This window comes from Podarcis liolepis (genome assembly GCF_965112155.1).
Source record: "Podarcis liolepis genome assembly, chromosome: 16".
Taxonomy (NCBI): domain Eukaryota; kingdom Metazoa; phylum Chordata; class Lepidosauria; order Squamata; family Lacertidae; genus Podarcis; species Podarcis liolepis.
Window position 1 is genome coordinate 13453170 of NC_139567.1, and position 118440 is coordinate 13571609.

General features: G+C 44.2%; 7 protein-coding genes and 1 long non-coding RNA gene across 17 annotated transcripts in view; 1 reads left to right on the plus strand and 7 right to left on the minus strand.

The window, feature by feature from the left end:
* CHEK1 (checkpoint kinase 1) overlaps nt 1-290 on the minus strand; it is a 16542-nt gene extending 16252 nt beyond the window's left edge. Inside the window, exon 1 of the mRNA XM_083480546.1 lies at nt 1-290. This exon is cut by the window's left edge and continues 233 nt beyond it. The gene's annotated coding sequence lies outside the window, so the exon portion shown is untranslated.
* A 1861-nt stretch (nt 291-2151) lies between these two features.
* Nucleotides 2152-14805, minus strand: STT3A (STT3 oligosaccharyltransferase complex catalytic subunit A). Its single transcript, XM_083480511.1, has 18 exons — nt 14454-14805; nt 10819-10941; nt 10527-10587; nt 9672-9793; nt 9221-9366; nt 8730-8820; nt 8524-8630; nt 7779-7943; nt 7063-7243; nt 6388-6543; nt 5992-6083; nt 5706-5861; nt 5256-5444; nt 4030-4146; nt 3714-3816; nt 3415-3603; nt 2909-3024; nt 2152-2417 (listed from the first exon to the last, which is right to left on the minus strand). The coding sequence occupies exons 2-18, from the start codon at nt 10904-10906 to the stop codon at nt 2379-2381; spliced, it is 2118 nt and encodes a 705-aa protein (XP_083336637.1). The 5' UTR covers nt 10907-10941; nt 14454-14805; the 3' UTR covers nt 2152-2378.
* A 2272-nt stretch (nt 14806-17077) lies between these two features.
* Nucleotides 17078-40071, minus strand: EI24 (EI24 autophagy associated transmembrane protein). Of its 2 annotated transcripts, XM_083480718.1 has the most exons (12): nt 38614-40048; nt 37284-38566; nt 33201-33348; nt 29158-29303; nt 28253-28313; nt 26164-26230; nt 24872-24996; nt 23472-23591; nt 22360-22471; nt 21151-21262; nt 19773-19847; nt 17078-18801 (listed from the first exon to the last, which is right to left on the minus strand). In XM_083480718.1, the coding sequence occupies exons 3-12, from the start codon at nt 33240-33242 to the stop codon at nt 18636-18638; spliced, it is 1026 nt and encodes a 341-aa protein (XP_083336844.1). In that variant the 5' UTR covers nt 33243-33348; nt 37284-38566; nt 38614-40048; the 3' UTR covers nt 17078-18635. The 2 variants fall into 2 exon arrangements, with proteins under 2 accessions (XP_083336844.1, XP_083336843.1); XM_083480717.1 differs by lacking the exon at nt 37284-38566 and having other exon boundaries at nt 39901-40071.
* Nucleotides 40072-44939: 4868 nt separating this feature from the next.
* LOC310695794 (kunitz-type serine protease inhibitor A-like) lies at nt 44940-85016 on the minus strand. 4 transcript variants are annotated; one of them, XM_083480760.1, is made up of 7 exons: nt 84925-85016; nt 81026-81205; nt 78222-78263; nt 75220-75396; nt 73694-73723; nt 72229-72410; nt 44940-45059 (listed from the first exon to the last, which is right to left on the minus strand). In XM_083480760.1, the coding sequence occupies exons 1-6, from the start codon at nt 84989-84991 to the stop codon at nt 72235-72237; spliced, it is 672 nt and encodes a 223-aa protein (XP_083336886.1). In that variant the 5' UTR covers nt 84992-85016; the 3' UTR covers nt 44940-45059; nt 72229-72234. The 4 variants fall into 4 exon arrangements, with proteins under 4 accessions (XP_083336886.1, XP_083336887.1, XP_083336885.1 ...); XM_083480761.1 differs by lacking the exon at nt 44940-45059 and adding an exon at nt 54145-54156; XM_083480759.1 differs by lacking the exon at nt 44940-45059 and adding an exon at nt 69127-69484.
* Nucleotides 45191-56696, minus strand: LOC310695785 (carboxypeptidase inhibitor SmCI-like). The gene is made up of 5 exons (XM_083480741.1): nt 56491-56696; nt 50472-50651; nt 49420-49602; nt 46726-46905; nt 45191-45399 (listed from the first exon to the last, which is right to left on the minus strand). The coding sequence occupies exons 1-5, from the start codon at nt 56681-56683 to the stop codon at nt 45359-45361; spliced, it is 777 nt and encodes a 258-aa protein (XP_083336867.1). The 5' UTR covers nt 56684-56696; the 3' UTR covers nt 45191-45358.
* A 3266-nt stretch (nt 85017-88282) lies between the features above and the next one.
* On the plus strand, nt 88283-89410 carry LOC310695867. The gene is made up of 2 exons (XR_014520312.1): nt 88283-88446; nt 89239-89410. It is a non-coding gene; the product is annotated as an uncharacterized lncRNA (long non-coding RNA).
* On the minus strand, nt 89380-101548 carry LOC310695781 (carboxypeptidase inhibitor SmCI-like; the record flags this gene model as incomplete). Its single annotated transcript, XM_083480738.1, has 7 exons — nt 89380-89515; nt 91761-91940; nt 92832-92870; nt 95517-95693; nt 97509-97544; nt 99078-99257; nt 101371-101548. 7 exons carry the CDS (start codon nt 101546-101548, stop codon nt 89511-89513), a joined length of 795 nt encoding a protein of 264 aa, XP_083336864.1. The 3' UTR covers nt 89380-89510.
* A 251-nt stretch (nt 101549-101799) lies between these two features.
* On the minus strand, nt 101800-117295 carry LOC310695791 (kunitz-type serine protease inhibitor-like). 6 transcript variants are annotated; one of them, XM_083480751.1, is made up of 9 exons: nt 113823-113850; nt 113478-113735; nt 112978-113157; nt 112789-112824; nt 111698-111874; nt 109747-109785; nt 107629-107808; nt 105878-105925; nt 101800-101818 (listed from the first exon to the last, which is right to left on the minus strand). In XM_083480751.1, exons 2-8 carry the CDS (start codon nt 113566-113568, stop codon nt 105912-105914), a joined length of 717 nt encoding a protein of 238 aa, XP_083336877.1. In that variant the 5' UTR covers nt 113569-113735; nt 113823-113850; the 3' UTR covers nt 101800-101818; nt 105878-105911. The 6 variants fall into 6 exon arrangements, with proteins under 6 accessions (XP_083336877.1, XP_083336876.1, XP_083336879.1 ...); XM_083480750.1 differs by lacking the exon at nt 101800-101818 and adding an exon at nt 105066-105200 and having other exon boundaries at nt 113823-113844; XM_083480753.1 differs by lacking the exons at nt 101800-101818; nt 113478-113735; nt 113823-113850 and adding exons at nt 105066-105200; nt 117160-117295.
* Between the last annotated feature and the right edge of the window lie 1145 nt (nt 117296-118440).

Here is a 118440-nt window from a genome sequence, read left to right on the forward strand (position 1 = left end):
AACTAATGCGAACTCGCGGCATCTTTAAGCCGTCGGTCCCGGCCCGGCTGAGTAGGAAGTGCCTCTCTGCATCCCGCCGCGGGGCTTCTTGCTTCCGAGTAGACGCGGTGCGGTATTTGGCTAGAAACTGCTCCTGCACGCTTGTAGGGAGATTTTTTGAGAGTTGGTTCTCCCCCCCCCCGGGGGTCAGAAGAAAGTGATTTCAAATAACTGTTGCTGAGACCCTTTCCATTCCGAATCTGCTAGACAAAAAGTCAGGCAGAGGGTGATGACACTCGGGCTTCCTGCCTCCACTAACATATTTTTAGAAATTTGATTTTGCATGTTCATTCACAGAAATGATATTCTTGCAAATTTTAACATTTTACACTAACATTTCCCTCCTCCCCTCCGTGGGTTCTTTAGGCAACTTTTTCAACTGCATATTAGTCCAGTTTACAGTCCTCCATTACGTATACCCAAAGTCTGTGTATCATTTCAGGAGTTATTTAAAGCCTGCCCAAGAGTTCATGTGTTTGCAGTGGTATTTTAAATACTATCTACATTTGCCCCCTTCTCTGTTGCAGTTTTGATCCTCCCGGTTTCTGATTTTCCCAGTTAATCTTGCCATCTCCACATAGTCCAATAATTTCATCTGCCAGTCTGCCCTCGCAGGTATTTTATCATCTTTCCAGCTCTGGGCAAGCAGACTAACATAATAGAAATCTGTAGCCCTCCCTTCCCCACAGGTTGCTGGACAACCATGTCATTCCAATTGGCCCCTGTGTTGTAACAAGCGCACGCATCTCGGAAGAGGATCCTGCCCTTCCCCATGCTCATGTTCATTCTAGACTAGAACTCCAGCTCCCTGCACCTTGACCGTGGCATTGGCTGGGCTGCCTGCGGATAATGGGAGGTGGACCCAACATCTGCACAGCCACGTTTCCCATGCCTGCTTTTAAGTGCTGCAAGGCTTGTTTCTTTGGGTTTCTGTGAACAGTGCTGCCCCTTTTTATATCTTCTGGGAGAAGCCTGGCTAAACTTTGGGTAAATTAGTAGCACCGTCATTTTTCAAAGTTCAGCCGCAGCTGAATCCAATAATGAAGGAAACTATATTTTATACCAAATTAGACAATTGGCCCATCTAGCTCAGTACTGTCTGCAAGTCTCTCCCAGGTTTTAGGCAGAAGTCTTTCCCAACCACTTTTGAAGATGCTGGGATTTGAACCTGGGTCCTTCTGCATGCAAAGCAAATTCTCTACCACAGACCTACTGCCCTTCCCCAGGACCCCTAGGACTCAGGTTCCCACTCTAGTGTATGGGGAAGACTGACTAGGTGGTCTATGTCCCCAGTGTACTACTGTCCAGATGTAGCAGTTAATGGGCAACTTTGAGAGCCCTGGTTTCTCTTAAGGTTCTCTTTCAACTGGACATAGACCAAACAGAACTTCAGACCACTCTACCAGAAATCCTAGGGCTAAGTTTCACTGAACAGAATGGGTCTTCCCTAAGTAAACATGCATAAGATTGCATTGCAAATTTAGGATCCTATTATACATACTTACTTGAAAGCAAGCCTGGCTGAACAGTGAGCTCAGTAAATAAAGGTAAATGACTGCCAAAGTGCTAGTTACTTAAGCATAACTTTTACTTGAGAAGCTTTACAACACTAGGACTCTGGCTCAAAATTCAGGAGTTTAAAGTAAAGGCCATGAGAACAAGGGGACAATTCTCAATCAGGCTTGTTTATTTACCCAATATGGTTGCCACTTTTTGGTTTTGCTCACCCCTGACCTTTAGAATACATGTGATATGTCTGGAGACTCATTTTGGGGTTAATGCAAATTTTAAGAGCCTAGTTTTTAAGATGCCTACTGCATATGAAAATATACTTTATTTATACACAAAGTACTTGGATTCCTTCAATGGCAACAGCTGGAGGGAGGCTTGCTCTTTGTATGGCAAGTGTGTGTGTAAATTAACAAGCTAGGCTTATTTGCATAGGTGGAATACCTATTCCAGCTGCTTCATTCTCTTACAAGAGGCAACGAGGAAAAGTAATTCAAGTGTTGACAGATCCTCTTTCTCCGAGCTACTTATGTCTGCTCATGTAGAATATAACTGAAAACCATCAAGTGAAGGGACAGAGATAAATGAATACAAATGCACACGTTTTCCATACCCCTTTTAATGATCCCATCATAAAGCTACTGTTTCTGATTTGGTAGCCGGTTCATATTTATAAAAATCATTCCATCTAATACAGACTCATTACATGAGGACGGGATTTCTTGGGCAATTAAATCCCAATTCCTTACTGACAAACAGTATAAAAAAATTCCAACTGCTTCACAGGCAATGGCTCGGTCAGTGCTCATTATGGTGTATCTGAAGGCAAATTACGTTCTCGACAATCCACGATTATCCAAGTCCTTTACCTGTTAAGGCAAAATTAATATTAAAAAAAAGTTTTTTTGCAGTTTAGCTTTATTAGGAAAAGGTCTCTAACCAGTAAAAACAGAGGACTCTTCTATGAAATCTCTGATAATTAACCTAGCAATTAACAAAGGATTTTATATCTTCAATAGAGAAAGACATGGCTCTTTATGCTTTTGCTATTTAGTGCTGTTGAGAAATCTAGTAATTTAACATTCTCCAATCGTTCCCCAACACCATCCTGTCTGGGTAAAAAGCAGAGCAACCATTCCACTTTACTAGTATTGTGATGTAGTGGCTCATGATAGATCTAAATGTTGTAGCAAGACAGTGTTAATTACTTTCTAGGGTTTAGGACTTTGAACAGCCCAGACACATACCATTCCAGAAGAAAATGGGGCCCATGCAACATTTCTCCCATTACTTTCAAATACAGGAAAGAAAACTCAGTGTCTGGAAGCAGACAGACACCACACACAGCACAACTACTTACTTTGTATATTCGGACTAGCCAGTGTTCTGTGGTATATGCCTCTTCCAATACATCAAGCTCAAAGTCCTTGTTGCCAATCTCAGCATTTCTCACTCTGTCATAACCTGGAGGACGCTCTGGAAAAGAGAGGTGGGAGAGAGAATGAACAAAAGTCGCTTCAGTCAGTTCCCTGGTGCCCTTCTCCCTATTAAGTCTAGTTTTACCACTGTAAGAAAAAATCTGTTCATGTTAGCAAAAATGTAGACGCTTCAACATCAACTCCCCCCCCGCCCCGCTAGCTTTCCATCAATTCACAGCCAATGACTTGTTAAATAAAAGGGGAGTGAGAGGAAGCAAATTAAACAGGATGTAATGTGTGATTGAAAGAAAAAAACTCGCCTGCCACAATCTATTATGCGCTAAACACTAATTACGTGTCAGGAAGAAGACCAGGGATCACCCAAAAACACAACTCCTAGGCAAAATTTCTGGTTCTCATTTGCAGTGCCCAGATAAAAGTGACTTACTGGCTTCTGTATAGACTTGGCCAAAGCGATAGTAGCACATCTTGTACATGAGGCAGTTAAGCAGCACAGGAGAGCCCTCCCTGTCCACACGGAACTCTCCTGTTGGCGTGTAGTAATCATGCTCTTTTATGTGCTTTCCAGTGTCTGTGCTGCCTCCTATTCGCACCATCCACAGAAATTTATTGATATCTAAGGAAGAAGCAGCAACTTTGTCAATGTAACAGAGCAGAAAACCCATTAATATAGAACAATTAAAGGTCCATTCATGGGAAATTTGCACAATACAGGTATGAGATTACCATCCGAGGAATATCCAGTGAGGCCTCCAAATATTACCAGCACATAACTGACATCCAGCTCCCTCATAATCTCGTAAGCTCGCTCTTCGGTGGATGCCATAGCCTGAAAATTAAACAAACAGCAGCTTATAAATTCACGTATCTCAGTTACCATGCCTTCTATTATCTATGTATAAATAAAGAGTCTAAACTCCTTCATTCAATTTTGTAGCTCATAATAAATAGCTGGGGCAAGAAAACTGCAAAATGCCTTCATAGTTTCTCTGGAATGCAATGGAAAAAATCCCCCTGGTATTCACAGAGCTACTGCACCTACCTGACCAACTCGAGAAATGTGGGTGTTATTCCAAGTGTTGTTATCCACAAGAATTGTTCGGTTTGCCATGGCTGTTATCTGATATCCATAATCCCACCAGGACATTACTTTCGCATCCTGAGCTCGAAACAGAAAAAAGCAATCAATGTAGTGAATTAAAAGGCAGTAAATGAGTTTGAGCTGATTTGTGATGCAGTGAAAGGACAAAATGACTACAAAAAATTATCTTTGTGGGTCAGTATCCTAGGATTATCAGTTGAATGGAAATGACAGTATTCTCAAAAAATCATATGTGACCATATGAAGGTTTTTGCAAAACGGAAGAATGATGAATTTGCCACTGTGAACAGATTTAATACGTATACTGACAAAGTATTTTTAATAATAGAAGTGTTTTAATTAGAAACCATTCTGCTTGGGCTTGGAGACTCTTCACATGCCATTTTCCATTAGTAATTTTCTAAAAAGCTTTTAAAAAAGTATTTACAAGAATTGTACAGTGCCAATTCATTATATGTATTTTAAATTATTGGGGGATGAGGAAGAATTTAGTTTTTTAATACTATGTATCTGCACGTGTGTCCCAATTAATTATAAAACATTCTGGAGTTTCAACAGATTCTGAAGGTTCAACATTCACCAGATTCAGTAGCCAACAGCATTTTCCCTTCCCACCTTGAAGTTCATTCAAGACAATTAGAGACAGCACACATTCAGACAGGTACCAGTGCCACCACAAATATTTTATATTGAAGGAGAAAATATATGCAGATTCCCTAAAATGTAAACTAACCACCTGCTTCCAAATAAACTTGATGGATCATCAAAATAATCTTCAGAGGCCCTACTCAGGATCCCTACCCTTGTCCTCAACTCCCACTCACTTGCCAGGGAACCTCCTTGATGGTTTTTAGGGGAAGCAACGCTTTATTCCTCAGTAGGATCTGATCCATAATGCTTCTACTGAATCTGTAGATTATTTTATCAGTTCAAATATTGCTGTCTAATGATTTTCTTTTCATGTATTGTTAGCTGCCTCAGGAATCTTTGTGAATGAAATATTGAAAGTATTTATAATAGCTGACACGTGTGCTTTAGACTAAACCTCAGCCAACATAAAGATTAGGAAGCATACCTGCTCCTTTAGGGCAGGCCCTCCAACCTCTCCACAGCACCTAAAACAAACTCAATGTGTGTGCAGAGACCAGCCCTGTAGAGATTCATACCTCTGGTGTATTGTGACGAAGCCAATAATATGCTTCCCTGAAGTCATCAAAGATTATTCTGCTGCCGTCACCACCACGTGCCGACAGCACTATGGAGGGAGAAGAGTAGGCTTCACTGGTTACCCAAGTTGAATGGAAAGTGTAGGTGATCAAGAAGAAAGCCATGACCAGGATCATGCCACTGGCAACCTAGGAAAGCAAGAGTAGCCATCAAAATGTAAAACAGCCACTTAGTAGTTATACAGAAACTACCTTACTTACAACACAAAAACTGTTACCCATATATAGCAGGTGATCTGTAGACTATTCAAGTGCAATTTCCACAATATTTCTTTCCTATTCACATCTTAGTGGAGTACCCGGCCTTCTTCTTTTGACTCATATTTTTAGTATCTTCCAGAAAAGTATGATAAAAATCTAACAAGCAAGGAACCTCACATAGCAACTTACTTCGTTTTTGATGGGGTAAGTAGCATCCTGTTGCTTTTTTGTCTTCTTGTCAGGTCGGCTGATATCTAAATTTTTCATGTAAGTTGACAACACTTGGGAGACTCCAATGCCAGACAGAATGCACATAACTGGGGCTAATACCAGCATGAGACGAACCTGTTAAGACAGAGGCATACTGAGTGCTTGGCTACCATGCAAATAAAAACTGTGGAAGCATAGGGACAGCAGAAACAAAGAGATTCCATGAAAAAATTGCCAGTCCCATAAGTCAACTCTCAGTACTCACCATCACAGCCGAGAAGTACATGCTGGTCACACCATACATGATGATAAAAATGCGGGCATCAGACAGATTACTGAAGCAATAATACAGTCCAACTGTAACAGAAAAAGAAATGAGTCAGCTGCCAGAAGAGTTACATCTTGATTCTATGATTCTATGATCTATGCATTAGGGCAGGTTTTCCCAGCCTGGAGCCCTCAAAATGTTTGGGGCTAAAACTCCTTGCAGTTCCAGCCAGTGTGGATAATGGTCAAGAATAATGGAGGTTGCCTAAAATATCTGGAGGGCACCAGATGGTGGAAGGGTGTTTTAGAGACTAGCAGTCACCAACTCAAGAGTCAGATATTCCGCAGAAGGTGGGTGGTATGAAAGCATAGTAAAAAGCTATGCTAAACTCACCTGGGAACATGAAAACGAGGAGTTGCAGATCAAAATAGTAGGATGACCATGTGGTAGGCTGATGCTCAGAGACTGAAGCAATGATGGGAATATTGTTCTTCGCATAGGAAGGATCCAGCAGTGAATAGAAGCGGCCAGTCCATGGGGAGATCTTTCCTGTATGAAAATAAGAGATCCAAATGTACATATTCAAGTTTACAGAGTAATTAATATCTCTCAACAAGTTTACACAATATCTCATTTCCAATATGCATATTCTATACCTAAATTTCCCCAAAGCTCAAATTTAAAAGTTTCCTAAAAGGTAAAAGGTAAAACAAAACCTGATGGACCCCTAGTGATGTTTGTTTTTCAGTGTTTTCAGGTAAACATCAAAACAAGTTTCTTCCCCTTTCCTTAAGCAAATTCAACATAAAATAAGGATATTATTAATTCAGTTATTGTTACTGAGAATGTATCTAAATAAAAACTGTTATTCCCAGCATGGCAAAACCAAATGCTTACACAGTTCAGCTACTGTGTGTATGCACACAGCTGAGAAAAACAAGTATTAAAATATTTAATGGAAAAAATGGTTCCAGACAAAAACATGAAAATTCTCTACTGATTAGGAAAAATATTGTTCCTACTGTAAGAGTATAGGAATCGCATGCATTTTAGTAGCACCAACTGCACCTGTAAGCATCAGAACGGCTCCTATTGACAGAAGGACAAACCCAACCAGGGAGATTACACTCCTGAAGAGAATCTCGAACTGCTGAGGGTTCAGTTTGCTGCGCAAATAATCTACAAAGGCATGAATCTGGCACAGGCCAAATACACCCAAGGCAGCCATATGTTCAGAAGACAGGACAGGCTGCAGGAAAGAACAAACATGCACCGTTAAGCTGCATTATGTGACAACTAAATAATTTGTCTCTGGCCAACAGTCTCACATACGTAAGCCACTCCTTTGCCACCAAGAATTATCGCTGTACACATGGACAATTAGTCCAACATAGAATACATTTACCTACTAGCCCCATTTCGATTATTGTTACTTTATATGGGTCTGATGAGTGTCTCCCCCTCCAATTTTCTATTTCAGTTCAATAACATTTATCTTAATGGGGCTGAGGCAGAGCTAAACGATCTGGGTAAAGCCCAGAAAAACCATGCTTTTCTGTGGCGAGTATAATAAAGAGAGAATACGGTTGTTTTATAGCAAAAGTGGCATTTTATCAAGAGGCAACAATACAATAATGCTCTTCTATTAAATGAGAAATGCTATTTGAGGACTGATCCTGATGGATGATCTTATCTTTTCCCTATCATACAGTAAGGAAGGTTCTGCTAGCCATGGATTTGCACAAAATCACAACCAACTTTCTTCAGTATCCCAGATTTCTCACCTGGAAGCCAACGAAAGATATCTGCATTGATAAGATGGTTCCTAGGCAATATACTGTGCAGTAAGCCACATATATCCGATGGGAGAATCGTCCAGTTAGCATCAGCACCAGTACATGAAGGGGAATGAGGTTAATCAAAAACACATAACCACCCCATGAAGAAACCTGAAAAAAGATTAAAGGGGGCACAGCATTTTACATCTATAACAACTATTGTTTTTTTACTCCACAAAGCAAAATATTTTTAACTTCTAAGTAGAAGTCAATACTACAGAGGCATACTTTTACAAAAGAGCCTTGTTCAATTGCTAAATGAAAAGGCCACTCAATACCCCTGTTGAGCTAGTGGGAGAAAAAGCTGGGCCTGGGCCGGATCTCACAGATGGAGGGATGTGGTGAAGATGATTGCTTAAGGTTTTCTTGTGTATTCATGACTGAAATGAAATTTACACAAGAGAATCTGAAGGCCCACAGACAACTTGACTGTTATGGCACCAATCACCAATTCAACCACCACCACCCCTCCCACAAATACAGCAATAACAATATTGCTGAGTACTCCTTATTACCAATACCTAGTCCCTTCACAAACTTGCAGTGATGTTGGATCCAGGATTGCAAAACATATTCAGCTTGGTAGGCTGAATTCCACTCACTCTAGCCAGCTCTGATGATGAAAGATTAATCTGATGGGTGAAACAACTGCTGCTCAAGAAATTCAAAGCATTATTGAAAAATCACTTACCATGTAGAAATAGGCAAGTGCACACATGGCTGCCCAATAAATGGAGCCTGTTTTCACTGCTTTGATCCACATGTAGTAAGTCAGAAGCATACAGAATATAGCAATACCTGGAAATAAACAAGACATAGGAGTCAACAGCATGAAGAAACCCCCATCATGCAATCTCCACATGCCAGTAAGCCGTGTGCTTTAAACACTGATCTTACCTTCATTGTCATAGGATCCAGCGACAGAACGAGATATGTAACCAGGTACCACAGCTATCATTGCTGCAGCCAAGAGACCTGCCCCTGCATCCTAGACAGAATAAAAAAATAAATTGAACTTTGATTGCCCAGACTGTCTTTCACGATATGTAACAAAAGACTTCCCGGTTCCTTCTTCCTCATCAATCCCAATATTGACTTTAAGATCTGTACAGGCTTCAGGTTAGCAAGTATGCATTACAATTCAAGTTTGCAAATGAGGTCTACTTGTAGAATGTGGATTTTCTTGTTTAAAAAATGAAGATTTTCATATGCAAACATATAATTGCATCATCTATATGAATTAAAGGGAACATGCACAATGTTAACTGCCTCATAAATTGTTTGTAAGCAACGATTAGAAACTAATAATACCAGTCTCAGATTTTTTACAGTGATGAATGAAATTAGCACTAGGAAGCATTGCAACCACAACCCATTCTTGTTTTTACCTTGAGTTCTTTGGTGAGGTGATACGTTACTATGGTGGTGAAGGAGGAGAAAAGGGGAGCCAGGAAAACACACACATTTCGTATGTCAATTGTAATGTGGAAGAAGTGCAGAACATGGTAAATCGCTGCTGATGTGATCATTAAACCTGAAACAGAGGGAAGGAAAGATGTTCTATTGGCAAGAAATCACAGATTTTCCAAATGCAAAAGAACAGAACGAGCAGGTGCAGGACTTGGAAATATGAGCCAAATCTCATCCAGCAAGGGGTGATGCCTGACCTCCAAACGGCCAAGTAAAGCCTCTTCAATACTAGCAAGATATTTATTTGCTCTAAATAAGTTTGACAAAACACTACAACCGTTCTGGATGATGCATGGCAAGTGTTCCCCATTCTCTCTAGCACTTTTCATCCAGTTTAAAAAAAGGACAAAGTTCTGAACATCATTTTACCTGGATAGATAGTCCCACCAATGATTCGACCCAGCGGATACCATGCTCTATCGTCAAACCAGTTGTGGAATTTATAGAAACCCTCTTCTGCCAGGAAGCGAGTTGTGCGGTAGTTAAAATACCTGTGATAACAACAGAAATCCGAGTGCCTTTTCAGCTGCATATACAACACACTATTTGCTGCTCCTCATATTACAGTCTGAGCCTTCATCTAAGGTTCTTATGGAAAAGCACTGCCACATTTAATACATAAATCAGTGTCAGCCTGATTGATGAGAAATGTTTCCAGTTTCTGTCTAGTAGGGATTTGATTTCCAAACACAAACACTCCAAACAGTTTTCACCACAAGCAACTAAAAGCATCCAAATTACTTTTATATACCATTTGGCATACTGCAACACAAAGTGCATTGCTTTATACAACCTTCTCTAAATCATACTGGAAATCTGAAGCAAAGAAGCTCCATCTCCCATAAACATGTTCATGCAACCACTGATTTAAATGTTTCATTGGAAAACAGAATTGTCATTGGTCTCACAGCTTCAGAAGTTACTTATGAAAACATTCATTCTACTATACTTTCATCTTTACATTTTTAAATCAATTCCCTATTCAATCCAGATGGGTCTAACTAAAATTGATACTACTTCTACTGTTGAATTCACCAAGGCTAACCCTATTAAAATTTTCTGCAGAAAAACTCTTATCGTTCAAATATTTTTGAAGCTCTGTCATTAGAGAAGGACAATCTATCAATATACTTCTGGGTAACACCACAATCAACACCTGTACATAGCAGAACAATTGCTCTCTCAGAGCAAAGTAGACTACTGAGAGGCAACAGGAATACTTACGGATCAAATTCATGAATGACACTCTCAAATCTTAATACAGAGAAGAGTCTAGTAGAGAAAGCTGCAACATAAAAGGAAGGAATATTAATGCAGTTGTACAGGTAAAATGTTTTTAATGCTGGTCCTTTGCTATGTGGAAGCTTAATAGTTTGAAACTGTTATAGCCATCAAAGAAGCATCTAACATTGTGTTATAAGCATCAAGGCATAAGATACAAAATGAACCAGCAGATGCAGATGATGCTTATAGTCATATAGTTATCCCTGACTTATTTTTTTAAACTCATACTTACATAACACAGCTGCCATTGACAGAATCAGGAGCTTGAGGAGAGTGTCCTGTTTCTCATAAGAGAGGCGGAGGAAGCCTAACTTGGTCATTTTGGCAAAGGCAACAGCAAGCAATCCTTAAATACCTGGAAGGAAAACAGAAAGTAGAGATCACCAAGGTTGTTGGGGTTTTTAAAACTGAACTAGTGCAACCAAGTCTTCAGGCTCTCTAAATTATAACATTACAAGCAAACATATTTCTTAGAACAGGTCATCTCCTGGGTCATTTACAAGGTATCCCTCCTATGAGAACCAATCTAAAATCTCAGTGACACAATTCCACACAAAAGCATTCCTTTTTCAGAGGAACTGATCCAATACCATCTTCTGCCCATATAAAGTCTCTAAGGTTGCATACCATACACACTTATCAGAGAGTAAGTTCCAATGGACTCAAAAGGATTTGCTTCTGGGTATATACTCATAGATCTGTGTTAGCCAACATCAATTGTTCCGATACATTAACATAGCAGCTTTCAGGTATAAAATAAGCCTATGCCAGCTAATTGTTTATAACTTGTTTTTAAATGTTATATGTTAATTTGGATTTTATATTTATATTTGTGGGCTGGGTATTGTTTAGAGGCTTTTGTTGGAGGAATGTATTTTTATTAGTTTGTATACATTAGTATTGTTAACTGTTTTAATAATTTTTATTATGCATTTTGTGCTTTTTATATTGTAACTTTATGTTGTGAACTGCTCTGAGACCTATGGGTATAGGGCGGTATAAAATTTAAATAAATAAATAAAATGTGTAATGACAGCCTGAACTGGAATTTTCTCTTATATAGTCATATTTTTTCAAATATATTAAAAGAAAATGCATTCATTATTGTACCAAAATTGGGTCCTATCTATGCATTTGTGAGGCCAATGATTTTTAAAAGAAAATAAAGCACAGTATACAAAATATATTCACTTATACATTTCAACGTTACTTTTATTTTCCCACCCAGTATCTTACAAACCGCAAACATCATATTAAAATACACACACAAATATTGAGTGTGCATTTTCTATCAGAAATTCAGTAGTACAAAATTTTGGAAGGGTAATACAGACAAAACAAATAGAAGCCATTTTAAGTAACTTGATGCAACTGTTAAGCGCAGCAGACTCTGATTGGCTTGTCACTGTCTACAACACTGATAGCACTAGGTAAATATTGAGCAATAGTGATCGGTAGACAAATGGGTAAATCTACCAGCGACACATATGGATATGAAATTGATAGAAATGAACTGTCCCAAAAAAACATAGTTCATTTTTGCTAAGAGATGCTAAGGCAGCCTCTCAACCTTGAGTCTGTATATGTTGTTGGACTACAACTCCTATCATTCCTTGCCAGCATGACCAGTGGTTAAGGATGATGGGAGCTGTAGTTGAAGAACTGAGGACCCAAGGCTGTGCTAGGGGTGGGGTGCAGGGATAGTCTAAAAGATGTGTCTGTACAGTATTTGCCATCTGAAATCCCACATCTATCAAGCCAAGACTCCTCTGGTATTTTAATAGCAATGTCAGGCATAACACACAGAGAGACATGTTACACCAATTAGTACAGTCAAACACCGGCTGTTGAACGTAATCCGTTCCGGAAGCCCATTCGGCTTCTGAAATATTCGACAACCAAGGCACAGCTTCTGATTGGCTGCAGGAGTTTCCTGCACTCAAGCAGAAGCCATGTTGGACATTTGGCTTCCGAAAAACGTTTGAAAATCGGAACATTTACTTCTGGGTTTTCGGCGTTTGAGAGCCGAAACGTTCTAAAACGGAGGCGTTTGGGAACCAAGGTTGACTGTATACCTACAACTAATATAGCTAGCTGCATTACGCTGGATGTTCCAAGACTACAGCTTACTCACCAGTATGGCCATCCTCATCACAAGCAGAACCTTTAAGAAACAAATCTTTTGTACCATGAGGACATTTTTTAAAAAAGCAACATGCCTTATACTCTGATGAGAGAATTCATCCCAGCAGATTCTAGAGAGCTGAAAATGGAATGTTATCTATTTCTGGGGATATTTATTACATGACAAAAGGCTCTAAGAACACAAGGCACAGTTACTGCCTTATGACTCTGTGGACCTCAATTAACGCCCTATCCCAAAGAGTGCAAAAATGAGTAATTATGACACAGTATTTTATATCTGCCAAGGGTCCAAATAAGACTAAAAAAGAGATAGGAAGAAGAAATGCTTTCAGTATCTCTTTGATACTGGTCTACTTAATTTTACAGAACTAATTATTATTATTTTTTGTTAGATGACCTTGTAGAGGGAACCCTGTCTTGCTGTGCGAGTACAAGGGCTTGTTTGCATGTTTTGTGGGTGTGTGCATGTGCAGGGATTAACCAGAGTTTGATTAGCCATACTGCTGATCTACACGTATGCATGTGCCACCAGTACATTTCTTAATGCAAGGAAGGAATTCTATGGTTCATGAGAAACTTGCCACAATATTATGAAATGGGGTGGGGAGCATATCTTTATAGAAACAGAACAGGGGAGGTCTGCTTTGCAAACATTTGTCTGCTTGCTTAAATAAAGCTAATTTACAATGAATAACACCATCAGTCCACTGCTGTCTGCATTAAGAACCATTAGCTCTTCAAGGTCTTTTAACGGGAGACACCCTGAGCTCTTCTGCACACGAAGCATGTGTCCTGCCTTTATAGCCCCTGGTGGGGAAGGAGGCTGCCAACTAAGCAGGGAAGGCATATCTTGCCTCACAGCTTTGATAGGGCTTTTAAGATTTGCGGGAGGGAGCACCCTCCCTTAAAAAGGTTAAGCATGCATTGCCTAGATCAGGGTTTCCCAAACTTGGGTCTCCATCTGTTTGGGGACTACAACTCCCATCACCCCTAGCTAAGAAGGACCCGTGTCAGGGATGATGGGAACTGCAGTCCAAAAACAGATGGAGACCCAAGTTTGGGCCTAGATCTAGGCAAAGCTAAAGGTGGTGACGGACATGTGCCACTCCCGATTTCAAGATGGGCCGCTGGAGAAGCTGGAAAACCGTTTTACCACTTTCAAAGCTCCCCAGGCATTTCAAAGAAGTCTCTACGATTCTATGAGGGGGGAAACCAGCATGACAAAGGGGACGTGCCACTATTCTCTCCGTATGCAGTTTTGCTTCTTGCAACACAGACCCTGTCCGGCTGTAATGCTGCTGCTGCTTTTAAAAAAGGAAAACCGCTTCCCTCAGAGTTCATCTTCTGCAGACCGCAAGCCCCTCGAGGGAAGGGGCCTGTGGCCCTGCCCTCCGCGTAATAGCCGGGGCACGGCTGGGGTGCTAAAGAGCGGCAACATGGGCCTTTGTGACCGGCGTGGGAGAAATAAGCACCGTATTTCAGGGCTGAAGGGGAGGCACTTTTCAAAGAAGGCGTCGCCGCTCCTGCCAGGCAGAAGAAAGCGGAACCGCCTCAGCCGGCGGCCAGCTCGCTCCGAGGTCGCGGGTCCCGCCGGCCCCGCCAGGCCAGCTTCGCGCAGAAGCCCTCAGCCTCCCCTGCTCGCCCTCAGGCCCCGGCCAAGTCTCTTCCCGCCCCCCTCAGGAAGCCTCAGCCCAGCCGCGGCGCCCGCTCGCTTCCCCTCACCTGTGTGACTCGGGCGCCTCTCCTCAGCCCGCTCCCTCAGCCATCCGCTCCACGCGCATCCACTCCCTGCGGCAGAGACGGCCCGCCTCCCGCCAGCCCAACTGCCGGCCAGCGGTTGGCGGAGACGGCTGCCGATCACGCCGAAGGGGGGCGGCCTCTCCGAAGAGCGCCGTTAGGACGAGGCCAGCGTCTTTCGCCAAAGGGGAGGTTTCAGAGGCACGCTCCGCCGCCTCCGTCGCTGATTGGCGGAGGGGAGAGAGACGGCGGTGAAGGCTGTCTTTTGAGGGACCAGGGAAGTTTGGTTGAGGGCGCGAGCAGTGACGTGTCGCTCCCGGTTGGTAGAATTCGGAGTCGGGCAGGAGGGGTGTGGCCACAGTTCTCCACATGACAGGATGCAGAGGGGCGTGGCCGGGGAAGGAGATCAGGGCTCTATGCTATGCCGGTGCAGTCAGATGCATCTGGTAAGCTCCGCTTAGTGCAATGGGATTTATAGAATTGTAGAGCTGGGAGGGCGGTGCAACGGGGGTAGCGTTGCATAATTTTTCAAGAGCACGTTGGAAGATGAGTAGCTTCGGAATTGCAGAACTATACACCCATATTTAGTTGTATGCATACTGTATGCTAGGGACGCGGGTAGCGCTGTGGGTTAAACCACAGAGCCTAGGACTTGATCAAAAGGTCAGCGGTTCGAATCCCCGCGACGGGATGAGCTCCCGTTGCTCGGTCCCAGCTCCTGCCAACCTAGCAGTTCGAAAGCACATCAAAGTGCAAGTAGATAAATAGGTATCGCTCCGGTGGGAAGGTAAACGGCATTTCTGTGCACTGCTCTGGTTCGCCAGAAGCGGCTTAGTCATGCTGGCCACATGACCCGGAAGCTGTTCGCCAGGTCCCTCGGCCAATAAAGCGAGGTGAGCGCCGCAACCCCAGAGTCGTTCACGACTGGACCTAATGGTCAGGGGTCCCTTTACATTTATACTGTATGCTTGTGACACAATGACCACTGATAAGTGTCATCTCCAACTCCTTGAAAGATTCCATCAAGGTTGTCTCCAAAAAATGTTGCACATCACTTGGGAAACAGGCAAACTAATGCCAGTGTACTGGAAGAAGCAAAGATCACCAGTGTCAAAACAATGATTCTTCAACATCAACTTCGGTGGACTGGTCATGTTGTTCGGATGCCCGATTATTGTCTTCCAAACCAACTACTGTATTCCAAACACCACTTTCTGGACACGGCCCAGGAGAAAGGAGCGGAACCACCGTATAACAATGCCCCCAGCTCCCAGCCCCTCTAGACGGTCCAGAAGGATATTATGGTCGATGGTGTCAAAGGCTGCTGAGAGATCCAGCAGAACTAGGAAACAGCTCTCGCCTTTGTCCCTAGCCCGCCGGAGATCATAAACCAGCGTGACCAAGGCAGTTTCAGTCCCAAGGTGAGACCTGAATCCCAATTGGAAGGGATACCAAATGGTCTGCATCCTCCAGGCGTGCTTGGAGTTGTTTGGCAGCCACCCGCTCAATCACCTTGCCCAAGAATGGTAGATTTGAGACTGGGCGATAGTTGGCCAAATTGGTCAGGTCTAAATATGTTTTTTTTAAGAAGCGGTTTAATGACCGCCTCTTTCAGCAGGTCTGGGAAGGCTCCCTCACAGAGGGAAGCATTCACCACCCCGCAGAGCCCATCGCCCAGCCCTTCCCAGCTCGCTTTTATCAGCCAGGATGGGCAAGGATCAAGGAGACAGGTGGTCGGTTTCACTTGTCCAAGCAGCCTGTCCACATCCTTGGAGGTAACAGATTGGAACTGATCCCATGTAACAGGACTAGACAGAACTCTAGCACACTCCCGCCCAGGCCCTGCTCCCACTGTGGAGTCTACCTCCTTACTTAGGACTGTTTAGTCTCAGACAACCAGAGCCATTAGATCTTTAAGTACAGAAACAATTTAAGAAAACCTATTTTAAAAGAAGTATTAGTTCACTATCAGCCTTGGGAGTTCTAAGAAACCCAAAAATAAGTGCAGTTTTGAAAGGTTCAGTCCACCATCTTAGTTCAAATGGCATCCTATTACAGTCATACCTTGGAAGTCAAACAGCCTAGTTCTCAAACGTTTTGGCTCCCAAACAGTTGAAACCCGGAAGTGACTGTTCCAGCTTCCAATTGTTCTTTTGAAAGCCAAACATCTGACGGGGCTTCCAGTTGGCTGCAGGAGCTTCTGCTTTGCTTTTTGAATGTTTTGGAAATCGAACGGACTTCCGGAACAGATTCCATTACACTTTCGAGGTACGATTGTATATCCAAGAATAAATGAAAACCTGTTCCTTCCTTGATCTCGGGAACTATAATTCAAAATGTGGTTCCACTGGGTTGTCTCCAGTGCTAGTCCTACTCAGCATAGACTAGTTGAAGTTAATGGGCATGCCAAACTTAGATTCATTAATTTCAATGGGTCTACTATGAGTAGTACTTAACTGGATACAACCCAATATGTTCAAAGGTATCCAAATGCAACTTTCCAAAATATACAGAAATTGGCAGTGAGTGCAACTCCAAGTTCTCCCCTGTATCAGCACCACAACGAACTTAGCTTCAAAATTCAATCACAAAATCAATTCAAGGTCGTGTAAGGTTGTTGAGTTTTTTGCATCTTAATTTAATATTTCAGTGTGAAAATACTAGAGAAAAGGTTTATCTGTAGACTGACCTCAGTTCTGCAAAAACCAAAGGGCTTTTTTGAATTTCATAGTTTTCGGCCCTACAGAAGTCTTGACATGCATGAGAAACACTGTCTAAAATCAGGATCATTTGCGCTTCCTTTGTGTATACACAGTTACATATGTACACACAGACAGACGGATACATACAAATATCACATATCCTGAGCTGACTAGCAGTTAGTTTCAGCTGCAACTACAACCACACAGGAGCTCTTCGGCATACATCATTCTGACTTGGCTGGGACAACCATTGCAGATCAGGCAGGTTGCATATGAGCTGGAGTCCTCTTAACCGTGACTTGAAGTCTTTTTGCTGCAAATGCACACCCACCATACCTAGATTTAACAAGATAGTGACACCTCTTGAAACCCTGTACAGAAGTGCTGTAGGAAAAAGAGTTCTCTTGTTTTTCGTGGATATCCTTTGGAACTGCCATTGTGGTTTTTGCCATCAAACACCACCAGGATCTATAAAGACACTAATTTTTACACACATCTACCTCTTTCCATTAACAAAATATTACACTGCAATTCTTACAACCCCAGCCACAGATGAACATGTTTCCATTTCAGTGCCTGAACTTACCCGTACACTTTTCATATTTTCCCTTTGAAAGTTCAGAAGGAGTTTGGGGCGGGGGGAGCTCCAAGGATGTAGGTTTTTTTTAAAAAAAATCCATACATTCTGCTGTTAAGGTTAGGAATTTGTTTCATCCATCAAAGCAGATCCCTTCCAGCATAAAACAGTTTGAGTGGCACTCATCAAGGTCCTTTAAAGTGACACTACCAAAGTGTGTCAGTTGGCAGAAAGAACTGTACAGATGTCACCAAATACCAAAAAAGGGGGGGGGAAGGGGTGGAATCCTCCTACTCTGTGTCTTGATCTTGAACCTAGAACTACATGATCCACTTTTCATTTCAGCACAACAGGGATTACAAAATCCTGACCTGAGTTATATGCTATTACAAAGAACTACGATCATTGAGAAAACCCAAACACTCCTGGTGCGGTTCACCGTAAAGACCCCATCAGCGTTATCACAAAGCTACGACAAAATATGCATTACAAAAAAATCATTCATCAGGAGGGGGAAATGGCACAGGGTCAGGTGGAGAAGTATCAAAAACAAAACAAACGAACAAAAAACACCAACCAGTATAGACACAGGTTCATTGCATGCTGTGAAAACAAGCAAAGAACCTTGCTTTTGAAAAACTCACAAAAGGTGTTTTAAAAACCCAGGCTTTACTGCTCCCTTCCCTCCCCCACCCCCAATATTTTACTCCACACGCTCAGTGTGACACAGAGCTGGTGTTCAACTGGGGCTCACAACAATGATGGGAGGGGGGGGAGGATGCACAAGCCCCTTGGCAGAACACTGACTGCCCTCCCCTGCACCAAAGGACCATGTATACAGCAGCCAGGAACAGTACTCTTCCCGCCCCCCTCTGCTTTGGTTATGGTTCAGTGCGCCAAAGCAGCCTTTTGTCTGGCAGGTGATGAGTGTGGAGAGGGCTGAAGTCGATCGGCTGAAGCAGAGTTGCTCAGGCTAGACTGAAGGTAAACCGTCTTGTGAAAGAGTCTGTTGCTGAGGAAGACCACCAAGGAAAAGAGGCGCAGCTGGAAGTGGCTGGAACACAAGGAGGGGGAAATGGCTATTAGCTCCCAGCCAAAGTCCAAAATAAGATCGGAGCACTTTGACCTTTCACTGCCCGAGTTCTGCCTTGCATCAGTTAATGAAAAAACAGAGCACAATTCATGTGCTTCTCTTCAGGCCACTCCCTCCCCAAGCCACACCCCTCACTCACCCTGGCCCACACTCTAGTGCTTTTGCATGCCTGGCATGTGTCCTTGGACTGTGATGATGTCTCTTGCTTGCCTGGAGAGAGAGTGCATGTTTGCATGTACATATGCATGCATATAACCCTCTCTTATTTTGCATAGCTGGAATGAAGCTCCGCTGCGCAAAAGTAAGAATCACATACTTTGTTCCACCCACTTTTGTCTCTGCCATGTGGCCTCTGGAAAACTGGCCCTAAGGGAATGCAGCCCTCAGCTGAAAAAAATAAAAGGGACCTAGCACTGAAATTCTGTCTTTTGAGTGCAATTGTTTAAGCTCAGAAATCTTATACACAGGTGCACATGCTCCTTTTGCGAGTATCTTTCTGCAGCCCTACTTCCAAGCAGACTGAATATAACACTTTCAAAACTATTTATTTTTACTGAGGTCCAAGTCTCAGTGTTCCACAAAAGTCATCTCCGTAAGTGGCACCTGTAGTCATTTTGGGAATCTTAACTCTGTCCCGGTTACTCTACACAGAAGATAAATGCCTCTTTTGACTCTCTCTCTCTCTCTCTCCACTCAACACTCCAGTTTCTGCTGGTCAAATAGCAAGCACACCCCACACCACCCATCAGGAATACTAAGAATGTTAAACTTGCTATCAGGGCTCCCAAAGTTATCTAGTTCACCAACAGAGGGGTAAACTAAATCACAAAGATGGCAAGAAGCAGTTAGCAGCATGAAGAACTGAACAGATTTCATAGCCAACTGCTTAGACTTATTTTCCATCATTTCATACAGGAAGAGAGAATACATACTATGCTTTCCCTGGTGTCTTTGCTTCATTGGCGCTGATGATAAACAGAGGGAAAAGAATGGAGAACAGACAGCCACTGGAAAAGAAATAAGAAATTAATCAGAGCATTCTTTTTATGAGATGGTTTCTGTTCACACACGTGCGCCTATTGGCACAAGATACAGCAGCAATGTTTACATAACTACTGCTAGGGGTATCTCTGTAGATCTGTGAAAGTCAACCTATGAGCAAATAACATTGTGCAAGTTGAACACAAGTATACATACACATTGCAAAATTGGGTAGCAGAGGCAAGACAAATGCGAATGCAGATTCAGGGCAAATTCTTATCGCACAAGCGAGTCTAATCATTTCCCTTGCCACGTTTTGCTGCAGCCCTTTTTAATGTTAAGAAATCCAACGATGAAATTGGTCAGAGATCAAGATCGTTTCCCACACTCAATATTCACCAATACCAATTTGAGAAAACAATTAAGAGGCACTAATCCTACTCGAACCACCACTATTAATCATTCACTCACACCTTGCAGTCCACTGCACTAATCCAAAGCCCTTAAAAGAGTTTCATGCTCAGTACACTCCTTCCCCAGGCAAGTGCCTGGCCCCCTATTTATGCTGATGCTACTCAATACACCACTACAAAGGGTAGGTGCAACAGCTGGATGCCAACCGCTGCACAAATCCATGGATCTCAGCACTACATCTGTGTGGTCTTGGCCCAAGTCACAGGTGGATCAGAATTTCTGTGAAAGTTTTGAAGTCCTCTTTAATACAAATCTTATTCTTAGATTCTACTTGTTCGTTAGCATGCTGTGTGGTAAAGGGGAATAACATTCTAGAAAGAGGGTATCTATTTTCCAGATGTTGCATGGGGGGACAGATCTTGGCTGTACCCCTAGACCAGGCATCCCCAAACTCTGCCCTCCAGCTGTTTGGGACTACAACTCCCATCATCCCTAGCTAACAGGACCAGTGGTCAGGGATGATGGGAATTGCAGTCCCAAAACAGCTGGAGGGCAGTTTGGGGATGCCTGCCCTAGACTCAAAAATTGTCTTTACACCTTATCTCCCTGCCCCACGCCAGTACCATCTATCCTGTTTTCTTATCATTCACTCAATATTACTTGCACTAGTCAGTTTCCCCCAAACTGGTGCCCCCTAGATAGTTATTGAACTACCACTCCCATCAGACCCTGCCGGCATAGTCAATAGTCATGTATGATGCAAGTTGGATTCAAAAGTATCTTGAGGGCACCAGGTCAGGGGTGGCTGCTTTAACCCCACACCTTCCCTTCCTGTCCCACTGCTTTATCTTGTGTACATTTGATTCTACATTTGCCTGCTGTAATATCCAAAGAAAATATATCCAAACAAATCACCTGATAATGTAAGAAGACTGCATTGCAGTGAGGAAGGCCAGTGGTAAGCCAAATCCAAAGTAATAAGGCCAGTTTCTTTCAATGTTGGATAATCGTTGATGCATTTCAATTCCTGACATGACAAAAGCCAATCACAAAGTGTTAAAAGAAGGCAAAGACACATAGATACTGGATTTCACATTCCAAGATCTCTCTGCAACAACATCAAAAGGGCGGAAGCCCCTCAAACACCATTTGCAAACTTGAGCAGTCAAACTCACAGTGTTTCGCAACAAATGGGAGTTTCACAAAGATGCCAAAAACTTGGGTCATACATTGTGGTATGGTCTTTTGCCAGCACACAGCTGGGGCATGCTTACTAAGGAATCACTGAATTTGCGGGGATTACTTCTGGATAAGTTCTCTCTCTCTCTCTCTCTCTCTCTCTCTCTCTCTCACACACACACACACACACTGCATTCCTCCATAAAGTTCAGAGTGACATTTTTAGAAACTCACAATAACCCAGTGAAGCAGATTAGACTGAAATACAGCAACATTCTCAACGTCTTTCCCAATCTGCTCTGCAGAGCAGCAGAGAAATGAACCTGACCTTGACCTGACCCCAACATCCTAGACACACCACCAGAGGGACAGTTCATAGATGATCAAGATCTCATCTGTGGCGGTAACATTTATATCCATTAAGCACATGGGATGGATGGATTGCGCTAAAAGCTCCCATGGCAGTGTCCTAAGTCTCGAGGGCTGGTGCTGAGACTCTTCCATATACCATAGATTCCGGCGTATAAGATGACTTTTTAACCACGGAAAATCCTCTAAAAAGTCGGGGGTCATCTTATACGACAGGTATGGGTTCCCTGGGCAGCGGCAGTGGGTGGCGGGCTCTGCGCCAGAAGCCACCCAGCGAAGCCACTTAGCATCACCGGGCAGCTTCCTCCTGGCACGGAGCACGCCGCCCACTACCGCTGCCCAGCGAAGCTGCCGCGTATAAGACTGGGCGTATAAATCGACCCCCCAAACTGGCAGCTGCCAATTTGGGGGGTCGTCTTATACGCCCAGTCGCCTAATACGCCGGAATCTACGGCAAGTCACCCTCAATTGCCACAGAGACCCCAGGCACAAAAGAAAGGTAAATATGTATGGACCGGCCCAAAGCTTTAAAGAAAACTCAGCTATTTGAATAATGAAGCAAAGAGAAGCACTTACCTTTGTTAAACCAACGATACTCAAAGCAGTACAGTGAGTAGAGCAGCGACATATGAAGCAGGCTAATTAACTGGCCAATGATATCGATGGGAAACAGGCTTACAATCATTCCCTGCAGAAGACAAGGAGGAATCAACTTAAGAAGAGGCATTCTTATCTGCAAAGCAAGTGCCTTCCAATCACAACAGAAGTGCCATCATTTAGCCCCAAAAAAGCAAAAAATGAAGGGACTAGAAGCTTTTGCTTCTCTCATCCATTAATTGCCACCCATACACTGTTATTTGGGCACCACTAAAGTTTAACCATCATTCCTGCGAGGCAACAGCTGCTTAAGTAATCATTCTTAAGAGGTTACAGCAGGAGAGGTACTCAGTTCACACCCTTGAGTCTTCTGGAAATATTTTACCTGCTTGCAGCTTCCTGAGCAGCTTTCTACTTTAGGTACCTAATGGTCTGAATGCACAGTTTGGTCTCTTAAAAGCCTGGCTGATGCCAGGTTTTGCCTCATAGCTCACATCCACACTATTCATTTAAAGCATATGGCTTCCCCCAGCCCCGAATCCTGGGAACAGTCGGCTTTGTGAGGGATAAACTACAGTTCCCATGATGCTTGGGAGAAGTCAGGACTGTGAAAAGTGGTATAAATATACTTTACATGTACAGTGTGGATGTACAAGGCCTGGGTGATACTCAGGGCCCATTTTTACTATTCTGTTAAGTGTCTGTGCAGCCAGAGTCCAGGCCTTCCTTGCTATTTTTTTATTTTACTTTATTATTAACAACAACAACAACAACAACAACATGGTGCAAATCTAACAAAAAGAAAAGAAACAAAGAATCAAAAATGTAAACCATAAAGCTTCACTGCCTGGAAGGACAAAAATACAAAGATACAGTGCAGCTATAAAAGAACTATAAAGCATTAACTCATACAAATATTCCCTTTACAAATAAAAGATTCATAAAAACAAAAGTATTCTCCACCTGTGAGTTCCACTATTACTGAGAATAAAAGTTCTATTTAGTCTTAAATTTGCCAGACATTTGCATATACTGATGGTACTAAGTAACTGGGTTGTTGTAAAGAGATGCCAGGCCTTTCTTGCTCTTACCTGGATGAGGAAAAGAGCTTGCAGTAAGAGATTAAACAGCATGTCAGCAATGATTTTACTGACGCTGGGGAAAGGCTGGGGCTTTCTTCCCGACACCTCGAAAGCCAGATCAGCAATGTCCTGAAACACAGGGAAATGTTTTTGCAAAACTGATTTCTTAAGACAAGATTTAATCCTCTCACTACTTAAGACCACTGTGATCACAATACAGCTTGTACAAGGAACAAAAACAGGCATAGTAAATATAAACCATCTTGGGTAAAACATCTGTAGTTGTTTGTTTTAAAAGGAAACACAGAATATCTCATCAGAAAACCAAAGATTTCATTCATGTTCTTCCTAAGGTAAGAGTCAGTAGCATTTGTTAGGTAAAGGTAAAGGGACCCCTGACCATTAAGTCCAGTCGTGACCGACTCTGGGGTTGCAGCGCTCATCTCGCCTTCTTGGCCGAGGGAGCCAGCGTACAGCTTCCCGGTCATGTGGCCAGCATGACTAAGCCGCTTCTGGCAAACCAGAGCAGCGCACGGAAAGACCGTTTACCTTCCCGCCGGAGCGGCACCTATTTATCTACTTGCACTCCGACGTGCTTTCAAACTGCTAGGTTGGCAGGAGCAGGGACCAAGCAACAGGAGCTCACCCCGTCGCGGGGATTTGAACCGCCGACTTTCTGATCAGCAAGTCCTAGGCTCTGTGGTTTAACCCACAGCGCCACTCGCGTCCCTGTAGCATTTGTTACTGTCCTGCATTTTAACACAGCTGCTTTAACTTTCAAGGTGCTGTTTCCCATCCTTAAAAAATGAAATGAAATGAAATATGAAAGCTTTCAATAAACCACTCAAAACAGGAGGCAGCAAGGGCAGTAATAGACTTCTCCTAATACCATCACTTTACTTTGTTCCGCTTTGGAAATGGATGAGATCCCACCCTCCTCCAGGCCGCTCACAACCAATCATGAGGTGCACATCATCTGTACATAATCAGACATGTATCCATTTTCACTTTACATACCGCTGAATTTGCAATATGCACTCCGAAAGGGGACCAAGCTGGGACAGCAGACTTAGAGGGAGCGGCCTTAAAAATACTGGATGTATGTGTGCATAGCTAAGTGTGTCTGAATGCATGCAGTGTGTGTGTGTGTGTGTGTGTGTGTGTGTGTGTGTGTGTAGTTTGTGTGTGTGGATATACAGATATAAATAGATATGGACCAGTCAAATGAGATACACCCTTAAGCTACAATGCTAAACATACTTACTAGAGAATAAGCACCACTGAATACTGTGTTCTTATTTCTGAATAAATTAGTACAAGATTTTGGTGTTGGCGAGACAAGTATCGAAATCAGCAATTGACAAGCTTTGCACAAAAAGGAGTAACATCTTCCTGGCAAGGTCACCTACCTGAAACCAGATGGCATTGACAACTTTACTCAGCACAAAGAGGGGAAGAACCCAAAGGGCACTGAAGATGGAGGTGAGGATAAATTCCAGCCAGGACCAGACATCACCGTGTAAGGAGGGGTCACCTTCCAGAGACAAAGTTACAATAATCAGCCACCCAATGTCTGGGACCAAAGTACTGTGAATTCTGCAAGGCTTGTGACAGGAGCCAAAAAGCTACTTTAGGTGCACTGAAGGAGATGGCAAAAGCTAGCAGTTCCCATCCAGCCCGCTTTTGAATGGCAGACCCCTGTATACCAGGTTCCAAATTATTTTTGAAGATTCCCATCAGTTTCCAAAGAGGTTTGGCATGCAGGGCTAGTAGCTGAAACAAGTCCAAGGTCCCTCGGGCACACAGTTCTCGTTGCTATGAGTTGATGACTGGCTAACCAAGATGCAAGCAATTGTCTCCTGGCAGTTTTTTATTTATTTAAGGAAATTTATTTATATAACACCACTTGTTTATAGCGAAACCTCCAATGGGTTTACAAGAAATGTTAAAATTATCAATAAAACAGTTTAAAACATTTAAAGGCAACTAAATTTAACAGTAAAAAACAGATCAAAAACATATGAATATTTACTTGCCAGGATAGGTAAAGGTAAATTGGGTCCAGTCGTGACCGACTCTGGGGTTGCAGCGCTCATCTCACTTTATTGGCCGAGGGAGCTGGCGTATAGCTTCCGGGTCATGTGGCCAGCATGACTAAGCCGCTTCTGGTGAACCAGAGCAGCGCACGGAAACGCCGTTTACCTTTCCGCCGGAGCGGTACCTATTTATCTACTTGCACTTTGACGTGCTTTCGAACTGCTAGGTTGGCAGGAGCAGGGACCGAGCAACGGGAGCTCACCCCGTCGCGGGGATTCGAACTGCTGACCTTCTGATCAGCAAGTCCTAGGCTCTGTGGTTTAACCCACAGCACCACCCGCGCCCCTACTTGCCAGGATAGGCTTGCCTAAACAAGAATGTTTTAAGCAGGCACCAATGAACTGTACAGGAAAGCCTGATACCAATAGGCAACCACAGCAGATCTCTGAGCAGAGGATATATGCTGATAGGGTCTCACTCCCATCAGCAAGCAGGCTGCAGCCTTCTGCACCAACTGAAGTTTCTAGGTCAAGCACCAGGGAAGCCCCACACTGAGGGCATTGCAGTAATTAAATATTGAAGTCACCAGTGCCTGAACTACTATGGTCAACAGTTAAAGTTGTCATACCAGGTGCAGCTAATAAAAGGCACTTCTTATACTTACCGATTATTTGTGCTGTGGCTGACTGAAGAACAGGTATAAATACCTGATAGAACAAGAGGAGACTAAGCTAAGAAGAAGCAAAGAAGGAAGTCAGTACAGTTTAACATGTTTGTACAGACACGCTCCATTCTACAATTTAGCCATAATTCTGAAATCTCCAGTACCATATTGGCCTGAATATAAGCCGCACCCGCGAATAAGCCGCACCTTTAAAATTCAAGGGGGGGGGGAGAGAAAAAAAGACAATGCCCGAATATAAGCCGCTCCCTTAAAATTGGGTTACAGGCTGAAAATCGCTGCAGTTGGTAGAATTGTAACTTGGTGTCAATTTAAGCCTTCAGTCTTGAAAACCTACAAAAGTTATTGTACAGTCGCTAAAATCACAAATCGCTATTTAATTGCTACAATTCCGCAGGCACTCACACCTATAAATGGCAAATGAACAGTCTCAAGCTCGCAAATCAGCAAGAAAACACTTTTTTGGTTCCATTTTACCATATGTCTGTTTCAAGTGATATCGTTTTTGTAAGGTCGCGAATTTTTGTAAGGTTGCAAATTTAAGCCACGCTTTAACTTTGCGTGGTCGGAATTTGGAAAAAAAGTGAAGCTTATATTCAGGCAAATACGGTATATTTGCAAATTAGTTTACCCTTTCAAAGTCTACAGTTTACTCCAGGTGTGTATTATTCTTCCCCACATACAGACAGGTGTACAAGAAGACACACAAAAGGTATTGCCCATGCACCTTAGCAAACACTATCAGAAAGTTATCCCTTGCACTAGCATCTCTATGTATGTGGGAAACAAGATAAAGCGACAGATGTTGGGAATTCTACAGGCATATGCTAATCCGCTCTGAATTATGAACGACGCAGATGGAGGTGCATAAAGCTAGACCATCAACACTGCAGCCTAACTATCAAGGAAGAACCAGACATGGAACCTACAGTAGACTTTTCATCTGGTGCAATCCAGATTTAGACTACAACTCTCCTATCATCTCTGGTCAATGGCCATGCAGACTGGGCCTGATGCACCTTGTAGTGCTAAACATCTGGAGGGAATCATATTGGCTAATTTTGGGATCTGAAGCACCTTGAACAACTCTTTTTTGTTGTTGTTTAAGGAAGTTGCAGGGAACTTTTGGCCTTCCAGAAGTTACTGAACTACAGCTCCAATCTGCCCCAACAAGTGTGGCCAATGGCCAGGGATGATGGGAGTTGTAATTCAGCAACTTCTGGAAAGAGCCAAAAGGTCCCCCACCCCTGTTTTAAGGAGAGGCAGTTACAGAGACGGCCGCCATGGGAGGGGGGAATGGTTGTTGCCATGGTCCCCAAATTCTGCCCCCTGATCACTTAAGCTTGCATTGCCTATGCACTTTAATATGTCTGCATGCACACAGCAGAGAAAGAGCTAGCAGCTCTATTAAAACAAAGAGCACCACGGGTAGCGTTCTGACTTTTCCTCTAAATACAGCCAAAATCCATATTAGATGGGTTCCTTTTTAGTGCTTCCATACTAAAACTTCACCAGCCAAGACACACTCTAAATGGAAATTTAAAACCCACAATAAATAATATTGTAATCAAAGCTGTGAACATCCATTATACTAACCACAAGGTCAGAAGACTGAGCTGGTTCTAACACACAATTCAGTTCAGTGGTGTTCTGCCCAAGACCACTTCTAGATCTGAATGTGCAGAAGTTTTTGAGGTTTGAGAAATAGGCTCACAAATGAAAGGACTGGTTTATGAAGGCAACGATTCCCCCAAAAATGTAAGTCTAGACATTCCAGTGGCTCATAGACATTTTGTGGGCAGGCCAGAAAGCAGCTGGCAATGATTACTGGCAACAAAGCAGCAGAAGAATTAAGTAGGCCGCATATCCAAATCCCTTTTTCAGGAAGCCTCTGAAAAAATAAAATCTGATTTGAGATAGTAAAACATTGGCAAACCAATCTAACACGGAAGATTTAAGTCACTTATTGGTTTGCTCCCGGATTTGCAGGATTCCTGCATGCAAGCCAGCAAACATGTACACAATCATTTCAATGATGTTCAGATGTTTAAAACAACAAAAATATACTAACCCAGAATACACCGCCATTCCATGCACAACACTGAACTATTCGGCTTACTATCCGGGGCTCACTAGAGAGAAACAAGGGGAATGTGTAAGAGCTTTTGAAAAGTGACGATGTGAATGTACATTCTGCCCAATTCTCTCTCAAACAGGGGGGGGGGACGGGGACAGAACAAATACCTTAAATTACTCTTGTCAAATTCCCCTTTATCCACAACCTAGTGGTTGGTTTGATAACTTTAGATGCTGAAATTGAGCAGATGTGGACCAGATCAGTTCCGTGGATGGGAGACCATCAAGACACCCATTTCCGAGTAGAATAATAAATCTACTTTTTAATTCTCTTTTTCCACAAGCCCACCATATTTAGAAATACACACAGGTCCTGCTATCCACACACTCACTATCCAAAAATTCACTTATCCATACATTATGCCCAAGTCTCGCTATACACTCCATAGAGTCACTTATCTGAACAGCCAGTTTTCTTCCTTCTGTGTTTTTTTCCTTGTCAGTAGCAGTAATGTTCATTCAGAAACCATGGAGGTGGGGAGAGGGATTGGGTGAATCAGAGAGCAGGAGAGATAGGACAAATTGGGTTTTTTCCTTTGGTTGCAATCGCTTCAGGAAGAAACCACTGAAAAAGCGGCGAGGGGGGCTGAGAAATATTGCCATAGGAAATAATGGAAATCACAGACTCGTTATACAAACACTCGCCTAAAAAACAATATCCATGGAAAACATTGTGTTTGGTAAGTGGGATCTGCGTGTATAAAATACATGGTTCCAACTTCTATATATCCCACAGTGCCGTTATCATATATTTCCAGGCATTCCTACTTTGGTTTTATTTCTTATCTTTGTATATTGAAAGTGGGAGCGTGATCAAACTCCAAACCCTCCCAAACTCACTTCTCCTGCTTCCTCTCTTCACTCTGTGCTCTTCGCTGGGCAAGCACACTGCTTGCTCTTCTTTTTCGCTGCTCTTCCCTTTTCTGCTGGATTCGAGCATCCAACTTGGAGATTGTCCAGATCCCCCATATGGAGTCTTTAATTCCCTATACAAAGAGGGGGAGAGAGACAAAATGCAGTCGTACCTTGGAAGTCAAATGACTTGCGATTCGAACGTTTTGGCTCCCGAATGCCGCAAACTCGGAAGTGATTGTTCCGGTTTGCGAACATTCTTTGGAACCCAAACTTCTGGTGCGGGTTACACGGCTTCTGATTGGCTGTAGGAGCTTCCTGCAGCCAATCAGAAGCTGTGCCTTGGTTTCCAAAGATTCTGGAAGTCGAACGGACTTCCAGAATGGATTCCATTTAACTTCCAAGGTACAACTGTAATCAGGTCCAAATTCAGTAAGTTTTGGGGAAACTATGGAGGGAAAAATTAATAGGTGAGTTTTACAGATTAAATACAGATCAATAACCTTGTGACAACTCTGATTTATGAACTACGGGATGAATTTAGGAAGAAGAAAGGGAAAGACTCACTTGTTCTGCCAGCTCAAAGATGAGCCATACCCTCTTCCTATCTTATTAACCAAATTCCAGTAGAGGAAAGAAAGAGTCTGAAATGAAGGTTTACTCAGGGAAACCTACTTTGAGTGGGACAACTAAACCATGAGAATTTACACAGAAATAAGCAACTCCAGCTACTGGAAAGCCTATTGCAACGCCTGCTGGATTTCTGAAACTTCAGTCAAACATTATCTACACATTTTCGAACATATTTTCCAAGCCTAGAGGTCTAGAAACATGACAACGTAAGACAGATTTTGTTTTCATGATGCTGTATGACAAGCCTAATGCCAAACCTTACAGCTGCATACTACAATAATGGAATCAATGTACACACATAGTCCACTGTACTATACAGCAAACCACAGCTCAAGTGTTTGGGACAACTCAGATACTTGCATTACATTTTCTTTTTCCTTCTAACATTTTCTCAAAAGACAAGCCTGGATGTCTGCCAGTGGCTTTCTAGCCAAGCAGGAGCTCCAGCACTCTCAATTTTAGCCAAAGGTCAATCCATGAGCAACACCGAGTATTAACTACCCAGTGACCTAGAATAAAATGATTAAATGTTCCAGGGACTCAGAGAAAATGACATCAGAGGGTAGTTTGTTTTCTCTTTTGGCAAACTATTACTCCTTCAAAGATTTGTGTAGTCCAGGGGTCAGCAAACTTTTTAAGGAGGGCTTTTTCTTTACTAAGTCCTAAGTCTGATTAAATTAGGTAGGCCTTCCTTTTGAGAAAAGATGCACATGATTGGGTTGCAAGACCGTGATGTGAGAGGGTAGGGAAAGCAACAAGGGGCTTAGGACTGTGAGAGAGAAGAATCTGCTATTAAGAACAGATCCGTGGATAGAAACTGAAACAGTATTGTGGGCATTGTCTGGGAAGGAGTTCCAAGAGTAAGAGGCAGAGCTGGTTTTAAGAATAAGGGGTTGTAGAATGAATAAAGAGCAGAGGATGAAAGAAAGGGCTTGATGGAAAATGCGGGGTGAAAGATAAGCTGTGACAGAAGCATGAAGAGCTATTTATGAGCATTTCAAAATCTCCCTGCCAGTGGGAATGATAGTGCCAAACTAGGAAGCCGCTCAAGAGGTACATCCTATGCAAAGGGGTTTAGAGTTAGTTCTTGTTTTCCTGCAAAGGTAGTTGTATTAGTTTAGCAGAATCAACCTAGGCAATACCTGAACCATTGACAACTAGCTTTGGGATCAACACCCCCAAACTTGTGTAACGTGTTACAGTTCAGAACTCTTAATGGCCTACAAAAAGCTGCCTCTAGAAGTTCCCAAATAAGAGCAGAAAACATAGATTGGATGCAAAAAACGAAACAAAAAACCAATGGAGGAGTGTTTAAATGAGATCAAAATAGCTGGCAAGGGGATTAATACTGGTAGCAAAATGCTGCACAGAGATACTGTGGTGCCCCGCAAGACGAATGCCTCGCAAGACGAAAAACCCGCTAGACGAAAGGGTTTTCCATTTTTCGATGCGCTTCGCAAGACGAATTTCCCTATGGGCTTGCTTTGCAAGACGAAAACGTCTTGCAAGTCTTGCGATTTTTTCCGCTTTCCCCCCTTTTTCTAAGCTGCTAAGCCGCTAATAGCCACTAAGCTGCTAAGCCTTTAATAGCCGCTAAACCGCTAATAGCGCTAATCCGCTAATAGGGTTGCTTCGCAAGACGAAAAACCGCTAGACGAAGAGACTCGCGGAACGGATTATTTTCGTCTTGCGAGGCACCACTGTAACTATATCAAGATGAAATTCAGGAAGGTCAGTGTGAAGCATATTTGGTTGTTGCAAAGTGTGAAATAAGAGTACAGACAAAAGAAAACCTAGAAAGAATAGATAACAGTCATGGAGTATGGCAGTGGTGTAGAGGAAGATGGGAAAGCTGATTGAATCAAGTGGAAAGGAACGAAAGATGCTTGATCAACAAGGTAAATGTATTCACCATAACTGGAGACAAGATTGGAAAAAGCGTCTGCCCGGACGCTGAGGTCTAGCGCCGAGGGCCTTCTGGCGGTTCCCTCATTGCGAGAAGCAAAGCTACAGGGAACCAGGCAGAGGGCCTTCTCGGTAGTGGCGCCCGCCCTGTGGAACGCCCTTCCAGCAGATGTCAAAGCGATAAACAACTACCTGACATTCAGGAGACATCTTAAGGCAGCCCTGTTCAGGGAAGTTTTTAACATGTGATATTTTATTGTATTTTTGGTTTTTATGGAAGCCGCCCAGAGTGGCTGGGGAGGCCCAGCCAGATGGGCGGGGTATAAATAATAAATTATTATTATTATTATTATAAAATGAAGCTTCAAATTCATGCCCGCCCATCTTCCACAAGCCAAAGGTTAGAGATGGGAGTTGGAGACCAGCAATATCTGGAGGGGTGTATTACACTGTGTATTACACTGTGGTTTGCTCTTGATTTTCAAACCAGGTTTCCACAATCAGATTCTGAGGGCAAGTGTAAACCAGTTTTCCAGTTCAGACGTATGGTTTGCCACAAACTAGGAACTAAATAAGTAGAGCATGTAAGAGGGGGAAGGGTACACCAGATAGCTTAATCTTATAGCACCATACCATGGCGGTATGAACGATCCTATTATCAGGTCGCATAGCTCTTCATAATCAGACCCCAAGGAAATTTGCTTTGAGAATGATTTTACTCTACCATCACATTGATTGCCCACTGAAAATGCAACTCCAGATGGAGTTGAAAGTCATCTAATCTTCCTTGCTGTATTATACTGTATTGTTTTAATTAGTGTTTTTACAGTTGTTTTGATTTTGTGTGGAGTGCCCTACCTGGGTGGATGGAGCAGCCAAGTAATTTCGTTGTCCCCAAGAGGGGGCAATGACAATAAAGATATTATTATTATTATTATTATTATTATTATTATTATTAATAGCCCCGGAGGCTCTGAGCCCTCTCCTTGCTTTTGCTGTCTGAGAGAAAGAGGCTTCCTTGGCACCTTAGAAAACTAGAATCCACAAATCTTAATATCCAACTGGAAATACTTGAAATCTAATTTTAGCCTATAGGTAAAGAAAGGGACCCCTGACCGTTAGGTCCAGTCGTGGCTGCAGCGTTCATCTCGCTTTATTGGCCGAGGGAGCCAGTGTACAGCTTCCGGGTCATGTGGCCAGCATGACTAAGCCACTTCTGGCAAGCCAGAGCAGCACACAGAAACACCGTTTACCTTCCCGCCGGAGCTGTACCGATTTATCTACTTGCACTTGATGTGCTTTCGAATTGCTAGGTTGGCAGGAGCAGCGACCGAGCAACAGGAGCTCACCCCGTCACGGGGATTCGAACCGCTGACCTTCTGATCGGCAAGTCCTAGGCTCTGTGGTTTAACCCACAGCGCCACCCATGCCCCAATTTTAGCCCATAAACACACTTTAAAAATAGATGGCCATAATAAAAAGGAAACACTTACCCTGATGAGATCATTAAGGAAGATCTTGACGCTGTCTGCCATCTCTACTCCAGCATTGCCTCCACATCTAGAACTATCAACTACAGGGTGAAGGGAAGAAGTGAAGCCAGAACTGTCTCATTGTGAAGAGGTGGGAAACTGGTCGAGCCTTACAGAAGAGAGAAAAGCAGAGATTGCCATTACTAAAGAAACAAAACACATTTGTGATTGATTATAAATAAAACAGTTGCATTCATTTGAATCATTCTCAGCTGCAGTGCATAACGGATGTTTAAAAGTGTTCCAACTCCCAAGACTATATCAGTGATGATGAGATGCCTGGTTTGTATGAAGTTCTGAGATAATTTCTAACTTTGCTGCTTGCAACCTACACTCAAGTAATAATGTCAAAGATTCTGCAAAACATTCCAGCTGCCGTAACAACCACAAGTAATTGGGCATTCACACACTGCCCAAGCATTCAGCTGTTGTGGTTTGGGTGTGGGGTGATGTGATGTGAAGCATGTTGGCAGAATTTCAGGAGGTGGTTTCCATCATAGGTGGGGAACTAATGCCTACATGCAGTTCCCTCCTCCACATGCTAAACCAGTCCAAACCATTTGCGTCCTTTAACCTAACTCTCCAAATCTCCCTTTATCTCTACATCACTCTTTCCCGTCACCCAAAAAATAATAAATATGTTCCGAGGAGGCAGGGAAGTAAAGAGTCACAAAACAGACACACCCTAAAACGTGTATTTCACATACTTATTCTGAATCTCCGCTTTCTCAGCTATGAAATTACACACATAATATAAAACAAAGCAATGCTTCATAGATGTCCTTGCACTTTTAAGACTAATAGTGACCAAACCTAACCACGAAAAATATTTATTGTGAGTGCAGAAGGTGGCAAAGCGTATAGCGATCCCATTACACAACGGAGAAGGCTCTTCGAGGAAAATAAACCTGAAGCCAACAAATGATAAACGGATGTCTGTAATTAGAGAACACTTAAAAGGAAATAAGTGTCTTCCATATTCAAAATGGCTAAGCAATTTATTCTAGTGCGCATGAAATTTGAATAAAATGTAAGGTTCTAAGTTGTCAGTGTTGTAAGCTCCTTGTGCTGCTTCTTCACACAGTGTGCTCACTGTACATCTCACTTGACAAAATGGTGTAAAGAAAAAAAGAAAGCTCTCTGCCCCAAGTAATCTACAATCTACATTTAGACAGCAGACAGTGAATCAAGCAGGGGGGGCGGAGCGGACAGAGGAGCACCGCTGGAAATGTAATCTAGGCTAACTGTGAGTAAATGCATTTTTTAATATTTAGACTAAGGCTGAATTCAGGCATCCAAACACAGTTAACAATGCTTTGTCAAATGTATTTTAGTGTGGTGTCTGAATTGACAAACCATCTTTTGGGGTTGGCTGGAAAGCTAGCATCAGAAAACATTGTTTTCAAGCTATAGTTTGTGTGGTTTGGCATAATGAAAAACTACCAGGCTTCTGAAATCACTGGAAATACCGTCAATTCAAGAATTACCTAAAGAGTCAGATCAGCTCTGTGTGAAATGTTGTAGTTCCACTGTAGTTCAAGTAAATAAGAGCCAGCATTCTAGCAAGTTATACCATTTTTAAAATCACAACTAACGTGATCTCTATCAGTGACATCATTCTACTTAGCAATTTTTGTAGATAAAGAAAATAGAAAAGCAAACTGGCATTTATAAAGAAACTATTTGTGACTCATCTTGAACAAAATCATATTGTTCCTAGTCTTGCACTGGATTCTCAAGTTCCGTATTAATATATGCCTTCATATACACATTTTGCCTCCAGCGTTCAGCAAAAGGTAATTAGAAGGAGTGTCAAGAACGCACACGTTCCTGTTCAGAGCAGAATGTGTGTGTGTGCTTTCTTTTGTGTTTCATTTGCTCAGCACAGGTTTAGACTAGTTAGACCACACTAATGGCGCAGTCACTCCAAAGTGAACAATTAGATATAGAACCTCTATGTCATTAGAAAGTTTTTCTTTAGGGTATGTCTGCACTACTACAGACTGAAATCAGTTTTACACACAGTTAGCTGAAGGCTCCCATCCAGAGCCCATGGGAAGCATAGTTCTGTGAAGGTACAAAGAATCTGTTAGCAAATAAGTTTTTCATTCTCATAAAACTACTGTTCCCACAACCCCACTGGAGAATCTGGGTTCATTGCACCCATTTCAAACTGGTTTAAAATGAGCAGTATAAATTTGGCCTTAGCGTCCCATACATATACAGCAATTCCATGAAGTTGTGAGCATAGTTCTGAACACGCACATATTGAATGGCAACTAAAATCCCTTCCAAATTAAGCCCCAGCTTGTTCATATTTTAAACAAGGATGACACTACTTTCTCACCACTGCAAGGAGCTTTGATAGTTAGATGCAAAGCATAATTATGTATTATAGGGTCTCACAGGTCCTCACTAATGGGCATTAACTCTTCCTAACAAAAGCTATTCAGCCTGAAACAAGTGTTTGTCCATCTCTGGTATATGAAATACTGCCTAACACCACCCTAGGGACTACAGTATGCAAGCACAGCTCACTGAATCATCCTACTTGAGAACAAAATTACTGTGTTGATCTCACTATCCATTCATCCTCTTGCCAAAAAAGAATTTGTGCTGTTCCTAGCAAGTTGCTGAGTGCTCCAGTTAAAATAATGTACACAACACTACCTACAATATTAAAGCTACACTTCAATTTAATGATAATAGTGAGCATTAATATCACACTTTTAAAAAAACCCTGAAGAAAGTTTCTTAGTAATCCTTACATTAGCCCTGTCTTGTAGATTAGTATTATTTTTCCCATATTAACCATGATGGGCTGAGAGAACCAAGCCCATGTAGCAAATTTGTGTCTGTGGCAATACTTGAACTAGGGACTTCCTGGTTCAGGCTAAAATCCTAGCCACCCTTACCTGGGAGTAAGTCCCACTGATTTCAACAGGACTTACTTCTAAGTATATATGGTTAGGATTGCACTCAGTCTCATTGCTGCTGTCAGACGCTCAGATTTCACACAGGGCAAATAGGCCACTCTGGAACCATGTGGTGGAGGGTGGCGCTTATAAATTAGACAATATATACAAATACACAAGTGCTAGTTTCAGAAAACCGTAAAACAATCAGCAGTGATATGCACCCCATCTTCCACCTTTAGCACCTGTCTGCCAAGGAACAGCCGCTCCACCTCAAAATGGCAATTTAGGTCATTTCATGAGAAAATAAAGCTGCACACTTCAACAGAGAATTGATCTCAGTTACACCCAGAAAAAGATGGGAATGGAGTGTGGGGATGATGCAAAAAGAGGGTAAGAGTCCAGCGACGAAGCTAAATTACTTAGAGAGAAAAGGGGCAGCTCAAGCACAGCAGACAAGGAGAACTGGGTGCAGTGGTGCTGAATTGCAGGGACAGATGCAAGATTTAAAGGGTTTGGGTGTACAAGGGAATAGAAACAAAAGGTTTGAAGGTTGTGTGTCTTGTGGTCCTCCAAAGCAGAAAAAGACAGAAGTATGCCTGTCAGAGCAAACAGAAAGAAGGTGCCAGAGCAACAAACTGGAGGAGTGTAAGGTTTATATATGGGGAAAGATCTGAGGTTATGTATTGCAGACCAGGGAGAAGAGATGGGATGGCGAGCACAAATAAAAAGGGTGGTATTATGTTATTAAAGCAAGCGAAAAGAAGGGTCACAATTGCAGGTCACAACTGCATGCAATTATTAGAGAGAGTGTTTCTGAGAACAAGGTAATTTATTATACCCCAGAGGGGCGGGGTATAAATAATAAAATTATTATGATTAAAATTATGAATAGGAAAAAGGTGTGAGGTTGCCCAAAAGGGAAATGGTAGGAGGATATTGCTGGGTGGGTAGGAGGCAGGCATGGAGGAACCGGATCGAGGGTCCCCAATCTAGGCTTGCAACTAGGAAAAGAGGGACCGGGGAGGGGGGAGCCCCAGAAGAGGGAATTAGAAGGGGAGGCGGAGGAGGGTAAAGGTGTGTCGCAAGCCACACACACACACACACATACGGGGTCTTCGATACTTGCCGGCCTAGGGCGCTCGGGGTCCGTGGCGGCGGCGGCTGACCCGACCCAGGCAATTGACAAGCAGCTGCCCCGGCCGCCAGAAAAGGCTGACTGAGCTGAATAACAAGCTCCTTGGGCAGCGCCGACCGGGAAGCCACTGCGCAGGCGCGGCGCACCGGGCACCCCCTCCCGCCCCCCTGCCTCTCTCTCCGGATTACAAGGAGCGAGACGGCCGGCTTGGGTTTGACGGAGACGCGCATGCGCCCTTCCGCGGATTCTCACCCCCACTCCTTTCCCCGAGGTAAAGAGCAAGCGCAGTAAAGGAGGAGGAGACGGAAGCGGGAAGCTCCTCAGAGGACGGGGGGGGGGGGAATGCAGCGTTGCTATGGAGACGCCCCTGCTCAGTCTCTCACAGACCTGCTTTGACAAATGAAAAAAAAAATTAAGAGCATCGCAATGTGTGGCTCGTTTGCTTTTTGCTGTGCTCTTTTTTGCAGGTTGTCTTAAAACACACATGCATATGGTTCGCCCTGTTGAAATATTTATTCCTCCGCCCCGTGCCAACAAGCCAAACCTGAGAACTACATTGCCCTTTTATTTTGAAAGCTGTGGTAAATATTTGTAAAAAGGTGACAGGGAAATTAATAATCAGGTGGCTTGCAATCCTACGATGTTTCCAGTCTGGAGAAAACACACACACACACACACACACAGCCTCTGCATTATTCGGTTGCCTCCCCTTTGTAGAAAATAAATAAAAGTCAATATTAACTCAAGTACTAAGCAGTTGAAGTCAACAGCACTTTCTATCAAGGCTGCACAGCGCTGCTGCCTCAGCGAATAAGACCCATTTGAACTCCGCTGGACTTCTGAGTAAACATGTACTTGCACCGGTGCTCTCCTGAAAACATTTCAATCCATGGACAGAGGAAATACACAGGCCAATATTTTGTTCCATGTTAAACAGGAATACCAACCCATCCGTCATCTCAGAGTCATTACAAAAAAGTGGATTAAAATCCCAATTCCGCACACAAGCGTATATGCATTCAACTCTTAGCATTTCAACAGTTCAGCTTTTGGTGAGACACTATTGAATTGTACCCCTCCTGGAATATACCAGTGGTTTTCAGCCTTTCTTAACATTTAGGAAATCTCTACAGCACCAACTTGTCTGCTGTGGAGCCCCAGTTCCCCAAAAATATTGTAGAGGAGACTGAAATACATTCTGGGATGCAAATTAGAGCTCACGGTACTTACAGGGCCTATTGGGTTTCACCATAAACTTGTGTGAGCAAAATAGTCTCTCTCTCTCTCTCTCTCTCTCTCTCTCTCACTCACACACACACACACACACACACACACAACACACACACCCCAACACTTAAGATTTTCTTATGGCTGCAGGTTGTTGGAGCCTTTCAGGGAAGCATGTCTCTTATTACTGATCTTCCTTACTGAAAAAATCCTTAAAAGTTTTTGAGAAATCCTATGGTTTCCTACAACACAGTCTGAAAACCAGAAGTGAATCTGTGTCAGAGAAGAAGGAAAAGAAGGAAATTTTAGAAGTTGTGGCGCCTAGATCTGCAATGTTTATCACTTGTTTAAGTAGCTTCTCTTGCATAGTATTCAGGTATAACAAAGATACTTAGGAATAATGGAAACCCAATATTGTCGACACCGACTGGCAGCAGCTCTCAGTTCTTTCAGGCAAGGGTCTCTTCCAGCCCTAGCTGGGAGATTCTGGAAACTGAACCTGCAACCATTTGCATTTTACTTGTTAAATCTTTATTAAGTTTCTTTATCTGATACATCCATTTCACAAAAGGAGCATATCATATTTTCTTAGCAGTACTAAGTAAATAACATTTTTCATTGTCCACATGTGCGACAAGATATACCATTAGTTTTTTGCAGCACTGTTTTAACTTCATCCACTATTTTTTTTAAAAAAGGGGGGCACAATCAATCTTGAGTTGGATTATACCTAACAATATACTTCTGTGTTTACTGAGAAGTAAAGCTCACTGTGTTCAGGGGTGCTTATCCCCATGTAAATTGGTTTATATATAATCACATACCCTTTAAAATTTCTCCGATGAAAATGGGGACATCCCATTCCTTAATGATAATTTTACTATTTATACCCCACACATCTTACTGGGTTTCCCCAGCCACTCTGGGCAGCTCTGAACATATATAAAAACACAATAAAACATTAAACTTTTTTAAAAATCTATACAGAATTGCCTTCAGACGGCTCAGGGGTTGGTTAACTTCAGATAACCCTCCAACATTTCTCCAATGAAAATAGGGACATCCTAAGGAAAAATGGGACATTCCGAGATCAAATCAGAAACTGGGACAGCTTCTGTAAATCAGCGATGTCCCTGGAAAATAGGGACACTTAGAGGGTCTGTAATCACCAGTACGAAAACAAACAGAGTTTATATTCCACCATGCATGTGCACAAGATTCTCTAGCACAGCTCTGTAATGCGTAAAACCCGCGCCCTGCTTTTGCTTCCACCAAAAACTGAAAACGAAAAGACCCGTCAGTTTTCCTCCCTTAGAACCGGATACTATGCAAACCGAGCCCCCGTTATTTACAGCCCCTCTTTCTCCAGGTCCAAACTTACCTCCGGAGGCTCTCCAAACAGACCTCATCCAGGTGTCCGCACACCTGTCAGTCTCTGCCGTTCTGTTCTGTACAAACAGCTCCCCTTTCCAAGGCCAGGGACATCTTTGTACACAGCCGGTGCCCTCTGGGAAACGTAGTTCCGAGCCTTCCTTTGCTTTGCATAACAGGAGGGTTGTGTCACTTTTACAAGGCCTTGAGTGGCCGCGGAGAGCAATCTGGGAGCTGTAGTTCAATCTAATGGTTCCTTCTACGCTTTCTCGGCGTCCAATGAGAAATCTTCCGTGCGTTGTTCCCCCACGCATCCGGGATCCCATCGCAGCGCCGGGTTCTCTGCATAGATCTAGAGCGAGCACCGTCTACCGCGGATGCTTCCACAATTGCTATCAGTGCCCAAACCTTCCATTTTAGCATGCCTGAAAAGACTGATTGGGGTGGGGGAAATCCTCCGTTTAGGCTGTAATCCTACGCTCACCGGGATGGGGGAGGTAGTTCCCCGTTAATGGGACTTACTTCCGAGTAGGCATGCACAAGCTTGTGCTCTTAACCTACCTCTGAGTAGGGCTAGGTGATTCCCAGGTTCTGCATGTGCGGATGACATAACGATGTGCTTAAATATAGGAAGGAAGAAGGGAGAAGGAATAAGCTCAGAAATCCTTTGCACTTTTACGGGACTGGGTTACACGGATCCTCATGGATCCTCCACTTAAAAAAAAAAATAACTCCAACAAATCCAGTGTCAGATCACATCTGGAAGGCACACCTACAGACTGGACTATAAAAAAGGTGGATCCAACACTTTGCCGCACTGCAGCACCACAAAAACATGGATCCGAGGCATGGATCCTCATTAATTCATATGATTTTTATATTGAAACAAAATAAAACCACCATGATACTCTAGACCACATCTTAGTCTGTAGGCAGAACAAAAAACACACACGCACCCACTGTTTCGTGGTGCCGCAATGGCGCAAAAACATGGTTAAAAAACACGGATCCTCAAGGATCCTCATGATTTTTGCACTAGATCAGCCCGATGTCACCATCAGATCAAATATCATGTCCAGGGGCACAGCCTGCACAGCCTCCACCTCCAAAACCTCGGATCCATGGCTTCCTGGCAATTCCATGGCCCAAAAAGTGGTTTCAAAGCACGGATCCCCATGGATCCTCATGCTTTTTGCATTGGGCCACCCCTAAATTACCGTCAAATCACACATCATAGCCAGGGGCACAGCCTGCACCACAAAAAACTCAGATCCACAGCTTCATGATGATACCTTGGGCCAAAAAAAGTGATTCCAAGCCATGGATCCTCATGAATCCTCAGGGTTTTTGCATTGGGTCACCCCAAACTCACTGTCAAATCACACGTCATGGCCAGGGGCACAGCCTGCACCACAAAAATCATGAGTTTCACCACCAAAATCTCAAAAAGGCACTCACCAGCACTGTTAATGTCACCACTGGAACATTACTATTACAGCCAAAAGAAGAATGTACAACTATATATTTTACCAAGATATGGTTCATCTTCAAGAAGAGATCAAAAACATGCCGAAGTATTTAAAAAGAGAAAAAATATGAAACTGCTTACATACTGTCAACTAATATCCAGATTCAACAAGGACTGTATGGCAAACAGTTAAATCAGAAAAAAGACAGAACTTGAGTCCATAATAACAGAGGTCTACCTTTTGGGTAAAATTTATAAACTACCGGTATAATGAATTGAAAAAAATGTTTAAAATAACTTTTGTAAAAACAAACAAACCCAGAAGTCTTTTATTAGGAATTGTGGGTACCGACATTCCAAAGGAACAGAAAAGACTTTTCATGTATGTGGCAACAGCAATGCGGATGCTACTAGCCCAGAGATGGAAAGAAGACAAAGCCCCTACCGGAATGGCAAACCAAGCTGTTAGACTACGCCGAAATGACAAAACTGACCAGAAGGCTCAGGAACCAAGAAGGCCAAAACTTCAACCAAGAATATGAAAAATTTTTAATTTATCTAGGAGACCACTGTAAGCAGATGAAAACCTTAGCAGGATTTTAATAACGCTTGTAATGTAGCGAATATTGTGGATAGCATGGAAAGATATAAAATATGGACTATGAAATAATATGCAGTGGAGAAGGTGGACAATAGGATCCATGGAGACAACCTTTGAGATCAGGATTATAGGCAGTATTTGGCGGAATAAATTCATGAGCAGAGCAACTTCCACTTCTGCAATGGGACTTGAAAACACTACTTGGGCAGAAGGTGGAATCTTTTAAAATCATGGGCCACCCACAACCAGTAGCATTTGGTACGGAGAGGCACTTAGCATATATCCCAACGCTGACATCACTGTGGCTTACAAGAAGGTAGAGGAGGAAGGAGGTGAGGTTGAAGTTGTGTGAACACACTGGCATGAGCACCAGTTTGGCTGCACCGGTGTGTTTGCACTGTGCCAACCTTACTCAACCCTGCCAGCGCCAGCAATGTCAGTAATGGGAGGTCATGTAAGTGCCAGGACCTTACCCTGCCGACAGTGCTAGCTGCAACCCAACATGGAAACCCTGTGCATAATCCTACTAAATCTATTTGGTTTAATAGCAGTATTAGGCTAGCAAGAACTTGTGAGATCTTCCTGAAATCTCTCAAGATCTCATGAGCTCTGTAAGATCTTGCAAGAGCTCAGGGAGATCTCATAAGATCTCACCAGAATCTGCCATGATTCTGTGAAGATTACATCTAGGCACCTTATTAAAAAAAAACACAATGAAGTGTAATGAGTTCTTCAGAAGATGTTGGGTGGATGGCCACTGTCTGGTCAAAATCTGCTTTTGTTCCTCCCATTTTGACAGCCACAGCAAAGCCTTGAAGCATTTCGTCACATCCTAACCCTTGCATATGAAGGCCTACCACCTTCTCCTGTTTTGTTGCACACACCAGTTTCATTACACACTTCGTCTTCCTTTTAGTTACAGCATGATACATTGGGATAAAAGAAGTTGTATAGGTTTTCACACTCTCGCTTCCATATGTAGTTCTAGCTTCCGCTTCTGTTAGTCCCACCGTTCCAGTAGGTAGGTGACTGAAGACCACGATATGAATGTTGGTGTAGTCAAGTTGAGAATCTTCTTTCCTGTCAAAAATCGTGTGTGCCAGTTTCCTTCCAGCAGCTATTGCAACTGGTGTAAGAAAAGCTTTCCCACATACATCTCCAACAGAATAGATCCTCTTTCTGCTGGTATTTTGGAACTCATCAACAATAATATGACCCATAGAATCTACCTTAATATTCTGCTGGTCAAGATTTAACCCCTCTGTGTTTGGCTTTCTACCAATGGCCCATAACAGACAATCAACATCCTCAAGCCCACTGCCAGAGCCAATATGGACCTCCCACCAATGGGCTTGCCATGTTGGGGCTTCTGGTTGGCCTCTGTGAGAAGAGAATGCTGGACTACCTAGGCTACCTTTGGCCTGATCCAGCAGCGAGCTGTATGGCCAGTCAGGTGAGCAGCACCACATCACTGCACTGTTAATAGTTCACTGCACTTCGAACACCCTCAGAGTGAAATTCAATTGAGATCCAAAAGCTTATCTGGTTGAAATTTGTGTTCCTGTATCTTCAACAGCACTGATATACCTGCACTACTGTTGATTCTCCTTTAAAACATCTGTGCATAATTTTTTTGATTTATGAAAAAATAAATTGGAACAAACTGAAGGAGAAAGGGCTTTTTCGAATTCTGTCTAAAGTTGCTGCCTCTTAACTGCACATGAGCAGGTATAACTTGACTTCTGATATAGGGAGAAATTGGTCAGGCCTCCTTCCCAAGCTATGATATTACCTGCTGTCCAGGGTTTCAGACAGGAGTCTTTCCTAACCCTGCCTACAGATTTGAGGGCTTGAACTTGAGATCATGTGCATATACCTTTTTGGAAGGTGAAAAGGGGATAGATTAACTGGCTAATTCAATTGTCAGAAAGTAGAATCCATTTGGTACATAGAAATCTTCCTTATACTTTCAGATCATTTTTAATATTGTGGTCCAAGTGCCAGCTACCCACTGCTGTTGAATGGCAATGTCTTAAATTACAGCACCTTTTGGTGTCTATTTATGGACTGGCACCTTTGAGTGTTTCAGCACAGAGGAAATAATTGGAAATTTACAGAAAGTTAAATCATACTACTTGTTTATAAATGTTTGTTGCAATGTTGTAAATGGGACACTCAAGTTCTTAGATGCTCAAGTTCCCTATGCAATAGGGTGTTACAATGTTCAAACCAGTCTTCAAACCAACTGAAAGTTGCTTTAGCATCTATATGTATTGTTGCTTTAGGTTTAAATTGAGAATGAGTCAATAAAAATGGTGTTTCTGGTAAGGAACAAGTTAGTTCAGAAAGATGCTCATGACAATGCCTCCCTGAGGCATATTGTGTGGGTTTTGATCAGAAATTGTTGTTTGCGTATTCATTGTTTTGGAAAAATCATTGATATATTCCAGTGCTCTCACACTCTTATTTTTCCGGGATGATGTGGACAGACAGCAAAAGTAGATCCCTATGGTTACTGAAAGACTTTTATATTTCAGTGTTGAAAGGATACACACCCATCATTCGTTTTTCAGTTGCCTTTCTATATTTGAAACATGTTATCTTATCATCAGTGCTATTTGGATATTTGTTTGGACAAATGAACTGCTTATATTAATATGTATGTTTCAATTAGGATAGATGGGTTGTTCTTATTGCTAATGTAAGCTGATTTTGCTCCTTTCTTTGTTTTCTTCCTGCTATATTTGCAACAAGGAAAAGTGCTCTAAATATATGGAACATGAAGAGCAATTTGCCTGAGAAAATGGTTCTTCCCAGATGTCTAATATTGGAAACTTTTGTTTAGGAAAATAGCTTGGAGACTGACTAAAAGTATAAAGGCATTGTGGCATTAACTCAGATTCCATAAGGTCCCCTCTATAGTAGCTGTTTCCCTGTAACCCTCAGACTTCCTTTTTATTACACATTCATGATGATTTGTGCTCACGGTGCTAGTGGGGTGGTCATACGCAATCCCACTTTTAATGCTGTTTCCACATGCAAAAGTTCTGGGGTGGTCACACCGCTTCATTTTGAAGCCGTGCATACAGGTATCCTGTAACTGAAATCACAAAATGTCGTGTTTTATTTTTGTCCTGCTTTTGTTGCACTATAGCTCCTCTGGACACCAGTAATGTGGTAGCATCAGGGAAGCCTCTCAGAACAAACAACTAATGAAACAACGGGCATTTGATAAAAAGAGACTGTGGAGAATGACACTCAAGGAGCAGACTACAATTTGCTGAAGAAAAGTTAAGTTCATTGGCAAGAAATTCCCGCAAAGTTTGGTACAGCTGTAAGAGAGTCAGCATTCTTTCACTCGGTGCCTTTGCTCCATGAGAGGACACAATGAAAGATTAATCAGGGGAATCGTTGTTTGGGGTCAAAGTCTTCACGTGGACCTGAGGGGGGAAAGGAGAGCTGGTCATGAAGGGCTGTAGCCAACACTAGTCCTATTCAGATAATAGAAGCATTGAAATTCATGCACATGACCAACTGAGGTTCAGTGAGTCAACTGAGAGTAGAAATTAATTGGATATAAGCTAAAGAAATCTGAAGGAAGGTTGCACACTATTCTTAAGGTGGGACATAGGCTATTCCTATTCCTGAGCTCCAGTAGCCATTAGGGGGTGGTCTTTTTATGGAGCTGGAATCAGGTCCCATCAGTCTTCATCAGTTAGCCCTTGCCCACAACACCATACCATACAATGTAAAACAACGACCACTAATCACTGGAAATGTTCTATATCTCCACATCCTAACTGACAACCCAATGGCAACAAATTTAGCACGAGGTTTTTTGCTCAAGTACCTTGATGTTACTAAGTAAAAAGAAAAAAAAATGTCATTAGTTTTGTGTGTTGTTGTTTACTAGCCTGCCATTTTTCAACATTCTTTCGAGGCACTTCTCCATACTTTAGCCCTCGTCAGACAGTAAAATAATAATAATAATATTTTTTATTATTTATACCCCACCCATCTGGCTGGGTTTCCCCAGCCACTCTGGGCAGCTCCCAGCAGAATAAGGAAAACACAATAAAACGTCAAATATTAAAAACTTTCCTGAAGTAGCAGAACAAAACCCTGTTGGAGTTGAGGGTCGTGCTCCCAACCCTGATCTTGCTGCATTGTTCATTTGAAGACACTTAAAAGTCTCCCTAGAGGGACGCGGGTGGCACTGTGGATTAAACCACAGAGCCTAGGACTTGCCGATCAGAAGGTCGGAGGTTCGAATCCCCGCAACGGGGTGAGCTCCCATTGCTCGGTCCCTGCTCCTGCCAACCTAGCAGTTTGAAAATACGTCAAAGTGCAAGTAGATAAATAGGTACCGCTCCGGCGGAGAGGTAAACACCGTTTCCGTGCACTGCTCTGGTTCACCAGAAGCAGCTTAGTCATGCTGGCCACATGACCCGGAAGCTGTATGCCAGCTCCCTCTGCCAATAAAGCAAGATGAGCGCCGCAACCGCAGAATTGGTCACGACTGGACCTAATGGTCAGGGGTCCCTTTACTTTTACAAGTCTCCCTGCACTCTAGGGCTGTGTGCACACTATTCTTTACATTCAAAACACAATATTTCCCTCAAATAGTTCTCAACATTGCTGTTTACCCCTCAGAGTTACTATTCCTGACAACCCTTACTACCATGCCCAGAATTATCTGGGGGAAAGAATGTACCGTAGGTGCTGTCGATTGTGAGGGGTTTTTTTTGGGGGGGGGGTTGTCTTACCGTAACTTTGGCACTGACGGATGCAATTTATCCGTTCTGTAAAGTTGTTCTCATTGCCCATACAGCCACCATAGATAAACAGCTCACACCTATTGGTCTTGGTATTATAGAAGTAGCGACGAATGTATGCTCTACAGGGTCCGCTGACTGCAGGGAGCTTACATCTCTTGGGCATATATACTGGAGGGGGGGGACAAAGGCAAAAGGCTTATATATATAATCGCACCATTTGAAAAAGAGAACATTATGGCAAAAGCAAATTATTGTTATTATAAAATATGACAGCCATAACCTTAAGGAACATTGCAAAAGGTTGTAATTGAAGTAAGTGGAAGCTTGCTGTTCAATATCTGTATCTAACTTTTAAATATACAAAGTATTTCAGTCATTTCCAACTAAATAAGGGTCATTTCCAACTAACCTCTATTCTAGAATAGACCCATTACATTGAAAGTAATAGCTCTATCAGCCATGTCTATTACTTTCAATGTGTGTTCTCTGAGTAGAACCCTAAGTTTATATCTGGACACCTGCTATAGCTATACTACTGAATAATGATTAGAACTTGTCTCACTGAAAGGATCTCTCAGTTTCAATACAACGTGGTCGGCGTACAGTGCTATTCTGCTCTATCTTTCTCCAGTTCCCTGTGCCCAGTGGTGACTGGTGCCCACTGGGACTTGGGGGGGGGGACATGGACCCCAACAGTATCACGGAATTGTAGAGTTGGAATGGACCACGAGGGTCTCATCCAGTTCAACTCCCTGCAATGAAGGAATCTTTTGCCGAACATGGGGTTCAAACCCATGCCCCTGAGATTAAGGGTCTCACGCTCTGTCGACAGAGCTACCTCAGCAGTCAGCAGGTGGAGCCAGAGGCAAGGACAGCCAGTCCCATCTTCTGGAATGGTTGTAAGTATCACAATAGGCAACAAAGGTCCATATAGTTAAAGCTATGGTTTTCCCAGTAGTGATGTATGGAAATGAGAGCTGGACCATAAAGAAGGCTGATCACCAAATAATTTATGCTTTTGAATTATGGTGCTAGAGAAGACTCTTGAGAGTCCCATGGACTGCAAGAAGATCAAACCTCTCCATTCTTAAGGAAATCAGCCCTGAGTGCTCACTGGAAGGACAGATCCTGAAGCTGAGGCTCCAATACTTTGGCCACCTCATGGGAAGAGAAGACTCTCTGGAAAAGACCCTGATGTTGGGAAAGATGGAGGGCACAAGGAGAAGAGGACGACAGAGGACGAGATGGTTGGATAGTGTTCTCGAAGCTACCAGGATGAGTTTGACTAAACTGCGGGAGGCGGTGGAAGACAGGGGTGCCTGGTCCATGGGGTCACGATGAGTCAGACACAACTAAACAACTAAACAACAACAACAAATCACAATAGGCAGCTGTTGGCTGGCTCATGGCAGAGTACTGTCGGCAGAGAAGCCCCATGGACCAGTGTGTCCCCTGCCTTTGCGGCTGCAGTGGACATTTTAGTACAAGGATGAGGAAGCTGTGATGCTCCAGATGCCAGATGACAACAGTACGATGGGAGTTGTAGTCCAACAGCATCTGGAAAGCCGCAGTTTCTCCAGACTTGATGAAACAATTGCTAGAATCTCAATACTGAAGATAAATAGAGTTCAAGGGCTTTCCTTCTTTTTCCTTGAAACCTGTGTGTTTCTTCTTCTCCAGAACAATAAGATTAATCCCCTCTGAGGGTTTTTTAAAAAGCGAACACACAGTCAACTAGCTATTGCCACCCCCATTCTCATGGCAGATTTCCTTTCCTATAGCAAGGCGACTCAGTTGGGGCCACATTCACACCATGCCTTTCTTTTTTACTTTCTTTTTTTTTATTATTTAAATAATAAATTTTATTAGTATTTTCCACACAACAACATGAAAAATATCAAAAAAATAACAATACACAAAACACAAAAACCAGCATACAAAAAAAATCCATATCTTACAAGTTACCGGTAATAATATAAACACTAAAAAGAAAAAGCAAACATTGACATCCACCAATCCCACAGCACCTCCTTTACCTCTCATTGTATCACCCTGTTTTCCTTATCATCTCTATCCTAGCATCTAGATATAAATCCCTCTTTCTTATCCTTTCACTTCACAAGGTTATTCCAGATTTCTGTCCTCGAACCTTGGCTTTTAAGGTATTCATTTAGGCACTCCCATTCCTTTTTCACTTCACTTTTTGGTTTTTGTCTTCTTATATCTTTCAGAATATTTAGAATTAGCCAAATTGACACACCATGCCTTTCAAGTGTAATGATAGAGTCATGACTCCCCCCCCCCCCCAAGAATCCTAGAAACTAGTTTGTTCAGGGTGCAGAGAGTTGTCAGGACACCCTACCCGCCTCAGAAAGCTATAGTTTCCAAGGTTCCCTGTGAAGAAGGATGGGTTGTTAAATCTCTGCGAAGGGAGGAGGGTTCTCTTAACAACACTCAGCACCCTTAACAAATCACAGTTCCCAGAATTCTTTGGGGGAAGCCACAACACTTTAAAGTGGTATCATAGTGCTTTTTAAAATGCATGGCGTAGGTGTGGCCTAGGAAAGAACAGACAATTGCATCGCTGGAGTTCAAACAGCACTTGTCCATGACTAATGGTTAGAATGAAGTGTAGGACATTTAGGGCTGCCTGGGAAAGCCCACAAATTTATTTGCGCTTACCAACATCTGCACACTCTCGAATACATTGTCTAATATCCAGAAAGTTGTTTTTGTTGCCTCCAAAGCCATTATAAAAGAACATTGAACACTTCTTCTTTTTGAAATCATAGAAATATCTCAGTGTGGGTTTTCTGCCCCGTAGTCCCTTGTTTAGCGGGAGTTTGCATTTTTCAGGCAGCAAGTCTGAAAAAAAGAAGAGAGAAGAAGGCAAGCCTCATATCTGAAATTTCACCTTTTGAAACACAGAAGATAACAGTATTGGAAGATGTCATGTTTGTGATTCCAAACCCTGAGATAATCTCTTCCAAGTGAGAAATGAGGGGCTTCTGGAAAGGGATCAAGCGCTGACCGTGAGAGATGGGCAAAATCTTTCTAAACTGGTGCCTGGCTTTGCTTTCCCTCTTCCCTCTCCGTCCCCTTTTGCCTTTTGTGCCATGTTATTTAGATTGTCATCACGTGGGCAGGGAATGTCTTGGTTTTTTTATTGAATGAAAGCCAATCTGGGTTAAAATGCTTTTAATAAATAAAATCACACAGACCAAAAAGGGTTCCAGTTCTGAGCAGGCTGCCCTCATGGTTCTGCTACAACCATCTTTCTTTTTATTTATTGCTTAAATGTCTGGTCCTGCCTTTCCACATTATCTCCAATACCATTGTAGCATATGGCAATTAGATATATGGGGGAAAGTAGAGTTGCAAAAGAAGAATCCTGGTTTTTTCCCCCCCTTGCTCCTTCTTCATTAAGTGCCCCCATTTTTCCATATTGTACAGAACAGAGAAAATAATGGAAGAAATGAGTAATTTAATAGCCCTTTCCTCCAGGAATGAAAGCGGATTAAATGATGAGCAATTCATCACAGATCTTCCAGGGGGACTGACCACTGTGCCGCTCAAATAGTCTGAAACTGCAAAAAGAAAGGCACCTCCGGGGTGCTATTCTACCCAAGGGCATCATACTGGTGACCCCTGCAGTAGACTGCTCAGCATGTTAAGAATAAAGTGCAGGCTCTTGGTTGTCCAGATGAGACCCAAAAGGTAGCATTTTCCCTTACCAGACCTTTCACATTCCCAAATGCAATCCACCGGATTCCTGAAGTTATTAGCATTGCCTCCACAGCCGCCATAAACGAATTCTTCACACTTCCTGGTGTGGAGATCAAAGTAAAATCTTGGAAAGCTTCCTTTGCATTTTCCTATTTCTGTAGGGAGTTCGCATTTTAAAGGATATCTTCCTGGGGGGGGGGGGAGAGAGAGAGAGAGAGAGAAACTTCCTTATCACACCCTGAGGAAGCTTCCACATGGCAGTTTATTGTGGACGCACTTGCTAATACATGCAAGTCTTACGCAGTTTCTATACAATTTTGTCCTCATTAAAATGCCATCACACATTCTTTTTCCGTTTAATCTAGATTTACCCTTTCTGTGGAAAATCCAAAAAAGTGGTTTTTTTCCCCTCCCAAAAGAGAAACACTACGGAAATGATAACCCTGGACTAAATTTAGGTGAGGGATGAAGACATTGGATTTCAACACCCAGGCACTTTTACATCTGGTCACATCCACCACTAGGACAGAGCACTCATTCAGCCCTTTGGCAGAAAGACAATTCCCAACCTCTGCAGCGCAATGCCCTTGGGTTGTATCCAGCGCTAGCCCTACTCAGAGTAGACCCACTGAAGGTAATGGACATGACTTAGGTTTGTTAATTTCAGTGGGTCTGCCCTTACTTTTACGTGATAAAACATTTCCTTTTCTACAACATACTGGTACTTGTTCCCAAGGAAATTTGTTTAGCATCAAAGCAGCAGAAACGAACCACCATTCATTTCTGTAGTAAGGATAGTGGTACCATTTAAGTACGTTTGACATTACACACACTCAGAAACTTTCTTGCTTTCTTTTATCATACTTGGCAAACTTTTGTTTGTTGCTCAGCCTGTCAGGAATGCAGAAGCGTTTGCAAAGCATGAAAATGAGAAGGGAAATGTAAAGTATGTGTGTTGCACCTGAACATGGCTGTCCAACAACTGAGGGCTTATCCACACTGCCTCTTGTTCTGCTGCTTCCCCTGGGGTCACATGCCCACCCATGGCATTTGCTTGGGTGACCTGTGCAATCACTCACTCACCCGGGCTACCTGCCTGCCCACCTGCCAGCCAGCCAGCCAGCCAGCCAGTCTCCCTCCTCTTGCCTTCCCAAGCTGCTGCAATGACTTAGTCACTTTTCAGAATTCTGTCTTCAGACTGTAGTTCGCATCGCCATCTATCGCCATCCACATGAACTACTGCGTAACAACACTTAACATTTTTAACATATACAAGATATAGCTCCCAGTACGTTTCCGAGCACAATTCAAAGTGTTGGTGTTGACCTTTAAAGCCCTAAACGGCCTCGGCCCAGTATGCCTGAAGGAGCGTCTCCACCCCCATTGTTCTGCCCGGACGCTGACGTCCAGCGCCGAGGGCCTTCTGGCGGTTCCCTCATTGTGAGGAGCAAAGCTACAGGGAACCAGGCAGAGGGCCTTCTCGGTAATGGTGCCCGCCCTGTGGAATGCCCTCCCATCAGGTGTCAAAGAGATAAACAACTACCTGACATTCAGAAGACATCTTAAGGCAGCCCTGTTCAAGGAAGTTTTTAATGTATGACATATTAGTGCATCTTTGGTCTTTGTGGAAGCAGGCCAGAGTGGCTGGGGAAACCCAGCCAGATGGGCAGGATACAAATAATATATTATTATTATTATTATTATTATTATTATTATTATTATTATTATGCATTTTGTATGCCATTGTCACTGATATACCTTTATATATATCTTTATATATTTTGTGTATATACATTTTATATATACCTGTAATGGGTATGAGTTACTCGTGCGTAAACTGGTGCCTTTCTGGGCTAATTTGCCTTATTAAACCTTTCTGACTGCACAGCCCTTTCTCATCGTGGCTGCCTCAGTCGCTGGCAGAATCCGTCAGTGGGCGTTTCTTGAACCTCTTCCAACATAAAAGTTGTTTGACACCCAGTCTCCTCCTCCTCTCACTGTGCGGAAGTCTTCTGCGCAGGGAGGGCATGGGTAGCGGAGGACCTGTGCTCTCCTCACTGAACTCCAGTGACGAGTCCTGGAGCCCTCTCTCCGATTCCCCCATCTGCCCCCCTTTATCCCTGGTGTTGCGCTGATTTGCTTCCCCCTCTACTGAGCTGTTTCTCCCCCTGCTGCTGGGTCCTTCGCCAGCATCATCTGGGAGCCTCCTCTTCGCCTCTCGCTCCGATGTCAGTTCCCTGACAATACCTATATACCTTTTTATGTACATTTTACTTTAGTATATACAGTTTGGTACACATTACTTGGCTGGAGAATTGCTCTGTGTTTCAGTTCGCATATTATTTCGGGAAGTACAAATTCAGTAGATTTGCCTTTAAATGCAAACTAAATTGAGTTTCTACCCTGTTCCTTCTGATGATGAGGCACCTATCCTGTTTTTCTGACTGATATTATTCTCAATATTATTTTGACCAGCCACAAAGCTCAATTCCGACCCTCTTGGGTCAGCTGGGATCAGTGGTGCAGGTCAGCAGCGTTAAACTCTGGATTTAATGGTAATGCGTATTATTTCACTTACTTCAAAATGACTTAAGCCAGGTCTACTGTGTTTGAGGGCCCTCCCTGCTCAATCCAGAGCAGGACCCTGGACGTCTGCCCCAAAGACCTGTGTTGATGGCACAACTGGTTGGGATGGCTGGCTGACACCTGGTTAGTGGGGTAGAAGTGGAAGGATCATTAGGCACGAGTGATCATGCTCTTCTGAAGTTTACTATACAGCGGAAAGGAGCAGCCAAGCATACTAGGACTCAATTTCTTGACTTTAAGAAAGCCGACTTCATAAAACTTAGGGAAGTGCTGGGTGAGATCCGATGGACAGTAATACTAAAAGGAAAGGGAGTTCATGATGGCTGGGAGTTTGTTAAGAGGGAGATAGTAAAAGCACAACGTCAGGCAATACCAATGAGACGGAAACATGGAAGGTGCCTAAAGAAGCCAGGGTGGCTATCTAAAGAACTTTTAACTGAGTTAAGATTAAAAAAGGATGTGTACAAAAAATGGAAAGGGGGGGAAACCACCAAAGAGGAATTCAAACAAATAGCCAGCACGTGTAGACACAAAGTCAGAAAAGCTAAAGCACAGAATGAACTCAGGCTTGCTAGAGAGGTTAAAAGCAACAAAAAAGGCTTTTATGGGTATGTTCGTAGCAAAAGGAAGAACAAAGAAACAGTGGGGTCACTCAGAGGAGAAGATGGTGAAATGCAAACAGGGGACACAGAAAGGGCTGAACTCCTCAATGCCTTCTTTGCCTCAGTCTTCTCCGATAAAGAAAACAATGCCCGACCTGAAGAATTTGGAGCAAATGATTCAGCAAAGGAAACACAGCCCAGAATAACTAAGGAGATAGTACAAGAATACTTGGCTAGTTTAGATGTATTCAAGTCTCCAGGGCCAGATGAACTGCATCCAAGACTATTAAAAGAACTGGCAGATGTGATCTCAGAACCACTGGTAGTCATCTTTGAGAATTCCTGGAGAACAGGCGAAGTCCTGGCAGACTGGAGGAGGGCAAATGTTGTCCCTATTTTCAAAAAGGGGAAAAGAGAGGACCCAAATAATTACCGCCCAGTCAGTCTGACATCAATACCAGGGAAGATTCTGGAGCAGATCATTAAGCAAACAGTCTGTGAGCACCTAGAAAGGAATGCTGTGATCACCAATAGTCAGCATGGATTTCTGAAAAATAAGTCATGTCAGACTAACCTGATCTCGTTTTTTGACAGAATTACAAGCCTGGTAGATGAAGGGAACGCAGTGGATGTAGCCTATCTTGATTTCAGCAAGGCATTTGACAAGGTGCCCATGATATTCTTGTAAAGAAGCTGGTAAAATGCGGTCTTGACTATGCTACCACTCAGTGGATTTGTAACTGGCTGACTGACCGAACCCAAAGGGTGCTCATCAATGGTTCCTCTTCATCCTGGAGAAGAGTGACTAGTGGGGTGCCACAGGGTTCTGTCTTGGGCCCGGTCTTATTCAACATCTTTATCAACGACTTGGATGATGGACTCAAGGGCATCCTGATCAAATTTGCAGATGACATCAAATTGGGAGGGTTGGCTACCACCCCAGAGGACAGGATCACACTTCAAAACGACCTTGACAGATTAGAGAACTGGGCAAAAACAAACAAGATGAACTTTAACAGGGAGAAATGTAAAGTATTGCACTTGGGCAAAAAAAAAAAATGAGAGGCACAAATACAAGATGGGGGACACCTGGCTTGAGAGCAGTACATGTGAAAAGGATCTAGGAGTCTTGGTTGACCACAAACTTGACATGAGCCAACAGTGTGAGGCGGCAGCTAAAAAAGCCAACGCAATTCTGGGCTGCATCAATAGGAGTATAGCATCCAGATCAAGGGAAGTAATAGTGCCACTGTATTCTGCTCTGGTCAGACCTCACCTGGGGTACTGTGTCCAGTTCTGGGCACCACAGTTCAAGAAGGACACTGACAAACTGGAACGTGTCCAGAGGAGGGCAACCAAAATGGTCAAAGGCCTGGAAACGATGTCTTATGAGGAATGGCTAAGGGAGCTGGGCATATTTAGCCTGGAGAAGAGGAGGTAGAGGGGTGATATGATAGCCAAGTTCAAATATATAAAAGGATGTCACATAGAGGAGGGAGAAAAGTTGTTTTCTGCTGCTCCAGAGAAGCGGACACGGAGCAATGGATCCAAACTACAAGAAAGAAGATTCCACCTAAACATTAGGAAGAACTTCCTGACAGTAAGAACTGTTCGACAGTGGAATTTGCTGCCAAGGAGTGTGGTGGAGTCTCCTCATTTGGAGGTCTTTAAGCAGAGGCTTGACAACCATATGTCAGGAGTGCTCTGATGGTGTTTCCTGCTTGGCAGGGGGTTGGACTCGATGGCCCTTGTGGTCTATTCCAACTCTATGATTCTATGATTCTATGAGTAGGGAAGCGCTGCTTAACTGCTCAACCTCATCCTTATTCAAGCAGATAAGAATTGCTTAATTTCCTCAGAGCCTTGTGATTTCTGCTAAGCTCTAGGAGCTGCCTCTGAGCACAGTGAGTCCAACAGATGGTGGAAGCTGTGTCCTTTTAACACATCCCATTGTGTCTTCGGAGAAGGCAAGCCCAGTGCTCTGGGATCCAGGTGGAAACTATCAAGTTGCAAAGAAACAATGAAAGGGGGCTTAAGAAGCAGGTAGCAATATTGAAGAAATGCAACAGGAATGAGTAAGAAGACAACCATTGAATTCTTGTATTTTTCAAGGGTTTCTCACAGGTTTTCCCTGTTATAAAGAGAGAGAACTGTTAATATTTGATGCGAGTCCCCCATGCTATCCAAAACCACCTTACATCATGTTCCACAGAGAAACGGAAAGCTTTGTTTGAGCAGCCAAAGCTCTTAGTTCCTTCCTAGACAAATGTTGTTGAGTCCAGTGTACTTGAAACATTCATTTTTGCTGGATCAATCTCAGTTTCAGGTCCAAGGACACATTCTGTACGGTTTCTAATGCAATTTTATATTGTTCAGGCTGTGTGATACCATTTTCTTTTGTTTGGGCTGTGGAATTCCACCCTGGGATATTTTGCTAAAGGGCGGTATTTTTCGCCCCATAGGGCGCACTGGCCCATAGAGCGCACTTAGTTTTTTGGGGAGGAAATAAAGGAAAAAAAATTATTTTCCCCCCAGGCGCAGGGCTGGGGCGAGGGAAGCCCGAGCTTTCCCCGACCCCAGCCCCCCAGAACAGGCTGCTTTCCCGCGGGCTCCCAAGGCTTGCAAATAGCTTCCTGAAGCCTGGAGAGTGAGAGGGGTGCGCACCGACCCCTCTCGGTCTCCAGGCGTCAGCGAAAGCCTGCATTCACCCCATAGGACGCACACACATTTCCCCTTCATTTTTGGAGGGGGAAAAGTGCATCCTATAGGGCGAAAAATACGGTAAATTGAAATCATCATCATTTTCATCATCCACACCTCTCTGAGACGGAACTCTTACCTGATATTTTCTGAGCGGCAGCATATGAGCATATGAGAAGTTCCAGGATCAGGACAGCAATGTGACTGCCCTGCATGACTGCTGTCTGATGTGGGTGCTTGCTGCTTAGTGAAGGCACTTTATACATTTTTGTATAAGGAAATGGTAGTGGGCATTCAAGCAGCCAAGACAGTCCATCAATAAGTAGGAACATCCTGGTGCTTCTTTGAGTAGTTCAAGGTAATTTCCTGTTCTTTTATAAATACTATTCCACTTCAGGTAGGGGTATTCTGAAGCCAACTTCCTGTACTTCTGTAAGTGCCATTCCACTTCAGCTAGGGATTTATTGGAGCCATAAAGCCTATCAGTATCATCTTGACCTAGCTTGGGGACCAAATGAGACTGTCCTTTATGCACACCACCATACTTGCCCTCCAAAAAGAGCCGCGTCTCCTCTGATAAATGCATGCCATTCCAACGACAATACCTGTAATTATGTAGGGTTTTGCACCCTGACTGGACTTTTGTATTTTGAATGTCGGCGTACCTGGTAGCTTTCCAGGAGAATTAACAGTCTGGTCACAATTCAGAATAAGCGTCACTTATTGTCAGGAGCCAGAGTCAAGCAAGGGTCAGCAATATATATACAGTGGTACCTCTGGATGCGAACAGGATCTGTTCCAGAGCCCCATTCGCATCCTGAGCAGAACACAACCTGCGTCTGCGTGTGTGCGGGTCGCAATTCGCCGCTTCTGTGCATGCGCGTGACGTCATTTTGAGCGTCTGTGCATGCGCAAGCAGTGAAACCCAGAAGTAACCCATTCCGTTACTTCCGGGTCACCGCGGGACCAACCTGAAGACGCTCAACCTGAAGCGTAATTAACCCAAGGTATGACTGTGTGTGTGTGTATGTGTGTGTGCCAAAACAGCACAGGCCTAGTAATCACAGCAACTCTTCCAGTAGGTTTTGCCCCAATGTGGCAGTTGTGACAACTGAAGGTCCCTGTCTGTCCACAGCTGTCTAAGACCTCTCTTCTCCAGGGTTTTTTCCTCCATTCGGTTGCAGAGTGCACAGCCAATCTCTGCTCTGTGCTCTTCTTTCCCTGTGTCTTCTAAGAGACCAGGTGGGAGGGGAGCTGGTTGCAGCAGGAGGGGAAGAGTCCCCAAATTCTTCAGCAGCTTGCCTCATTGCTGCCTTTTGGACCCCCTCCTCTCTAGCCTGCTCCTCCTCTCTAGCCTCCTCTCCTGCCTCTGAGCTGGGACTGCTCTCTGCCTCAGCCTCTTCCTGCTCACTAAACCCTATTGCGTGTCAAGACCCCGAGGCCTCCCCCTTATGTTGAATAATAACCCGTGGACACCATATATTAGGTTAATGGGCAAAATTTAGGCCACAACTTTATTGGTTACAGAATGTGAGCGGTATTGGCTTAGGCATTGGAATTGAACTGACTATATCCGACTCCTGCCCGCCACGCAGGAAGTCTCATAAGTAACCACCAGTAGGGGCAGCCCTGGTAGTGTTTATCAGCTTGGAGCTCCCCCAAGGTCACCAGAAGGTTGTGCCATAGCCCTAGCCTCCACCCGGGCTTCAGACAGGAACCATGACCCCCAGATTTCTTTAACAGAATACCCTTTAACATGGAGGGACAGGTGATGGCCACACCTCACTTCCCCCAAACCAGGTTTTACCAATGCCTAACTGCCACTCAAGCCAAAGGCTCGCTGCCAATACCCTCACACCTGCAACCAACCTCTAATGCCCTCAATGACCTCAACCAAGCAAAACCTATTGCCCTTCAGCTGCCAACACCCCCTTCTCCCAGTCTTCTCCCTCTGACCACTCATCATCGTCCCACCATCAATCCCCTGGTAGCCAATGTCATGGACTGGGTGGATACAGAGGAGTGGTGGGGAACCCCCAACCATCCTAGTTCTAAGGGCTGGTTCAATTGTGAGGGCAAACAAAGAAAGGGGGGGAACCATTCACTGCCGAGTTCAAAATTCTCTTTCAAACCCATTGTGTGATTTAATTCTTCTCAAAAATATGATACAAAACCCAACGGGAAGGAAAAGAACATGGAGCCAAGTCCAAGGTTATAACCTCCTTCTTGTGTTTAATACAGTCTCCTCTAGCAGTCATTCTTCAGGTTTAGACTGCCGTGTCTCCCCTCAGTCCCAGGAAGCCCATTTTCTCATGGTTTATGATGAAGAGGAAACATTTACACCGTGGCCACAATATTTTTCTGGATCCATACCTGAATGTACCCGTTTTTATCTCTAAAGACAGAGGCAAAGTATGTGTTGAGCAGTTCCACTTTGTCACCCAAAAGCATTTCTCCATCTTCTCCACACAGAGGACCTACTACTTATTTGTTCTTCCTCTTTCTTAGAACATAGCCGAAGAAACATTTATTATTATTATTTTTAACTTCTCTTATAAGTTCATTCTGAGCTTTGGTCCACCTTACCTTTTCCCTGCATCTTTTGGCTTCTCTTGTATCCTCTTACTTAATGATTTCCCCTTTCTTCCATTTCTTATACTATACATGCCCTTTAAAAATCTGCAAGCTCCTTATGTAGCCACACTGGTTTCTTTAGATACCTCCTACTTTTCTTTCTTGTTGAAATTGTCTGCATTTGTGCCTTCAACATTTCACCTTTAAGAAATTCCTTCAGCTCAATTGATATATGAGTTAAGGATCCCAGGAGACAGCTAATTAATTGATTGTCCAAGAAGAAATTACAAGATAGACAGACAGACATATCCTGACATGACTTCTTCAAGTTCAGTGCATGGCAAAGCCTGGAGGCTGCTGAAATGCCAGTGTATGTATACCCAACACAACTAGGGAAAGAAAAGCATTCCGTATGGCCATCACAAAGGCTTTTTGATTTATTACCATATGCAGATTGTTAAGGTAATCAGGCAGACAAATGTAGTTGTCATATATAATGACAGAAGAGAGCAGGGAGCATGTGTTATTGGCACAAGCCAACCAGTATTGATGGGCAATATCTCAGAGTCCACAAGACCTTTTTGTAGACACAATGTCTTGGTTCAGACATCACTTTATACCATGGTCAATCTTAACCATGGTTTAAATGTAAACCTGCAGAATGCTGGTACATGGGGCAAAGATGGTTGCTGCTTCAGTGCTCCTGCTGCCGCCATTCTGCCAAGAGAAGAACCATCAGTCCAAAGGGGCCACATGTATGCACCAATGCATATATGCTGTCCCCTCCAAACTAAGAGGAATCTCAGTTGTAGATCCCCGTCTTGCTTGGAGGAGCCATGTGCACATACATCCATAAACAGAACCAGTCCCTTCACACTGGTGCCAAATGCTCCAGAACATGAGGAAAGCTGTCGTACCTCTAAAAGAGTGAACATTAGGTGTACAAAGAAAATATTGAGAAGGGTCCAGGCTGCTAACTTCTGTGGCCAGTCAGGGGGTGAGGCAAGGAGGGCAACCGGATTCAATAAGGACCACTACACTGCAGAAAATGAAAGGAAGCGATCCTGCGATGAAAGGGGTGCCCTTTCTCAGTGTAAGCGGCCCACTGTGATCTCTGAAGTTAAGAGGCACCCTGAAGCTGTGAGGATCCAAAGGACCTTGAATGATAGGGATCTTTCCACCTGCACTCCCTTGAATCAACACTCTGTTCCTTGGACTTGGACATGATGATAAGGAAAGAATGGAAACCTGTTCCTCTTCAGATTCTCTCCTCCCGCCTCCTCAAAGGCCTAAAGCCATCCAAGAAGCTTTGCCAACCATTCCACAATCCCTCTTTCTTTTCTCTCCCAATCTTTCTAGGAAGTCTCATAATTCAGTCTTTGTCTCATTTTTTTAAAAACTGATTATCTGAGAAAGCTTCCATCTCTTTTATGTTGCCCTTCCAGGCTTCTCTGCTTTCCTGAGTGATCTCCCAAACTGCGTTCTTGCCCTATAGCAGCCTTCTCCAACATGATGGTCCCCAGCTGCTCTTCCAGGAGGTAAGCCTCTCTCCCCTCAACTGGCTGGAAGCAAAATAGCCAAGAGCTAGTCTTTGTTTCTAGTCAGGTCTTGGGGTGGAAGCTCGAGAGACACAGACAACCTGAAGTTGCTCTCTGTGCTGACACAAGAACTATGACTTTGCGGGGACTGGAAACCTAATGGGGAATGAAGGTGTCTGTTGGAATGTTAATGCTGTGAGCCCTTCCTTGTTGTGCTTAGGTTGCATATACAGTATATGCAAATAAAACCAAATGCCCTAAAGACACCACAGTCAGTGGCCTAGGAACGGGGGTGCGGTCCGACCCGTGTGTCATCACTGAGGGGGAGGTGACAAAATGAGTTTTTAAAAAATGGGCTCACAAAACTTTTTAGGAGTGACGTGGTGGCTTAGGCACCTGCAGGTTCCACGCTGCCTGAAACTGCAACGTGGGACTTGCATCTGCCTACTGCCTCTCCCTCAGCTGCCCTACAGCTGAGGGGGAGGTGGTGGAGAGGCACCAAGCATTGGAGAGGCTTGCCCCGCCCCCATGAGCATGAATCCCCCCCCCCCCGGCTGCAGGACACGCCCCAGCACCAGGCACCTGAGCGGTTAGCTACACCGCTGTCTCCAGTGACCTTCATTCCAAAGAAATGGAACCCTGGCTAAGTGCTGGCACCCTTGAAGTCTCTTACCACTCAGAGATTGGGGTGTGTGCAATATCTGTGGGATCTGCTGCATATAGCATGACTTGCCTTGGAAAGCGATCCTCATTGCTAAGTAGGACCAGTCTGGATAGTTGGCCTTGGTGAAGATTTGACGTTCTCATCCCCAATTTTTTTTTTATTTTTTTTTTAGTTTCTACTGAAATGAGGCTGCATTTTAATGTTGTATTTTAATCTTGTTTTTAAGTTATATTTTAATCATTTGTTTTTATACCTAGTGTTAGCCGCCCTGAGCCCAGTGTTGGCTGGGGAGGGCAGAGTATAAATAATTTTTTAAAATTTATTTTTATTATTTGGACAGGTGCTATTTTTCTAGAAAAAGAGGTGCTAGAACTCACCATGAATGCCTCCCTTGTTCTTTTATAATGGCAATGGTGCCCACCTTAGAGGTGCTGGAACTGAGTTCTGGTGAGTTCCGGCTGAATAAAAGCCCTGAGTAGAACTAGTTGTTTAAGCAAAACTCACAGTCCAGAGACTGATTGACAGTACAGTGGTGCCTCGCAAGACGAAATTAATTCGTTCCGCAAGTCTCTTCGTCTTGCGAGTTTTTCGTCTTGCGATGCACGGTTTCCCATAGGAATGCATTGAAAATCAATTAATGCGTTCCTAGGGAAACCGCCTTCAGACCAGGTCCGGGGACAGTCTGGGGGGATGACAAGGGCTGGGGGGATGACAAGGGCTTTTCTTCCCACCCCCAGCATTTTAAAAAACCCCGGGACAGCGGAGGACTTCTCCACTGTCCAGGCGATCTTAAAATGCTGGCGGGCGGCATTTTAAAATCGCCCCGGGACAGCGGAGGACTTCTCCGCTGTCCGGGGCGATTTAAAAGCCCCTGGGAAGGCAGGCAGGGGGGACAAAGACTTTCGCCCCCCGCCCGCCTTCAGAAGGTGTTCCCGCCCCCCGCCCCGCTTCGGAGCAGCGTTCCGAAGCGGGGCGGCTGGGGCAGGTGTTCCCGCCCCCCCTCCCCGCTTCGGAACAGCGTTCCGAAGCGGGGCGGCTGGGGCAGGTGTTCCCACCCCCCGCCCCGCAGCACCGGGAGAAGCGATCTCCCCGCAGCCCCTTGCTTCAAAAGAGGTCCGGGGGCAGCGGGGAAGAAGCGCTGCGCTTCCCGCTGCCCCCGGACCTCTTTTGAAGCAAGGGGCGGTGGGGAGAAGCGATCTCCCCGCAGCCCCTTGCTTCAAAAGAGGTCCGGGGGCAGCGGGGAAGAAGCGCTGCGCTTCCCGCTGCCCCCGGACCTCTTTTGAAGCAAGGGGCGGTGGGGAGAAGCGATCTCCCCGCAGCCCCTTGCTTCAAAAGAGGTCCGGGGGCAGCGGGGAAGAAGCGCTGCGCTTCCCGCTGCCCCCGGACCTCTTTTGAAGCAAGGGGCGGTGGGGAGAAGCGATCTCCCCGCAGCCCCTTGCTTCAAAAGAGGTCCGGGGGCAGTGGGAAGCGCTTCCCGCTGTCCCCGGACCTGGGGCTGCGGGGAGAAGATCGCTTCTCCCCGCCGCCCCTTGCTTCAAAAGAGAAGACCCGCTGTCCCCGGGGCAAGCCTCGTTTTGCGACGCAAGCCCATAGGGAAATTCGTCTTGCGAGGCAACTCGAAAACGAAAAAACCTTTCGTTTTGCGAGTTTTTCGTCTCGCGAGGCGTTCGTCTTGCGGGGTACCACTGTATATTTAGAACACAACACTTACTGTGCTGTCTGCTATATATTTTGGAAAGTTGTTCTTCTGTCATTTTGGGGCATTTTTAAAGATACCATGACCAAATTGTGCATGCTAGTTCCTAAGATCACGGATTTTTGACTGTTTGGATGCAAGGGGATGCTATTTTGAACCAAGATGGTGAACTGAACCTTTCATAACTGCATTTATTTGAGTGGGGAGTAGCCTTAGGATTCCCGAGCAACACTGGCTTACAGAGTTGCAGTTCTACCACATACAGTGGTACCTCGGGTGACAAACGCTTCGGGTTACAAACACTTCAGGTTACAAGCTCCACTAGCCCGGAAGTAGTACCTCTGGTTGAGAACTTTGCCCCAGGATGAGAACGGAAATCGCGCATTGGTGGCGCGGCACCAGCGGGAGGCCCCATTAGCGAAAGCACGCCTCATATTTGCTCCTATCATCAATGTTGTATGTTGCATAATGTGCTTCCAAAAATCATAGGCATGTTGACATTTCTGCCACATATATGTTAGGTGAGCATTTGCTCCTGAGCATTTTGAACATGTAAAATGTTCTTTCTCTGTGCATTCTTTTTGTCCTAGCAAGCACCATTGCAACAATAGTGCATGAATAATGTCAAGCAAAAGGTGAAGGTACTTTTGGTTGTCTGGGGAAAAAACCACCAAAGTGCTTTGTTCTTACCATATTCATCACACGTCTCATAGCATTCAATGTAAGATGGGAAATTGCTCTCATTGCTCTCACATCCACTAAACATGAATGGCGTGCATTTCTTGTCCCGTACATCGTAATAATGGCATGGGATGTTACCTTTACATGTTCCTACTTTTGGGGGCTGTTTGCATTTCGGAGGAGTCTCTGGGGGAGGAAAGGGGTGTGTGGAAAGCATATAAAATCTCTTGCTCTATAACAGATGTAAATGGCATTTGAAAGAGCTGTTCAGTCTCTGAAGATTATCACTTCATATCCCTCCAGTGCTTCAGCTTGTGTCATTAGGAAGACTTCTGTGAACCTAGAGAAGTAAAGGCAGCATTCCCCAACTTGGTGCCCTGCAGATGTTTTTGGACTACAGTTCCCATTGTCCTGACCAGTGCTTTTTTCCTACTCATATTGAAATGCTGCCCCTCAATGAGGCCAAACTTAGATTCACAAAATGTTTAGGGGTATGCATACCCCTGCGTCCCCCCTCAGAAAAAAGCAGTAGTCCTGACCATGTGCCAGGATGGGCTGGAGGGCACCAGGTATGAGTAAGTGAATATTGCATCCATGCCCAGCATTAAGAGGTAAGATGCTTATCATTGGGTTATCTACACCAGTGACTTTATTAAAATCAGAAAAACTAGATGACCTGATATTATTATTCAAATAGTTTTTGAGCCGTATTAATTTTATTTTCTTCTACTTTCTCAATGATAAACAGCTCTCCAAGAGACTAGGAAGTCTGATTCCTGCTGCCTGCTTTCTCCCATGTTGAGAGGCCTGAGAAACGAGAATACAGGCAAGCATAGTGGTACTTCGGTTTACGAACTTAATCCATTCTGGAAGTCTGTTCTTAAACCGAAACCGTTCTTAAACCAAAGTTCATTTTCCCTAATGAGGCCTCCTGCAACCGGTGCCCTTCCACTGTTCGGATTCCTTTCTTAGACTGAGGTAAAGCTTGCAAACCGGGACAATACTTCCAGTTTTGCTGAGTTCGTAAACCAAATCGTTCGTAAACAGGACTGTTCTTAAACAGAGGTACCACTGTAGAACAAAATGTGGAAAAACAGATCATTGGTCTGAATTTTCCAGCATCTGAGGTCCCAGAGACTTGTCACCAGGATGGCACTAGCCCAATTGGAAAATGTTGATCACTTCTCCTACCTAGGCAGTTAGGTCCCTTGGTTCCCACAAGGGCCAACACTGATGCCGAAATCCAGCATCACCTGAGCTCTGCGAGTGCAGCTTTCTCCCGATTGAAGTGCAGAGTGTTTGAGGACCTGGACCTTACTATATGCTTGTGAAACATGGACCACTTATAAACGCCATCTCCAACTTCTCGAAAGATTCCTTCAACGGTGTCTCTGAAAATTTTTACACATCGCTTGGGAAGACAGACGAACCAATATCAGTGTACTGGAAGAAGCAAAGATCACCAGTGTTGAAGCAATGATTCTTCAACATCAACTTCTTTGGACTGGTCATGTTGTGCGGATGCCTGATGATCGTCTTCCAAAGCAACTACTCTATTCCGAACTTAAAAATGGAAAGTGTAATGCTTGTGGTCAACAAAAGAGGTTTAAAGACAGTCTCAAGGCAAATCTTAAAAAATGTAGTATAAACACTGACAACTGGGAAACACTGGCCTGTGAGCACTCCAGTTGGAGAACAGCCTTTACCAAAGGTGTCATGGGCTTTGAAGACACTCAAACTCAGGATGCAGGGAGAAGGCATGCTTGGCAAATCCACACTGTGATCAACTCCTGACCAAAAACCAATGTCCCCACTGTGGAAGGATGTGTGGATCCAGAATTGGCCTCCACAGTCACCTGAGCTCCAGCCCAAAGGAAAGAGAAGCATTGCCAGCTGTTAAAGGGCTGCTCTGCCTCATCTTCTTAGGACAGCCCTGCCCTTCCCGGAGAGGGAGGAGACCCCTGGGAGGGTCCTCCAAGCATCAAGGTGTCCCAGAAGAGGAGAAGAACATGAGGAAGGTGGTAGAGTCTTCCTTGGAGCCAGAAAGACCTCCAGGAAGAGGGAGAAGGCCGATGTCATAGGGCAGTTGGAAAGATGCAAAATGGAGCCAGGCAGAAGTGTAGCAGTTGGAGGGCTGGACTAGGAGGACCTGGGAGAGCAGGGTTCGAATCCCCACTCAGCCATGAAGCTCCCTGGTGGACCTTGAGCCAGCCTAGCCTGCTTTGCAGGGCTGCTGTGAAGATAACAATTGGTTTCAAGGAGAACCATGAAGGCCACCTTGAGCTCCTGGGTGGAAAGTGGGCTAGGAATGTCCCAGTAAATGTAAATGATGAGAGGGGAGAGAAAAGGGGAAGGCAGGGAAAGAGTGTGGAGGAGCTGAGCTCTCTGGAGAAGACTGGCCAGGTGGATTTCCAGAGAGCCAAGGGACCACAAAACTCACACCCTGCCCCCCAGGAGACCAAGAGAAAGCAAAGGAATGCTACTTACAGTCTGCACATTTTGTTCACGGAAAATTCCCACCGTCCTCTCTAAACTAGCTAACTATCTAAAATGCCCACCCAAGCCTAACTCTGACCCCAACCCCAGCCCTAACCCTACACTTACCCCTAACTACTCCTCTATGCACAAAATAAATATATACAAAATGTGCACAAATGTGCACAAAATAATGATGTAAAATAAAAAAAATGAAAATAAACAACAAAAAATAAAATAAAAAAGTAAAATAAAAGTGTTAAAATAAAAAAGTAAAATAATAAATAAAATTAAACTAAGTAAAACCAAATGAATCAAATAAAAGTAATAAATCAAATAACAATCAAATGAACACCTCTCCTTATCTTCTCCAACCACCACCAACTCCTCTCTCCTCCACTCGCCTCACTACTAACCCACAAAGGCCGCCTGCAAGTCAATGGCTTTTAAGGGAGAAGCAAGAGATGTCACAAAGGAGGGCAGGTCCTTGTCACCATGGCAACCCCCCCACCTGGACCTGGCCCCTCCTGAGAGGTGATGCTCCACTGTCAGAACTTAGAGGTACCTGCTGTTCCGCCTGCAGCTGGGCTGCATCTTCTCTTGGCAGATTCATGTCGGCATTTCACATCCTTCCTGCAGCCCCATTTCCAAAGGGAGACCACCCCCACATCCTTCAAGGCAGGACAGGGGTCTCCATAGTGCAGGATTGGACCATCTGCTTTGCACGCAGGTCTTCTGTCCTGGGCGGCATTTCTGGGGGGACTGGGAATGTCGCCCCCCCCCATCTGAAACCCTGGAGAGCTGCTGCCAGTCGGTGCAGGCTAGTTGGAGAAGGATATTGAGCAGCTGGAAGGTGAACAGAGGAGAGTGACCAGGATGATGAAGGGTCTGGAAACCAAGCCTGATGAGGAACGGTTGCGGCAGCTGAGTATGTTAAGCCTGGAGAAGAGGAGACTGAGAGGAGAGAGGAGAGCCACCTTCCAATATCTGAGGGCTGTAAGAGGGAGCAAGCTTGTTTTCTGCTGCTCCTGAGGGGAGGGCAGGAGAGGAGATTCGGACTAAATATTAGGAATAACTTTCTGATGGTAAATAACAAAATGAATAAATAACTGTAAATATGAAAAGAGACAAAGTATTCTCTAATTTTTTTCCTTGGTTGTATGTATTTTCTTTTTCTTTTGTATTTTCTCTTGTTGTAAACATGTATGTTTTCTAATTTGTACTTAATAAAAATTATTTTTTTTAAAAAAAGAAAGATGAAAAAATATTTTTTAATAATTCCAGTGACACCTTAAAGATCAACTAAATATAAGCTTTCAGGGTATGAGCTTTCGTGTATAATACACACTTTGAAGCAGAGGTCGCTTCAACCTTATAACTGTTGATGACGGTTATGGCAGTTGGTTCCACAGGGAAGGGCAAGGGATTTTTAAAGGGATAGAGGACCAAAATTAGCTTTAGTATGTATAATGGGACATGAATCCAACATCTCTCTTCAGACCAGGTCTCTCCATAGCTTTTAGTTTGGTAATGAATTTTAATTCAGCAACTTCTCTTTCAAGTGTATTTCTAAAATTCTTTTGCAGTAAGACAGCCGCTCTAAGATCCTGCACAGAATGTCCTGGGAGACTGAAGGGCTCTCCTATTGGTTTTTCTGTTTTATGATTCCTGATGTCAGATTTATGCCCATTTATCCTTTGGCGTAAAGTTTGTCCTATTTGTCCAATAGAGAGAGCTGAAGGGCACTGTTGGCATTTGATAGCATATATAATGTTGGAAGATGAACAATTAAATAGGCCTGAGATGGTATGTTTGATGTTATTGGGGCCAGTAATGATGCTGTCCGGGTGTATGTGGCAGCAAAGTTGGCTTATTGATTTATTGCAGGCTCTTGTGCCAGTGTCCATGTTAAGTCTGGTTCTTGTATTATTGTGTGTGAGGAGCTGTTTAAGATTGGGTGGTTTTCTGTAGGCAATGAAAGGTTTTCCTCCCAGAGCTTGGGAAAGATAGCTGTCATTATTTAAGAGATGTTGCAAATCTCTGATGATGCGTTGAACTGTTTTAACTTGAGAGCTGTATTTGGAAATATTTGGAGTTTATTATGTAATGGTATAATTTGGAATTAATGTGATATGATTGGTTTGTTAATTGGAAATTTAATAAAAATTATTCCTAAAAAAGAGAGAGAGAGAGAGCTGTATGTGATAACTAGTGATCACAAATAATATTGTGCATTTCAAAAGTTTGCACAAAGCACTAGCAAAGGTGCAAGATCTTGCTGGTGGGTAAATATGTACTGGAAGATATATGCTTGGGGGTTTCCCATAGGCATCTAGCTGGCTACTGTGAGAACAGGATTCTGTTCCAGATGGGATTCAGCAGGGCTCTGCTCCATGGTGTAGCTAGCTGCTCAGGTGCCAGGGGTGGCGCGTGTGTCCTGCAGCTGGGGGCAGGGCAAGCCACCCATGGGGGCAGGGGTGCTGTGTGGAGCCTCTCCACTGCCTCCCCCTCAGCTGTAGGGTGGCTTAGTGTTATGTACTGAAGTTCTCACCCTGGGCCAGCAGGGGGATACTGTAGATAGTTTTCACTCTGGTCCACATATGCAAATAAGGGATTGAAAGTGACGTTCAGTGATTGGCTAGCTACTGTTGCGTTCTAGTGGAGCTCTATATAAGCAGGCATGGTTTGGGCATGCTGCAGGCCCCACGGTAAGTGCCAGCCCCCATGGGGTGGCGCCCAGTGCCAGCCATGGTTCATTACGTTTTTTGACTGAACTAAAAAGTTTTGTGAGACCATTTTTTAAAACAACAACAACAACTCATATCTTTGTCATTTTGTCACACACACCCCCCTCAATGACGACACCCCCACACCCCCTTCCTCCGCCACTGGCTCTTCTTGTATTCTAGGTAAGCTCTTTAAGAGTGGGGGCATATCCACACTGGTGCTCATTTTTTTTGCAGTTGTACTCACACAGCACCTCAGCTTCCTGCAGTCCACATCAACATAAGGCTGCAAAATAGTGAAATTAAGTGAAATATTTTATTCATGAGAAATTCCCATCGTGAAAAGAAGGTTTTAAGTGCTTATGCTCACAATGTTAAGTAAATAAACCAGAAAATAACACTCTTATTTTCCCTTCTTTTAATAATTTCAATGGGGGGGGGGTGGAGGTGACAAGAAATTTTCTGCACCAGGTACCACCTGACCTTGCTACGCCACTGGTAGGAGGAGACTGGGAAGAGAGTGAGGATGAATGGTGGGGAGATTTCGGCAGCACCCCTCGCAAGGGTGGGGAGCAGGAAGAGGTGGAGGAGGACGACGCTAGAGGAGGAGCTCTTGCCTATGCTCTTTGAGAAATCTTGCAGACTGGAGGTGGGCAAATGTTGTCCCCACCTTCAAAAAAGGGAAAAACGAAGGCCCAGTTAACTATGCACCAGTGAGCTTGGCATCGATACCAGGTAGGGTCTGAGAACAGATAATTCAACAGTCGGTCTGTGAGCGCCTAGAAAAGAATGTTATGATTACTAAGATCTAGAATGGGTTTCTCAAATATAAGTCATGCTAAATTAATCTAATTTCTTTTTTTGATGGCATTACAAGCTTGGTAGATCAGGGGAATGCTGTGGACATAGTGTATCCTGATTTCAGTAAGGTTTTTGACAAAGTCCCCCATGATATTCTTGAGAGAAAGCTGGTAAAATGTGGGTTAACAAGGTGATTGTTAGGTGGATTTGTAGCTAGTTGACTGACCAAACCCAATGGTCCCTCATTAATGGGGGAAAGTGACAAGTCAGGTGCCACACGTTTCTGTTCTGGGCCCATTGTTGTTCAACATATTAATAAACAACTTGGATAAAGGAATTGAGTGGATGCTCATCAACTTTGCAGAAGACACCAAACTGGGAGGAGCAGCTACTGCTGAAGAAGACAGAATCAGAATTCAAATTGACCTTAATATGTTGGAGAACTGGGCTCAAGCTAACAAAATAAATTTCAATAGGGAAAAAAGTAAGGTTCTGCGCTTAGGCAGGAACAACCAGATGCACAAATATAAGATGGGGGACACTTGGCGTACTAGCAGTACATGTGAAAAGGATCTAGAGGTCTTGATGGATTACAAGCTTAACATGAGTCAATATTGTGATGCTGCAGCAAAAAAAGCTATGCTATTCTAGGCTGCATCAACAGAAGTATAGTGTCCAGATCAAAGGAAGTAATAGTACCAATCTTTTCTGACTTGGTCTGACCACACCTGAAATACTGTGTCCAATTCTGGGCACCAAAATTTAAGAAGGATGTTGACAAGCTGGAATGTGTACAGAGGAAGGAAACCAAAATGATAAAGGATCAGTAAATCAAGATGCAGTTGAAGGAGCTGGGTACGTTTAGCCTGGAAAAGAGGTGACTGAGGGGAGATATGATATTTTCAACAACTATGTTTCCTGTGTATTGTTATGAGTTTGTGACCTTTCTACAAAATTTCCCTGAACAGGCTGCTTTCAGGTGTCTTTTAGAAATCACATAGCTGTTTCCCTGCTTGACATCTGATGGGAGGGTGTTCTGCAGGGCAGGTGCCACTACCGAAAAAGTCCTTTGCCTGGTTCCCTGTAACCTCACCTCTTGCAATGAGGGAACCACCAGAAGGTCCTCGGAGTGGATCTCAGTGTCTGGGCTGGAGACACTCCTTCAGGTATACTGGGCCATTCACGGGACAGTGCTGGATTAAACCATGTGGAGGCCCCTTGGCAGTCAAAACCTGGGCACTCCAGGTATATAGGGCTGAAACCTTTTAGGGCTCTAAAGGTCAGCACCAGCATTTTGAATTGTGCTCGGAAACATACTGGGAGCCAATGTAGTTCTTTTAGGACTGGTGCTATATGGTCCAGGTGGTCACTCCTAGTCACCAGCCTAGCTGCTGTATTCTGGATTAGCTGTAGTAGCTGTAAGTACACAATTTTTAATTTAGCAAGTGTGTGGTCTTTTTCTATGCTAGTGAAAGAGGGAAACTTTGGAACTCACATTAAAGGGCACATTTTAAGGTTTTCTTGGCCTGTATTCCCACGCTTTGCTGCATATTTTGTGATTTTAAATCTCCGCAGTGGTTCTCTCAACCAAGAGTACTTACCCCAAACTTAGTTATTGGCATCCAGGAATTTTTGATAGCCCTCAAAACAACAGAGGTAGCAAGACCCTTCTCATCAGGGAATGAAAAGTCAGTGGTTCTCCTAATATTCAGTAATCCTAATATCCTAATATTCACATGTCAGTCAAATAGGGTAGTTTTCTGCCCAGAGACATATGGGAATGTCATCCCTGTTGTGGCCTCCTTGGGCGGGCAGCTTTGCGGACAGGCACCAGGTCTCCCCTGTGAACCAGCCTCTAGCAGGCCGAATCGTCCTCCTGCCACTGAAGTGGCCAATGGCAATAGGAATTTAGGAGGCATTCCCCTGGGCGTGGTGCCAACTGACCAGTCGTGGGGCTTGGCGCCATGCCCAGGGGGAGGTTAAATACCTGAAGGCCTGGGAAAAGACTGCAACCCACTGGTCACCTCTTTTCATAGTAAAAACTCCCATCCAGATGTTCATACTGAAGCCCATAGACATCAGGTGACTACTTGAAATTTCAAGCTAGCATGACCACATGTGCTATACATTTAAAGTATAGTGTGCTTTCCCAAAGGATCCTCTAGTTTACTCCTCAAAGAGTTACAAATCCTAGCATGCTTAACAGGCTACACTTCTCAGGAATTTTGGGGGGGGACAAAGATGTGCTTTAAATGTATGGTGTGTGTATACAGCCTGTAAACAGTGTGTGGAACGTGCTTATATGAGTGCCATTGTCCCCAACGAAATCACACACTATAAATGAATGTGCTCTTCTTTTCTCCCTCTCCCTCTCTGCTATTCTACTGATCTTTCAAGAGTATTGTTCTAATTTGTTCTAATTCATGATCATTATCATGGGCTGAGGGTTTCTTTCATACCAACCAAGAGGAACCATGATAATCCAATCTGTTGGCAGAGAAGGTAGTTTGCACGAAAAAACATACCATCGAACAGAGTGCATCTCATTACCTCCCTCCTGAACTCAGAGGCTATCCCCTGGAACAAAACGTATCCTTCTCCTGTGAAGTCAGGATATCGCATTCATGCGTTTGGAACAGAACCGTTGTATAAATAGCATTAAAAGGAAAAGGAAGGTTCTCTGGGTTCCCTGGAAAAGTTCTAAAGAAATCTGTGATCTTACCAGCGCCTACATGCACTCCTGCATGCATTCCTCTTCAGTTTCAAACTTATTTTGGTTGCCTTGACAGCCACCGTATATGAAAGGCTTACACGTCTTGCTTTGGGAATCATAGTAAAAATGAGGATAGGCTGCTTTGCAAGGTCCCGGGTTTTTTGGTTGTTTGCATGTCTCAAGCAGAGATTCTGGCATTAGAGGAGAAAAAGAAGCACAAAGACAAGTTTCATTCATAGATATATAGGTATACACTGGTACCTCAGGTTACATACGCTTCAGGTTACAGACTCCGCTAACCCAGAAATAGTGCTTCAGGTTAAGAACTTTGCTTCAGGATGAGAACAGAAATTGGGCTCCGGTGGCGTGGCAGCAGCAAGAGGCCCCATTAGCTAAAGTGGTGCTTTGGATTAAGAACAGTTTCAGGTTAAGTACGGACCTCCAGAACGAATTAAGTACTTAACCTGAGGTACCACTGTATATGTGTATGTGTATTGTCATAGTTTGAAGAGCAAAGAAGAGGACACATTTGTCTACACTGACTGGCAGCAGCTCTTCAGGGTTTCAGGCAGGGACACTTTTTCCCAGCTTCACCTGGAGATGCCTGGGATTGAATCTGGGGCCTTCTGCATTCAGAGCACATGCTCTGCCACTGAGCTATGGCCCTAAAACAAACAGAAGGTTGCATGAGCAGAGAGAGAGAGGTTTAAAGAGATGGGCATGGAGATCAGCAGAAGAACATGGCCATAGGTGCAGAGGGCTGCATATGCTTCCACTTCAGAATGTTTCAGTAGGTAGGCCCTTGAACCCGAGAGAAAGGAAGGAAGTAGGGGAAGCGTTCCGAGATTCGTGGACAGAGAGGCCAATACGCAGGATGTGGGAGAAAAACATAAGTAGGGAAGACCTTGGCTGAGAGTCTTGGGTTCAAAAGTGAATGACCCATGCAGAGGATGGCTGTCCTCCTGGGGCATGATCCATTCTATAAGTACTGATGGCAGTAGACTCTTCTAAATGATGATGACCCAGTGGTTGAGTACAGAAGACCAATTAACCAGAATGTGACTTCCCGGGAGAGCCCTGCTCCAGGGCTCCAAGTCAGTTGGGATGGCTGGATGGCTGAGTAGAGGAGCACAGCTTGGTCTGAAATACCACTGTCTCCCTCACTCATCCACCTGAGCATCACTTGAATTCCATGAAGCTTCACGATCTCAGCTAGATCTCTGCTGTAGCCCCTGTTCAGTGTAGATCAGTCCAGGGGCTGGGGGTTAAGGCTGTGTGTTTATGGCCAGATCCCAATGTGTCTTGGGAGGAAGCAAGCCCTGGGACCCGGGTAGAAATGACAAAGTAGTACAGAAGGAGTGGGGAAAGACCTTAAGAAGTGAGCTGCCAAACTGAAGAAAGCCAGCAGGAGTGGAAGGCAGAATGCATACGAGGGTCAGAAGGGAAATGCCACGGGGCTGTTACCTTTGCTCACCTTTAGTCAGCGCAGGATTAAACTCGTGTCCTATTAAATGGATAAGGAGAACAATGTTACTGTATAGCAGGTGTGAGGGACCTTTTCTTCCTGAAGCTTGCAAGTCTTAAGGTGACATCATTAGTGGGAGTGAGCATGGCCAGAAGCAAAAGTGAGTGTCAGGAGTGTGTGCAGGATCCAGGCCCTGTGACTGGTAGGGCCTCGCAGGACTGGGGCCTTCCTGAGTTTGGCCTGGAAGAGCAAGGCATGGCCGCACAGTGAAGCTTGACAGAAGACTCATAGCACCTGGTGGCAAGGGCTGGTAGGGTTATATAAGACCAGCATTTCCCCCTGGCTCTTTGCCACAGCAACATGTTACCCATCTAGCTGTGCTTTGGCTTCCTGACTCCTGGTATCCTGACTCTTGGACCCTTGGCTTCTTGACTCCTGCTTTTCTGACTCTTGGACCCTTGGCTTCCTGACTCCTGGTTCCCTGACATTTGGACTCTTGGCTTCCTGACTCTTGGTTTCCTGACTCTTGGACCCTTGGCTTCCTGACCCCTGGACTGCTGTTCTTGAATAAGCATTATGCCATTTCCAGACCCTCCAAGTGTCCCTATTTTTCAAGGACAGTCCCAGATTTACAGAAGTTTCTGATTTGATCATGGAATGTCCTGCTTTTCCTTAATACATCTCTATTTTCAGAGAAATGTTGGAGGCTATGGTAGGATGTTCCTCTTATCATTGGAGAAATGTTAGAGGATGTGGACTTATGCGAGCCCCAAGCCAAGGAGATAAGTAACAATACAACCTTTAGAAAAAGTCTAAAGGCAGCCCAGTATAGGGAAGTTTTTAAATGTTAAATCTTTTATTATATGTTTATATATGTTGGAAGCCACCCAGAATAGCTGGGGCAGCCAGATGGACGGGGCGGCAGCGGCAGCAGCAGCAGCAGCAATGGGACATCCCTATTTTCATCAGATAAATGTTGGAGGTTATATATTTCAGCTAAGGGCTTATTGGAGCTCAACTTAAAGCTCCCCAGTAAAAAGTACTGCTTTACTTTTCACATGTTTCTACCCAGACATGCACACCTTCCCTTTTCCATGTGCCATCTGTCTGATACATTATTCACCCAGGCATTCACTTGATTTTTTTGCTTCTGTTTTCAAATTATAACTTACAACCTCCCCCCTTTCCTTACACTGCATATACACTGTACATTTACAATACGTTTAAAAACACACCATTTGCCCCAAGTGCCCTAGGAACTGTACTTTACCACTTGCAGACTCCCCCCCCCCTTTGAAAACTATGTACTTTCCCTATTCTAGCATCAAAAGCTGCTTTGCTACTGACATTTTAGAAATCAAGAATGGGAGGACCCATTCCTCAGGATGCCGACAGCTCCAGTCCCACCACCCCCACTCCCTTGATTAAAGATAAGATTGCCCAGTTTGGGAGTTATAATGCATGCGTAATGCTTAGCAAAAACTGCAGGTTCTTTTTGTTGTCTATTAAAACCATTAAAAGTGGCTCATTCTTACCAGGGTTTTCACACGCCACATAGCATTCCAAGTAAACTTTGAAATTGTTCTCATTGCCACCGCAGCCGCCATATATGAAGTTCGTACATTTCTTGTCCCAAACATCATAATAATATCGTGGGATCATAGCCTTGCATGGTCCTGTTTCTTTCGGCTGTTCGCATTTCAGAGGGAGGCCTGGGGGAGAGAGGGGTGCATAGAAATCTTACACACACTCACTCACACACTCACACTTCCACAGCTAATGTAAATCCTATTTCAAAGTCCTGCATCTATTATTCAAACTGCTGAGATTATCTCTTCCAAGTGGGCTGTGACAGGAGCTCTGCAGTAGTCAGGAGGTTAAAATGATGAAACAGAGAGCCCAGATGGGGTTAAACTGCTACTGCAGGAAAAATTTGTGGAACAATAATGGGATATCAGCTCCACCCAAGGCATGACGAATAACAGCAACAAGCAGGGGAAAGAAAGAACATCTTACAAGGATGGAGAAAAGCCATGGAGAGAGTAGTTGCCACACACAGGAAGAACAAGGATATAGTTTGAGTTCCTCACTTGTAGTTTTATAAATCATTTAATGTGTCAACACAAGCAGAAGTTATTAATCAGTTGTTGTATAAGGGATTATTAGTATGACTGGAATGTAATGAAAATTAATAAGATTTTGGAATGCAGAAATAAAGAAAATCATCAAATCCAGCACGCAGGGGGCCACTTTATCTAAATCATATAATTTGGTATTTGAACAATTGGTATTAATGATTGTATTATAAACTGGTATTGTTATAATGAGGCTATTATTGGACTGTAATTGCAAACCAATAAAAATCATTATTAAAAAAATAAAAATAAACTGCCACTGCAGTTCAGAAGCAGTTAGCATTTCACCACAACAGCAATGACTGACCAGGGCTGACTGAGGATGACGAGATTCATGGGGAAATGTGGGGTCATGAGATAACAACAACCCTGAAATTGTGGTTGCCCCTTGAAATATTATGTGGCAGCTGCCACATCTTTTGCCTCATTCTACATCACCAGTGACTTAATTTATATGCATATATACATATATATGCATATTGTGTGTGAGAGAGAGAAAGCTGATATTCTTTAATAGATATAGATGGCATTTGAAAGTGCTGTTCTGTTATTCAAAATCCCAAGATTATCTCTTCCAGGCAAGGAGGCAGAGAAACTCTAGAGTTGCACCCAGTTACCAAATCACAGAACAGAGTCCAGGAGGGACTAGGCTGCTATTGCCATTTAGAAGAATCTGGCACATCACCACAGCAGTTTTCATGAACACCTGTTAGAGTTTCATGGAGCAGAGCTCACTAGGCATAATGAGGTACATGGAGCAGTGTAGGATCATGAGGTAATAGCCCTGAAGCTGTGCTTGGCCTTTGAAATTTTCTGTGGCAGCCAGAGAGTAGGAAGCTATCGCAACTTCTGCCTCATTTGTCTGCACCAGTGGTGGCTAGACTGTGGCCCTCCTGAAGAAGATGGATCACAGCTCCCATCAGCCACCACCACCATGGCCAATGGTCGGGGATGATGGGAATTGTAGTCCAGCAATATCTGGAGAGACATAGCTCATCCACCCTGTTCTACGTGTTCTGTCAGCCATCTTTCTTGCTCGCCTTCCGTCGTGTAAAACTAAACTAATGCCTCTCAGTGAGGTATGGGCAAAGCACGAAGCTGAGAAACAAGTAAATGAGAAGGAATGTAAAGAAACGAGATGTTCATGATTGGCTTATCTATGTCCACAAAGCCACTTCTGAGCTAGGGAGGGTTTGCGGGCTTCACGCCCCTCCCCACACATGCAGGGGCTGGCTTTCAGCCCCCACGATACCAGGGGAATCCTCGGACGTGTCACCCCCCCCCCGGCCAGCCAATTGGCTGGCCCAGGAGGCGTGGCCTGCTATATTTACGGCTGGCATGGCCAAGGATCTCCCTCTTTCCCACGCCTCAGCTGATCAGGTTTTCCCTCCCCTCCCACCCGTTAGGCTAGGCTCTCTGACGTTGCTATGGACTTTAGTTGATCGTTGTCAAGGGGCCTGGTAGGAATTTTTCCAACTGGCAGATTGGCACCAGCCACTTGGTTTTTGCCTACCTCATAGCAAATCGTCACAACTCCTGGTATGGGTGGTTAGGCATTGGTAGAGGTATTATTATGCAGATGAAGGGGGAAGGAAGCGCCATCACCTTCCCCCAAAACAAAGGGTAGTCCGGTAAAGGATTCCGGGGGGCGTGGTCTTGTCCTAAGCCTATGGAGGTGTGGGCCCACGGCACACCCCCAAGCGGTAACTCCGGGGGGAGCTCCTAGTTGACGTGCCTCAGCAGGACTCCCACTACTGGTGGTTAACCCTTACCGGTCTTCAAGCAAGCGGGCTGAAGCCAGTTAGTTGATAGGACCAATGCCTAAGTCAATACTGCTCAATTCCTGTAATCAATAAAGTTGTGGCCTAATTTGACCCATTAACTCAAATTCTTGTGTCTCGTGTCTTTATTTCTGAGGGGGAGGAGGAAACTCACCACGCAACTTTATTAAACTCAATAAAAACTAGAGAATCTGCAAGTATTATTTGAGTGGTTTGGGGCACTTTCTAAAGTGGGAGCCACCACGTGACCTCCCTGCTGAAGTGGTTGAGGAGCTGACGTGACCATAAATTGGAAACAGTATACTGCCTGGTTCCATACTATTGAGCCACAGAACTTTAATTGTTGAAGGAGCCCAACTTGCAGCTCGCAACCCCTTAGACCCCAAAATTCTGGATGTGTGAGCCATGAAAGACCCCAACAGACGTCTCTTCCTTGCCCACAAGTCCCAAAGAACTGAGTGGCAAACTGAAGGGGTCCCTTCTCAACATCTTGGTGCTTCAGCGCTCAGCACACACCTGCCCATTGTAGCCGGCTTATCTCCCATGTATGCAGGCATTCTCACTGCACTAATCGTGAATCCCACTGAGATATGCAATGAAGAAAAGAACAGGACATCTCACCTTTACTGTGGGTAGTGTGAGCTGACCAACCGCCCGGCTTGCCTATGAAAAGTAAAACGATAGCTATGTTATGGCATGACATGGTTGATGTGGGTGCTGAGTTAAACCACTTTAATACAGGGTTCTATAGGAAGAGAAAACAGGGGTATGTGGGCAGCTGAAACAATAAGTTAGGCACTCACTCAGGAATTGCTCTTATCCCAAGTTACCATTCTGTTATTTTTACTGAATTTATTCATTAATTAAAATATGGATATAACACTAATTCATTTTTTTTTAATCAAAGTGGTTCACAACAGTTATACATCAAACCAGTCAATAAAAGCTATATAAATCAGAAAGCAGATGAACTTTGTGGAAATATATATTCGTAATTGCCTGCATAATAAAAGTTTTCAGCAGGCTTTAAAAAGGTGTTATGGAGCAATGCAGCTGTGTGTCATCAAGATACTGGTGCTCCAAATCTCCTACTGACTGTTCCCAATAGTTTTATATAGAGCACAGCCTGGAAGATACTAATGGAACCACCCTATAAAAAAGTAAAGGTAAAAGACCCCTGGATGGTTAAGTTCAGTCAAAGGAGACTATGAGGTTGCGGCGCTCATCTTGCTTCAGGCTCAGGGAGCCGGTGTTTGTCCACAGACAGCTTTCCAGGTCATGTGGCCAGCATGACTAAACTGCTTCTGGCACAACGGGACACCGTGACGAGTGCCAAAGCGCATGAAATATAGATAATCAGTCTCACCCAGGGAAACTTGCAATGGTTCCACAAGCGGCCTGTCCACTAGTTTTGTCAAGCAAGGGGTGTTGGTGACCAGTCTATATTTATTGCACTTCACTAGGTCTAGAGCCACTGGTCCCATCACCTCCTGGCAAATAGAAGGGGAAGAAATGGAGGCAGTCAGAGATTTTACTTTCTTGGACTCCATGATCACTGCAGATGGTGACAGCAGCCACGAAATTAAAAGACGCCTGCTTCTTGGGAGAAAAGCAATGACAAACCTAGACAGCATCCTAAAAAGCAGATACATCACCTTGCCAACAAAGGTCCGTATAGTTAAAGCTATGGTTTTCCCAGTAGTGATGTATGGAAGTGAGAGCTGGACCATAAAGAAGGCTGATCGCCGAAGAATTGCTGCTTTTGAATTATGGTTCTGGAGGAGGCTCTTGAGAGTCCCATGGACTGCAAGAAGATCAAACCTATCCATTCTGAAGGAAATCAGCCCTGAGTGCTCACTGGAAGGACAGATTGTGAAGCTGAGGCTTCAGTACTTTGGCCACCTCATGAGAAGAGAAGACTCCCTGGAAAAGACCCTGATGTTGGGAAAGATGGAGGGCACAAGGAGAAGGGGACGACAGAGGACAAGATGGTTGGATAGTGTTCTCGAAGCTACCAGCACGAGTTTGACCAAACTGCGGGAGGCAGTAGAAGACAGGAGTGCCTGACGTGCTCTGGTCCAGGGGGTCACGAAGAGTCGGACACGACTAAACAACAACAACAACAGGTCTAGAGTGGGCTTTTAAAGAAAAGCACGCTCCACTGCCTGATTGCACTCAGTCATGCAAATATAGGTTTACCATACCTCTGACCATTCAGCCACTCCACTCCAGCTACCTTTAATACGCCAGGATATTAAAGGAACTAATGGACACCTCAGCTGGCACTGCCACAACAGCAGCGTCTAAACCACAGCAGAGCAAAGCGACCTCAGCCTTGAAGGGTTTGGCTATCTGATTACAGTTGGGCACCATGTGCTCCAGAGGTCCAGCCCCCTGGTCAGGAATAACAAACCTCTGGAATATGGGCTCATCCCCACGTCCACTTGTGCCGTGCCTAGAAAACACTGGTCCTGGTGGTTTCCCCTTTGCCCCACTCCATTCCAAGGAAATACCAACTCTTTAGCAGTAGATCAGAACAAATGGCAATCCATGGAAAACCGGAACTGTCATTTGCTCCAATTGAGCACTAAAGAGCGGTTTTCTCCAGGGGAGAGGAGCTGGACAAAAGGATAAGCTCTACCTCTGCTAGTTGGCTCCTCAAGGATGCATACCCTCCAACATTTCTACGATGAAAATAGGGGCATCCTATTCCATACCCTCCAACGTTTCTACTATAAAAACAGGGTTTTCCTAAGGAAAAGTGGGACATTCCAGGATCAAATCAGAAACTGGGACAGCTTCTGTAAATCCAGGACTGACCCTAGAAAATAGGGACACTTGGAGGGTCTCAGGATGTAGTGGAGGCAGCAAAGTAGGATGTCTTCGCTGACCTCAAACCCATGCAGTATGTCCTGTTTTGAGCCTGAACATGAACTCAGCTCAGTCAACTGTTTGTTTGTTTGTTTGTTTGTTTGTTTGTTTGTTAACCTCCCTTTCAGTGCTCCCTACTCTCCCAAATGAGTTTAAAAGTATTTTTTTTAAAAAAAAGAAAAAGAAAAAAAATAACTGTATGAGAAATCCAATAGTACAGACACTATTGGCAGAACAGATTCCCCCTCAACTCAGGGCCTCCCCAGATTTGCTTCAGTAGGTTGGAGACCCCTCCAAAGTTCCTTCAATGGGGCATAGGGAGCTGTGGGGCAGCAGTGGGGAACCAGTGACCCTCCAAATTTTGCTGGACTATGATTTCTATTAACAATTTTAAAAAGAACCTTACAGCATGAAACCTCCAGCAGCAGAGAATCAAATCAGCAAGAGAATGACTCACTAGCAGCAAAAAGAGAAAATTTGAACAGGCTTTCACTTTAAATATTTGCTAATTTTTAAAGATCAGGGACAGAAAGAAAAAAAAGAATTGTCCTTACCAAACCTTATACACTCGGCTTCGCAATCAAGGAGATGTAGAAAGTTGTTTGCATTGCCTCCACAGCCACTGTAAGTGAAGGTCTTGCACCTGCCGCTCACAGTATCGAAGTAAAAATTCCGGTAAGCTGAATGGCACCTTCCATATCTTGGACGTAATTTGCACTTGGCAGGCCGTTCCTCTTGAGGAAAGGTGAGAAGAAGAGCAATGACAAGTTCCTTCTATGCCATCTCATCTTTCGAAACTCAGAAGATGATGCCGTTTGAAGATGTGACATTTGTGAATCCAACACCTGATGTCATCTCTGCCAAGCAGCCAAAGTTGGACCTTCCCAAATGGGATCCAAGAGTCACATAGACCAAAGAACCCAACTGGGAGCCTAGTTGCAAAGAGTCCGGTTGTGGTTTCTCCCACAGCCCTTAAGAAGAATATAGCACACCACCATAATAAACAGAGGACTCAGCTACATTAGTCAATAAATGCATTTACAACACTGTGACACCAAATGGTGCTATAGAGCTGTTTTTTGCAGAGCGTTTTCAGAGCGTGTTTTTTTAAAAATATACAGTATCTGTGTCGATCTTGCCTGAGTAAAGATCTGTGGGATCACCCTGACAATGAGGCTGCTGCACCTCCTTCCCTCTCCCTCCGCTGGTCCTTTCAAAGGTGTTTCATTCCCAAGTGCTCTAGTTTAAGAAAACCATTCCACATACTATATCATCAGGAGAGCTAGAAGGTGAGCAAAGGTGTGAATGGAGGAAGGAGGCAACAGATGCAGCAGACCCTGATTTCAAATGTGTTATCCGCTGTTGAATATAGTCTGTCCCTAATCTGCAAATCAAATCTATGTACAACTTGCCTGGACTTTGATCTTTGCTGCTGTAATCCAAATGGAGTGTGTGAAATAATATACATTTTCCACCCGGTGCGGTGGGCAGTCCAAGGGCTTTTTGGCCATATTCACTTTTATTTTCTTTAACATTCTTGAAGATAAACATCTCTCCTAGAGGTTAGTAAGTGTGACTCCTGCTACATACTTTTAAAAAAGTCACTGGAAATGAGATCACATAATTTTGGGCTGCGTACACCATACCTGCCAATATTTCTCCAATGAAAATAGAGATGATGATGATGATGACAGCCCATTAATAATTAATAATTAATAATTAATAATTAATAATTAATAATTAATAATTAATAATTAATAATTAATAATTAATAATTAATAATTAATAATTAATAATTAATAATTAATAATTAATAATTAATAATTAATAATTAATAATTAATAATTAATAATTAATAATTAATACTTATAAAGACCCACCCTTCTGACTGGGTTGCCTCAGCCACTCCGGACAGCTTCCAACATGTAAAATAACAATAATTAACCATTAAATATATGTTTTTTAAAAAAACTTCTCTTTACAGGACTGCTTCCAGGTGTCTTCTAAAGGTTGTATCTCCTTGCTCAGGGATTGCATAACTCCATCCCCTAAGAGGGACATTTCAGGGCCAAATCAGAAACTGGGCCGGCTTCTGTAAATCCGGGACTGTCCCTGGATACACACCACACATTTAAAGATCATGACTTCCCCCAAAGAATCCTGGGAACTGTACTTTGTTAAAGCTGCTGGGTGCTGTAGCTCTGTGGCCTACAGTACAGTTCTCAGGATTCTTTGGGGGGAAGCATTGTGCGTTAAACATCTGGTGTGTGGTCAGCAATTGTTTCCAAGGGCTGTATGGGGGAAAGTATGGGAGCTCCCGTGTTGTGATCTGAGGAAACTTTTTTTTTTTAATTGCATGTTGTTCCTGGAAATAGCTTCATGTGTTCACAAGGCCCTCGTTCAAGAGATAATTCTGGCTGTGTTTTGAAAATGCACTAAATATATTGCACATCCTAGTGTAATAAAAAAAATTAAGGTCTTGTATATATAATAAATGTTCATAAATGTACCAAGCAAACACGTACATAAATATATAAACCACATATCTGAAGCAGCACAGGAAGATAGTCCTGAAACCATTTTGACTCCCAAACTCATCAAATGTTTCTCTGCAAGGAGGGAGGGAACTTTCCCATTGTCTCAGGAATTAAGTAATTACCATCTCAAAGGAATGGCCAGACTACCAGAAAAGGTAATCAGATAAGGCATTATCAGATAACCTGGCAGCCAGGAAAAACAACAACATTCAAATTTCTGTTGTAGACCGCCTTTTCTGTGATGTAGGTAAGATGTTTGTGGGGGGTGGTCTGGGGCTACACTCCTTCTATGGTGTATGTATGATGTATGGAGGAATGGTCTTGAGCTGCAGGGCAGGGAATTTCAAAATGTATATATAAGGGTGAGCACACCTTTGTTCTGGGTCCTCCTCTGCTCTCCTGTGTGTGAGGGGAGCACCCTGTTGCAACAGCTTTAATAACAATCAAGCTTACTAGCTGCTTTGCTTCTCAATATTCTCTGGTTGGCCTGTTATTTTCTCCTACCTATGGAGAACCTACAAAAGACTCTGTAAGGGCAGATTTTGTTTACAACACTAGCCTCTTCAAGATGTTGGATTTCTTTTTAGAAAGTTAAAGAGAATGAAGAAGAAATGGTTTAAAATCCCTCTGAACACCTCAAATATCAAAATACTTCAAAACATGTATTTATATTTTTAAAAAGGGTAATTGAGAAGACAGATTGTGAATTTTGATAGGGTTGGACTGCCAGTCACTAGTTACAGGGTGGAGTGACTGAACTCTGTATGGAAACATCCACACTAAACTTTGAAAGCAATATTATACCACTTTAAACTGTCGTGGCTTCTCCCAAACTATTTTAAAAGCTGAAACTTGCTTTTCAAAATATTTTAAGGGTGCTTAAAAACCTGTGATAAGAAAAACTGCCACCTTCCCCAGTGCTTCTAATATTAGATAGTTCGGCATACTCAAGAATCAAACATTTTCCATCTCTTTTGTAGGAAATGTGTGTGTGTGTGTGTGTGTGTGTGTAGTACATTCTGCAATGTCCATTTTTAGGAAGCCTCTATTTCCCCCGCCCCCAGAGCTCAGACCCTCCAAGTGTCCCTATTTTCCAGGGACAGTCCTGAATTTACAGAAGTATTCCTGGTTTCTGATTTGATCCTGCTTTTCCTTAGGATGCCCCTATTTTCATCAGAGAAATGTTGGAGGGTATCATAGGTGCCAACTTCCTGGGGCCCAGGGCGCAAGAGCGCCCACAAATTTTGATGCCAGGGCCATGCACACTACATGGCACCATGGGCCTGGGCACCCACATTTGCGGTGCCAAGCTGGCACTCTTGGAGCGTACAGAATAGGACATTCCCGTGGTGGTTTTTTTCAGCCAGAACACACCGAAACTCTCAGGTGGCCACCATTGCCATTTTAAGAGAACAAGGGAGGCATTCATGGTGAGTTCTGGCACCTCTTTTTCTAGAAAAATAGCACTTCAGCAGAGAAATGTTGGAGGGTATTAGAACTACAATTGGGATTCACTGTTAGACTGCTCTGGAAATAGAGGGGAATGGGCATTTTCTAACAACTCTCAGCACCCTTAACAATTCACATTTCCCAGGATACGTTGGTAAAAGCTATGGCTGTTTAAAGTGGTATAACACTGCTTTAAAGGTATAGTGCAGATGGGACCTTATGTATCCATTAGGACGAAAGTCCCAAGCTAAGAGGCAAGTACACAGGCAGGGTGAACAGAATGCGAAGAGGCAGAGCATTTGTCGCCCACGGTTGGAGGTGAGTGGCACCCGCCACAGAACTGTTCTCATGATATTAGCGCAAAGCCTGTGCCTCCAAATCCCATTCCATTCTGCATTGGATGCCTAACTTGCAGAAGGGCCCAGCAGATTTGAGGCATATGAGGGCCAGAAAAATGGAAGTCTTACCTTCCCAAATGGCATCCAGAGAGGGAAACAACCCGTGCACCTTAGACCAAGGTGCCAATAATCCCATGATGAAGGCCAGGAATACAATGATATTGCACTGCATGGTGGCTGATTGATGCAAATCCTCAGTGCTGAGAGAAACAACTTTATATAATGATGTAGAGCAAGATAGTCATCTGGACATCAAGCACAAGTTTTTAATAGGCAGGAACACTCTGAAGCACCTCTGCTTAGAGCAAGATAACCTCCTGTCCTTGAATGAGGACTGCTGCAAACTAGGGCCATAGAGGAGCCATCAGGTTCTTCAGCAAAATCTTGGCATAGCCAGAAAGAGATCTGTTCCCATAAGATGGTGATACAAACCACACGTGTGACATGGAAGATTCAGAACGGATACAATACTTCTTGCAGAACATAGTTGGCCACCAACTCAGAGTTCATTCTGACTATCTTTTGTACTGCATTCCCAGTGTTCAAGTTCTCCTCCCCACTCCGCCCCCAGCACTTTCCCCTTGAAAGTTTGCTGTTTGTCGCTGAATCCGAGCAAACCGCAGAAAAGCCAAGTTGCCTTTGGTTTTGATTTAGCATTAAAAAGCGGGCTTTCCTTGGTTAAAAAGAGAGAGAGACCATGCTCCCCTGGAACCAGCCTTGCTTTCATTCCCAGGGTAGCACCTAAGTTTGTCTGAGGGAGGGAGCCATCCATTAACTACCCAAAAATTCTCCTCACAACCTACCTTTTCCTCCCACCAACAACTGTGGGCATGAATATTGTGGGAATGTTCAGGGTAGCAGGAGAGGACACATTGTTTATTAATACCCTTCCTAACTTGCACTGGCAAGTTCCTTTCCTTAGCAGAGTGCATTCCCCTTTACCCAGCAGAAAACTAGTTGCAAACGTGTGTGAGTTTCTTAAGACAATACGCAATTCAATCTGGCTTGTCCAGGTTGAAATGTGTTCAAATATTTTCCTGGTGAGACCCATTGAATCCCTCCTAAAAGAATAAAGACACCACAGTATTATTCACAAGCAACAAAAAGAAAGTTTACTTCTCACGATCAGACAGAGCACAGTGTGATCCCTGAAGGCAGGCTTTAGGCTTAAAGTTACAAATGTATAAAAACAGGTTTACGCCATAAGGGAGATGACCTGAGGGACTGCCTGGCTGGCAGCCAGCAGTTCATTCCAAGAAGTTTGCAGGGCGAAAGGAAGATGGAAAAGAGTGAGGGAGGGGCCTTGGCCTTTGACCAGGTCTGGAAAGGTCATGCCCACCCACTAGTCACCAGGCAGAGGGCCTTCTCGGTAGTGGTGCCCGCCCTATGGAACACTCTCCCATCAGATGACAAAGAAATAAACAGCTATCTGACTTTTAGAAGACATCTGAAGGCAGTCCTGCTTAGGGAAGCTGTTAATATTTGACGAATTATTGTATTTTAATATTTTGCTGGAAGCTGCCCAGAGTGGCTGGGGAAACTCAGCCAAATGGGTGGGGTATAAACAATTATTATTATTATTATTATTATTATTATTATTATTATTATTATTACATTCCACCCCATCAACTATTTAAAAGAGAGTTGGGGGACCTTTGGCCCCGAGGAGACCATTGAGTCTCAGTTCCCATCAACCTCTGATAGCACAGCCAGGAAGGCTGTGGGGGAGGGGTTGAGTACAGCTTCGTCACCCCTAGTTGAATGTGTGCTGCTTTCATTTCTAATTGTTTTACTAATGTGAGTTTTTTTAAAAAAGTGCAACATAAATACTGCAACAGCAGAAGATGAATTCAATTGAACACCCTAGCAAAACAAGAAGGGCTTCTAAATGGATTTTCACTTCAAACATTGGATAATTTTAAAGGTTCATTAGTCCTCACCAAACCTTTTACACTCTTCAAGGCACTGGGTGAGAAAATTAAAGTTGTTTCCCATTGCCTTCGCAGCCACTGTAAATGAAGATCCTGCACATCTTGCTCTTAACACCATAGTAATAATTTCAATGGAAATAATTAGTTTCCATATTCTGGATGGAGTGTGCATTTGCTAGGCATAGTTTCTGGGGGAAGGGTGGGAAGAGGATGAATGAGAAGATCCATAAAAGTTATCCATTCTTGTGAAACAGAAAGGAAAATGCCATTCCCTCAAATAATCCTGGGAACTGTAGCTTCTAGGGGTATGAGGAATCATACCTGTATAGACCACGACAGGACTCTTTTGTGGGGGGGGGGATGTGCTCTTGATGTGCTTTCAATGTTTGGTGTGTCAAAGCCATTCTTTCCAAAGGCTTTATGGAGGGGGCGGGTATGTGCGCTCCCATGTCATGATTTGGGAGCACAATAACTTCAATTTGTATTCTGAATGTTCTTATGTGATTCCAATAAAGGTTACTTGACTTGAATCACTTCAGTTGACTCTTTAGCACTGTTTCCAGAGACTTTCCTGCCTCTGTTTTGAAAGAACACTACAGAAACTACACTTCCTGGCCTCTAGGAGATGCTGCTTTTACCTTTAGGAAAGTCATAGAGAATAAAGGAAGAGTTACATTCCCTCTAACACCTCATATTGCTGCAAGTTCAAATGTCAAGATATGAATTTGTGAAACTGAATTTGTAAATCAGAAACTGAATGTAAATCAGAAACAGGGTCAGATTGTCAGTTGTTTTTTAAACCGAGGGGAATAGGGGTCTCTAACAACTCTCAGCACCAGAGCAATCTACAGGTCCCATGCCAGAAAACTATCATCATGATGGCGCTAGTCCACCCCTCCCAACCCCGTCCAATCTGCAGGGGATGTCTGGCAGCTTGCAGAGTTGAAGCCTATGAGGGCCAGAAGTCTTACTTGCTGAATAGGCAAAGAAATCCTGCTTCTTGGACAAAGGTGCCAATAATCCCACGATGAGGACAAGGAGTGCCGTGTTAATGCACTGCATGGTGGCTGCTTGATGTGAATGCTCAGTGCTAAGAAGAGCCATGTTATATAGTATTCAACAGTGATATGGAGGGAGATAGTCATTTGGACAGCAAACATTTTTAATAGGCAGGGACATACTGAAATAGCTCTGCTTAGATCAAGACAACCTCCTGCTCGTGAACAAGGACTCTTCCGAACCAGGGACATGGAGGAGTTTGCTTGCATGGCCATCACTCTGTATACCAGCAGAGGGGAACCTCCAGTTGTCGGGCCAGATTAAGCTGAACAAGGGTCCTAATGTATAGCCTGCAAAACCATTTCCCTCCAGCCAAACGCACTTGCCCCACAACTAATGTCCCATGTGACGTTGCATCAGGTGTGTGGCAGGTGAAGTCACAACTGCAAGGAAACCATTGGGAACCTCAAGTGTATGTTCAGCGGGGCCCCCTGGGATTGGCTATACGAGCAAGTTTTAAATCAGCAACTCTGTAGCTGATTTGCTCTCACGGCAAGGACCATGTGGAAATGCTTCCTTTTCCTGTGCTGTTTGAAATTCAGCCTCTCCAGGAGGAAAGAGCATTTTACCTGATGCCATGGTGATGTCAGATGATTGACAGGTGGGTCAAAGTGGCTCTTGTGGGCTTGAGGAAAGCAGAATCCTGCCCACTGGCCTGGTCCACTTCCCCACCCCTGATGTATAGGTATATACAGCCAGAGCCAGCCCTATCATTAGGCAGAGAGAAGTGGCTGCCTGAGGCACATGTGACGTCAGGTGTGAGGCAGGTAAAGATGGGGGTCCAGAGGAATGTTTGGGAGCCTGAAAATGGCTACTACTTGTCCCTTGTCTAGTGAGGTTTACTGCCAGCGCTGGTCAGCTGATCTGTGATGACAGCAAGGATCGCAAAGGAAAACCATTCTCAGGGACAAGGAAATACTTCGCCTGGCGTCATGGTGATGTTGTATGATTGGCAGGTGGGTGCTCACACCTACCTGTCAAAGTGGTCCTCGGGGATTGGGGAAACATCTGGATCTGGCCTCCTGGCTAAATCCAATCCCTGATCTCTGTTGCCTGAGATGGAACAGGCAATGGTACCTGCACCAGGGTCACATTATACTCAGGTTGTAAAGTAACTTGGCCAGTATAATGAGGGAAAGTCATAGCCTAGAAGGTGAACGAAAGCATGTTTGGAACCCCACACATGGTGTGTTCTATCAACACTTGGTTTCCATAGATTCCCTCATAATAGCTCTTCCCACTGAACTAATCTGGACTCACCCCTCTCTTTGGAGGCAGACAGATAATGTATGAATTGGAACACTCCATATTAGGGTAAAACCTCTTTCTGATTGGGAGTTGCTACCCTTCTTCAAATAACCATCTCTTCTCATTCTCCCCACATTCACAAAAGGGATATGTGGACTTGAAATCAACAACTACAACAACAACACTCAATAAACACTGCCCACAGGGTGCAGAAGAACATGTGAGTTTATTGGCAAGAGCGTGAGAATTTTTGGCAAAGACTGGTACAACAGGATGAGCCATCTGCCTATACATAAAGGCATGGCTGAGAAAAAGAATGCCTCCTGGTTTCCTCTGCTGCCTTTGTTCCACTGGATTCAGTAAGATGTTAGCGGGTGTGAAAATAGAACAGGCTGAGCTCTGCACAAGGACTCAAGGTCAACCTGAAGAAAGAAGTGAGAGGTATGAACAATTAAATGTGAAGGTGCAGCCGAGACCAGTTTGCAGCATGAGGAATGCTTTGGGGGTATTTTTAGCTTGTGGAGACATTGAGTTACGGGAATCATGAGACAAGTTTATAACATCAAACATGGCAGAATCGGTTGAGTGGTGCAGGTAGCAGATTGACCAGAGAACAGGAGATTGACAGAAATCCCCCACTGCTGCCTCTATATGCTCTAAAAAGTATAAAATGCATTGGTGGGGTAAAGAAAGAGTGTGTGGTTTGAGATTTGGGGTATGACTTCCAATCCATTGAATGTTCTCCCACAGTTTTACTGCATTTTCCTATCATCTTCCCTACTTCAAAAGGTATGGTGTTGTACATTTCCGAGCACAATTCAAAGTGTTGGTGCTGACCTTTAAAACCCTAAATGGTCTCGGTCCTGTATACCTGAAGGAGCGTCTCCACCTCCATCGTTCAGCCCGGACACTGAGATCCAGCGCCGAGGGCCTTCTGGCGGTTCCCTCATTGCAAGGTTACAGGGAACCAGACAGAGGGCCTTCTCTGTAGTGGCGCCCACCCTGTGGAACACCCTCTCTTCAGATGTGAAGGAAATAAGTAGCTATCCTATCTTTAAAAGACATCTGAAGGCAGCCCTGTTCGGGGAAGTTTTTAATATTTAATGCTGTATTGTTTTAATACTTGATTGGGAGCCGCCCAGAGTGGCTGGGGAGACTCAGCCAGATGGCTTTATTATTTTAAAGTTGGGGGAGATCTGTCAATTCTGCAAAACAACGACAGTGTGGAGTTGGCCCATGATGTCCCCTCATGGATAACCTTGAGGGCATTTTTGGAAGGGATGCAATGGGGATAGTTCAGAGGTTCAGCCCCCAAAATGTAGAGGGCTGGTATGGCAACTGAACCACCAAATTGCCTTTGGATTAGTTAAAGCTGTATAAACACCATACATTTAAAGCACCTGGCCATCCCCTAACGAATCCTGGGAACTGTACAGTCATACCTCGGGTTAAATATGCTTCGGGATAAATATTTTCGGGTTGTGCTCCACGGCAACCCGGAAGTAACGGAGCGTGTTACTTCCAGGTTTTGCCGCTTGCGCATGTGCAGATACTCAAAATGATGTCACGCGCATGCGCGGAAGTGGTGAATGCACACGAAAACGTGGGTTGCGTTCACTTCAGGATGGAAATAGGGCTCCGGAATGGATCCCGTTCACATCCAGAGGTGCCACTGTAATTTATCAAGGGCCCTTGTAGTCAGAGCTCAGTGCAGGTTCAAGTTCAGAACTCAGGATAATTGTGGGAGAAGTCATGAGCTTTAAATGTGCAGCCTGTGTACAGCCTAAGTCAAAAAAGAAAAATTGCCACCCACTGGTCACCTCATTTCATAGTAAAACACAAAAAACAAACCAATCTGAATGTTCAGAAAACCTTTGGTGGCCCGTGTCTGCTCTTGATTCACTAATTAAGTGAGCGGGTGGGACCAATAATAATAATAATAATAATAATAATAATAATAATAATTTATTTATATCCCACCCATCCGGCTGGATTTCCCTAGCCACTCTGGGCAGCTTCCAACAGAACACTAAAATCCAATAACCTATTAAACATTAAAAGCTTCCCTAAACAGGGCTGCCTTCAGATGTCTTCTAAAAGTTTGGTAGTTGTTTTTCTCTTTGACGTCTGGTGGGAGGGCGTTCCACAGGGCGGGTGCCACTACCAAGAAGGCCCTCTGCCTGGTTCCCTGTAACTTGGCTTCTCGCAGCGAGGGAACCGCCAGAAGGCCCTTGGCGTTGGACCTCAGTGTCCGGGCAGAACAATGGAGGTGGAGATGCTTCTTCAGGTATACTGGGCTGAGGCTGTTTGGGGCTTTAAAGGTCAGCACCAACACTTTGAATTGTGCTCGGAAACGTACTGGGACCCAGTGTAGGTCTTTCAAGACCGATGTTATATGGTCCAATAACCCAGGCAGCAAGCTCAGCCCAGAGGCTTCCTTTGCTGTCAGAGAACCAGTCCCTGGGTATTCCCACATTGAATTCCCATGCGTGGAGGAATACCAGCCCACAATGGTGCCCACCAGATAGGGTGAGGGGACTTCTCCCTCTCCTATGAAATGAGGATATTGAATTAATGCAGTTGGAACGCAATCATTGCATAAATAACATTCAGAAAATAATAGAAGTTCCTCTCTGGGAAAGTTCTAAACATTTTCTGTGTCCTTACCATTGCCTGCACATGCCCAAAAGCATTCATATTCCTCACTGAAGTTATTTCTGTTCCCTGCACAGCCAGTGTAATTGAACGGCTTGCAGGTTCTGCTCTTGTCATCGTAGTAAAAGCGAGGAAAGGCACCGTGGCAGTGTCCCACGTCTAGGGGTTGTTCACAGTAATCAAGCAGAAACTCTGATATTGCAGGGGCAGAGAAGGACAGAAACAAGGTTCATATTTATTACTTGGTTCTTTGAAGGAAATAGAATTTTAAGGCGTCATACTTGTGGTCTCAACCAAGGGCACCAACTTGCCCCCATGTCGTGGGGTGCATCACTGGGCAGGGCTGGGCAGGCGTCCCACCGCCACAATGCCCTCGCACACTGGGTATTGGGGAGTGTGGAGTTGGGCTACCTCCTCCCTACGTGACATTGATGGGGAGGCAGAGGCGGAGTGGAGCCACAGGATTTTGAGGGAGTTCGGCCCCTCCTTGAAAAAAATGGCAGGGGGCTGAAGACCCCTCAGCCCCCACAACTTGGGGCTGCACCTGGTTGCAACACCTGAGATTATCTCAGTGACAATTATGAAAACTCTGCCCTGGGATTTGACAGTCACATTGACAAGAGTGGAAATGTGGACAACAGATGAAAGAGACCAGTTGGGACTCGTTACATTTACGTTCGTTAAAAAAAGAAGTTATAAATGCATTATAGCACTGTGAAAATTTATTGAAATTGGAACTCTATGAAATTTTCCATTGTGAGCTTTAAAACGGTTTCTTTTCATAGCATTTTCAGAGTGTTTTTTTACAGCTGTGTAGATGCAGTCAAGGACTTAGATAGGATGAGATTATGGTTTCTGAGATTCCTTAAGGCATATTTAGCATACTATCACAGAAAATTCACCAACAGCCTCTGATTTGGTGCAGCCTTTCATAGAAAGTAACAGCTTAGCAGTATAGATACGGCAAAAGAGACCTGAAAAAACAGGCTGCAGAACTGACAAAATGCAGTAGGAGTGGAAGGCAGAATGCATACGAAGGTCAGAAGGAGAATGCCATGGAGCCCTCCTTTACTCGGTCCTTACCTTTAAGTATGTTGGGATTTATCAGGTATTCAGGTATTTCTGTTATAAGGAGAAGGAGAACCATGTTAACCAAATGTCAGAGACTGGAGACCATTTTTATGCTGAAAGTTACAATCGCTACAGAGCAATCTAGAGCAACTCTAGTTAGGGTTCTGTTCTTGAAAAAGCACTATGCTAAGGACTTACTACAGCTAAGTTTAGGATCCATTAATGATCGGTAGGCTATCTTGACCTTTCCCGTAAATATGCACATAAATTAACATCCTCCCTTATCCATGTACCAGTGGAGTTTAGGTGAAACGGAATCAGATTAGATACAGTAGTTAGATACACCGGTGTGGCAGGAGAGGATGGCAAGTGTGGTAGGGAAATTCAAGGACAATAAAAGATACTTGTTTATAATTACTGCATTTTCCCATGTATATTTTCCCCCAATTTTTTTAAGGTTAAAATTGGGGGTCGCCTTATACACGGAATGTTGCAATTATTTATTTCTTAATTTTGGGCTCAAAAAGCAGGGGGCGTCTTATACATGGAAAAATAAGGTATATTTGGGAAATGAATCATGTTATTATATAGTGTATTGTTTTATATTTTCTGAATGTCCCATGATCATATTGTAAAGTAGGTGTGTTCAACTTCCAGTTTGGCTTGCCGTGGTGGAGGCTGGTTATTACATCTGAGCCGTTTCGCACGGAATATTTTGAGGATGAGATGGGAGTAATCATCCTCCCACCCCACCCCCCAGGGCCGGGGAGGGCAGCTTCACCCGCAGATTCCTGTAGGAATGAGGGGGCTGGGGGCACTGGTTGGAAAACACTGTGTGTCTCTTTGGCAACTCTCCAAAGTCACCACCATGAGCGAACGAACACCTGTTTTTTAAGATGATAATTCGGACTTAATTAACGGGCATGCTCTGAGTGAGGGGATATAAACTACTCTGCTAACTGATTGAGCCACTGAGGAGCTAAAGGATTTGAATGGAAGAGGGATTATCTTTATTATGGAACTGGTATGTTGGAACGGAAGGGGGGGATGAGCCTCCATTATTATTATTTTTATATACTTCGTATTTGCTATCTTATTTGGCAAATCTCCTTTGAAGGACTGAGTACCGATGGATTACGTAGGCAATCAGGACTGTAATTTAATATTGATATATTTTTGATCTAATTATTAACTGTGGAAAAGATTTATGAGTTTGCCATTAACTTTGATGGATTGTTGAGAAAGGAAGGTGGGAATTGAGGCTTCTAGCCACAGTACGGGCTTATCTGTTCTGGAATGAGATGAAACGAAGAAGTTTGGGCATATGCCTGGTACAATTGGCAGAAAGCCAGATTTCCTCCATTTTGGGACGTGTTGTAGTGGATAGTTACACGCATGAAGAAGCAAAAGCGAAAGACATGGATGAAAAGAAACACCCACACAGAAACATATTGCTTTGATTTAACTCGCTTGCTGGACGAACTCAGAGGCTGTTGAAAATGAACGAAGGATTAACATTGGATTGATTTATGGGAACCACCTGGACTAATTAAGAAAGCAGTGCAAATGTGAGATGATTGCTATCCTCTGACTTCAGAGCATGGGAAGTCAACCAAAGATTATGATTTGGCATAATATTTAGACTGTTTGATTATTTTATAATTTGGAATGTTTTTAATGTGTCTTTTATTGGATTGTTAAATTGGAAAATTTAATAAATATTATTATTTTAAAAAAGTAAAGTAGGTGCATTCTATGTTATAAATCAAGCACTGCTAGGAGTTGTTTTGCTCTCCAGTGTATTTCTTATCAATAACCATTTTTGGTATGGTGCAAGCAAACCTTTATTTTGAAAGTGTGGCACAGAGAAAAAAGTTTGAGAACCACTGTCCCAAAAGATACTCCCCTGGTACTAAGGCTGCACCTATACAGTTATAAAAAACGCTGGGGGGGGGGGCGAGTTTCAAAGCTCACACTGGGAAATATCATCGAGTTCAGATTTCAGCTCTACAGCCACATCTGGTGTTGCAGTGTTTTAACGCAATCATAATGTGGTGGGTTTTTTTTACTAATGTAACTGAGTCCCTAGTCTGATATGTTTCAGATTGCCAGCACAGTGGAACCTCAGTTCCTGCACGCCTCCACTATTGTATGTTTTGGCTCCTGAACACCAAAAACCTGGAAGTAAATGCTTCTGTTTTCAAACATTTTTCAGAACCTGAACGTGCAACATGGCTTCCACTGAGTGCAAGAAGCTCTTGCAACCAGTGGGAAGCTGCACCTCAGTTTTCGAAAGTTTCGGAAGTCAAACAGGCTTCCGGAATGGATTACGTTCGAGAACCGAAGTGCTACTGTACAAAACCCTTTGTTCAGTCATGCATTCAGGTGACTTTCGTCACTGTTTTCAAATGATAACATTAGTGCTATACAAGATTTTCTTTCGCTTTGAAGCCTGCACACTTTCCCTGCTCTAGCACCAAGTTTTCGCACTCTAGCGTCAAATGTTGCATTTCTTCTGACTTTTTTCAAATCAGCAATGCTTACCCCCTTAGTACCAACACTACCCCCCCCCATGTTTATAGGGCAATATGCTGCTGTAGCGGAGCAGCAACGCCACTAGAGCATGCATAAAGTTAAGCAAAAAGTGCAAGTTCTTCGGGTTGATTGAAAAAAAGGCAAAAAGTGGCTCATTCTTACCATACTTTTCACACTCCTCGTAGCATTCCCTGAAAGAATGGAAATTGTTCTCGTTGCTTCCACATCCACTAAATATGAACATGAAACATCTCTTCAACTTGACATTGTAATAATAGCGTAGCACACTAGATTGGCAATTTCCGAATGAAAATGGCCGCTTGCATTTTAGAGGTAGCTCTGGAGGAGGAGGAAATGGGGATGTGGAAAGATCACACATATATAGTAGATGTAAACCCTATTTCAAAGTCCTGCAGTTGAAACTGCTGAGATTATCTGTTCCAAGTGGGCAATGACAGGAACCCTGGAGTGGCATTCAGGAATGTCAGGTGTTGAAAAAGACCCCACCCATTTCCCAGCCCCTTCGACCCCAAGATTCTGTATCAGGGGTCCCAACTTGAATAAAACATTGGGGGAAGCCAAGGTAAGTCCTGCCCTCTAGTGCAGGGGTCTGCAACCTTTAAGACAAAAAGAGCCACTTGGACCCATTTCCGAAGAAAAAAAATCTGGGAGCCGCAAAACTCGTCATTATAAAAATAACTTTTTTTGTCACTTTTTTATTATTTCTTTGTTTGACCCCTCAAAATTACTCCTCCTCATAGAAATAAACGTTAAATTAACAAGTTACCTTTTTGTGTGTGTGTGTTCTTCACTCCCCTTCAAAACAGTGACCAGCGTACATGCCCCCTTTCAATGCAGTGACCAGCGTACATGCCCCTTACAATGTAGCGGGTGGGCGGGCGGGCGGGAAGGTGACGTCGGGATGGTGCGTGACTAACGCACGCACCGTCCCCATGCGACATCACAGCCAGTACAGCGCCCGCCACAGTGGGGAGTGTCGGGGCGCACAATGCGCCTCCTCCCCTCGCTAGTATCCGCCCCGGAGCCGCGGCAAAGGTGTAAAAGAGCCACATGCCGCTCTGGAGCCGCGGGTTGCTGACCCCTTCCCAAGTTGATTCCTACCAATCCAAATGGAAAGCTACACTGCATGAAAAGCTAAGAGGCTTGGGGTTTTCCCCACATGCCCTGATAGCTTTAGGTTATGAGAAAGCTAGAGCAATAATCCACCAACGAATTTGGGATGTGGCACTGCAATGCCACGTGAGCGAGATGAATAAACACCCGGCAATAAAAGATAATGGGAGAGGATTTACCCCAGCAAATTATTTGTCAAAATTACAAACACCCAAATACAGACGGTCCTTTACCCTTGCTAGATTCAACATGCTGCCATCTGCCTTATTGCAGGGCAGATTCGAGGGTAAACCATATGTGAAATAAGTCTGCCCCTGCGGCTTGATAGAGGTAGAAACTGTCTCTCATGTCTTGTCACGCTGCCGTTTCTATGGGGATATACACTCGGTGTTTATCACTCCTGTTATACAAAAATCTTCAAATGGGTCCGAACTTCAATGTCTAAAACTCCTGGTAGAGGACAAGGATCTAGAGATCACGCTAAGGGTGGCCAAATTCTGTGCAACTGCCATAAAACTTAGGGAACAAGCTGCACTACCAAAATGAATAAGGTTTTAAATGACAATTTTAGGTTATATTTTAGTGATCAAGATTTAATATATATTTTTAACTGACGCTATATCTGAATTTCCTCTGTTATACCCAAATGCAATTCAATGTATTTCTGTTGTGTTTTATGATTTTCCTGATATTGTAAGTGAGCCGGAACTGGTCTGTGACCGTAATAATAAAATTCAATTCAAGTCCTGCCCCACATAGTCAAAAGGCTTGGCACACAGAGACCATTTGAATGGAAATGCCCATCAATTTTGGGGCACCTGGAGCTCATGGTTTGCATATCCTATGAAATGCCCTCGTAGGTTCCCTTCTGGGCTCCCTAGTCCCACAAAGTGGCAGGCGGAGGCAGTCCCTTCTCATCATCTTGCTGCTTATGTCCTGTCTCTTTTGACTCTCATATTTAGAGGCATCTCCCCCACTCCATTTCTGAATCGCACTGCAGGCAGCCATAGGAACTCTTACCTTGTTTCCACCCAATTAGCCTGTGTACTTGAAGTACTGTGAAAAGGACAAGGAGAACAATCTTACTGTACAGCAGATTTGATGTGAGTGTGAAACAGCTTCGATACAGAGTTTTACGGGGAAATGAAAAACAGACCATTGGACAGCTGATACAATTAGCTGGATGCTCTTTCCCATCCAGTTCTTAATTAAACATTGTACTATCTCAGGCATAGGCAAACACGGCCCTCCAGATATTTTGGTACTACAACTCCCATCATCCCTAGCTAACAGGACCAGTGGTCAGGGATGATGAGAGTTGTAGTCCCAAAACATCTGGAGGGCTGAGTTTGCCTATGGCTGTACTATCTCCATTAAACATTACAGTGGTACCTCGGGTTACAGATGCTTCAGGTTACAGACGCTTCAGGTTACAGACTCCGCTAACCCAGAAATAGTACCTTGAGTTAAGAACTTTGCTTCAGGGTGAAAACAGAAATCACACAGCGGCGGTGCAGCGGCAGTGGGAGGCCCCATTAGCTAAAGTGGTTCTTCAGGTTAAGAACAGTTTCAGGTTAAGAACGGAGCTCCGGAACAAATTAAGTTCTTAACCAGAGGTACCACTGTACACACTTTCCATCACCTTCCCAAAGCTGGGCAAGCACTAGGTAGGCTTTGGGAAGGGTCTGGGAGGACTCTAGGACCTTGTCAGACAGAGCCCTCATGCCTCCTTCAGAAAGCAAGTTAGGCTTTGGGAAGGAGGTGGGTGGATGGCCTCTCAGCTCAGTTCACACTGTGCTGGAAAACGGGTCACAATGCCCTAAAAACACTTCTAATTGTTTTATTTATTTAGAGATTACTGTAAGAACTAAGGGCACATTCCCATATTAACATCCTCCCTTATTACAGGGTTAACACATCCCTAGGCAGCTTACAAGGGACGCGGGTGGCGCTGTGGGTTAAACCACAGAGCCTAGGACTTGCCAATCAGAAGGTCGGTGGTTCGAATCCCCGCGACGGGGTGAATTCCCATTGCTCGGTCCCAGCTCCTGCCAACCTTAGCAGTTCGAAAGCATGTCAAAGTGCAAGTAGATAAATAGGTACCGCTCCAGTGGGAAGGTAAACGGCGTTTCCATGCGCTGCTCTGGTTCACTAGAAGCAGCTCAGTCATGCTGGCCACATGACCTGGAAAAACTGTGTGCGGACAAACGCCAGCTCCCTAGGCCAGTAAAGTGAGATGAGCGCTGCAACCCCAGAGTCGGTCACAACTGGACCTAATGGTCAGGGGTCCCTTTAGTCAGCTTACAAGAATTTTGGGGTCCCCTCTGAAGTTGAATTTATGGGCCATGGGAGTCTGTAGGGGAAGGGTGTGGGAAGATGGAGTCACCATATGTAGCAGGAAACAACTCCTATTAACATCTTTTTTTAAAAAAAAAAAGTGATGCAGCAGAACATCTCCAGCAGCAGAGAATCAATTCAGTTCAACACTCCCTAGAAACACAAGGACAACTTTTAAATAGATTTTCACTTCAAACATTTGGTTGTTTTTAAGGTTTAGGGGAAAGGAGGGGGTATTAAAATTGTCCTTACCAGACGGCTGACACTCAAAAACACATTGGTATACATCTAGGAAGTTGTTTCCATTGCCTCCGCAACCACTGTAAATGAATTCCCTGCACATTTTGCTCTTAACATCGTAGTATAACTGTGTAAGGAACGCCTTGCATTTTCCATAATCCGGAGTGAGTGTGCATTTTTTAGGTATAGTTCCTGGAGGAAGGATGGGAAGAGGAACAGCCACAGGTACCATATATGTTATCTCATCTTTTGAAGCACAGAAGATAATACCATTTGAAGACATTTGTTAACCCTAGATCTGATATCTTCTCTACCAAGTAGCCAAAGATGGAGCCTACACATTGGGACCCAGGAGGCATACACATTAAAGAGCCCAATCTGGAGTCCAGTTGTAGAGTTTAGTGGTGATTTCCCCCCATAGGCTTTAAGAAGACTGCAGGATGTAAGAATAATAAATTCAGTGAATGTCTGTGGGGCCACACTGACAACGAAGCTGTTGCACACCCACACCCACCCACCCACACACACACACACACACCGAGGCACTAAAGGCAGTGGCGTAGCGTGGGGGGTGCCAGGGGTGCCGACCGCACCGGGCGCAACATCTGGGGGGGGCGCGAGTCCAGAGGGAAGGGACAAGTTCCTTCCTCCGCCGGGCTCCTCGCCGCCACCGCCAGCCCTATCGCGCGCGCCCCCCACCGTCGCTGTGGCTGCGCTCCGCTCACTGCTCGCAGGAGGAGCAGCCGCTGCAGCAGCGCCGACGCCGCCACCGACGCCTGGCCGGGCACGGGCAGCCTCTGCCCTGCTGCCGCCGCCATCCCCTCGGCCCAGCCACAGGCGGCGGCTGCTTCTGCCTCCATCCTCCTCCGGGCAAGCAGCATTGTTTGCGCGGCAACTCGCAGGTTAGGGGTTGGGGGGGCGCAAATTACTTGCCTTGCCCCGGGTTAGGGGGCGCAAATTACTTGCGTTGCCCCGGGTGCTGACAACTCACGCTACGCCGCTGACTAAAGGCAGCATATTCCCACATGGAATGTGTTAGTTGCTGTCGAATGCAGTGCATCCATCATTCTCAAGTCAAATGTAGAATCAGCTGCGACTTTGAGCAAAGTTTGCTATTGTAATCCAAACTGAGATCATGAAATAATTTATATTTCCTGCCCCATGGGATGCTAGCCCAAGGGCTTTTTAGCCCTATTGATTTCATTTTCTTTTAGCGTTAAGAATGTCTCTCCAAAAGCCAAAGAATGTGATACCTGCCACATGCTTTCAAACTGGAGCTGGAAATTTTCCTAGAAAGGGCACTATCAGCTCATGTGATGTTGCCTGTGTAGACACTATCGGTGTAAAGCGAATTGTGTTCTTCAAAGAATCCTGGGAACAGTAGTTTGTTCTGGGTGCTGTGAATTGTAGCTCTGTGGGCATTGTAGGCCTTGGGGTGGGGGGGATCCATGTGCCTTAAGTGTATGGTGTAGAGGCAGCCATTGTTTCCAAGGGGGAGGGGAAATATGGGTTCTCCAATGTCATTATTTTTGTATAGCGTTTTTTCCTGAGACGTTTCTGGATTTGTACAACAGGAACTGTGCTTCCTCATCTCCGGGAGATGTTGCTTTTACCTTTAAGAAGTTATAGACTATAAAGAAGGAAACGATTTAAAATCCCGGTGAACACTTCCTATTACTGTAGATTTATGTGTCAAGAGACTTCCAAACTTGAATTTATAAAACTGCATTTGTAACAAAGAAGGGTATGCCTCCCATTTTCACTAGTTACAGGGCAGACTCAAACTATTATACCACTTTAAACATTCATGGCTTCCCCAAAGTACATGGGGAACTGTAGTTTATTAGGGGTGATAAGACTTGTCAGGAGACCCCAAGCCCCCTCCCACAGCAACAATTCCCAAATTTGCCTGGGAAGAAGGCTTGTACCTTGAGGAGAAGGGGGTCTCCGAACAACTCTCAGCCCATTGACCAAGTTACACTTCCAGGAATCTTTCGTAGAAACCATGGCAGTTTAAAGGGGAATAATACTGCTTTAAAGGTAGAGCACAGATGGGACCCTATGTATTCATTAGGGTGAAAGGGTAGAGGCAAGGATACAGGCAGGCTGAACAAAAGGTGAAAAAGCAGAGCATTTCTCTGAGTCTCCCAGAGTCAATGGTGACTTACACATGCCAGAGAACTGTCGCCATGATGATGCCCAATGCCCAACCTGCCCAGTCCCATCCAATCTGCAGGGGATTCCTAACTTGCAGAGAGGCCTGGCATATTGCACACTTGATGCATAGAAGGGCCAGAAGGCTTACCTGGTGAACGGAAAAAACCCTGCACCTTAGAGCAAGGTGCCAATATCCCCATGATAATGACCAGGAGTGTAGTGCTATTGCACTGCATGTTGATGTGAATATTCAGTGCTGAGAGGAACCTCCTTATATAGTATTCAATAGTGATGTGGAGGGAGATAACCACCTGGACATTGAACATAATTTTTTAATCGGTAGGGAACACTCTGAGGCACCTCTGCTCAGATCAAGGTAACCTCCTGCTTGCAAATGAGGACTGCTCTGAACTAGGGACATAGAGGAACTATCTATCAGGTCAATCAGCATAAACTTGGCATTGCCAGAAAGAGTTCTGTTTCCATTAGATGGTGATACAAACCCACTCTGCTGCCTCCTCCTTCTCTAGGCACCTGTACTTCTTTTATTTATTTCTTTAATTTACGGCTATTAGCCCACCTGTACTTCCTGGCACCTGATGACAAACAACAAGGGATTGTTGGGGGCAGGTAAAGTCATGCCTTCCGACATTGTTGGGTAGAATTCCTAAGGCGTTTTGGGAGCAGGCACTCTTTTGTCACCTTGCCCTGCAATGCTTCATGTGGATGCCCTGTGCGCTGGGCATGTGTGCCTGGTTGAATGCAGAAACAATGGGGTTTTGTGTACTTGCCTCATTCATAGTCCTCGTCACTAGTGGCAAGGATGAAGAAACCAGTCCTTTTTGTGGGGACACAGGTGAGGCCTGACATTTTGCCCAAGAGCAGGAAGGGAGATGATACCTCCCTGAATTACTGCTTGGATTAATTTGATCTGCAGATCCCATGAGTTCTTATTGCTATATTTAAACAAATACAACCTTTTCCCATTGCATGGACAGGCAGAGTCCCCAGATCCTGCACGGTTCCCCCGTCATGTGGAATAACGACTCAAGACAACGTGCTATGGGATAAAATTGGCCACAACTTTATTAAATTTCAAATGTGGGTAGACCTTGGCTCAGGCATTGGGCGTTCTCCCTCCCCGGTCCCCAGCCGGGGACCTAGTGAGCATCAGGGTTATCCAGTGTGGGGGGGGGATGGGCCGGCTCTGGAGAACATATGTTCAAGCAGAGATGGCCGCCCCCGTAACGCCGCCGCCGCAGGAGAGAGCAATGACGACCTTTCGGTGTACAGCCAAAGCCTCCCTTCAGAAAACCCCTTTAACGGGGAACCCTGGTATCGCCGCCGCTAGAGGAAGATGGACAAAAGGATTCCGCCCAAGGCCTGATACCACCAAAGTTGTGACGTTTTGCTACGGGAAAGGCGAAACCTGCCAATGCAGGGAAATTCCTTTCTGGCCCTTTAACAGCGACCTTAACGTAGCAGCGCCCGCATACCTGTGAAGAAAAGTTAACCTGCAAATGAGGGTGGGTAGGGTGGGAGAAGCTCTGGAGCCAAGTGAGGATTCCCAGGTAAGATCCTCCCTCTATTGTGTGGGCAGGTAATCCCTCCCCTACCTGGCCTGGTCTCCTTGGCAACGCTTCCCCCAGGTGGGATTGGACAACTGACTGAGGTAGGCAGAGACCTCCAGGTATCCCACCTGAGGGAAGGCAAAGCCAAGCCTATGCTGTTGGGGCCGCTCCAGATCTAGGGGCTGCACGCGTCCACGCAAAGGGCGCCCCCCGTTTTAAGCGGGGAGCGGTCATTACAAGGTGTGCTTTGAGTTTGCTTTGAGGCTGTGATGGAAAATGGTGTATTGGCATTTCAATGTGCAGAGAGGACAGATTAACTGCTTGTGTGATCTGCTTCTTCTTCAGGGAGTGAAACCCAGCTGAGATGATGGTCCTGGGACCTTTGTCAAGGGGCAATGCTGATGTCCCCTTCTTTACCTGAGTCTTTCCTTAGGCAGACTAAGGTTTTATCCACACTTCTTCTTTCCCAGCTGCTTTCCTCCGGGGGAAACCACTCTTTAGCACTCAATAGGAGCAAACAGCGGGTGGTGCTGTGGGTTAAACCACAGAGCCTAGGGCTTGCCGATCAGAAGATCAGTGGTTCGAATCCTCGCAACGGGGTGAGCTCTCATTGCTCAGTCCCAGCTCCTGCCAACCTAGCAGTTCGAAAGCATGTCAAAGTGCAAGTAGATAAATAAGTACCGCTCTGGCGGGAAGGTAAACGGCATTTCCATGTGCTGCTCTGGTTTGCCAGAAGCGGGTTAGTCATGCTGGCCACATGACCTGGAAGCTGTATGCTGGCTCCCTCGGCCAATAAAGAAAGATGAGCGCCGCAACCCCAGAGTCTTCCGTGACTGGACCTAATGGTCCGGGGTCCCTTTACCTTTACCTAGGAGCAACCAGCAATTTGGGGTTTCTCCAGATTGACTTTTGCTCCAATTTAGCACTAAAGAGAGTGTTTTCTCAGGGATAGGAACTGCTCAGACCCATTCTTTCTAGACACAAGAGAAGCAGAAGTGTGGATGAGCCTTTAGCAAAACACTAATATATATGGAAACAGTTCTCAGTTTTACTCCAGCAAAGTGATTTCTCTTGCCCTGAGAATATTTCTTGGCAAATTTGACTTATGGTGGAGAAATCTTGGAACTAGCTAACTCAATGGTAAACTATTCAAAACAAAATTCTCAAAATACTACTTGGTTTATCCACCTCTGTTCTGGAGCTTTCTCTGTGAAAACCTGCTCTTTAAAGCTCAGTCAGAGCAAATGTCAATCCACAGAAAGCCCAAATTAATGTTTGCTCCAATGGAGCACTAAAGAACAGGTTTTCGGGGGAAAGCTCAGAGCAATTTACACACACACACACACACACACACACACACACACACACACACACAACAAAAAACCCCTGCTTAGGTACAGAGTGGCTTAGTCCTGACCTGTGCCTGGAAAGAGCAAGGCAAAAGTTGTGTGGATGAGCCCTGGGACTATCCCAGTACAGTTTTATAATTTTATGGCTTTGCTTATGTACTATTTTGAACTTCTTAATATGGAGAATTTTGGAATTCTTGGGGAAGGTTTTATGGAGCAGCTACAATCATATAGGGAGACTACTTGGTTAGCAAATTGTTAGTTTTTGATATAATTTCCCAGGTTCTTACAAAGTGGACCCTGGATCAGATTCAAAGATATACAGTGGTACCTCGCAAGACGAATGCCTCACAAGACAAAAAACTCGCTAGACGAAAGGTTTTTCCGTTTTCGATTTGCCTCGCAAGACGAATTTCCCTATGGGCTTGCTTCGCAAGACGAAAACGTCTTGCGACTTTGTTAAACCGTTAAAACCGTGCTTCGCAAGACGAAAAATTCGCTAGACGGCAAAACTTGCGGAACGAATTAATTTCGTCTTGCGAGGCACCACTGTATAAGGAATTAGCTGGGAAATTTCTATCCCCAACAAAGCCCACACATGCTGTGCTATCAACTCATAGTTTCCATCAATCCCCTCCTAGCAGCTCTTTTCATTTAACTAATCTGGATTCACCTCTCACATTGGAGGCAGATAGATGGTGTATTCCTCTGAACTTCATATTAAGGTAAAACCTCTTTTTGATTGGGAGTTGCTACCCTGCTTCAAATAATCTTGCTCTGGTTTAAAAGTTCATCACTTCTTATTCTTCCCACATTCACACTAAGGATGTGTGGATTTTAAAACATTTGGGATAATAATAATAATAATAATAATAATAATAATAATAATAATAATACCCAAGAAACAGAGCCTGCAGGATGAAGATGAAGAACAGGTGAGTTTATTGGCAAGCATGCAAGAATGAAGCCTTTAGATGAAGGCATCGTTTTTTGGGAATGCGCATCCTGGTTTCCTCTGGTGCCGTTGTTCCATAGGACCCAATGAGATGGTAATGAATCTGAAAATAGAAGAGGCCAAGCCCTGCACAAAGACTCAATGTGAAATTGAAGAAAGAAGAGGTAAAGGTAAAGGGACCCCTGACCATTAGGTCCAGTCGTGACCGACTCTGGGGTTGTGGCGCTCATCTCACTTTACTGGCCGAGGGAGCCGGCGTACAGCTTCCGGGTCATGTGGCCAGCATGACTAAGCCACTTCTGGCAAACCAGAGCAGTGCACGGAAACACCGTTTACCTTCCCACCGGAGGGGTACCTATTTATCTACTTGCACTTTGACGTGCTTTCAAACTGCAAGGTTGGCAGGAGCAGGGACCGAGCAACAGGAGCTTACCCCGTTGCGGGGATTCAAACCGCGACCTTCTGATCGGCAAGTCCTAGGCTCTGTGGTTTAACCCACAGAGCCACCCGCATCCCAAAGAAGAGGTAGGTAGGAACAATTAAATGTGGCGGTGCAGCTGAGACCTATTTCCACCAAGATGAAAATATATTTTGGGGGGCTGTTTAGTTTGCAGGGATGCTGAGTTAGGGGGCGCACGATACAAGTTTATAAAATTAGGCATGGTTGAAAGAAAAGGGGGCAGATGTCACATACACAAGCCACCCACTATTTCTCCTCCTACTTCTCCAATTCAAGGCAGGGGGTGGGGAAGCAAAACGAGATTATAGAAAAGGACTCACTGTTGCTTGCTTGCTGACTCTCCCTCTAGCAAGGTCAGATATCAGATGCTGAACAAAAGAAAGGAAAAGTTCCTTAAGGTCAGGAAATACTCTGTTGCTCCCCTACTTGTCTTTGAGGAGATCTGCCATTCAGCAACACAGCTCTGAGCACACTCACAACCAATGAGGTACAGCCACAAACACACAGAGGGATGCTGTGGCAACTGAACCACCAAATCGCCTTTGGATTAGTTAAAGCTACGTCATATATTTAAAGTGCAAGGCTTCCTCTAATGAATCCTGGGGACTGTAGTTTATTAACGGCCTTTGGTAATAAGAGCTCTCTGAGGGTTCACCCTTCACTACCCAGGATTTTTGGGTGGAGGTGGGGAGTCATGATGCATAGTATGTGTACAGCATAAGTCAAAAAAGAAGACTGCCACCCCCTGCCACCCTATGGTCACCTCACTTCGAAGAAGAAGAAGAAGAAGAAGAAGAAGAAGAAGAAGAAGAAGAAATCTGAATGTTCAAGCAACCTGTTTATTTGCTCCTCAATTATTGTCTTAAGGCCTTAGATTTACAGGTACATGTATGCAGCTACTTGAAATTTCTAGCTAGCATAACCACTCAAGACTGTAAACATTGTGTGGAATGTACTGATATGAGTGCCGTGGATCACTATGAAATTGTTCATTACCAATGTGTGGCAGGCCTTGGCACACCACCAGGTCATTCTACTAATCTTTGTGGGCGGGGACACTGTGGTCTAAACCACTGAGCCTCTTGGGCTTGCTGATTGGAAAGCTGGTGGTTTGAGCCCACATGATGGGGTGAGCTCCCGTTGCTCTGTCTCAGCTTCTGCCAACCTAGCAGTTTGAAAGCATGCCAGCGCAAGTAGATACTGCTGCAGCAGGAAGGTAAATGGCATTTCTGTGTGCTCTGGCACTCATCATGGTCTTCCATGCACCAGAAGCGGTTTAGTCATTCTGGTCACACGATCCATAAAGCTGTCTGTGGGCAAACGCCGGCTCCCTCAGCCTGAAAAGTGAGATGAGCACCATACCCCATAGTCACCTTTGACTGGACTTAACTGTCCAGGGGTCCTTTACCTTTTTAAAAGAAACTTTTCAAAAATTGATTATTCATTCTGGGCAGACAGATTTTTTGTCATATTGACCAAGGGGAACAGTGCTCATCTAGCTTTCTGGTGAAATAGTAAAGGTAAAGGGACCCCTGACCGTTAGGTCCAGTCGCAGACAACTCTGGGGTTCCGGCGCTTTAGGGCCAAGGGAGCCGGTGTACAGCTTCAAACTGCTAGGTTGGCAGGAGCAGGGACCAAGCAACAGGAGCTCACCCCGTCATGGAGATTTGAACCGCGACCTTCTGATCAGCAAGTCCTAGGCTCTGTGGTTTAACCCACAGAGCCACCCACGTCCCTAGTAGCTGAAAGAGTAGGTGGAAGAGTAGCTTGCAGCAAAAAGATACCATCTTTCTTGCAACTGCCAACCATTTTGTGGGTTGTTGTTGTTGCTTTTCCCTCCTCCACCACCAAATCCTTTGACATTTTTTCAATGAAATGCATCAAACAGAATGCACCTTTCGCTACCTTAATCCACAACTCAAATGCTATTCCAAGAAACAGAGCTTCTCCCTCTCTTATGAAGTGAGGATGTTGAATTGATGCAGTTGGAACACAACCATTGCATAAATAACATTCAGAGAATAATGAAAGTTCTTCTCTGGGAAAGCTCTAAACGTTTCTGTGTCCTTACCATCGGCTGCACATGCCCAAAGGCATTCATTTTCTGTCTCAAAGTTATTCCTGTTCCCTGCACAGCCACCGTAGTTGAACGGCTTACAGGTCCTGCTACTGTAATCGTAGTAAAAGCGAGGTAAGTCCTTGTTGCAGCATCCCACGTCTAAGGGTTGGTCACAATAATCAAGCAGAAAGTCTGATATTGCGGGGGGGGGGGAGAGAAGGACAAAAACAAGGTTCATATCTGTTACTTCATTTCTTGAAGAAAACAGAATTTGAAGGTTTCTTGCTTGTGGTTGCAACACCTGAGATGATCTCAGTGACAATTATGAGAACTCTGCCCTGGGATCCAACAGCCACGTTGACAAGAGTGGGAAAAGCACAGATGAAAGAGACCAGTTGGACTTAAGTAGGATGAGGTTATGCCTTCCGAGATGCCTCAAGGTAGATTTAGCGTACTATCACAGAAAACGTACCAACAGCCTTTGATTTGGTGCAGCCAAGCTTCATAGAAAGAGACAGATCAAGATGTGAAATGAGAGTCTTGGGTTTCCTGCCTGTCCTTAATGCGTTCTGAGGCAGTGGGGAGAGTGGGCCGGTGCCTCACATCCCACCCTCTTTCCTTCAGGGACCCCCTTTCCCCTTCCATGCCCACCTTCTATGGTATAAGTAAGGGGAGTCTTGCTTGCTATGGCAGGTGAGGAAGCATGGTGGGCAAGGACATCAGTAGAAGGACATAGCAATAGCAATAGGGGCAGTAGGCTGCATACTCATACACGGCTTCAGATACTCTTCCACTGTCAATAAATAGGCCCTTGAACCTAGGAGGAGAGAGGGAAGTAGGGGGTGTCCTAAGCTTCTTGGGCTGAGAGACCAATATGTAGTTTGGAGAAGAAAAGAGTGAAAACTTTTGGCTGAGAACTTTGAATTCAGAACTGAATGACACATGCAGAAGACAACTGTCCTCTTGGGACATTATCTTGTCCCTCCCCAATCCATAAGTTGCGTGGCGAGTTCCTACCCTCCCCCAGTGGAAATAAAGACACACGACACAATTAATTAAGGTCAATGGGAGCAATTGGAGGCGGCAAAAGAGGGAGATCCCCGGCCGCCCCTGCGTTAAATTGGGCAGGCCACACACCCCGAGCCAGCCGATTGGCTGTCCAGGAGATGACGCGGCCGGGGATTCCCTCAATCGCATGGAGGTTGAGAGCCAGCCACCGCGCACATGGTGGGGGCGTGCAGCCCACAATCCCACCTCCTCTGAAGGCGGAAGTGGCTTTGTGCAACTGATGGTAGCCTCTTCTGAGTGATGAGAAACCCAGTGGTTGAGTACAGAAGGCAAATGAACCAGAATGTCGCTTCCAAGCGGAGCCCTCCACCAGTGGTGCAAATCACTATGTAAGGATGCCTGAGTAGAGGTGCCCAGTTTAGGACTTATCCACACTTCCTATTGCCCCACTGCTTTCCTCCAGGGAAAACTGCTCTTTAGCACTCCGAGCAAATGGCAATTTGGGTTTTTTCCCCCAGATGCACCTTTGCTCTGATTTAGCACTCAAGAGTCGGTTTCCCCTGGAAAAGGAGCAGTGCAAGGGGAAAACCACTTGGACCCATGCTTGGAAGGTGAAGATCAAGCTGAAAACTGCTTGGACTGGTGCTTTCAAGGTGTGGACCAGCCCCTAGTCTGAAATGCCACTCTCTGCCTCAGTCAACCCCATGAGAATTTCTTGAACTGCATGAGCATGCCTCAGGATTTCAGCTGGGCTGCAGTAGCCCCTGCTCAAACTTGGCCCTCTAGCTGTTTTTGGACTACAACTCCCATCATCCCTAGCTAACAGGACCCAGTGGTCAGGGATGATGGGAATTGTAGTCCCAAAACAGCTGGAGGGCCGAGCTTGGCCATCACTGGCTTAGGGGCTGCAACGGATGCTTCTGGCCAGATCCCATGATGTACTGGGAGGAAACAAGCCCTTGGATCCTGGTGAAAACTGCTAAGAAGTAAAGACACAGTGAAGGAGGCCTTAAGGAACAGGCTGCATCAGAACTAAAGAAAGCCAGCAGGAGTGGAAGGCAAAATGCATATGAGAGTCAGAAGGGAAATGCTATGGAACTTTTACCTTTACTTGGCCCTTACCTTCAAGCTTGTCAGGATTTATCAGATGTTTGGGTGCTTCTGTTATAAGGAGAAGGAGAACCACGTAAAACCGAATGGCAGAAATGAGAGACCCTTTTCAGGCTGCAATCGCTCCTGAGCAATCTAGACTAACTCTTCACCCCAATTGTTTCTCCATTTGATCCTTTTGCATGGCTCTTTATGTTTTGTCATATTTTATGCAATGCAACTTGCGTGCTGAGGTCCCCCCAAACACCCCTACCCCAATAACTCACACATCACTCATAAATTTTTGTTTAAGGTTTTTGGCATAATTTTGGCCACAACTTTATTAAACAAATTGTGAGTGGTTGCTTAGGCATTGGTTATGACTATCTGTCCCCCCCCCCCCCGCCTTGGGGGACAGCACTGACTCCCGGATTCCAGCGAAAGCCAGTGTGGAGGAACAAGATCAGGGATAACTGGAGCTGCGGCACAGACCCTCAGCTTCTCCCCGCATGCTCCCAGGGGCTTACGCGGCCCAAACCCGATTCCAGGGGTTTGGACGAAAGGATGGTAAGCCCCTGAATTCCTTTAACGGAATTCCCATGCAGCAGCAGCATTGGAGGGGCAGGCACAGCCAATCCATAACCCTCCACCAACCAATTTAAACCAATGCCTAACCACCAACCTTACAAGTTGTGACCATTTGCTACGCAGTAGGCAAAAACCAAATGGCACACACTAATCAGCCAAATGGAAAAATTCCTACCAGGCCCCCGCACCAAGGCGGACGACCCCATGACAGGCATAGCAAGGTCAAAGCACAAGCCCAAAAGGGAGGGAGGGCGGGTGATCCGGTGCCCACAGCGAAAGAGAAAGCAGCTTGCTGCGAACCTTGTTTAAATAACCTCTGTTCCCACCCCCAAATTGGCAACATCAAATTTACCCCAGCAACACCAACCACCAATCCAAGCCAGGCCCCTTCAATCTATCCTGCCTGGCAACTACAGGGTGCTTTGCCTGGCCCCATCTGCAACACGTGCTCTCCTTTAGTGAGAACACGCTTTGCCATTGTTGATTGTAACTTAGTCATTCTTTATCGTAATTGATAAGTGTGAACTGTTTAATTATGATTTACTGATTTTTAATTTTACACTTTGCTATTATATTCTAATGGATTATTGAATATTGCTTTATTTGATATAAGTTGTCTATTTTAAAGCTATTGTGACATTTTTGTATTGGATCAGATTGCTATTAGGTGTGCAATCTTTGCCGTCTATTTTGTTGTTTCTTCAGCTTGTAAATCGCCTTGTGTTTAGTGATGCAGAAACATGGTATACAAATTAAAAGTGAAATGACATGGATGTTAGTATCCTGGAGCTCAGCTTGGTATCCTTAGTATCCTGGAGCAGAATCAGATTAGATACTTTTGTCAGTTTTCAAATTATAGTATTAAACAACTGCACCCTTTCCCCTTTTTTAAATCAGAGAACTAATTTCCCCAACATGTTAACCTCTTAATACCAAAGCTCCCCCCCCCCGGCATGTCTATAGGGCAATATGATGCTGTAGTGGAGCTGCAATGCCACGAGAGCAGGCTTCCTCAAACTCGGCCCTCCAGATGTTTTGAGACTACAACTCCCATCATGCCAAGCTAACAGAACCAGTGGTCAGGGATGATGGGGATTGTAGTCCCAAAACATCTGGAGGGCCGAGTTTGGCCACCACTGCTTTAGATAATTGTGGGCTAAGGCTTTATGCACTAATGCAGGCTTCCTCAACCTCGGCCCTCCAGATGTTTTGAGACTACAATTTCCATCATCCTTGACCACTGGTCCTGCTAGCTAGGGATCATGGGAGTTGTAAGCCAAAAACATCTGTAGGGCCGAGATTGAGGAAGCTTGCACTAGAGCACGCATAAAGTTAAGCAAAAAGTGCAAGTTCTTCGGGTTGATTGGGAAAAAAGATTAAAAGTGCTCATTCTTACCATACTTTTCACACTCCTCGTAGCATTCCCTGAAAGAATCAAAATTGTTCCCGTTGCTTCCACATCCACTATATATGAACACGAAGCATCTCTTTCTCTCAGCATCATAATAATAGCGCCGCTTACTTGCTTTGCAGTCTCCTAATATTAATGGCTGTTTGCATTTCGGAGGTGGGTCTGGAGGAGAAAAGCAGTATGTGGAAAGCTCACACATACCGCATTTGCCTGAATATAAGCCTCACTTTTTTCCCGACCGTGAAAAGTTAAAGTGCGGCTTAAATTCATGACCTTACAAAAACTGGCTTTTACTATATCACTGCTGAAAGAAGATATACGGTAAAACGGAGCGGGTGTGAGTGCCTATATATAGGCAGCGGCTTATATTCGGGTTTTGTCTTTTTTACTCCCCCCACCCCCCGACTTTTAAAGGTGCTGCTTATATTTGGACCAATACAGTATATAAGCTCATCTAGGACTTGCCGATCAGAAGGTCAGCGGTTCGAATCCCTGCGATGGGGTGAGCTCCTGTTGTTTGGTCCGTGCTCCCGCCAACCTAGCAGTTCAAAAGCACGTCAAAGTGCAAGTAGATAAATAGGTACTGCTCCGGCGGGAAGGTAAACGGCGTTTCCGTGCGCTGTTCTGGTTCACCAGAAGTGGCTTAGTCATGCTGGCCACATGACCCGGAAGCTGTACGCTGGCTCCCTTGGCCAATAAAGTGAGATGAGTGCCGCAACCCCAGAGTCGGCCACGACTGGACCTAATGGTCAGGGGTCCCCTTACCTTTTACCATAGTAGATGTAAATCCTATTTCAAAGCCCTGCATCTATGATTCAAACTGCTGAGATTATCTCTTCCAAGTGGGGAAGTAATTTCAATTAAAAGGATAAATATGGAAGGGAAATGGCTGACATATAGAGATCTGCTCCCTAGTCTCACAGAATAAAGTAGCAGGCTAAAGCAGTCCCTGCTCATCATCTTGCAGCTAATGTCCTGTCTTTGACTGGCTTGCCTATCATATTGACAGGCTCACCCACCCACCCACCTCCAACTCAATTTTGAATCACATGGCAGACAACCATAACTACTCTTACCTTGTATATCTGTTGTTGACCTGGACATTAGAAGTGCTGTGAAAAGGGCAAGAAGACAAATCTTACACATTTGATGTGAGTGTGAAACCACATTAATACAGAAGGCAACTTTTCAACAGATTTTCACTTCAAACATTTGGTTGTTTTAAAGGTGTAAGGAAAAGGAGTGGGGGAATTAATTGTCCTTACCAAACTGTTGACACTTCAAAACACATTGGTAATAATATTCGAAGTTGTTTCCATTGCCTCCGCAACCACTGTAAATGAATTTCCTACACATGTTGCTCTTGACATCATAGTAAAAATGTGAAAGGGATAAACTGCATTTTCCATACGTTGGAGTGAGTCCGCATTTTCTAGGCATAATTTCTGGAGGAAGGACGAGAAGAGGAAATGTCACAAGTACAATATATGTCATCTCATCCTTTGAAACACAGGACATAATACCATTTGAAGACATTTGTGAACCTTACACCTGATATCATCTCTACCAAAGATTCAAGCTCCACAATGAGACCCTACAAAGAGTCCCATGGTGGTTTCATAAGAAAACTGGATCCATGTGCTTTTTATATCTGGTGTGGAGGGAGTCGTTGTTTGCAATAGTATAGTAAAAATACATAAATGGGTCCTTACAGAGAGGCCTGGCATACTGCACACTTAATGCATTTAAGGACCAGAATTCTTACCTTCTGAACGGGAAAAGAAATACTGTGCCTTAGCACAAGGTGCCAATAATCCCATGATGAGGACCAGGAATGCTGTGTTATTATACTTCATGGTGGCTGCTGGATGTGAATGCTCAGTGCTGAGAGGAGCCACTTTATATAGTATTCAATAGTGATGTGGAGGGGGATAAACATTTGAGCATTAAATACAATTTTCTAATAGGTAGGGACACCTCTGCTTCGATCAAGGAAACGTCCTGTTCTTGAATGAGGACTGTTCTGAAATAGGCACATGGAGGAACTATCAGGTCAAGCAGAAATAACCTTGGCAAAGCCAGAAAGAGTTCTGTAGATGTTGATACAAACCCACTCTGCTGCCTCCTCCTTCTCTAGGCATCTGTACAGACTGATACCTGATGACAGACAACAGTGAAAGTCATACTCTCCAGCATTCTTGGGACCCAAATCAGGGCGCTTCTTTTTTGGCTGAGCTTTCTCACACACATGAGATTGCAAGACTTGTGGCTTTCATTCCGGCGCTCTAGTGCCACCCAGCTGACTCGTGCCAGGCTGAGCGTCTTTTGGTCCAGCATTCTGTCTTGAGGACTCGTTCCAGAGTGCTGGACCAAAACTCAAGGCATTCCATGATCCAATCAGAAGCCAGGATTGGCTTTTGTGATTCCAAGATTAAAACAGGACAGTTGAGGCGTATGGGTGAAGTCAACACTGCAAAGCAACCATTGGGATCCTCAGTATGCACTCCTGGTTGTTCCCAGGGCCACTGCGAAAAAAGGCCACACTGAAAAAAGATTTTTTGGGTGTCCCCAGTAAGGGCAGACTGGCGAGAAATGGGATTTGTATTTATGTTCAAAAAATAAAATAATATGCCCTGCCTGGTATACAAGTGAAACATGGACTAGGAAATCCACAAATAATTAACGACACTACTGAGAAAGACAAAAATATGCGTAACATAGTCAGCCCCTGAGGTGGGGACCCGCTAGAAATCCCAGGCGGAGGAAGCCTGGGAACGTGGGGTTCAGCAGGGCACCAGGAGCGCCTCCCTTACTCACGGGGAACCCCATTTCGGGGTTCCGGAGTGAAGTGGGGTGAGCGGCGCGGTGCTGCGAACTGATTGCTACTTTCACGGAGTGAAGCCGCACAGCCATTGCCGGAGAGCGCTGACTTTTTCCTGTGGACAATTGGATTTAAAACAAGTACCCGTGAGTAGAAACGGAAAATTGGATCAAGAAATATCCTAATTTGGCATCGAAGCGGGAAGGTTCAAAACAGGAAGTCCGCCTTCCGCTTTTTGTATATAGACTGAAGCAAAAACCTTGTAAGCTAAAGCCTGGAAAGTCGTTAAAAAGTCTAAATTTCCTTCATTTATAACCACTAAAACCCCCTTGGAAGCAGGAGAAAAGGGGGGGGGACTTTGTTTAAGCCTGCAGGAGAGGGAGTGAAGAAAGATAAGTTTCCACCGTCTCTAACCTGGGAACGGGGTGTCAGAGACAGAAATTGTTGGAGAGGTTCACTGACTGTGAATAGAATACTTTGACAGATAGCTAAAGAAGAGAAATAAACTGATTCCAATGTTGCCTTTTGCATTCTAATGAAACAAAATATCTGAAAAATGAAAGTAATTTTCCTTTGTTGGACTTGCCTTAAAAAGATGGATACAAATAGAAATTGTCTCCTCTAGAGGGAGCTTGCTAAATTGTTGCTGCAGTCTACTTGAGGACTCTACAGCTGTGAGATTAAGATCGTGGGACCAGTCCTTTTGACCTTGAATAAAAATGAGCTGGGAGGATGTTTTGGTGCTTGCTTTATGCAAGACAAGTGCTTTGTTGGAACAGATGCATGAGAAGATGGATTTGATGAATGAGAAAACGGATTTGATGACTGTTGTGGTCAATAACTGTGGACAAACAGGGAATATTGATACAGAAACCATTCAGGGACCAACTCAGGAACCTGTATTGATTGGGCAAGTGCAGAAGATAATGGAGGAGGTTGCGGTTGCACCTCAAATATTACAAATGGAGAGATCCGAGGCCCTGCAGGAGCATAAGCCGCTGTTTTTGAAGATTGAAGTTGGAGTGGGCCAGGGGGAGTCTGGAGCTGAGGAGGTTCTTAACTTCGGAGGGACTTTGAAATATGCTCTTAAATATTTTTTGGATTACATTGATGACTGTGGGGAGTGGGACTGTGGGCAATGGGCTGGTTTGATGAAGGGAGATGGAGATAACTTTGGGTTGGAACCTCCCAGAGACCTACTCTTCAATGAGAAAGGAAAGGAATTAAGCAAGAGACCAACAAAAGACAAGGAAAAGTGCAGGTATAAACAAGAAGAAGAAGATCTGCAGAAGGGATATGGAAGAGACTTAAGAGCCTCGGACATAAGATTACCAGGTTGATGGACTAGATGGAATGGACAGTAAGGACTGACATGACCCGAGACCAGGAAGAAGAGACGTTGGATGAAGATTGGAAGAAAATTTATAAAGAAAAATTTTTATTTAGGGAATTAGCCTAAAATTAATGAATATTAGGGAAAATGTTGGAATGAAACTATATGGTTTTAGTAGAAATGATATAAGGAGTCATGTATAATTGAGTATTAAGTTTCAAGCTCTAAGGTATTTTACGGTAAGATAAGGTTAAATAAATCAAGGCAATTTGAATAACAGAATATGGGGAAAGATGGAAAGGATTTGTTGAGTTAATTAATAGGCTAAATTGTTAAGATAAATTATTCAAAAAAATTGAGAAAGATGGAAAGAATTTGCTGAAATAACTAATTAAACTAGAATACAAAAAGGGAGGTGTAAGGAGGTCAATGAAACAAGCAAATGGAAGTTAAAGATACGTAATATGGGATTTGTGTTTTTTCTTTTTTTCTTTTTGCTGTATTGTTGTATTGGATTTTATGCTTTTTTTCTTTCTTCTTTTTTATGTATTGTAGTGTTGTTTCCTATTTTTTCTTCTTTTCTGTAATTCTGAAACTTTTAATAAATATTATTTTTTTTTATAAAAAAAAACCACATAGTCAGCCCCTGGGCTGTGTGATCAGCTGCTTCAAAAAACTCACAAATGACCTGTACTCAACACAAGAAAACTAGCCAGGTGAGCTATTCTGGAACCATCTTCTGGAACCAACTTAAGGAAGGGATGTGCGTCGGAAAAGGAACAGAATAGAATCATAGAATCATAGAGTTGGAATAGACCACAAGGGCCATCGAGTCCAACCCCCTGCCAAGCAGGAACACCATCAGAGCACTCCTGACATAATAGAATCATAGAATCATAGAGTTGGAAGAGAGCACAAGGGCCATCGAGTCCAACCCCCTGCCAAGCAGGAAACACCATCAGAGCACTCCTGACATATGGTTGTCAAGCCTCTGCTTAAAGACCTCCAAAGAAGGAGACTCCACCACACTCCTTGGCAGCAAATTCCACTGTCGAACAGCTCTTAGTGTCAGGAAGTTCTTCCTAATGTTTAGGTGGAATCTTCTTTCTTGTAATTTGGATCCATTGCTCCATGTCCGCTTCTCTGGGTTTATCCACAGCAAAGCACAATCCAACCCCACCTGCTATTATTGGGGTACTGGGAGTTCTCTCAGGCTGTATCTCTAGAGGAGCGGCAGGCAAAACAGGACCGGCTTCTACAGGTTTGAACCTCTCTTGTTAACTCTCTGCTTACTCTGTGGCAGGATCTTGGCTTCTGCTTGCTTCTAGGAGCGTGTGGGTAAGCAAGAGCCATATTCATTCCACACCTTCCACCAGCACTTGCTACGGTTTTGGAATTGTTCCACAGATTAGGGCAATTACACTGTGTGAAATAGTCCCAGTTAAAAATAAGAAGCTTTTTCCAGTGACAAGCTGTATTTCCCAGAATAGCTTGCAATTCATGACACAATAATGATTTCGATTATGATGAATTTCCCCATAACAAGTCTGTATCTGGGTGAATGTTGAATTAATACAGCCTACCTCAGCCTAGCAGACATTTTGAAGTGCAGCTTCCATCTCCCCTGACCAGTGGGAGTTGTAGTCCAACAACATTTGGAGGTCAGCAGCTTATAAGAAAGGGCACTTAACTTTTGCCTGGCACCTCCCCTGTCTGTGTTTGAGGGATGTTTTGTTTCGGGGGGGTTTTCTGTTTTTTTGTTTTTTTGTGTGTGTTTTTTGCCCTGCTGCCCTAATATATATTTTTGTCCAAGCGCTTTTGTTTCAGTTTATGCACAATGTAAGACACAACATGATAGAGGTGTATAAAATTATGCTTGACACAGAGAAGAAGATGGACTGAGAAAAGTTTTCTCCCTTTCTCATAACACTGTAACAGCAGAAGTTGTGGGCATCCAACGTAGCCTCTTTACTGCAGTGGCTAGAAATTCAGCTTTAATTTATTGCTTAGAAAAACTGTCACGGTCTGGGTCACCAGCATTTTGAATGTGTTATAAACATGTAAAACCAGATGGCACTGGAGAGCAAAAAAAAAACATTCTTTGTGATTTTTCATAGCGGTTTTGTTTTGTTTTGTTTTGTTTTGTTTTGTTATAACCATTTAATTTCTGACTTATTTATCTGGTTTCCCCCTGTGTGTAGATCTATCCTGTGATTTTGGGTTAGGCATAGAATATCTATCTATCTATCTATCATCTATCTATCTATCTATCTATCTATCTATCATCTATCTATCATCTATCTATCTATCTATCTATCTATCTATCTATCTATCTATCTATCATCTATTAGCATATGACTGACATTAAAGTTTAGAAGAAGAAACTTGTACTTTTAAAAACTATATTCCATGTATATGGTATAGGAGGCACCTTCATCAAAGATGCAATCCATCCTATGAAAGAGTGAAAGGAGGCCTGTCTCTTCTAAGATGATGCCGACTGCTGGCTAGCATTTCATGCTGCCAAAGTCTCCTTTTTTAATTAATCATTCATTTTTATTCAGTTTAAAAAGT

What these genes read in the sequence shown, in the direction of transcription:
- EI24 (XM_083480717.1), bottom strand. Translation starts at nt 33,242, where the DNA reads ATGGCAGACAGCGTCAAGATCTTCCTTAATGATCTCATCAGG. An exon ending in GGAATGGCGGTGTATTCTGG is followed by an intron (nt 26,231 to 28,252) that starts GTTAGTATATTT and finishes GCTTCTTCTTAG; the next exon opens with CTTAGTCTCCTCTTGTTCTA. An exon ending in AGCCACAGCACAAATAATCG is followed by an intron (nt 24,997 to 26,163) that starts GTAAGTATAAGA and finishes TGTCTCTGGAAG; the next exon opens with GTGACCCCTCCTTACACGGT.
- LOC310695794 (XM_083480760.1), bottom strand. Translation starts at nt 84,991, where the DNA reads ATGGGATTATTGGCACCTTGGTCTAAGGTGCACGGGTTGTTTCCCTCT. An exon ending in AGCCGAGTGTATAAGGTTTG is followed by an intron (nt 78,264 to 81,025) that starts GTAAGGACAATT and finishes TACTTTTCATAG; the next exon opens with GCAAGCCGGGCGGTTGGTCA. An exon ending in TAATCCTGCGCTGACTAAAG is followed by an intron (nt 72,411 to 73,693) that starts GTGAGCAAAGGT and finishes CTCTAATGCCAG; the next exon opens with AATCTCTGCTTGAGACATGC.
- LOC310695785 (XM_083480741.1), bottom strand. Translation starts at nt 56,683, where the DNA reads ATGTTCCTACTTATTGATGGACTGTCTTGGCTGCTTGAATGCCCACTA. An exon ending in TGCCGCTCAGAAAATATCAG is followed by an intron (nt 50,652 to 56,490) that starts GTAAGAGTTCCG and finishes CCCCCCCCCCAG; the next exon opens with GAAGATATCCTTTAAAATGC. An exon ending in CCGTCAGTGCCAAAGTTACG is followed by an intron (nt 45,400 to 46,725) that starts GTAAGACAACCC and finishes TTCCCCCCTCAG; the next exon opens with GTCCACGTGAAGACTTTGAC.
- LOC310695791 (XM_083480751.1), bottom strand. Translation starts at nt 113,568, where the DNA reads ATGAAGTATAATAACACAGCATTCCTGGTCCTCATCATGGGATTATTG. An exon ending in TTTCTTTTCCCGTTCAGAAG is followed by an intron (nt 113,158 to 113,477) that starts GTAAGAATTCTG and finishes TCCTTCCTCCAG; the next exon opens with AAATTATGCCTAGAAAATGC. An exon ending in TTTGAAGTGTCAACAGTTTG is followed by an intron (nt 112,825 to 112,977) that starts GTAAGGACAATT and finishes CCCTTTTCACAG; the next exon opens with CACTTCTAATGTCCAGGTCA.
- STT3A (XM_083480511.1), bottom strand. Translation starts at nt 10,906, where the DNA reads ATGACCAAGTTAGGCTTCCTCCGCCTCTCTTATGAGAAACAGGACACT. An exon ending in ACATTTCTCGAGTTGGTCAG is followed by an intron (nt 3,817 to 4,029) that starts GTAGGTGCAGTA and finishes TTTAATTTTCAG; the next exon opens with GCTATGGCATCCACCGAAGA. An exon ending in CCAAGTCTATACAGAAGCCA is followed by an intron (nt 3,025 to 3,414) that starts GTAAGTCACTTT and finishes TCTCTTTTCCAG; the next exon opens with AGCGTCCTCCAGGTTATGAC.